The 112,142-nt window shown below is 54.0% G+C and overlaps 1 protein-coding gene across 3 annotated transcripts; it reads left to right on the plus strand.

Annotated features, from left to right (window-relative positions):
* The first annotated feature begins 26,701 nt into the window (after positions 1-26,701).
* On the plus strand, positions 26,702-111,837 carry CDH22 (cadherin 22). Of its 3 annotated transcripts, none has more exons than XM_054845700.1 (12): positions 26,702-27,147; positions 52,956-53,918; positions 58,893-59,187; positions 69,977-70,096; positions 80,010-80,177; positions 81,211-81,398; positions 82,204-82,457; positions 89,811-89,947; positions 97,856-97,977; positions 98,293-98,410; positions 107,324-107,575; positions 108,949-111,837. In XM_054845700.1, exons 2-12 carry the CDS (start codon positions 53,694-53,696, stop codon positions 109,485-109,487), a joined length of 2,418 nt encoding a protein of 805 aa, XP_054701675.1. In that variant the 5' UTR covers positions 26,702-27,147; positions 52,956-53,693; the 3' UTR covers positions 109,488-111,837. The 3 variants fall into 3 exon arrangements, with proteins under 3 accessions (XP_054701675.1, XP_054701676.1, XP_054701677.1); XM_054845701.1 differs by lacking the exon at positions 26,702-27,147 and adding an exon at positions 51,769-51,790 and having other exon boundaries at positions 108,949-111,831; XM_054845702.1 differs by lacking the exons at positions 26,702-27,147; positions 58,893-59,187 and having other exon boundaries at positions 53,786-53,918; positions 108,949-111,831.
* Positions 111,838-112,142: the final 305 nt, after the last annotated feature.

Below are 112,142 nucleotides of genomic sequence, written 5' to 3' on the forward strand. Positions count from 1 at the left end.
GTTGGGGTTGGAAGGGACCTCTGAAGGTCACCCTGTCCAACCCCCTGCTCAAGCAGGGCCACCTCGAGCTGATTGTCCAGGACCGTGTCCAGACAGCTTTTGAATATCTCCAAGGATGGAGACTCCACAACCTCTCTGGGCAGCCTGTGCCAGTGCTCGGTCTCCCTCACAGTGAAAAAGTGTTCCCTGGTGTTCAGAGGAACCTCCTGTGTTTCAGGTTGTTCCCATTGCCTTTGGTCCCATCACTGGGCACCACTGAAAAGAGCCTGGCTTTGTCTGTTTTTCACCCTCCCTTCGGATATTTATATACATCGACAAGTTTCCCCCTGAGCCTTCTCTTCTCCAGGCTGAACAGTCCCTGCTCCATCAGCCTTCCCTCATGTGTGAGGTGCTCCAGTCCCTTCATCATCTTTGTGTCCCTTTGCTGGACTCTCTCCAGCATGGCCATGTCTCTTGTACCGAGGAGCCCAGCACTGGGCACAGCACTCCAGGTGTGGCCTCACTGGTGCTGAACGAAGGGGAAGGATCACCTCCCTCGACCTGGTGGTGGTACTTTACCTCACGCACCCAGGGTATCGTTAACCTTCTCTGCAGCAAGGGCACATTGCTAGCTCATCTGAAGATGGAGGGGGTATGCAGCTAGACAGCACGAGCTCGAGAACTTGCCCTGTCTAGCACTGCAAGAGGGTTTGCTGGGGCACAGAGCTGTCCTACAAGACCCACACTAGCATAAGTAACCCTGCCATCTCATCTTGTGCTTTCCAGCCTAGCAGAGCTGGGTAATTGCTTTATCTATCAGAGCTCCTTGAATTAACAGGCTGTAATTGGCACCTGTGTTAAAGAGCCTGGTTTCAATTACTGCTGAATGCAGTTCAAACTCCAGAGCTGGGAGATTACGTGGGGGAGGAGCGGTAATGCTCATGTTTACTCTCTGTCTTTCCACCAGGTGCTACTCTTCCCCCAGGGATGAAGCGGTTTTTGCATTTCTTGCTTGTGCCTTGAAATCCGCAAAGCCCCCAGCAAGGGCTGCACGGGACGTGTAGCGGTGTGCCTCGCACAGAGAACAGGCGTACTGGCACGCCGTTCGACTCTGTTCGTCCTCACGTCGCTGCTTCTCACAGAAGCCTCCGCTATAAATCCTACACCAAATGGTGGGACAGCAAGGTGTGGGAGGGAACTGGGCTTTGTAATGGTGGTGTTCCCCCAGCCCCGTGCCGCAACCACCATGGGAGCTTCCCCAGGCTCTCCCCTCAGCTCCACATCTCTCTTTGGCTTCGGCTGCATCAGCACTCCCCGGTGCGCTGGGCACAGCCCCCTTCTGCTGCCGTTCATCATTTCTGATCCAATAAATTACAGCGCCGTTAAAATGCACAGGGAATTGTTTTCTGTGTTTTAGAGCCATGAGCCCTTAAATTTCCATTTGTTTAGTGGGTGATGAATGGACGTTTGTGTTCGGTGCTGGAGCCGTGCGGAGGGGTGGGAGAGCTCTGAGTACAGAGCGACTAGTGCTCCCTCCCGCAAGCTTTGCACCGGGGGACTTCTCAGTTCATGAGGCAACAGCTGTCTGGGGATCCCCTTTCCAACAAAACTCCCTGGTTCAGTTCATAACAGGGGTCACGGGGGCAGGGGGAGGGTTGGAGGGGCTAAGTCAGAACATTGTGGGTTTTATTCCTGCACTGTGGGGAGTTTTATGTCTGGGAGTGTGGGGAGGGAGCTGCTGTGGGATGCCAGGGCGATCGGTTGTGCTACAGAAGCAGGGCTGGGAGTCTCGGGCCCTTCAACTGCCTGAAGGACTGATTCAGATAGTGGGTAGGAGCCCTGACATCAGGAAACAGGGATAAATGGAGATCCTTGGCACAGAGGAAGGACAGTGGAACGAGGAAGAGGGCTGGGATGGGTGGTGGCAGTGCGGGGGGCTGGCTACAGGCGTCTGGGGAAAGACTCTGCTGGCATCCCAGGAATGCTGTAGCTTAGTGGCTTCGCTGTGGCAGAAGTCCTGCTTGATGCTGGAGGTTAGGTGGCTCTGGTAAGGCAGCCATTGCTAACAGCGAGGTCCAGGACTGCTGGGAACAGGCACCCACCGTCCTTGGGAAGGCTGGAGCAACCCCAGCATACAGCGACGGGGGAAGAAACAGCATGTTTGAGATGGCAGCTGTTGCCCAGTGCTGAGAATGGCCCTCCTGAAGACAGTGAGGTTATCTACCACTGTTCTGGATGTGGTTCTGTGCCAGTCAGTCCCTCCGCAGCCAAGGCACCCTTTGCTGCATCTGTGCTGCTTTTGCCTTTCTTCTCCCCAGTAACCTGAAGGCAAAGGCTGCACCTGCACCTCCGGGCTTAAACCGTGGAGATGTGGGGCATGGCCATCACTGCATGGTTTGCTTCCTTCTTTCGCTATGTGCCTGGGTTCTTACAAACATCGTTTTAAGTCAGTCTTGCAGCACTTTGGACCTGTCTAATGGTTTTAACACTGGATGTAAGCTTCGCTGCGTGACTTCTGTCCCACAGTTGAGTCTTAGAGTCCTGCCTTGAGCAATAATAAATTCCTGATCTAAGCTGCTCTGCCTGCGCTGCTGATGCATTTCATTTTTTCCCCTCTAGCTTGTCTTTTCAGGCTGCAGGCTACTGGGAAAAGCCTGTGAGAGGCCCCCAGCGCTGTTCTGCTCAGGGGCACAGTGCAGCTGCCATTTCACTGCCCTGTACCTCCAGCACTTGCGTAAGTGGCAGGAGTAGGTGCAGAAGGAGTTAAAGAGTGCTGTAAAAAAATTGGTATTTAATCCATTGCTGTCCCTTCTAGCAAACCTAGATGGGAAAATGCCTCCCTGTTGGAAATAGCACCTCTTGGAAATGGAAATGCAGGATGGCTGGGGATTAGGGTGCCTATCGCTGGAAATGGGTTTCTTATCACCTCTCTGAGCTGAATTGGTGGGACAGCCTCTGAAAATTGAATTGCCTTCCCTGTTTCTGTCTCTGCCATTGCATTCCTCCCGTGCTCTAGCTTTGCACCCACCTTCCCAGCCTCTGGCCTCCCTTGTCCCCATCCTCAGCAGAGCAGGGGCTGCCTCCGAGGGGGTCCGTGTCTGTGGAGAGGGACGGTCCCAGCTGGAAGGTGGGCAGGACTGGCTGCACCTGGGAAGATTCTTCCTTTGGATTCTCAAGGCCAGGAGGATGTAGTCCCTCTTTCCAAGCTTCCCTCTCACCTTGCGAGGACAGTGTTGGCCTGGCAGAGCCTGGTTTAGGGCAGCATGAGTGAAGGTGTGAAATGATCCTCGGACATCAGGCACAACTGGAAATGAGAGCTGGTGATGAGGAGTTGCTTGGGGGGAGGCAGAGGGGAGGATGAGAGTAGCTGGAACAGATCAAGGAGAGACCAAGTTGAACATATCAGAGCAGAAATGAGAATGACTCTCTGTGAGACTAGGAGCAGCCTGAACCCTGGGTCTTCACTGTGCCTCTTGCAAGAGCAGGCTGTGCTCGGGTTGCAGAGGCTTGCTGTCTGCACTGCGAAAGAGTAGAAGTCCTCCCTTCTTACTAGGGTGCTGTTCTTACCCTCTGCTGAAGGACTGACTCAAATTGCTGACAAATAATGGGAAAAGGGTTTCTTATAATCATACAAGTGCTTCCTTACATGCTGAGGGGCAACTGCAGCCAGGTCTACCTGCATCAGAGGGGTGGGGAGCCTTTATCTCTGCAGCAAAGGAAATTATGGACAAAGGCTTTATGTTATTTGAGGACCCTGTTAAAGAGCTAATTCCTGGAGTGGGATGCAGATTTGCTCATTGATCCCTAGCAGCACCCACGCTTGCATGGGAGGACACACCATTTTGTTATGTGTGACGCTGGCTCAACCTGAAGAGGTGGCTTGGAAAGCAGGGACAGGGATGGGGGCAGACCAGTGGCAGCCGCAGAGCAATCCTTAATGCAATTTCAGAAAGCTTCCTTGTTTCCAGCCCTGCATGTTTCTGCACAGGCTCAGACCTGCCCCATGGCCCTGTGCCTGGGGAATGGAGCCATGGTTATCCCAGGAGTATTTTGCAAGGGGTTTTTTTGGTCCAGGACCCAGTTCCTTTGTGTCCAGGCCCACCTGCACTGGAGCGGTCATGGTGGGATCCAGCACAGAGCTGCCCCGGTGTCACCTGCGGATATGAAGGGTCACCCGGCTGGGCACGGCAGTGCCTGGCCTGGATGTGTATTTTCCCCGTGGGGCCATCACAGCCCCCTGGGTGTCATCGTGTGTTTAACAGTTTATCCAAAGCAACTTCTATTTCATTTTGGGCTAAAACTGATAAATCAAGGTGACTTTGGGGAGAGAAATAATTCCTTTCCCAGGATTTGCATAATCCTGGCTGGTGATATGATAATGGTGTTTGTTAAAGACAGAACACAATGAATTAATACTGTTAAGTTGCTGCTGCAAAATGCAAAGCAGGTAATTTACTGTGGGTGCAAGGAAGAGTGTGAGCACAGCAGGCACGGCTGTGCTAGCGTCAGGCGCAGGAGACTTGTTGCCACAGGCACAGCCAGGGAGCAGCACAGTGAGCAGCAGTTACCCCTTGTACTCTGCCGGGCTGTGGCTAGAGGCTGTGCTGAGCTGGGCCAGCGGAGGATTACCTGTTTCAGTCCCTTTCCCTGCTGTTCCTGCGGGGTTGGGACCTGCTTTGTCCCCCAGATGGTTCCCGAGAGCCTGCTGCGCAGGGCCAGTGCCTGCCGGAGGAAGGGGCAAAGGAGCTGAGGGGGACCTGCATTGTGCTGAGGGGACCTCTGGGCACAGAGATGCTCTGGGGGGTTGCCGTGGTGAGGAGATGGGCCCTGGCACTGCACGTCACGCCGCCTTGGCCGCCCCAGCAGCCAAGAGACTTTGATGCCATTCAGCCCCCAGGAGGTTTTCCTGCCCCTGAGAAGAGCGATGGCCCTGTGGAAGGTAAGCCAGCCTGGAGACCTGCTGGCTCCAGCCCTCAGCTTTTGCCTTGCACAGCCGAGCTCAGCTGGGAGACATGGTGCTGCAGGACAAGCAAGGAGGAAGAGTTGGTATGAGGCAGAGGTGGAGAGAGAAGCTTGGGAAGGGCGTGCTGGTGCCTCACTTGTTTGCTGGGCTGGTGCTGCAGCTCCAAAGCCATCCTTGCCTGCCAGACCCCACTGGAATCCTAATGCACCGTTTATCTCTGCAGCTCCACAGCTCTGTCGGAGGGAGATGCTGTGCGGGAGCCAGAGCAGGATTTCAAGCTAATTGGATTCTGTGTCTCCGTGGTTTCCCGTGTAGGCAGGCGACAGGGATTAGTGCAGTGTTTCTGAGGAACAGAGGAGAGCGAGGATGACCTGCATAGGGATTTCCTCCTGCATAGCCCCTGCTGCTGGCTTCAGCAGAGGACTTTTTTGGCCAGGCTGGTTGAGGTGGAAGGGCCCAAAGCAGTGTGTCCCCACTCTGTGGCAGCAGTGCTGTCTGAACCGCTTGTGCGTCTCCTAAAAATTTGAGCCAGGTGCAGTCCCCTTCCCGGGGAAGGAAACAGCTCAAACGCCTCCTGAGCCTGAGGAAGCCTGACAGTGGTCTGGTCTCTCCTGGTAACCCCACGCAGGGGGAACCGGATGGGGAAATCAAAGAACTGGTGGTTCTTGCACGCAACCACCCAGCTGCCTGAGCTTGCTCCCCTTTCCCTCCCCACTTCCCTTCCCAGGCCTAGCTGCTGGCTGGGAGCAGCGCGCATTTGAACCTTCTCCCTTCCCCCTAGTGCCTAGCCTTGTTTTAGAGCCTGTCAGAGCGGGAGCAGGATTCACCTCATTAACACAGATTTATTCCTGTATAAACATTTCATTCCTTTAATTGCAAAGCAGTCATACTGCAGGCAGCAGTGGTAATGGCTCCATTTGCACTGGGTGTTGAGACAGCGTGCCAGGTGTGTGAGCCTGCAGCACAGTACGCGTGGCACGCGGCCGAGCGCACGCACAGTTACGACACGCCATGGTGTCTACACGTAGAAGTGTGTGCTGTGCAATGCAGGATCAGCCGGTCTGGATGGGTGTGTGGCCCTGAGCACCGCACCATCCCAGCAGGTCTGCGGTGTCCCTAGTTCTGTGGTAGGGCTGGAGTATTGCCCTCACTGTGCAGAGGCAGGGCAGAGGAACAGAGGTGCCATGACCCTGACTCTACAAGCAGTGGTGACAGAACATTGAACGGGCCCGTGTGTCAGCAGCCCCTTTGCCCTGTGACGGGCACACAGACATAACCTCGTTGCTGTGCAGCCAGAAAGCTGCCAGGGTGCTGGGTGTCCAGTGCCTCTGCTGTGCTGAGGGCACCTGGATGGTGGGATGGAGTCCTGGGGCAGCAAGAGAGAGGCAAGGTCTTCTCAGGGTCTCTTGGCCTCTCTGGGGCAATGGGGTGTGCCTGCGGTCACCGTTTCATGGCTCCTGGCATGACGGTACATATCTTGGGCTCCCTGATTTGTGATCTATGGAAAAGCATGTTCCCCTTGCCTTGTCAGATTCGGTGCTTGCTCAGACAGCACAGACTGAGGGTGGAGCCTTCCCAACTGGTCTAAGCCAAACCGAGGAGAGATGCTTCCAACACTTGGGCCAGGGAGTGATCCCCTGAGGAGATCTGGGATGTGGCCTGTTCCTGCCCTTGTCACTTACTCCCCATGGCACTACCAAAATGCCACCATCTCCTGAAAGCTCCCTGGCAGCCCCTTCCTGGCAATAGAGTGGCTCTGGGGCCCCGCTCAGCCGGGCATCGGTGCAGGAGGATGCACCCAGTCAACGGTGTCTGCTGGGCTCTGAATGCAGGGGCGGCAGGTACTTGCCAACCTGCTGCTGCACTTCATGGTCTCTGTTCTCCCACATGCTCATCCAAATGTTAATTTTATGGACGCCTTTATAAATCTTGCAGCTTTCCCCTGTCCATGGGCTACATAGATTTCATCTTGTTGAGAGGTGACACTTCTGGCCTTTGGTACCAGGCTATCAATTTAATACTCTGAGAGTAATAAAAAACATGGGATCATATTAACTCACGATTACTCTGCTGCTCCTTCCTGTAACTCTTCCTGTGCCACCTGAAATCCTAGGATGCTGAATAAGTGCCTCAGCTGCTGGCAGAGCCACAGGCTTGGGACAGCAACAGCCAGAGCCAGCCTCCCAGCTGGAACAACTACATGGTTTCCAAATTGTGAGCTGCTCCTCTCCTTCTTGCCAAGAAAACGGAGGTTCGTGCCCACCTCTCTGTTAGACCTGGCAATCTGGAGAAATGCTTGTATCCCACCTCTGAGACCCTTCCACGTGTTCTGAGCAGGGGACACCTGCAAGTCTGCCAGCCACACAGCGTATTGATTTGCCAGGCTGAAAGGAAAGGCATTTCTCTGCTTGCTGTGAGACAGCCTTACTGCCGACGAGCCTGGAAGAACATGTTTGGGTCATTCCATCAATGTAAAGGTTAAATGTTTAGCTGCAGCTATTGAAAACAAAGCCACAGCAACAACAACAGCAGCAAAAGGATTGGATGCCTTATCAATGCCTAGATTGAAGATCTGCATCTAAGCACCTACCAGGTATCGTGCACTGAGGTCCTCCCTGGCCAGTGCCCGGTGTCGACAGCGCTGCCCCTCAGCACTTTTTCCCCTGTGGGCAGCTGTGCAACAGCTCAGCCCCACTTCACCCCAACTGACAGCTTCGCAAAACAGATTTTTGGACTCAAATTTTTGCTTGGTGATTTTGAAGAAGCATCTGATGTTTTAAAGCATGTCCATACAATTTCTGTGCTCTCTGCTGATTAAGAGGGCCTCTTTATGTTGTAGCCTTACTTTCAGCCACTCAACCTCTGTGAGAATGCCAGTGACCTGCTCTAATTGTTATTTGAATATAGGTCTTTTGTTGAGTAAATACGGACCTGGAAGACTCATTTTTTCCTACCCTGCATATCTCCTGTTTCAGTACATCAGTAGATTTCTCATACATTTAACTTGTGCAAAAAACACTTTATATTTTAGCATCATTGACGTGTTTTAACCCTAGCTGGCAACAAAGCACTACGCAGCCACTCGTTCACTCACCCCCCAGGCGGGATGAGGGAGGGAATCAGAAGAGTAAAAGTGAGAAAACTCGTGGGTCGAGGTAAAGGCAGCTTAATAGGTAAAGCAAAAGCTGCGCACACAAGCAAAGCAAGACAAGGAATTCATTCTCCACTTCCCATGGGCAGGCAGGTGTTCAGCCATCCCCAGGAAAGCAGGGCTCCGTCACGCGTAACGGTGACTTGGGAAGACAAATGCCATCAATCCAAATGTCCCCTCCCTTCCTCTTCCTTCCCCCAGCTTTATGTGCTGAGCATGACGTCATACGGTATGGAATATCCTTTTGGTCAGTTGGGGTCAGCTGTCCCAGCCATGGCCCCTCCCAACTCCTTGTGCACCCCCAGCTATTTGCTGGTGGGGTGGGGTGAGGAGCAGCAAAGGCCTTGGCTCTGTGTCAGCACTGCTCAGCAGTAACTAAAACATCCCTGGGTTATCAACACTGTTTCCAGCACAGATCCAAAACATGGCCCCATAGCAGCTCCGATGAAGAAAATTAACTCTGCCCCAGCCAAAACCAGCACAATCATGAAGCAGATTGTCTTTTGGACAGCATGGCTCGCAGCTTTCATGACTTCATAACAACTTGCAGTATGCGTGGTAGTAAAAGAAAAACCTAAACGTATTGCATCACGTCATCGTGATGCAATATGTTTAACAGTCCTATGTTGCCTGAATTCTCTCTTCCCGTCATATTTGTGGGCATGTCACAGCAACTGTCCTGCTGCCAGGCCATTGTCTCTGGAGTCCCGGTTCAACTCTTTGCTCCATGCAGGAGGCAACGGCTACTGGCAGCACCTGCGTGAGAGCTGGCGAGGGGCTACGCTGAACAGGTCTAGGTGCTATGGCTGCCCTGCCGTGGCAGCTGGCACCTCCTTGGGGACGGTGCCAGGTGCTGTTACTCTGGTGCAGGGGGTTGGCGTCAGGTGCTGGTCTGTGCAAACTGCTCTCTGTACCCTGTCACCCTTTTTCTGTTCGTCTCTGGCAGTTGCTGCCCCTGTTAGATGAGAGAATCCACAACCAGCTGGCGCCAGTGACGAGAGAAGCACAGCAGACTCATCCATTGCGGGGGACTTCATCAAAAGGCTCAGGGGGAGCAGCCGTATGACTGTGCTGGCTCATGAACGGGGCTCCAGTTGTGATGTCTTGCCCCCCCCCCCAATGCTGCAGTGCATCAGCCCAGCCACAGCGTGCAGCCCAGTGAGGTGGCTCTGGGGCACAGGCACCCAGTCAGCACCCAGGTCCCAGGTGAGCTGTCACCCGAGTAGCAGCAGCAGATGGATGTGGAAAGCCTTTAAATTCAGCACATGATCAATACTAAACTGATCTTCTGGAGTCTCTTATAAGATTACCCCAGCCTCATGCATTCAATTGTAAAAAAATCACTCAGCACACTAGGGAGATGTGAGAAATGCTGCAGACCCCATTTAGGATGCACAGAGCCAGCGTAAGTGACTTCACAATTGTTTCTTGCAGTAAATAATTCATCCACTTTACATTTGGTTTTATTGCCACCCCCATGCCCCTGCCTCAGATCCTTTCTACCAGTTTCCCTCTCTTGTCCTAAAATTCCCATGCTGGGTAGTTTCTGTCATTGTGATTCCCTATCACACACGTGTGGTGCTTGTACGCGCACACAGACACAAATCTGTCCCAGTCCAACTTTTACTGATTGCCGTACCAGGGTGAGCAGTGCTGGGGTAAAGACGATGCTGTTTCACTGCTCAGCATCGGCAGAACTGAGCCAGGCTCAGTCCAGACCTGGTTTTGCCACCTTGGTCTCTGTCCCAGTGCTGCTTCCACATGGCGCCAACATGCAGAACTGTTTGGAATGCATTAACAATGCTAATAGTATTTCTATACTAATTAGTAATGCCATTTGAACAAACTCTCTCTTTATGACACAGCTTATCAGCCAGCCGGGTGCCAAGGCTGCAGGTCTGACACACCGAGAGCAGCAGCGAAGGGGTAAAAAGCTACTCTGGCGTGGGAGCGGGCTGTGGCAGGCACTCCTCACCCAGCACCCACCCGCAGCCAGGGCCAGGAGGGACAGGGCAGCAGCTGGATGGGCCCCGGAATGTGGGGCATGTCACATCTGGGCCAGGGTGTCTGGTGGGCTCTGCCCTGATCCACACACGCAGGGTGGGCTCTGGTGGGCTTGCTGAACCAGGCGGCTCGTGTGTCGATGCAGGTTGCTGCAGCTGCTAAAAACAGGTCAATGGGAGTTCCTGCCATGGGATGAAGCTTGTCTGGCCCTGTCAGCTGAGGCAAGGCTGTTCTGTGCACCTCTGAAGCCCTTGGCAGCACACTACCTCCTGGGGCATCCTGCTTCTGGATAGTTTTGTGGAAAAGACAAATTGGCATGTGTCTCTTTGAGCTGAAAATTGTTGGAGTCTGGGAGAGCATCAGGAAGAGCATCACATCTGCTTGCCCTGTCTCTGTCCTGCTCCAAGTAGTTGCTCCTGGCCACTCTGGAGACACAGCACAGGCTAGGACTCTTGGGAAACCATTTTGACTGTGTCTGGAGCCCTGCAGACACCTTCCTGGGAGTGCTCTCCTTTGCACAGGTGGGTGCTGTGAGGCTCTGATCCCACCTCTGGTTCTGTCCACCTCTGATCACTGTGAAGTTGAGATCGTGGTCGCTGTGGTCTGACGCAAACTGGATCTTCAGGAATAGATCCTCCTTTTCAGGTGTTGCCCAACCATCTCTGCTGGCTTTTTTAACTCTCCTTCCAGCAAGGCAGCAGGTGACCTTTTGGAGAGAAATGATCCCAGCATCAATATGGTATTTTGCATGCTATCCCCTTGGGATCTACAGGTATCAGCCAAATCAGAGTGACTCTAATCCTCTGCTTTGTGAGGTGCCAGCAAGATCCCACCATCTGGGAGGCACTGGCTGCTCTGGGTGTTTTGGCTCCAGACCAGAATCCCTGGAATGCCTCAGGGGCATTTCTTGAAGTGCCCCTCAGGGGGCCCTGTGCTGTCGAGGGCTGGAGTGCCTCGGGCACAAGCTGCTTTGCCAGTCTCTGACCACAGCTGCTCCTTGCGCAGGAATCTGTCTGCGAACGGGTTGCCCCTCCATGCGGTGTGAGTCCAAGGCCCCCATTGCCTTGTGCATGCAGAGCATTGCGCTCCCAGCAGCTCCGGGTAGGCACCTGCACATGGGCAGTGTCCCCAGGAGGGACCGACGTCTGAGCGGTGCAAAGGGAGTCTCCACCTGACCTTGGCCTGAGGTTGCCTGTTATGTCCATCAGCAAAGCCTGGTCCCTAACCTGGGATCCTAACCAGCGTGGGGAGGGTGAGGAGGTGCCTGCACAGCGCTGCTGGCCCCCCACCACTCTGCTGGCTGCAGAGAAGGGGGATGGAGGAGCACAGGGCAGGCACCAGCATCTCCACTGTCTCTTGGGCCAGTCCCTGGAGCGGAGCACTCTGGATACCCCTACAGATGAGAGCTGGTGGCACTCAGCACCTCTGGAGCCATCCTCAGGCTTTGAGTTTGCTTTCCATTCAAGGCGTGTGCCTCGGCTCGACCCCACACACTTCCCATGGGTTTGGGCATGCAGTGCCCATGGGCCCGGCTGCTGACAGCCCCCCCCCCGCCGTCAGACAGCAGCCCGGGGCTCTGGGGCTGCACATGGCCACGTCGGGCTGAGCTGACAGGCCTGGTGTGAAATAAGATGAATGGGCTGAAGTTGGTGAAAATGATTCTAATTTATAATCTGCTGCTTTGTGGAGCTCCCCAATTAATTCTCTCTAGATACATAAGTAGGCCACATGTTTGCTTTGCTTCAAATGTAATAAACATTACACTCTGTCCCCTGCTTTTGGTGCTGGTTCCTGTCAGAGCGTGAGTCCCTATAGCTAATTCCTCACACCTGTCTCCCGGGCTCCTGGGACCTGGGCTGAGCACGGGGCGGAAACGCCAGGCTCCAGGAAACTTGTGGCATGGAGAGATAAATTGCTGATCAAAGGGCTAGTGCACAGCGCCTCTGAATATTTAGTCGCAGGCAAGGCAGTCCAGCCCACTCGGGAAGGAGCTTTGTTCCTAACGAGCTGTTTGCCTGGCTCCGCTCTGTGGCAGCGAGCAGCTGGGGTGGGATGGGGTGCTGGGATCTGCACACCCTCAGGCCACCGAGAACTGGCAAAGGGTGGGTCAGTGGGGTGTGACACCAGTGGGGAGGCTGTTCTTTGCAGCTCTGCTGGGGGCTGGATGTCAGCATAGGGCTGCTGCAGAACCCAGTCACTGGCCTTGTGCAGGAAGAAAAGTCTCTGACTGGTGCAGAAGTGGCACCCGCAGCCATCATCAGAGTAAGGGTGCTGCCTGCCTCAGCATCACGCGCTCCTCGCTGCTGCTCCTGCCCTTCCCTGGTGCTGCAGGCTCCTCTGCTATGGAGCCAGGCCAGGAGCTGCAGCCCTGTACCCCAGATCTCCCAGAAAAGCCAGGAAGAGGTGGGGAGGGTCCCAGCAGGTAGTGGGGAGCCTGGCTGGGACATGCATGGCCCTAAAGTGTCCAGATGCCCAAAGAAAGGCCCGTACTGCCTCTCCAGCCAAGGACGGTACCTCCCGAGAGTTTGGGCACTGCTTGCCCAGGAATTGCTGGTACCTTTGTCAGGTGGAAGTAGAGGTGATGGGCAGTTCCTTGCTCCTTCAAAGGCCTCCTATGCATGTAAAAATAGAACGAATTTTGCAATGCCTTGCTGATCCCTCTCACCTCCTTCCTTACCTGCAGGGGATGGAGGCTGGTTCCAGATTTGCTGATAACAGGGATGCAGAGGGGTTTGCATGAGCAAAAGCCAAGTGCTGGACCTTGGGCTTTAGTTTTTTAGATTGTTTTGTGACTGATCACAATCTTCACTCTCTCCGCCTTGTTTTCTACCTCCTTCCCCAGGAGGTAGAAATCATTGTAGTCTCTTCACCTACCTAACGAGTCAAGCCCATCTCACAGACACTGAGTGTGAAAATGGGTTGAAAAGCCCACATTTTGTCTTTGCCATCACATCTATCCTCCATCTAAATTGCAAGAAGCACGCATAAACTTTTGCTGAACTAGTGACCCTCCTGTTTGTCTTGCTGCCTGTGACTTCCATGGTCCCTGGGCATCAGGAGACCTTCCCCAGGCTTTCTTCTCCTCTCCACACCCAGGAAACATCCTCCATCCTTCCTTACTTGCTCCATCCTGCTCAACACCCTGGCCTTGCTCTGGTGCTGTGTTGGTTCAGCAGGTGAAGAAACATAGAGCTGCTTTGCTTGTTGAGATGCCTTTGGTGGAGGGTGAATGAACTGGAATCGGTGCGTGCTGGGTGGAGGTGCCCACTTCCATCTGGTTTGATGCAATGACAGGTTAGTGATTGCTGTGCAGAAAAGTGGGAGCAGCTTACTTGGCACTGTGTTTTCACCATCTCCAGAAGAAAGAGAACTTTAAAAATCAGTTTAGAATGTAGTTTAATAGTGAATTTCAGCACTCCTGCCTCTAACAGCCAGGCCTTGCTCTTCTGTCACCTTACATCCACAGCTTTTCTGCTGGCTTCGCAGTGCAAGCAAAGAACTTGCTGGGCCTTGGGCTCCCATCCTGCCCTGGCTGGTCCAGAGCCAGCCGTACTTACTGGTGGTCCAGAGCCAGTCACTCCATGTCCTCCAGTCCACCTTAGGGCAGGAACAAATTCCTTGAGCCCTGGCTGGGAAGCGGTGCCGGCTTCTCGCTCTGTGCCACAGCACCCAGTTCCATGCTTGCTGCAGGCACGAGGAGCCTGGCTCAGCATCTGCGGAGCGTTTGACCGCACCGAGGGTACGTGCTTCCCACCTCCCCTCACGCCATGGGGAGGTTCTAGCAGGAGGAGCTGTGTTGGGGGCTCTCAAGGACGGAGATGCCAGCCTGGCCTCGGGGCACGTGCCCCCCCCTTTTCCCGGAGCCCCAGACACCGGCACTTGTGTGCCCCACGCAGGCCTGCCAGGGAGAGGAGCCAAGCAGCAGCTGTTATCAGGCTCACGCAGACCTTCCCATCTGGCTGCTCTTCTGAGGAGTGATCCACGCTCCCTGCAGGTGCCGGGCAGCCTTCGCCGCGAGGTGCAGCCAAGGCGGGAGGTGCAGCCGCTCTGTCTGCAGAGTCTTGGTGAGTAACAGTCTCAGCCCGCACCCAGGTTGGTGTAGGCCCGGCAGTGCCTGCAGCCCCTTTTCTCCTCTCAGATATGCAGATGGGAGCTGATAGGGAGCCCTGGGGTTTGAGCCGGCTCCGGCAGCTTGAGCTGCGCTGCAAGAAGCTGGAAACACAAAGCTCAGCCTGGGTCTGGGTCCACAGCACTGGGGATGGAGAGCCGGTGGGCTGCAACAGGAGGATGCACAAGGCCCTTGAGACTCTAAAGCCGCCACTTCTCCCAGCGGCTGTGGGGCACAGTCCTCTCTGAGTCCTCCCCTCTGCCCTGCGGAGGTCTGCCAGGGCACCGAGCACCTGGGACCAGGGATGTGCTGGTAGACGTGGTCAGTGTCTGCATCGCTGCTGGCCGGCTGTCCTCCCCACGGCCGTTTGCAATGTGCCCCTGGCATCAGGTGGAGGTGAAGGGAGAGCTGCCCACCTACCTGGACGGAGCTCAGACTGAAGACTTTCCCTGTGGTGCTGTCAAGCCCTGTGACTGCAGAGCCACTGAGACTGAGCCGGGACATTGTCGTCTCTCCTGTGCCTCCTGCAGCTATCCCCAGAGCTTCAGGAGAGGGCTGAGCTAGTGGGTGTCCACCACCCTGTCGTCAGACCCTCTTGCTTTTGCGTAGCCTGGCCCAAGGCAGAGGTGTGGGGCTTGGGCTCGCTGTGCTGTGGAGATTGAGCTGGGCTCAGCTGTGCCACTGGCTGCGGATGTTTCTGCGTGGCACAGGGCAAAGCAGTGGTACCCTCGGGTGCCTGCTGCTTGCTCTGTCCCTGGCAGACGGGGAGGGGTGCTGGCTCGTGGGGAGCTGTGCCAGGACATGTTTCCAGGCCTGAGACGGGAGTGTTTCTCCCTGATAGACGCAGTTTGTTTCAGAGGTGATGGAGTACTCACTGCAGGAGCAGACCAAAGCTGGTGGGCACAGGGACAGCCAGGCTGGTGGAGCAAGACATTTTAAATGCTTTTCCTTCCAGCCCTCTGCAGCCTGTGCCTTGCCAGGAGCTGCTCTCTGCTTTCGGTTAGCTTTGTAACTGCGTTCGATCCCCATAAACAAGAGCTTTCCAAGCATGTTGCAGGGGACGGGACAGCTCTGGGCATCTTGGTTGTGTCCCTGGGGATAGGGCTGCTGGGTGCTGCTGGCACCGTGGCCCAGCTGCTCCACACCTTGGCTTTGGGGATCCCCAACACCTTTTCTGGGGAGACTAAGCCGTCTGGCTGTGGAGAGGGAGAGGGCAGACCCTGACTGCCACCTTGGAGAGCAGGACTCTGCTCTCAGCCTGGGCTGGACACTCTTACACAGCTCTACTCCCTCTGCGTGCGTTTCCTGCTCTTTTCTCACTCCGTCTACGCCACCGAGAGAGGACAAAGGGCCGTGAGGAGTTAGAAGAGGTAACAGAACTGAGCACCCAGGACCACCAAGCCCCACCAGCCTTCTCAGCCTCAGGTTCCCTTATCTTCCATGGTACTCAGAGAACTGCCAGTGTCAGACCCTGCTCGCACCCAGCTTCCCCATCCTGGCCTGGCTCTGGTCCTGAATATATTTTTACATTTTATGACTCTCAGAGGTTTTTAAATTTAATGGGTTCTTTTTTTTCTTTCTTCCTTCTTATCACCTGAGCTGGATCCTCTCTGAGCTGCTGCCAGCTCCAGGGATTACAAGTGAATAATTTAGGTCTGATGGTGCGTTTGAAGTTTAAGAGAAGGAAGTGGCATGCGTAGCCTGCTCCTCATCCCTGCCCCGGGGCCGTGGTGCGGGCTGCTGCTGTTTCTCCAAAGGCAATTTCAAGAATTCCGAAAGGAGCCAAACTCTGACCATTGCAAGGCCCTACTCGGGCATGGCCTCCCAGATCCTGGCAGCCTGGCGGCCGAGGCTCCCAGGGCCCCGCGGGGACAACGGGCTCGTTTTCGCCCAGCTACCATTACAGGCTGCTGCTCTGGGAGGGTGCAGCTCCCCAGCACCCGCACTGAGCCGGTGCCCGTGTGAGGGACTCGGGACCTTGCTTACCAGCCCAGGGCCAGGAGGGTTAAATGCCAAACCAGTGCGTGTGTGTCTTGGCAGCTCTGAAGCATAGTGAAGCAGGCAGTGGGCAAACATGACCTGCTGGAGAGCTGACTTAGGGGCTAGCTGCTGCTGGGCTGCCTCTAGGGCCACCAGTTTGTTGTCTCCAGAGGCTGGTGGAGGAAGGAAGGACTTGCAGTGTGCTGAGCAATGGCAACGCAGAGCCTTTGGCTGGCTTGCTCGTCTTTGCTGAGTGCGGAGCACACTGCTGCGCCACTCTCCCGGGCTGCATTGAACTCCCTGGGGTGCAGAAGCAGACGACACTTCCCTCCCCATGTCCCGGGGGGGGGGGTGCACTGCCATCAGTGATCTCTGTGGTCTGTGCTTGCACAATGTCAAATGTTGCTGGTTCTCAGGACAGGGGGCACAGAAAGATTCTCTGGGAAATTATTTTTACCCCCCCGTGACTGACTGTTCAGAAAGCTAAGTCACTTTTGTCAGCAGCCCCAAGGGAGGCAATCTTTTCCCCACGCGAATACTTCTCTTTGCAAGGTGGCTCTGACAAAATTTAAGTATGAACTTTAATGGTTTCCAGGAGCTCTTGGAAGAACTAACAAGCATATCACAGGGTCCAGCGTTAAATCCTTCCCTGCTGGGATGCAGTAGAGAACGGAAACTGTCAGGCAGTTTGAGATCCACTTAACAGCAATTAGTGCAGATGAAAGAAGCACTAACGCGAAAGCCCCAGTCTCTGTGCCTCGGGTGGGAGGAGGAAAGGAATGTGTAAGAGAAAATGTAAACATGACAAAATGTGGCTGTGTATCCCACAAAACAATGAATCATTTTAACATTTCCAATCCTTTTCATGCAAGCAGAAACAGTCGATCAATATGTGACAGAATTAAAGACCTGCAGTAAAACCTTGGAGCTGAGGATCTGTGAGAATTGTGAACACAGACTAATCTGCAGAATTCTGCATACAGCATAAAAGGAAAGGCAAGTGTATGTACAAAAGCCAGAAGCTGCAACAGTAGAAGTCTGCTGGGCAAGAGGACCCCTCTGCCCACCCAGAGGAGCACCCACTGGAGAGGAGAAACCATCGCTGGCAATGGATATGGAGCACCTACAGAAAGTAGGAGTATTTCCCAGAAAACTCCAAGTTACAGCAAATGTGGCCCTAAACCATATCCTTGTAAAAGCCTGCAAAATGTGATTCAGAACGTGTGTTCATAAAAACTGCAGCCATAGCCATGGCTCTGGAGGACTTTCAGACGGTAAGAGCATCTCATAGACTTTACCCTGTGAAGAGGTGAAAACGGTCGAGAGATGCCATTCTATGATTCTATGGCACAGCTAATTTCAAGATATAGACGATTTCAAGGTAGGTTTCTAGGACGGTATCCCTGGAAAAAGGAAAGGCAGGCGTACAACAGCTAAACAGACGAAGACTTAGTTGAATGCACAAAGGGCGTGATGGACTGTGTTTGAGTCTATTCTAAAAATACCTATACCAAGCCATTTGAAAAGTAGTAGGGAAGATGCAATTGCACAGTTTTGAAATACTAACATTTTTGAAAGCTAGGATCATTCTCTGGATCCTGGTAATTGAGTGAGCAGAGGAGCTCAACATGATGCACTTACAACATGTCTTTTGGGAGGTTCAGATTCCTGCAGTTGCACTTTGGAAAAGCTGTAGAAGCTTATCATATACAGAGGAGCCTGTAACAGCAACAGCAGAACAGGAAATGGCACAAGGAAAGCATAACTTTAAAGAGAACTCAGTACAACAGGGCTGCCAGGGGCATGCATGAAGCCAGGGGATTGACTGGACATGCACAGATATTGTCTGTTAAAAGCAGTGGATCTAATAGTGGTGGTGGCTGAGCAGGATTTGAGTCAGAGGGGACTGGGCATGGTGAAAGATAAGCAGAGCTGGGTCTGATGCTGCACCTGCTTCCTTTCCCTTCTGCGCAGGAGGGCTTTGCTGGTCCCTCCCAACCACACGACAGTGGTCTTTGCAACCCAGAGTGCATATCCTTTAGAGTGCTGGACTCAGCACCAGTGTACTCCAGAAGTGATCAGATCACTCTGCTTTTCTGGGGTGTGAGTCCAAAGACAATCCTAGTGCCAGAAATAAACAACTATTTTCCAGCTTACATCATCTCCACAGCTTTTTGCAGCCAGATTGTGGCTTTCACTGCACCACAGTTCTCCTACCATTGTTATGGGAAGATTACGACTGCTCTGAGCTCTGTTTCTCTCTGCTCTTGGCTGATGTCAGGGCCACAGAAGAGTGTGTGTGAATGTGTGTGAGAGAGTGAGTGTGCATGCATGTGTGTTTACTAGGGAGAGAATAACAAAAGGAGGCTGTATCATGCTCCTTCTGCCAGTTAACCCTGTCCTAAGCTTTCCATCTGGCTGGGACTCTTGGATGCAGCCCAGACCTGACAGCCTGAACCTCTGCCTTTCCTCCATTTCCTTTGCTTTGTTACATTGCATATCTAGAGCATAGCTTCAGTTATCCACTCTCCTGCAACACCTAGGCGCTGAGCTGTGCATCTAGCCGTAGGTCTTGGGAGCAAACACAGCTTGGGATGAGTGCCTGTGCCACCGACGGAAGGGCATTGTGCGAACACGTCCCACAGCAGGGGGGTCATTCTCCCCGGGTCACCTCTCAGCCCCACTGTCTGCCTGCCCACTAGCAGAGCCAAACACATGCCATTGGGCTTTCTTCAGGCCATAGTCTGGAACTCAACCAGCAAGGCAATTGCTGAATGACTGCTACAAACAACTGCCCCAACCGTTAATTTTTATAGGTTGAGTGGCAGCATTTCATGCTGGGCATAACCAGCAGTGGAGATCAAAGCTCGAAGCCAAATAGACATCACAGAGCCAGTACAAATGCTATTTATTAAAGAAATGCCTGGATTGCAGAGGAAGCAGAAAGGTGCGTCTTGAAAGGAACCTTTAACGCGTGTGAGTGAAAAGCAACAAGAGCGGGGAAGCAAGGGGAGCTGCCAGAGGCAACAGCTAACGGACCTGGTCCTGGGGTGAGCTGGCAGCAGGGAGCATGTGGCTGGGAGCCAAAGGGTAGGTTGCACTGCTTCATCTGTAGCCATAAAAACAAGAACTGAGCGAAGGGGCTGCCCAAACTGAGCTGAGAGGAAAGAAAGTGCTGCTGGGGAAGGGGATATCCCCAGGCTGCCATGGGGAACTGCTGGTCTTTACTATGGTCTGTGCAGAGAAACTAATAACCATGCACTCCAGTCAGCAGGGTACGTTGGCATTTCTGCACCCTTCAGCACTGGAGCAGGGACTCCAGCTCCCACCTCGTGGTCTGGATCCAGTGCGTCAGCTGCTGAGCTCGTCTGAGCAGACTCCCCATCCATCCCTTCCCCGTGTGTCAGCACAGCCACTCCAGGCTGGGCTCCAAGCCCTCCTTCCCCATCACTGCAAACAGGCTGCCCCATGCAAGGACAAGTTTCCACCTTCAAACAGCAAACTGGTCCCTTTCTCCCAGTTGTACGTGCTTGTCGTGGTTTAACTCAGCAGGCAGCTGAAACAACCACACAGCCTCAGTGGGATGGGGGAGAGAATCGGAAAGAAAAAAAGTAAAACTCGTGGGTTGAGATAAAGACAGTTTAATAGGACAGAAAAGGAATATAATAACAATAACAACAATGATAATAATAACAAACAACAACAACAATAATAATAATAGAATATACAAAACAAGCAATCCACGGCACAATTGCTCGCCACTCACTAACTGATGCCCAGCTAGTTCCTGAGCTGCAGTTGCGCCCCTGGCCACTTCACCCCAGTTACATACCAAGCATGACGTCACATGGTATGGAATATCTCTTTGGTCAGTTGGGGTCAGCTGTCCTGACTGTGTCCCCTCCCAGCTTCTTGTGCACCCCCAGCCTCCTCGCTGGTGGGGCAGTGTGAGAACCTGAAAAGTCCTTGACTTGGTGTAAACATTGCCTAGCAACAACCAAAACATCAGTGTGTTATCAGCATTATTCTCATCCTAAACCCAAACCACAGCACTATACCCACTACTAGGAAGAAAATTAACTCTATCCCAGACAAAACCAGGACAATACTTATAAGGATACTTATGGGGGTGAGCACCACACAGGCCACCGTTGCCTTCTTCAGCAACACCTCCCTGGCCTCAGGCCTTGTGTTTTCCCTTGCTAGCCCCCTGCACCGCAGCCTGTCCTGCCATCCAGCCTCTCAGCTGGGGGTACGGCATGCGCATGCCTGTCCCCAGCCCGGAGTCACTCTGAGCAGCAGAATCTGCTGCATTAGGTCGATTTCAAGAGCCCCTGCAGGTCAGTTAGCAATTACCTGCACCAGATACGTGCTTGGAAAGGAGCTTCTGATCTCTTCAATGCACTCGTTTTCCTCTTTCAATTTCAAATTCGCCTCACTGGAAATAGGCACTTCAGCCTCTTTTACAGACCATGGTAAATTAGGATTTCGTCCAGTTCTGTTGGTTTTGCTGATACAGATGTTTTTCCCTACAGAGGCGATGCCATGGCCAATCTGAGGTGTGTCCAGACCCCTTCCATTCAAACTCTTCCAGCTGAGCCTGCAGGTGATGTCATGGTATGCAGAATATTTCTGCACAGACCGCTGGCCCTAGCGTGTGCTGAGGAGCCTCTCCTAGGATGGGCACCCTGGTGCCAAAGCTCTTGTTATCAGTTCAGGCTGGTGCCCCGTGTTGTTGAGACACGGCCAGTGATCAAAGCCATTCCCTCCCTTACAGAGTCAGCTGCAGTGCAAGTTTCCTATCTCCATACTCCGGTCTTGTCCTGGAAGGAAAAGGACCGGAAAGAAGGAAAGCCAATGTCTTTGCATCTGTCCTTATCCTTGTGTGGAAACCTGACTGCCAACAACTTGTCACAAAGATGTTTTCTACAGTGGCGTACATCATGCTGGGCTCTTCCAACGTAGCACTGGTCACACTGTGGGAATGCTCCGGCTGGTTCGTTCTGCTGCTCAGCTGAGGAAGACAGGTTCTCCTGCTAGTGCCCGAGGACACGCTCCCAAGGGAAGGGAACTGCACTGCAATCCTGCGGCTGGTGCATCTGCGGCAGTCTCTGGGGCCAGTGCAGAGCCATCCCCCAGCGCTCCCCTCGGCAGGCTCAGCTGTCTGCGTGCAGGCTGCTGGGGAAGGGGTCTGACGGTTTGCTGCTGGCCTCTTCACGGGGCTCCTGGGGCCTGATGTGAAGCCACACAACACCCTATCCCAAACCAGCGGTTCAATGCTCAGAGGCAGAAGCAATTTTACATAAAGTTCAATTAAATATTTGCTTTATAATTGCGCAACAAATTATTCATAAAGGCGTTGGAATCTAATCACAAGGCTGACACCGTGGAGTCTGCAAATGACACAGTACTTGGGGAGAATAAAGATGGGGGGCAGCTGCCAGGCTCTGGTGACAGGCAGTGCCTAAATGTGTGGGACAGTGGGAATGCTCCCAGGAAAAGACTCGAAGCAGCATCAAAGAGCCTCAGCAAGGCAGGGACTTTTGGCTGGCAGGAGTACATGGGGTGGCACATGAGACATGGCTCTGGGCAACGGATTGGGGGTTTTGGCCCGTGTACGCCCAGCAAACTTAGGACAGCGCTGGGCTGTGTCCCTTCCAACCATGTTGTCAGCTCCGTCTTGCTGTGGACATGTTCTGTGGTGTATTAAGGCATGTCCCCAGCTCTGCAGGACTGTGTCAGCATAGAATTGCTGCCTTGCCCCTATCTCCAGCAGGAATCACAGTGCTGGGCCTTTTAGGGGGTGCAGACCCCGTGGGGTATGAAGAAAGTCAAGTGGTGCAGCCAGCCCGTGGGGTCCGGCAGAATCCAGGAAAGGCAGGAGGCAATCTGGGCATGTAACGTGGCATCCCACATTGCAGCCCCCAGGAGACAGGCAGCGTGAGGCAAGGACATGCTGCTTGCAAGAGCTGGCTGCTAAGCACAGCAGGAGCGAATGTGACCACGCAGGGACCCTCTGCAGGGAGTCTGGCAGGGGGACTTACTCCCATGCAGCCTTCATGGCATCCTGAGCTGCAGCTCTGCCGCAAAGCCCTCTCTGCCAGTCCTAACACTCAGTGTTCAGCTCCTTTCAGGGTGAACTTGGAGGGCAGCAGACAGAATCCTGCACCCCATGAAGAGCGAGACAGGTGGGACTGAGCTGTGTGAATCTGTTCTGCTGAGATGAGGTGGGGTGAAGTCAGAGAATGAAAACAGGTCTGCTGGGCAGATGCTGAGCACCTGATCTCTGCAACCAGGTATTTCTTTGCCTAGCAAGCACCCATCCACCCCAGACTCTGTCCCCTGCTGTCATCCTGGGCAGTGGGCTGCAGACTGTCCATGTCCCACCAGGGAGAAGCCCTGCAGGGCACCCAGCGTCAGGTAGGCTCTGACTGACAGGGGAGCTGGATCCTGGACAGAAAGCTGGACTGGAGATGGATTGCCTGCCAGCCAAATGTGGACATTAGACAGGGAGTTAGATTAATGGGCGCTGGCTCTGCCAACAGAGAGGTGAGTCACAGAGCTTGTCCTGTGCTGGATCTGTTTCTCCAACAGGGAAGAAGTAGGAGGATTTAGTGAGATTAGTCTCTCATAGAGTTGTGAGAATAGCCAGGGTTCACGGGCTTCTCAGCAACAAATTTCCAAGTAAGCAGACAGCACTTTGACTTGCTCTATGTGGCACAGCACAGCTCTGTACTGGTAACTCTGGGATTCCCTGCCACTGGTCACAGGTAAGATCGACCATACTTCTGTGCTCACACCTGAACCCCGCAAAGCACAGGCTGCAAGAAGCACCAAGGCAGCAGTGGCTCGAAAGCACTTCTTCCCTGAATTTTCCTGCAGTCGTTGTCTGCAGCTGCTCTACCCCAAACAATGCTGGACCCTGCACAGAACAGATGAGAAACTGGTAAGAAAAGAACGCCTTTTGGCAGCTGAGAGGGGTTGGTGACACATCAGCTGGGAGGGTTTGCCAGGTCTATCTTTGCATGGAGGAGGAGCAGGGAGCAGGACTGGACAAGAGCCAGAGCATCTTTCCTGGTGTGATCAGCTCTTCCCTCTGGCTAGCAGTTTGTGATACAGCAGGAACGACAGACCTGGCGGGAGCTGTGAGAGGGGAGGGAGAGCAGCTCAGTCATGGCTACTTTTTGGTAGGAGGTGATAGGGAGCTCTTGGGCAGCCCTGTGTCTGCCCCTCCCAGCGCTGAATTCACCAGGCAGGAGGATGAGGCCAGGAAGAGGAAATCTTGGTAAATGGGTTTTTTGTTGTGTTTACAGGAACTGTGGAGAGAGATCCTCAGTGCTGGTGAACCAGAGAGATTTTCTTGGAGAAGGCAAATTTCCATCCCATGTTGGGAGTCCTATTTTTTTTCTGATATTTCTTTAGTTGTTCATGTCATGGCTCTTCAGTCTAAGCAGTTTTACAAATGTGTTGTGGAGATGAAAGCACCAGGGAAAGCTGCTCAGGATCAAGTTGGAAAAGCTTTTAACTTTCAACTCCTTACAGACAAAGGCACACAGAGGAAGGGGGGGGGAGTGCAAAGACTGGGAAAAGGAAGAGGAAGGAGCAAAAAGAGATAAGGAGAATAGATGAGTGAAAGGGACAGAGCAGAGAAGAAAAATCACAACAAGAAAAGGAACAAGTCACTAGCAGAAAGAAAGGGAGAGATAGGGAGAGAACAAAGCAAAGGGGCCTGGAGCTCAATGAGATGGGGAGAGTATATCAGAATAAGGGAAGAGTGCTGCAGGTAGGGGAGAGCTAAGAAATACAAAAGAGCTATTTGAATGCTGGGATAAAGCGATGATGGGAATAAGAGGAAAGGAGAAGCCAGATGAGGACTAAATTCCCATGGAGATAAAGGGGACGGCAGCAAAGTCAAAGGATAACCCATCCATCCTTCTGTCACTGAGAATACAAGACAGGACATGAAAGCGACATGTCGACTTTTGAGACAGGCTGCGGGACAGAGCTGTGGAGGCTGCGTTCAGTGTTCACACGTGTGGGGAGCCACACTCCCGAAGGGAGTGATCATGTCACGGGTGGTCCTTGTTCTCCTGCTTTGCATCCTCCATCATCCCTTCCCCGCAGTGCATGGGGCGGCTCCTGGCCTGTGCTGCTGTGACCTGGGCATACTCTGAAGCGTTGCTGATGGCAGGTCTCACGGAAGGACTGTCATAATGTTACAGGGCTCTGTGGGGCTCCTTTGGGAGCTGGGCTGGGGCGGGCCCTTATCAGCACCCTGCAGGGCAGCAGCAAGAGGGCATAGAATCATCGGCTCATCACATCATAGAATAGTTTGGGTTGGAAGAGACCTTTAAAGGTCATCTAGTCCAACCCCCACTGCAATAAGCAGGGACATCTTCAACCGGATCAGGCATGGAGCAGCTGGGACACAGGGGAGGGGGTGGTGGCAGGAGAGACAAACCTTCCCTGGCTCCAGAGTAAGGGGGTCTTAGCAAAAACAGATTGGAAAAGGGCACCACAATACAGACAAGTGCTGGAACCATCTCCACCCAGTATCACACCGGTTTATTGGGTGCTTTCTGCCAGGGGGCTCAGCTCCATCTGCGCTGCCACTGCACTGTGAGAGGCAGCCTCTTGGCTGTCCCAGGGAAAGGAGCCGGGTGTTCCCAGTGCCTGTGTCAATGCTGGCACAAGAGCCTAGCAGCTGTCCCAGGGCTAGACTGGCACCGAGCAAGGTCTCTGTTTGCAGACAGTGGAGCAGCTGTGCTCCACGCTTTGCTCCTTTCCCTACAAGAGCATCAGGCACAAGTGGGATCTACTTTGGCAGCAGTGCTTGCAGCTGGGAGGTTTCTCGCTCTCACACTGGGACTGAGGATATTTCTAGATGCTTCCATGACTGAAGGGGCGGATATGGAGCATTTCCTAGGTCTCCTTCAGGGCCCCAGTGGCCTTTGAGGGTGGGAGTCCTGCAGCAGTATGAGGATGGGAAGCCTTGTGCCAGCCAGTGCAAAGGTGGGGAGGACAGCTGCCTGAGCCCGCTGCTGGATCCGTGCCCTGCCTGTCTGTTGGCCCTGGAACGGAGGAGTCACTCCTCCTGGATTCATGCTGTGGTTATAAACCTCTCTCTTTTGCTTTCCATCCGCCTCTCCCTGATCTGCAGGCCACCTGCCTGTGCAGGAAGCACCAGACCCAGGTGGTTTGTGGATAACCTGCTGCTGGGTTACCACTGTTTCTTGGCCTGTATTGGCCATGCAGAAGATTTGCTTGCCTTGCACAAGGAGCTGCACTGCACACATGGACCAACAGGGTGTTCCTTTCTCTGGTGTTCCCTCGTGTTCTTTCCAGGGCCAAACTCCAAGGCCCAGTACCAGACACTGCTCTGGAAGCAGGAGGGCATTTTCCTCAGGTAAAACATGAGACCCTGGACAGCGGAGACTGGAAAATGTCCCACTGGTGGCTGTTTGTCTGAGATGTGGCTAAACCCTGACTTGCATGATCAGATTTATCTGTCCCAAAATGATATTGCAGCCTCACCAGCCTTGAGCTTCTTCCCTGCTTCCACCTTCCACCCATCCTGATCATGCCCAGTGGTCAGTAAACTTGGCGCTCCGCTGTGGATCCTGCTGGTATGTGACTCTCTCCTGCAGGCAGCAAGCTGTGCGGCCGTTCCTGCCCCTGTGACCCCAGAGTGCTGCTGAGCCGGGACGGTGCCCGCCATGGTTCAAGCGGGGCTCTGGAGGTGGCACCTGAGACCTGAGGTGGGTGCTGAGGATGCCAGCTGCCATGGCTGCCCAGGTGCACATCGGGGGGGAGGTCTGCCAGCCCCAGCTCCAGCCCTTGCGGTGCCCAGAGCCTGCCCGGCATGCCCAGAGCCCCTACCAGAGCTCCTGCCAAGCTGCCAGCGGGCCATCGGGATCTGGCCCCATTCAAGGGCTGGGGAAGGGTGGGCTGGGGTCTCCCTGACCTGCTGGATGCCCTGGCACCCCGGCCCAATGCTGCGCTCCCATGCACAGAGTTTGTGCGTTCTCAGCCCCGGGTGTTCGGAGAGGCCGGGCCTGAGTCCGGGGAGGCAAGCTCTGCCCCTGCCCCCAGCGCTGCGGCTCGCTCCCTGCCTCCAGGGCGGCCCTGGCCGCTCCCGACGGTGTCCGGGCAGCCACGGGACTGGGGTCAGCGGAGGCGACGCGGGTGCCCGGGCACCGTGGGGCTGCTGACACCGCAAGGCTTGCGTGTAGCCCCTCCCCGCCCTCCCGGGGGCCGCGGCAGCCCGCGGGGGAGCGGCTTGTCCCCAGGGCCGGGGCCGGGCGGGTCCCGAGGGCAGGGGTGGGGCAGGGCCTGGAGCCGCGTCCCGAGGCACGGAGCGGGCCGGTCCCGGCGGCGGGGTCCCCAGGGCCGGTTCCCCGCGGCCGGTGTCTAGGGGAGGTTCCCCAGGGCCGGCTGCCCGGGGCCGGTCCCGGGCGGGGACCCGGCGCTGCATTCTCAGAGTCTCCAGCAGAGGCTGGGCTGGGCTGGGCAGGGCTGGCGGGGAAGGAGGGAAGGAAGGGAGCGAAGGAAACGAGGGGGAGGAAGGCGGCTCTCGCCGCACATGCATCCCCAGCCACACACCCCGCCGCCCGCGCCCCGCCTTGCGCCGTGCCCGCCCGGTGCCGGCAGCCGGCTCCGCTCGCCGCCGGTCGGGGCTCCGCACTGCCCGCCGCGCCGAGGCTGCGATCCGCTCCGGGCCGGGGCGCCGAGGCTACGATCCGCTCCGTGCTCGGCTGCCGGGGGTGTGTGGGGGGGGCTCCGCTCCGTGCTCGGCTGCCGGGGCGCTCCGCTCCGTGCTCGGCTACCGGGGCGAACCGCTCCGTGGTCTGCTGCCGGGGCGCTCCGCTCCGTGCCGGTGCGCCGCGCCGCCCGGGTGCCGCGCAGGATGCCGCGGGAGGCCGAGCGCCCTGCGCGGGGGGGCCGCCGCGGCCGCCGCCCCAGGTAAGAACCGGTGCGGGCGGCGGGCTCGGCGGGGCGGGCACGGCGGGGGAGCCCAACTTCTCCGTCCCTCGCCGCGCCGCAAACTTTGCCGCCGCTCGGCGGGGCTGCGGCTGGCGCTCCCCGCAGGTGAGTGCGGGCTCGGCCCTGCCCCCGGCCGCCCCGGGACCGCGGGCTTCAGCCGGGGTCGCCGCCACCTCGGGCCGCACAGCCCCGGCACCCCGGGGTGCCTCGGAATTCGCGCCGGGGCGGGAGCGCTGGGTCGCTTCAGTGTTGGAGGGCCGGTGATGCTGGAGATGTTGTGTCCCTTTGGGCATCGCTGCCAGGGTGCTTAGCGTGTGGTGCCCAGGGCTCCAGCACCGGCTCTGTCAGCAGCAGGGTTCCAGCATACCCTTCAATTAAAGCGCTCGGGTGCTTAAAGAGCTGCAGCTCATTTTTAAACCGGTGGTATCTTAAAACATCCTCTTTGGGCTCCTTCCTACCCAAGAGCTATCTCCCCATTTTTCTTGCTGAGACGAGAGCCCTTCACGCTAGTTACCACAGGGGCTTTGCTTGGGGATGGGTGTGTGGACGTGAGCCGAGATGCCTGAGGAGTCCTGCCCGAGTCCTTTTAGCAGGCAGGGTAACATCTCTCTTTACAGAGCCACATTTTTCTAACAACAAACTAAAAATAACTGTGCTAAAACTAGCACTTTCCTCATTTAAAATGTGGTTCCCAAATGGCTGTGCACAGGCCTTCTGGGAGCAAGTGCTGCAGCCACGTCTGCTCCTCCTGCATGCCCAGCTACAGCAGCTCGTCCAGGCCCAGAGCTGCCAGCGCCGAGTGTGTCTTGCTGAGCGTCCTGGGAGCACATCCTGTGGCAGCCAGGCTCCTGCGGTCGCTCGCCGTGCCGGCAGGGGAAGGAGGGATGCAGTAGATGCCTCTGTTCTCTTTTTTGTTTGATTTCTGACAGTTGTAACATCCCTTACAATCTGGGGAGATCTGTGTTGTCTTTTCTTCTAACCTCATTTTATGCACGAACAAGACCAGTTACAGGGATGATGGTGTAGATAGCAGCAAAGAGAGGCAGGCTCAGAGTTCAGACATAACTTCATTAGACAGTGCAGTGCATCGCAGGGAAGCCTTTGGACCTGAGAGGGCTAAGAAGGACGGCTCCACCAGAGCTCTGCTTCTCCAGAGCTTGCTTGTATGGCCTGAGGAAATAAATGGGGAGATGTGTCTCTCTGTCCCTGCTACGAGGCTGGTACTACGCTGTTAAAATACCATGCGTCGCAACGACAGCCAGTACCATAGTCTTGCACGCCACCCAGGAAATCTCAGATGATGACTGTTTCTTTGGGACCTGTTTCTATCTCTTCAGAGTACCTAATGTTCAGAGACTGGCTGAAGCCTGCGGTCTCTGTACTTGTAGGTCTCGTGTCCAGCTCAGGCAGAGCCTGGGCTTTGCCAGTTTTCCCTTATGAGACCGGTGGATGCTCTCCACCTCTTTCATGAGCACTGTGTAAGGAGTATTTGCAGCAAACAATTATCAGGGTTGGAGATCGTGATCCTGGTATGTCAGTTTTCAAATGCTGAAAATAAATTGCTTCTCTGGCTTTGGGTGTCACATAGCAGAGAGAAATGGAAACAAGAGTCTGAAATGGTTTTCCTGTACTGACACCGCGTGTGTTTGTGGTCAAGGCCAAAGGGTGGTTCTCCTGCTCATTGATGAAATCCCTGAAAATGTTGACAGTACCCTGAGTGCAGCATAGGGTAGAGCCCACTAAAATCTGAATAAGCTGCCCCAGATTCTGTCCTGACTTTTGTATCGCGTACACCTCTGCTCCAGTGAGGTGGGAGTCAGAGCAAGTGAGGCTTGGTCTCTGTATGAAATGCTGGTTGCTGAGTAATACAATGTTGAAATTGGTGGGCTTGTGAAAGAAAAAGTATGTGCTGTTTCATAGGTAAAAGGAGCCAGCTTTGTTCCTGCCTAAAAAAAGAAAAAAAAAATGCCCTTTGCTTTTTGGTGCATTGGCACTTTATAATATGATATGGTGATTTCATACCTAGGACAGAGAAGTGGCTACCGAAACAAGGTCAATTTTAAAACTCTTTTTCAAAAGAAGCTAGCAGGTCTCCAGAAAAAAAATGAAAAGGCTGTCAGTGGGTTAAAAATAACAGTTAAAATCCTATTTTTCCTAGCTCTGTGTCAAATAATATGATATTTTCATGATTTAAAATGCAATATCATATTTGAAAAATCCATAATTCCTTGCTCGTATGTAAGGATTCTCAGAATAGGGTAATAATTTACTGTTTGTTGTGTGTATTGTCTGATCAGCTTTTTGGTTTTTTTTTTCACTTTGAAAATTATATTAAGCTAGCAGGCTTGTTTCCTAGCAAATTTTACTTTTGTGCTCCTAATCACTAGCCCACAGTAGTAAAATTTGGTTGCAAATATTGTGGGGGAATGTTTGTTTGTTTGAAACCCCTTTTGCTACCCACGAACTTTATTTCGTTCGAAGGATTAGATTGTTCCTTGAAGCTAGGAAACAAAAATGGACTTCAGGTGGGATTTGAGCTGATGTTATTCCTTTAAAGTATAATTGCATATTTTTCAAATAATTATTTTTATATTTTGAAAGCCCATATTTGAAAAGTAAAGAAAAACAGATTAAAGAAGAAATAGTGTAGCGATACGTGTGTTCTTTTGGCATCAGGTCGCTAAACCCTATTTCTACATAAGAATACAACCATGTATGAATTTGCGTCGTTATCTTTTAACTATGTGGTTATGCAACTGTGTTTGGGTTTACAAGCAATGACACTTCTCTGCAGATAAGTCCGTACGTACCCCGAGGCACGGGCCATTTTGAGTGATCTGCTTTTTTGAAAAATTACATGTAAAGATTAGGTGGGTGTGAGTCCCCACAAGATTCCTTGCCTGAGGTGGTAGGTGGACGTGGTGTACAGCACCTTGCTGTTCGCCAGATCTCTTTTATCTCTACCACCAGTTTATGCCATGGCATTTCCTTGCAGGGAAGGGTGGCCGATGGGAAGGGATGTAACCAGCTTCACCTCGGACGCTGGTTGTGGACCCGAGAGCGTCCTGCCCTGCACCCTTGGCGCTTGCCGGCTCCTTGCTCTCCAGCTGGCAGGGCTCTCCCCGTTTTGCCTTTCCTTGGGTGATGTCTGTGTGGGGCTGTGCCCTGTGCAGGTGAGGGTGCAGAGCTCTGCCCCTTGGATTTGGCTGCTCTGGCATTTGCAGGGCTCATGCCTGCACATCCCTGTGAGCCGTGTTGCTTGTGAAGCGCAGTCCCTGCTCCAGCCCAGCTTTGTGGCTGGGTTTGGGCAGCGAATTGCTGCCTGTCAGCCTTCCCTGCTCCCGTGCAGACCTGGTATATGGGGAGCTCATTTCAGGGGTTTGGACTGGGACTCACCCATTCACCTAGCACGGGCTGGGTGCCCACTACGTGCTCAGCCCTGTGGGGCAGCTGCAGCTGCAGTTGCATCCAGTTTGTGGGGCGGTTTCTGCTTCAGAGAGCTGTGGAGGGGGCAGTGGAGGGGCTCTCTGGTCCTGCCGGTAGCCACTGCAGAGACCCATCCTCCCGGTTCACAATTTCTTTTTCATTTAATCATCACTTTTTATTATTTGCAAAGTCCGTAAAAGGAATGCAGCACATTACAGTAATTTTCAGTCTTATCCTTTGCAACAACCCTGTTTACAGAGACTAGTCCAGACTTTAGTGTTTCCTTCATTTTTCTTTCTTTGCATTGTCTTTTGTGCTGCTGCTGAGAGGAGATAGTTCTGTGTTACCCTGTTGGGGAAGTCTTGTTGGGTGGCATTTCAGAGCTGGTTCTACAGTGCGATGTCTGGGTAGCAAAAGTGCGTGTCTTCTTCAGCAATCTGTGCCTTCCCTAATCCCACAGGGCCCGCCGGGATGCCTGCAGAGGGTGTAGGTTCTTTCTTTTTCCTACAGAAACTGTGGGTTTTCTTCTTGGCGATGCCGTTCCTCTGATCTTCTTGCAGTGCGGTTTGAGTTCTCCCTGCAAATAGATGTCTCCGACTCTTTGCCAGGGTTACGGCACCTTCTCTTTTTTCCTTTGAGGACTTGTGGGACGCTGTGGGCACGTGGTAGGTGGCAGCCGGGTGTGGAGCCCGCTGCAGCTGCAAAGCTCCCTTTGCCGTTAACAGTACCTGGTGCACGTAAGGGGATACACGGCACTACTCGGAGGTGGGAGCATGAGGAGAGACTGTTCATGGTGCATGGGTTGGTCTGTGCCTCAGTGGGCTGGGCATGGCTTTTGGCAAGGGCCGGGTTTGGACTGGATCATTCACTTGTGCTAAACCTACAAGCAGTGCTGAAAACCAAAGTGTTTTGCAGAAAGTGTCTCCTTTCTGTTGGGTGCCCCATCTCAGGACAGCTCACTAAACACAAGTGAAGGTTATAATACTCATTCCAAGCTAATAACTTTTTTTTCAACAAATGGCAGCACTTCTCTGGATTCCCAGTCCTGCCCTGCTTCTCTTGTTTGTGGGAAATCTGCACTTGCCTCCTCTCTGCGTGCTGCGCCCCGTTCTGCTGCCCTGCTTGTCCTCACTTCCTTGGCCCTCACTCTGGCTCTGGCATGGCCATCAACGAGCCTGGAGAAATAAGCCCAACAGAGCTCATTCAGTTTTGACTTTACTCAGTGCTACGCTTCCTAATTTCAGATCTCTTGTGAGAGAGCTATGCCTTAGCTCATACGCTGCAGGATGGAGACTCTGGGCAAGGTGCCTATTAACACTGCTATCCAACTGTTGTGTGCAGGGTCTGCTCCACAGAGAGCAACCTTGCCTGTCTCACACGCTCTGTCACTGCTGTCGCCTGCGCTGAATTTGCCCCTGAGGGGCCAGTGATGGAAGCTGTGGGTGCGATGGAGGCGATGCTGGGCCTGGTGCTTGTCAGCAGCAGCCACGGATCTGCAGCTGCCCTGCGGAATCATTTAGCCGGATGCTAACTGAGCGGAGCTGGGAGCATCCTGCCCTGGTTTAGGAAGCGGCGTGCCAGGGCCAGCCACTGCATAGGGTGAAGCGGTCCTGTGCTCTGGCCTCAGCAGTTGTGTGAGCCTTGCTGACTGGGAAGTCCTTCCAGGGAATCGTGAAAGCAGAACTGTTTGTCCAGCACCTTTTTGCAGATACTCCTTACCCCTCTTTGTTGCTCCTCCCTGCTACAATACTCCAGAGAACACCACGGGAAGGGAGACAGGAGATCACTCCTCTTTACTTGCTGACATTGCCTCACTCACCATTGCCACTTCAGGTGGGTTTTTGTTAATCTCTTCCTAATTAACAGTAGCTGGTGGCATTAACAACTGCAGGTGACTTGAAGCCTGAGGCCCTCAACTCACCTGAAGCTGTTGATGGGCAGAAGCTTTCTGCAGCCAATGATGGGATGTGAAGGGAGTCGCCATAGAAACATCTTGGGCAATAAATGGAGCCTCAAACACTTTGAACCCCTTTTAGCAGCAGCCTATGTGTGAGTGTGGGCACAGGCAGGTAGTTGTGTGCACATGGATGGGGAGAGGTGTGTACGCCCAGCAGGGTGAGGAGTGGGACTTTTGGAAACAGCAGCTGCAGGAGCAAGCACAGGATTTAAGCACTGCTTTGGTAAGCTAGCATTTCTCTGAGGTTTTGATTGTAAAACTGAGTCAGAGCTGGAGTGTGTGAAACGGTCCCGATGCTGGTCTGGCAGGAGAGAGCTCCCTCTTGCAGATGAGGTGTGTTGGGTGCCTTACAGCATGCAGCCCCTCCTGTGTGCCGCAGCCACAGGCTTGTGGGGAGCAGGCAGGGAAGCCTTGTCCCCCAGTGTGGTGCACAGCAGCACCTGGGAACTCAGCACCGCCTCTGCTGGTGGCACCCATCTGGCTCTGACCTTCTTTCCTGACCGCTGCTGCCCTTCCCCGTGGTTTGGCACTCGGGAGCTGTGTGCAGGCAGACCCCAGCTTATGGAGGGTCTGAGGTGCCGTGCCCACCTGAGAGGCACTGGATTTGGGTACCCCGGGATGTGCATCCTCCACCCCCAGGCCCTGTCCTGGCTCTGCTCCCCTCAGTGCCCCCCACCGCCTTCCTGGCGGAGCCTGGCTTCCCCTTGCTGGTGGGTCACTTGGGGGCTGGGGAGCCCGGTGGCAGGCTGTGGGGCAGATTGCTCCTCTGGGTCTGAGTCCCCACATGGACCAGGGTTCAGGAGGGACAGACAAAGGTTTGGCTGCTCCAGAGGCTTAGAAACCTTTGTGGTCTGGCTGTCCCAGGACAGAAGGGTCCTGGGAGCCTTGGGACAGACCCTTGTTCTGGCAGCCGCTTTCTGCTGTGGGATGGCTGTTCCTCCTGTGTGGGATGCCCTGTGCAAGACAGTAGCTTCTGTGTGTTCCTGGGGATGCTGCACTCCTTTCTCCAGTCCTACTTCCTTGCATCTCTGTCTGTCACACTGGGATTATCTCCCTCTGCTCCTACTGCAGCTGCTTCCTGGAATCCCAAATCCCCAAAATGCTGTTTCTCCAGTAATCCTTGTCATTAAAAGTGGTTCCTAAGCTCAGAGCACCTCCTCCTCTCCACAACCAGCACCCTGTCACCCTCTCTAGAGAGAAGCAGTTTGAGATGGGTGCGTACTAAAAGCAAGCAAATGAGCTTATTAACCTGGGATGGGACACTGCCCCCCCCACACCTGCTACCAAACTCCAGAGTTACCCATGGATCCTTCTGGGTTTTCATTATTCTATTTTTTAACAGTGTGAAAACATGTTTTCTGCCCTGTTGTTATGGCCATGACAACAAGGCATGTGGCTGTTGGTGATGGTGTTGTGCATGTGTGGGAGAGGCAATTGTTTCCCCCGTCACTAGAGTCTAGAAGGTCGAGGACATATGGGTGAGGGGTTCCTTCAAGAGCTGGACTTCACCAGATTTCTGAGCTTGGCTGCCTTCCCACTTATGAAATACAGCTGAACCTTTTGATAGCAGGTAGGAATAGCTGAGCATCAGCAGAGTCCTTAAGAAATTACATCCCTGCTTAAACTTTTGAAAGTCAGCTGAACACCTGTTTGCTACAGCCCTCCTGGGCTGTTCCTCAAGGACATGATGCTTTTGCTATAAAACTCCAGCTCCAGTCACGCTGTCCAGAGGGAGGGTGCACCTGTGCTGGGCATCCCCACCTGCACCGCAGGAGATGGGGAACCTTCCCATGCCAGACCTGGCGCTTGCTCTGGCGGTGCCCGCCGCCGAGGTGTGAGGTCAGCTCTGCCCGCTGCTGATGCGTGGCTGGGCTGGCACCCAGGGCCTGGCCCCGAGCCCTGGAGCAGCTGCAGGCAGCGAGCAGGCAGTGAGCAGGCAGGGGTCTGGCTTTTCCCTGACTTTTTGGAGAGGAGAGGGTGTGGGGCTCCTCCTCGGGCCGCGTGCCGGCAGAGGGAGCCATGCATCCTCGTTTCATATGCACAGCCTGACATGCCAATTAACGAATTAATTTGAAAGGTGCTGTGAGAGATGAGATTAGAACCAGGATGCTCCACTGGGCAATGGCACAGCTAGTCTCGCTGTGGCTGAGAAGTGACCGTGTCCTTCCCAAATCCCTCCTCTCTGCGTTGCCACCCAAGTTCATCTCTCAGGTGAACCCTTGGGTGGGTTTGATCTGGCCCAGCTTGTGGTGGCCGTGCAAGACATGAACAGCCTCCATGGTGGGTATGGCAGAGGTTGATGCCAGCACCTGGATCAGCTGGGTGTGTGGGCGGTGGGCAAGCCACAGGCACGGAGGTGCGGACCGGGGCTGCAACTGTGGGCTTCAACACACTCTGGGATGAGTGACCAGGGACTGTGGCTGAGCCTGCAGATGTAGACATGGCCTTGCTTTGCCTTGCCCAGGACTTGGCAATGGATAAGCTAAGGCAGACAAGAACTTGTGAGCTGGTGCTGGGGTTGTGAAGCTTGACATCGTTAGTCCTGCCTACAGGACTGACTATTGTGCTGCAGACAATGCTGCTCCCTTCCTTGGTACCACAAAGCGATTGAGGCATAAAGTGAAATGCGAGCACTGAACCTTCCCCAGCTGGAGTAGCAACCACAGGTGAGCGTTTATGGATTTTGTCTGAAGAAGCTGTTTACATTTTTGTGCAATGGGAGACTCATGTCTGGCGGGAAGGATGCTGGAACCATCAGTTCAGGCTTGGATTGGTTTTCGACCTAGAGTGTTGATGTGCTTTGGTGAATTTGAGATGGAGGGGGGTGCTTCAGTGGGAGGTGATGAGCTGGTGGTGCTGGGCTGCTCCAGGACAGGAGAGGTGAGCTTATATCACAGGACTGAGAGGCTCAAAGTGTTGTGTGAGGAGACCGGCAGCTTCTCACTGTGCCATGGCTGCTGCTTTCTGGTTAATGCATTCAGAACAGGGTCTGTCTGACTTCCTCTGCTCTGGCAGTGAACGTGGCCAGCAGCAGTGCTGCCGTGTGTTTTGGGACTGTTGTGGGTTAACCCCGGTAAGCAGCTAAGCACCACACCGCTGCTTGCTCACTCCCTCCCAAGTGGGATGGGGGAAGAGGAAAGGAAGTGCAAAAGCAAGCAAACTTGTGCATGAAGATAAAAATGGTTTAAGTGAAGGAGAAGTGGAAGAAGAGAGAAAGAAAACAAAACAAGGGATGTAAAGGCAAACACTCACTGCCTTCCATGGGTAGATTGATGCCCAGCCAGTTCCTGAGCAAAAGGTGGCTAACCACCCTGAGCTCCCTCCTCTCCCTTTGTATTGCCGTGCCATTAGATGGCATGGGATATCTCTTTGGTTAGTTTGTGTCATCCATCTGGTGGTGTCCCCTCCCAACCTCTCGTGCACCCCCAGTCTATTTACTGGGGAGGGCAGGCATGGTGAGAAACAGCGAATGCCTTCTCTGTGCCTGATGGCACATTAGTGTGTTATCAGCGTTGTTTTGGTCACAAACCTAAAACACAGCACCATATGAGCTGCTGTGAAGCCAATTAACTCCGTCCCAGCCAGACCCCGTACAGGGACTGTTAAACACCTTTTATTGTGTGCCCCTTTGGGGTGCCTGCACTGTAGGAAGGTGCCTGATGCCCTTTGCAAAAGAGCCCTTGTTAGACCTGGGCAGTGCAGTGGGAGATGTGGCCTCTGTCCTGTGGATCTGATGACAAAGGCACACTCGGACTGTCCTGGGCAGAAGCATGCCCCTGTCTGCGATGCTGCCAGGTGTGGGTTTTGTTGTGAGAAGCTAGAGAACACTGAGTGATGGAAAGCAAGCTTCAAGGAGCAGGGCTGCATGTGTGCAGTGAGCTGCTAGCTCAGCTGGCGTGAATTAGCCTCAGTCCATCACAGTGGTGGAGCTGCAATGACAGGATCTGACCTGTGACCATGCTGGGGCTGCTGCTGCTCAATATCTCCCTTCAGTTCCTGGGCACAGGCTGCAGCCAGGCTTGGTGCTTCTAGGGAGGTCTCTTCCAAACCTTAGGCTGTCCCAGAACCAGAAAATCCTGCGGCTGAGCCTGTGCTGCTTATACCAAGCACTGTCCTGGTTGTGAAAGGCTGCTGTGAAACAGAAATGAGAGGGAGGGACCATGAAGCACTGGGCTGGAAAGCCTTTTCTTTAAACCACAGCTGAGCTGAGCTTAGGCAGAGGTAGGACACAATGTCTGGTCCTGGCTTCCACAAGGTGACACGTGCATTTCCCTTGTGAGCGATCAAAGGCTGGTACTGAGAATCATCTCTATCTTTTTTTATATCTAGTCCATCACTGTGCTATCTGGTGCCTCCCAAGTATATTTAGAAAGAGCAATGACAGTTTTTCTTTCTACTTTTCTAGCCGGTGCATGAAGTGTTTGATAAGTTTATATGTTTTATCTGGCTTTGTGTGTGAGGTCTATCTGTGCACCAAGATGAGGAAAGCTGTCTCATGAGCTAACGCTTGCGAGGGGCTGAGGATCGCACAGACACAGTACTTGTGTCTGGCTCAGTCCTGAACCTCTCAAAAATTTGGTATCAGCCCTGCTCAGAGCAGCTGTGTCTTGTGGTTCTGTTTTTGAATCACAGGGACTGCATGTTTCGGTGTCAACTCACTGTGAGAACTGATGGGTGAGGTGAGCGGCAAGAGATGTGTACGACACGGGGGAGAATGGCTTTTTGGCTGGACACCACTTGGCTTTGGATGCCCAAACTCTGCCTGAGGCTGCTGCCAGCCCAGCAGCCTGAGAAGGGTGGTTATTTGGAGGGGAGGATGCGAAGGAGTGCATTCGGCTGCGTTGCAGGGCTCCCAGTTGACTTCAGCCAGTCCAATGTTCACCTCCCAATGAGCGATGGGGACCAGGAGCCTGGTGTGGCAGCGTGCAGGGGCACAGCGTGGCTGGAGTAAGGGTGCACGAGCAATTCAGGATTTCGGCACTTCTGCGTCCGGCTGCTTGGGTTGGGGGTGGTGGGCTCTGGATGGACCTGTTCCTGCTCGGGCACACGCTGGGGACTTTGGGGCGATGTGCATGAGTTCTAATGTAACTGTCATGAAACAGGCCAGGGAGGAGCGTGGAGAGTGAAACAGCCTGCGGAATAAGGGGAGAGACAGCAAGGGTCTGCAACGTAGTGATGGAGAGAGCAGGATGCAAACGGACAAGGTGTGTGAGGATGACAAAGCCAGAGAAAGCTGTGTTTGCACGTGGGGAAGCAGGAGTGTGTCTGTGTACGTGTGTGCTGCCAGTTGTCCCCATCTCAAGCATGGAACTGCTTTGGGGAAGGGGTGTGTGCTCCTGGTGAGGATGCTCAGAGCCAGCTTCTTTCCATTTTTTTTGGTTGTGAAGATCTTTCACTGTCACCAGTACCAAGTGGCTGTTGGGCTGTGTGCTGGATGGAGAGAATGAGGTCACAGGAGTCCTGCGCGTGCACTGGGGCGTTCTGGGGGAGGCCTCTTGCCAAAGCAGTGCAAGGCTGCAAACGTGCAGTGGGTCTGAAGGACTCAAACTGCAAATGACTGCACCTGCCCGTGCGGGTTTCCGTTCCCCCTCCTGTGTGCACGCATACTCACATGTTCCGGCAGGCTCCCGCTTGCTCACGTGTATGCATATCTCTCCTTGGCTCTATTCTTTCACTTGCACTTTGTCCATTTGCTTTTCTGTCCTCCCTGTTGCTACTGTGATCTCCCTCTCTCTCTCTTTCTGCCTTTGTTCCCTGGGCTGCTTTGCTGCCTCTTACTTTACCATGTCCCTCTTTATTCCTTTTGATAATAATAACATTAGAACCTACATACAAGGCCCCAAGGTCCCTGCTTTGTGCAGATACATCAGGAAAGACCCTTCAAAGCCTGTGTGCTGGAAAGAGAAGATTCTCACAGTCTCACTGTTGCCAGGACTGGCGGAGGCAAAGGGCTCGATTGTGAAATATGACCTGTACAAAACCCCACAGCGTGTCCCGCGTCCATCCTGGAATGTCAGAAGTGAAGATGCCGGTCTTGTTTGATGGAGTTTTACACCAAAGCCCTGAACCCTTCTGCCTGATTGAGGAATTGGCCAATTAATCTCCCTTTATCACTTGTGCTGAGCAGAGTGGTTGTTCAGAGCTCCCAGTCTGTCCCTTCCTCGTTGTGCCGTTGGTTTGGTAGTGACATTAAAGTGAAGCTACTTGCGGATTCTGTTCTAGTCTGCTGTGTTCACGTGCTTTGAGCTTTCAGAAATGTTCTCCTTTTCAACTGCAATTTGCACATTTGGCCTCTGCTGAGAGCTGATGCTTCAATAGGATGCTGAAGTCTGGTGGTTGGAAAGCAGCATGACACGCTGAGGCTGTCTTGTTTTGCATAAGTGGTGTCCACTACATTTCCTTTGCTTAAAGGTCCTGTGTGGCTGCTGGATGCAGGTGCACAGTCTGCAAATACAGCGCTGGAGGAAGTGGAGGAGGAATCACATATGTTTTTTTTCTTTCACCTGACAAAGTGGTCTGAGTTTCTTGCAGAGGGAAGGCTAGTACTGTAGCTGCTTGCAGAATCATATCCAGAAAGCTACGGTGTTCTTGGTTGTTCATATGGACATGGCTCTGCTGTGCTAGTCCATCAAGATTCAGGCTCTAGCTAGAAAAGGACTCAGAATCAGGAGATGGATTTAACGCTTTAATTTTTTTCCTCTTAAAGTCCTCCAAGAAATGTGCATCCTGTCTGGACCTGGCCAGGTAAAGTCTTTGAACAGCACCTATAAGTACTGACGGGGCTGCCTCTCTGAGGGTCTGTCTGTGTCCCGTTGGACTCAACCAGGAGATGCTTGCGATACAGACGGTGGCAGGCATCGTTCCGCTTGTGGGCGGTACGTGAGAAGTGTGATGGAGTTGTCAGAGTAGGGAAAGCCTGGGTCTGTCTGGCCAGTGCAGGGCACGCTCCCGGGGCAGACAGGACGGAAACGGAGCAGGGCCTTGTCGCCTGTTGTAGCGTTTACTGGTCTGTGCTGGAAGAGCCAGGATCTGCCCTTCCTTAAGGGGAGGCGAGAGGACCAGCACTCCTCACCTGCGTGCACGGGGAAGGCAGTGGGGCTGGCATGCCTCTCTTCAAACTGTCCCATCGCTTCTGCTCTGCAAACTCTCCTCCTCTTGCTAGTTAATATTAGTATTCCGTTTGTGGAACGGGCTATGCAATTAACACAGAGGTACAGTCATTCATTCTGACTGGAGGACTCGTGGGATCAGATGTACTGGGGATAGGAAGCAGAGGCTTTCTGCTGGGAAAGAATGTCACAGCACAGCGGACACAGAAATGAAAAGCTATTAATAATGATCCCGGAACTTCACTTCCATCAGCTGTTTATTTAAAGGTGCTCCGTATTCAAAGCCTCCTGATTTATGTGGGCAATAACACTCACAGTCCTGGGATCACTTTTTTAAGCAAGGCTAATGGGGTGAAACCATCATACTGCGACAGTAGAGATCAAGCTGGGAAAATGATACTGGAGAGAAAAATAAACTATTGCCTAGATTATCCAGGAGCTACGCTGGGCTGGGAGTTGGTGTGAGCTCCCTGCTCTTCCAGCATTTATTAAGGCTTTTACTTCCTTTTTTTTTCTTGTTCTTTGTGAACAGAATTTACCGGGCATGGAAGGATATAAAAATTTGATTCTACCAGACAGGATGCTAAAAGCTTCTGGTTTTGCATTCAATTGAAGTTTTGTCTGTAGTGCAGCCATGTGTAGCAGTTCTGCCACGCAGGGCCCCAGGGGAGACAGCCTCCCCATCCTTGTCTCCAGGGGTTCCCATCCTGACTCAGCCCCGTTCCTGAGGGACCGGTCCCTCCGGGGACAGGGGTTTGTCCCTTGCTTGGTTTTGCTTGCGTAGCTGTGGTACGGGGGCACCTCTGCCTTCAGCTGCGTGCCTGGAGGGGTGGAGGTGAAATGTTCAGGGCTGCGGCAAGAGGGGGAGAAGGGGCTACTCTGCCCTGGGGGGAGACCAGTTTCCATGAGGATTTTCATCAGTGGGGTGTTCACCCTGGCAGCGACGGTGGGGGCTTGCTGGGGCCATGAGCACTGGGGCAGCACTGACCTGGCTGATAGATTTGGCACAAACTGGTGATGTTTACCTCTTCCTGCAGCTGGGAGGGTGGGTTGTGAGTGCAAGAAGGACTCGGGGCGGGAGGAGCGCAAAAGCTGTGCCAGTGTCTGCTCAATGAACCAAGCGAGCCCTTGGGGGACAACTGGCAGTGTGCAGGAGTGCCAAATGTTGGTCATCCAGAGCATATGTGACTTTGTGGTGTCTGCGAGGCACTGAGCAGCTTTTGGCAAAACCTGCCTGGTTTTCCTGGGGAAGTGAAATAGCACTTAACGCCGCCGAGCCGTGATGCTGGCGGTTGTGATTCGTGTTGTTCTGGACGGGGTCTGACTCGTGGGATGTGACTCCGAGTGCTGTGCATCATCAGAAGCTAGTAGTGGTGATGTAATTAGTAGAATGAAACAGATTATTCCAAATAAATAATGCATCTATCATTAATGAGCAAATGCAAAATTTAGCCTGTTGCTGTTGTCTGCAAGTTGCCTACAAGGAGGTCATAATCTTAGTCTGTTGTAGGCTGGAGAAAGCCTTTATCTACAGGTCCTTGGTGAACTGTGTGCTGTGAGGATTGCTTGCCCATCCGCTCCAGCGTGTAGGTCCCTGGCCCAGCAAGAGGGTCAGATTCCTCCTGGTTGTGCTTTGTGAGGGGAGGTGGGCTTTGCTTCGAATGAGTCTCTACCTGGGTGACCATCCAGAGGCTCTTCTGAGTCTGGGAAGCTCTGGTGCCCTTTCTCAAGAACATCTGCTCACTACTGGCCTGTTTCCGCACAAAGTGCAGCCTTAGGGACCCAAGGAGGGACCTGGCAGGGCTCTGATTGCCTGGGGCAGCCCTGAGGGGTGTGCAGTGGCTCAGTTCTTGTGCTGCTTCTGGAGACACAGACTTTCGAATAGACTTGGCCAAAACGTGTTACCCATGTAGGATTTTTGCCAACTGTGGTGGATTTTTCTGAGCAATGCTGCATCTTAGTAAAGCGTATTTGCTTCCTGTTTGGGGGATGAGGCTGTGCAACATTCAGCTTCAGGTTCCTGAATTTCTGTGGAACCAAGATTCCTTCCTTTCTCCCCAGTGTGTTTGCTCAGGAATTTCTGGAGAGCCAGAAGGTTTGGGGCTGGAGTCTTTTTTTTCCTACATGCCAGAAAAGCTTGTGTTTAGGTAGGACGGTATTGCTCGGGTGGTTGATGGTGATGATGGTGCATTTGGGAGTGACGTGTGCTTGCATCGTGCTCTGGCTACGGCACGGATGCCACGGGTAGGTCTGGTAGCCTGGGTGGCTGAGGAGTGCAGATGCAGAGCAGTGGATTTTGACAGAGTATCGTTGCAGAGATAACTTTCTTATCCGTTATACTGTCTTGTTTCTAGTTCTTATTTAATGAGCTCCTCTGAAAATAAGAAAATCATCGTAACAGTTTTCTTAAGTGTGAAAGATCAGACTGAAATTGTCATTAAAGAGACTAATTACTCTATTCTTCCACCTTTGTGACAGCTGTTTATTGCTGCAGACCTTGTCCTGAGGTGCTGAGGAAGCCACTTGCCTCTTCAGGCTGCTTTTGGCCTGAGGTACCTGCAACAGAAAGTTGGCGCCTGGTTCTAACGTGAGCTGTGCATGACTCGATTGTCCTGTCACACCGGGAAAAAAGTGCTGCTCCAGCTGCGGGTGTGAGACCAGTGGTGCAATTCCCCCAGCTCTCATCCTGCTTTTTCACTGCTCTCTTGTCCTCCCTCGTGACCTCCCCACTTCAGCGGGAGTGATCCTATGCTGACTTGGTCTTAGTTGCAAAATGACAGCGTGCTGCCACCCAGAGAGACTTCCCTGGTCTCCTGTGCTCTGTACAGAGGGGTCATGTGTCTCCTATCACCAGGACTGAGAGATTTCCAGGGACAAAATTGCCAGGAGGATTAAAATGTACAGGGAAGAAGAGTGAGCAGCAGCAAGACCTTCCTGAAAGCACCATGTGCCTGTCATGGTATTTATTTAACCAGAGGACTGAGTCTGAGCCTGACCTTGAACCCTGAGCAGCAAATTGAAGGAGGTTTCTTTGAACCCTCCTGGCTCAGTATAGTATAGGAATTTGGGGAGACTTTCAGGAGAGGTGGAAAGTGGCAGGCAAGAAAGCTGCGAACATCTGAACATCTTCAATTTTCCATTTAATCACACAATATTGAATGATAAATAATTCATGCATCTGCCAAACATTTGATTAAAAGAACCCAATTCCCTCCACATTTGTCAAAGTGTAAGAATTCCTTTTGTGTTTTTTATTTTATTTTAATCTGTCCTTTAACTCCTGTCCAGATGCCCACTTGTCTGGGCTATCAGCTTTGGGCAGTCCAGTGCTCGTGCCTTTCCTTTCTTGTCACTTCTGCCCCCCAGGGCCCAAAGAAGTGGCAGCAGGATGCACGGAGGGGAGCGATGGTGGTTCCTGTGTGTCCTTGGGCTGTACCGTGGGGATCAGCTCTGGTGGTGGTGGCTTGTAGGGGGTTCTCCGCCCTGTTGTGTGGAGCATTTCTGGCTCCGTAGGAAGTAGTGGGGCATAAAAGATGCAAGGCTGTTGGGAATGCAACTTCTGACTCTGTACAGGGCGTTTGTAAGGGGATGATTTTCACAAGCGGCTATCTATCCAGATCCTAAAATTAAAGACCTGCTCTGAACTTCGGAGCTTTCTCTCCACAGCAAGAGAAACTCTGTTCACCCCAGCAGTTGACAGGGATGCTGCAATGGCTGCGGACATCCCCCCATGACCAGCACTGCTAACCCTTGGCTTGCGGGGGCAAAGGACCTCTGCTGCTCTGTGGTGGTAGTGCCAAACCTGGGGCAAGGATGTGCAGGAAGCGTGATGGCTCCAGTGTCCATTGTTGCAGGCAAACGTTGGAGGAGTAGCAATGTCACCTTGTCCTCCTGGGCAGCCAGAGATAGGGTCTCCTTCACATGCTCTCTTTCGGCTTCAGCTGGGTGTTAACGCCAATTGGACACTGCCTTCCAGTTCCTGCTTGGCCAGTCCCCTGGCTCAGTCCAGTTCTTCAGAAGTTTCTTGCAGTAGCCTTGACTAAGATAATCGCCTGTAATTTATGGTTTTTGCTTCCTCCATGGGGTCCCTTGTCATTTTCTGCCAGGTCATGACTGAACACATTGCTTGTTTTCTCCCTTTCAGTTTTTATATCAGATTTGGTCTTGTGGCAATGGGGCTTCTCTTTTTTGTTTGGTTGTTTTTCTGTCTCCCCTCTTGATATTTTTTTTTCATCTCCCCTCAGCTGTTGAGAACTGATTCTTCTGCCTCTGTTAACGATTCTGGTCACAAGCCTTTGAGAAGCCGGACAGATAGGTCACGTTTTTCTGTCTCTGCTGAAGCAATTGGTGGGTCCTGGCACGCACAGCGCTTAGCAGCGTACGGCTTTCCTATGCAAAGGAAAGGCTAGCCATGCCCTGTCAGATCTGAGTGCTCAAGTGCTTTGTTTTGCTTTTTTGCTAGCACTTCAGGCAGTTTGTCAGGTTCACAGGAAAGAATGACTTGCCTGTGGTCCCTTGAATCATCCCTTGGGATCAGCCTTCTCTCTTCCATAGGGTTGGAGATGCCAGCACTCCTGATGCACGGGGCTCGGTGGGGTGGCAGCAGGAGTTTGCGCTGCAGATGTTTTGCTCTACGCCAGCGTCTTTGTGTTCAGCTGTGCCAGTGCTGATGGGTGTACCCTGAGCTGCTGGACACCCAGGGGATTTGTGGGGCTAGGGAGACCTCCCCTCTCAGAAGCAGGAGGGAAACACCTGCTGCTGCTGCTCCTTTGAAGCTGTGCTGAGTGTTGCATGTGGGTGTTGGTATCTTCTCCCAAGTAACTAGCGTAAGGACAAGAGGAAATGGTCTCAAGTTGCATCAGGGGAGGTTTAGATTGGATATTAGGAAGAATTTCTTCACCAAAAGAGTAGTCAGGCATTGGAACAGGCTGCCCAGAGAGGTGGTGGAGTCACCATCCCTGGAGGTGTTCAAAAGATGTGTAGACATGGCACTTCGGGACATGGTTTAGTAGGCATGGTGGTGGTGGGTTGACAGTTGGACTTGATCATCTTAGAGATCTTGTCCAACCTTAAAGATTCTATGAATAAGTGCAGCAAGCAGGATCCTGAGGGGAGCAATGGGGATGTCCAGGGAGCAGGAGGGACTGGCAGAGCTGGTGTGTAATGGATGGGCAGTGCAAGCACTTGCAGTCCCCGTGCTGAATGGCAGGAAGGGACCTCGGAGGGTGAAATTCAGAAAGTGGAAACCACAAATGGCATAGCAGAGCAGTGGCTGCTGTCTCTGGGGTCAAGCAGTTCCTAGGCTCTGGATGTGGACAGCAGTCCTCTCTGGTGCTGTGGTTTCTCCCATCTATCTGACTCGCCTCCTTGGCACTCGGAGGCAGAGCTTTTGCATGCTCAGCTGGGACAGCAGCTTGTCCTGGAGGCTGATTGCTCTGCCTGGTTAGTCAGAGCCTCCTGAGAGCTGTGGTCAGCTGGCTCCTTCTCTGGGGATTGGTGCAGATCCGTGGGCCTTGCTGGTACAGCTTGCTCCGCTCGATGCAGCCAGCTGTGCTCCAGCCTCCAGATGTGTTTCAGTGCAGAGCGGCTCCATGCTTTTTGCTCCTTCTTGGCTTAGAGGTGGTTTCTCCCAGGCCTGGGCAGGGGGAATCGTGTATGTATTCATGGCCACAGGAAGATGCCCTTGCTTCCACCTCCTCTCAGATTGTTTTTAAAGGCAAATTAAAAGTATTGTGTTCACGTAGACAAGGCATGAAAATTCCATATTTGGAAAAGAATTGCTGCAGAGCGAGACCGTTATGGCTGTAAAACCCTCTTCCCTAAGGCAGACTTTGAGATTTTCTTTGCAATTAAAATTTCTTTGAAACTTGGACCAAAGAAGATTTGGAGGAAAAAATCTCCTGAACTTTGAAAATACTTTTTTTCCAAATAATGCTTGTGTGAGAGCTTTAACAAATACTGTTCCTCCCAGTGTGTCTGATAGCAGAAAGTGACTGAACATGAGAAGTCAAAAGGTTGTGAATAATTCCTGCTCTGACAGTTGCTGCACTCTTCTATTAGAATTTCTCGAGGCACCATCAAAGGCGACAATAATTAAACTTAAAGTAACTTAAAAAGAAGGGAGAAAATGGATGTTTATTCATGCAGTCCTGAGTATTGTGTAGTAGAAATTCCTTTTGGAAAAAACAACTTTACCTGGACTGTGTGCCAGTTTATCTGAGAAGAAAAGCAGAGGAAGAAGTCCCCTGCTGGGAGAATAATTCCAAGGAAACAGCAAGAGGAAACCCAGAGATTTAATTCAAGAATAAGCATGACTAAACTTTTACTAAGTATAATGGGCTTTCTGCCCTGTGTCAAAGCTGAGGCTAGGGTGACATTAGTGAGAGAACTTGATTTTTATCATTATGTCCCTGTCTTCTGTGCTCTGTATCATGGCCGAAGTCTTGCCAATAGGCAGATTGCTATCAAACTTTGCTTTGCACAGTCTGGACCTGCGCTTGGGATATGTTCATCCAGTAACTGTAGTTACACAAGCCTTTCACTGCATAAGTAAAAATAAAAGTAACTTAAAGATCTTCTTTCAAAAGCCTCTACAGTTTTGGATCCCTTGGCCACTTATCTCCAGCATTTGCACACTCCGATGCTGTGTGCCACCCCGATCAGTATCTCTAGCCATCGCTCACTCGATTGGCAAAATGTGGCGAGATTCCGGAAAGGACACTGAATTAGAGCATGCCTTCTGCAGAATGTATTTCAGCAGAGGGATGCTTTGGGGGTTCCAGAGCTTGCAGAGAACCTGTCTAACTTGCAGTTGCTCTCTGTGGCACCACAGTATCCTGACACATTGTCCAGCATTGTTTTAGCCAAACATTGGTCCTTCAGTGCCACATCACTGATGGGATCTGCTATGGAATGGGAACTTGCAGTGCAGTGGCGATGATCATAATCTGCCCTGACGTGAGTGGATGTCCCACACCTTTGCTCTCACCAGTGCTGATGTCCCTTACCGAATGAGCAAAGATTCCAGCCAAAGACACTTGTTTATGGTGGCTGTGGGTACTGCAGTGGTGCAGAGGGAATTGGAGCAGCAGCCAGGCTGTGGTGTTGGTCCCTTGTGTTTTAAATCTGCAGAGCACTCCCTGTAGGACTGAGGACTGGATGCTCTGACTATTCCGTTGTCCAGCCCAAAGGGGTAATGGTAAAATACCTCTTGGATGCTAGGAAGGAGCTGTGGGAAGTTTTGGGGATATAGGTGGGCGCTTGGCCGTGGTGCAGTGGTCCAGGGTTGGTGTGGTACTGAGGTGCGCTGTCAGAGGGAGCGGGTGGGATGTTGGATGCTTGCATGTGGCATGCTTGCCATGTGGCCTAATCTGGAGCTGATAGTGTCTTATGTCTGGAAGATTGCCTCCTCCCTTGCATCTAGATTTCAAGAAGTTTGTAAAAGAAAATAAGTATCTTTGCCTCATCTTGTCTTACAATATCCAGTAGAGAAAGTGAGCTCCAGAGAGCCTGAGTTCACGTCTTAGCCCTAGGCCTGGAGATTATGAACCATCTTAAAGCTTTGCAGCAGCCTTGCCACACTTATATTACCTCCCTACAACAGATACTAGAAGCATGCTCCAGCCAGACCGTTCCCCTTTTCCCAGGAAGGGGAGCATTAAGTGGATTTGAATCCTGTTTAACAGGAGGAGACGCGGTTACCCGCCGTGTGCTGCGCTGTAGGCAGCACTAGAGAAGAATTGCTGTTGAAGTAATTGCAGGCTTTTTGCTGCCCCATCTCCCAGCGAGGTCTGTCTGAGGCTGGGCTGTCGTGCCGCCCACGCGCTCGGGTGCGAGGCAGGTGGGTTCCCCGTGGATGCAGACTGTGAGCTGGCGCTAGCGCGGTCGCCAGAGCTGCTGTTGTGCTTGCACGTGGCCCCAGCTGTTGCCTCGCGGCTGATGCAGCTGGCACGTGTGGATGGTGCTGGACCCTGTGCTGGTCTCCCTGGTCTCTGCTGTTATTGCTGCGTGCAGGACGTGGCAGAGCTGCCCTTGGGCTCGCCCTCTGAGATCTCAGGTAAAGGCACACTGGGGTCGGGAGGTGCTGGGCAGAGAATGGAGGGGTCCGGTTGGTGCTGGAGGTCTGCCCTGCTATTTGGAGAGAGTCTCTAGACACTTGCATGTTTGGGGAAGGAGCTGGTGTGAAGCTGTGCTCTTCTTGCCACTCCAACAGCGAGGCATGTCTGACTGCTCACTGAGGAGCCTAGCAGGAGCTTTTGGCCATCTGACTCCTGTCCTGTGTCATCTCCAAAGGTGCTGTAGTCATGCCTGTTGGAAGCAGCGCTGCAAACCACTGACAAGGCCATGTCTGTGCTCTGCATCCGTCTCCAACCTGCCTCTCCCTGTGCTCTTCTCTCCACCCTCCCTGTGTAGTAGCTATGCTCAGTGCCAAAGGTGACAGAACAGTGCTGGGCCAGCATGGCTTCCTCGTGACTGCGCTAAGAGATACCAGCTCCAGACCAACAAGGCAGACCTTGGGATGCAGGCACACCACAGCTCTTTCCCAACCCCCTTTGTCATTGCATGGTCTGCCCTCGGGAAGCCAGTGGAGAGCACAGTGTGAGGAGCAACTGTCTGGTAGCACAAGAGTCCACAAGCTCCCAGTTTTCAGCTGTGAGGGTGGGCTTCTGCATGCAAGGCTGTTCATGCAACTCTGCTGAGAAGTGCTAAGAGCCAACACTGTGCATCCAGGCCTGCGTTAGCTCCTGCAGCGAGCTGGGGTCGAGGAGGGAGGGCTCTTCTTCTGCTCTTTTGCATCTTTTGTAGCTGATGGAGAGCTCTGCAGTTTCTGCTGATGATAAGGGCTTGTCCAAGAGGAACAGTACTGGTGTGGCAGTCCTTCCCGTAGAGCTCCCGGGGCGCTCACCTGGCCTCTGGCTGGGATCACCCCTCCCTGCGCTGCTGGGGCACCGCTGCCCCGGCTCTGGGACTGCACCTGCGCTGGGCAATAGTGCAGTTTGGAGGTGCAGGACTGTGATGTATTGGGCAGTGCTGTCTTTGTGTGCTGTTGCCTGCCTGTGTGTTCCCCCTCCCCCTGCTTGCTTTCCCCTGCATCAGCCTACATTTGTAAAATGAAATAAATATTGACACGGATGGGATGCTATTCAATTTGTCCTGATCACTGGGCTGCGGTGAGTTCTGACAGAGCACAGTGTAAAACATAAGCTCAGGATGTAATTTCCACTGTCAACATGATGTACAGTATGGCTGTGCCAAATACACACCGACAAACTGCACAAGCTCTTGTGGGGAGAGGGAGGGAGTTGTGCTGATAGTTGGGAAACGGGGATGACAGAGCAGCGGGAGAGGGGGCATCACCCTGGGCCCAGGGTGGTGCGAAAGTCTGGTGCTTCACTGCATGCATGAAAGCCTGCCTGGCACAGCAAGCGCCTGGGCACGCTGCCGCGTTGGGTGCGTGTGTGCTGCGCACCTGGAGCCATGTGCTGCTGCCTGCTTGGGATGCTGTGCTGCGGGCTGGGTCTGGCTGCAGCAGCAGCTCCCACTAGTTATTTATGGCTCCGCCACTCACGTGTGGCAGAGAGAAGTGGCACTTCCGGCTGTTGGTGAAAGGTCTTCAATAATATGGGGAAATAAATGTTGTGCTAGTCTTGGTTCCTGCGCACAGGACCTTCTGTGGCGCTTTGCAGCCCTGGGGTACTTTGAATCCTACTGCAGCATATGCAGGCTGCTGCAAGGGCACGAGCAGAACTTGGGGCTCTTGGGTCCGCTGCCTCTGGAAGAGGTCTGTGATGTGACAGCCAGAAAGGTGTGCTCGCTGAGGAGAGAGATGGCACTGACCCTAGCTGTGGCCTGAAGCCGTGACAGAAGAGAAACAGGCTGGGAATTTATGGGTGGAGAAGAATCCAGTTTGTGGCAATGAGCCTTGCCACAGATGTGTCTCTGGGTCAGTGTTTGTAGGTGGCTCTTCGTCCCAAGGGCTGGTGCCCGCAATAGGCTGGATAGATTGGCTTTGCAGTCTGGGACTGAGCCTCTTAGAGGTGTATCGAGGCGAATTGGGTTACACCGCCTCCGTTGCTGCCCGTAGGAAGAGCTTGCAAACAGCTCAGCTGAATGTAGCTGAACTTTGGACACGTGAGGCAGCCACCAGCAAACCACATTAGTTCAGACGTAGCAATGAGATGAGAAATCTGTTAAATGTAAAAAGCGGTGTAATGGCTGAGACTCTAAACACAAGGTTGTGGTTCCCACAGCAACGGCAGCCCAGCCCATGCGTGCTCAGCGGGACTCTCCTCTCCGTGGCAGTAGCTGCTCTGTGGAGTGCTCAGATGCAACAGGGCTGATCAAGTTGCCTTGGGAACTGTGGGCCAGCTTGTCTGCCAGCCGGGGAGCAGCTCTGCTGGAGCTGCGCTTGCCCGCTGCGGCATCTTTTGCCCTCTCTCTCTTCTCTACCTTGCTTTAGTGCGTGCATTGAAATTGTTGCTTTTACTGGTTTATTGATACTGTTTGGGATTTAGCTATTCCGTTTATATGCTGTAACTCTGGCAAGGCTGAAAGAAGAGGCACGGTGCCTGTTTCCCCAGTGAGTAGCAGTGCCATCCCTGCGTGCGTACAGCTGGCCCCAGGACGTGGCTCGGGTAGTCAGGTCATGGAGGAAATCGGCAGCTCGCAGCTGCCACTCAGGTGTGAAACGATGCGAGGAGAGGAAGGAGGATGGCTCCTGCTGCCCTCACGGAGCCGGTGTTGATGCTGTCTGCCAGCTGTGTGCCCGAGCACTGCGTGCTGGAGACAGCGTGCTGCCTTCCTGCCGGCTCGGCGCCCTTGGATGCCGACGTTACTCGTGGTGCCTGGATTTGCACTGTTGGGCTGACTTGCAGCCTCCCCACATGTTCAGGAGGTCTTCAGTGGTTGCAGAGTTGCTCTCTGGCAGTGGCGTTGCTGCCTTGTCAAGCTTCTGGCAGGGCTTTATAAACCCGTGTGGAACAGCCTGGGTGGCAACGAGAGAGCGTCAGGGTGGGCAGAGTGGGAGACTTCAGCAGCTGGTAACTGCCTCTGCCCAAGGCTCTGCTTACGCAGTAGTCCCTGAGAACATGTGCAAGTAGACTATTTGTCAAGTTCCCTTTCTGGCAGTTGCATTTACCAGGTACAACCCATTGGTACTTGGACTTTGGACACATCTGGAGGCGTTACCCACAAAAGTGCTGCGGTGTGGCAAGGGCAGAGATACTGGATAGGGTGTTCTTCCCACGCTTTTGGACTGGGTGCTGGCCTGCAGCTCTTGCTCTGGCACAGCTTGTGCTGGTCAGTTTATTGACACCTCTCGCTGTCTGGGGAACTTACTCCAGAATAGCCACAAATTTCCCAGATGTGAGAAATTGGAGAGATACCTTTTGTGGCGATGGTGCGCTACATCTTGTTCAATGTGTCTTCAATATATCCACGTAAGTGTGATAAAACGGGTTTGTACGTGTCCAGTCACTGTCATTGTGAGTGTCTTGCTCTGAAGTCTGCTGCAGGTGGGGCAGCTTCAGCTCCATCGCCCCAGAGCGGGGACCTTGATATCAGCATCTGATCGATGAAGGCTGCAGTTCCTTTACCCTGTGAGACTTCTGACGGTGGGAAGGACTGACTGAGTCCATCACCCGTCTACAGGTCATCTCGCTCCCCTAGGCATAGTCTCTGATGTTAAACATTTTGATGTTTGATAAGGGTTCTCACCAGATTGGCAAGGGTAGCTGGCCCTTCAGGAGCAGTGGCGGGAATGGCTCCTGCGTGGGGAGGCCTGACTGCAAGAGGGAGTCGTGCCATTGCCGACAACCTTACGTGGCTGGTGCGGAGGCATCTTAATAACAAACGGTCTGGAAGAGGGGTGGGGAGGAATGTTTGTGCTTCTGTACAGTGATTGCTAACATAAAAATACACTGGAGACCTTGTGCTCCTTGGAGCATGAAGTGCACGCGGCTTGCACATGTGACATTCTGTGCACACGTGCGTGTCACCTATAGCATGTGTACACGGAGGGGAAAACACATGTGTACACCCAAAGGAGGCACAAATATGGACAAAATATGGACACAGCGTGCCACTGCTCTTAGCTGTGCATGGGATGGAACACGAGTGCGAGCCCTTCTGTGTGAGTACATTTGTGCACATTGCGTGACACGCTACTTGTGAACCATGAGTAGGCAGTGTGAATGATGCCTGCCACTAGTGCCCCGTGTTTCTCAGTAAGTGTTTGTCCGGACAGGCAAATGCAGAAATGACAGTGCAGCTCACTGGATGCTTTGGGAAACTGCCCTGTTGGTGTGGTCACACTGGGGGAATGGCAAGTGCAAGGAAGAGCTGGGGAAACACTTGTGAGCTGCCCCTGCTCTGAACTGCTGGGGCTGTTTAGAATCATGCAGGGGGCTGTGCGGAGCACAGTCCTGTGCCCCTTCTGTGGGGAGCAGATGGATATCTAGTCCAGGATCGTTCCCCTTTCCATTCATCCTCTTTCCTTCTCCTATTTAGAGACAAGGCAGATTAATTCTACAAACTGGTGAAAATGTGTGAGTTTCATGAGTAGTTCTGGCTGTGGCTGGTGTTGCAGAGCTCTGGTGGAAGCTCGGGGTGTTGGTGTAGGGAGAGATGGATGCTGCTGATCAAGGCCTCTTCTCCCCAGGTGCTCACTGAATGCAATCTACCCTTGGCCACAGGTCTCACGTCTTTATCCTTAGCGCCTAGTGAGTGGCTTGAAGCTTATTCCAAAGCCCTTTCTTAAACTGCTAGCTTTAAAGTCAGCCAGTCCTTGAACAAATGCTTTTCTCCTAGCCTGTGGCTGCAGAGCGGAGATGCTGGGAAAACTTCTGCCGGGGAGACCAGCGGCAGCCGCTGTCAGGCACTGGCATCCCCTGGTGTGAGCATTGACTGTGCGTGCAGGACTGGTGTGGTCTGCCCTGCGCAGGCGGCAGCAGCTGTGCAGTGCTGGGGATGCTGCCTACGCGTCTCCCACCAGCACGGGCAGCGATGACCCCCAGCTGGCAGCAGACCTCACTCCCCTCAGCAGCCAGGGCAGCATGGTGAGGAGGTGCCCTTGACAAGCGGGGCTTCTGGGTCTTGGAGTCCCTGCTGGAGCAAATGTCCACAGTGATGAGAGCTCTGCAGCTTGCTGCCCTCCCTTCTGGGGTGCCTGTCCAGCAGGACCTGTGGGGCACCTGGGGCAGGACAGGGTGGGAGATGCTGACCAAGGCTCCAGGGGCAGCACGGGGGGGTACGGAGCCCCGCTCTCACACCAGCACTGACACCTTGGCCTTTTCCAGGCTCCTGGGGATGCTGCCGGCTGCCCTGCACCTCCCCGCGTGACCCAGCAGAGGATGGAAGTGACCGGCATCAGCTGGGCAAGGGACCCTTCGCCAGGTGCTGGGATGTCGTCCCCCTGAAGATGGGAGTTACAAATGGGCTTGTGAACTGCACGTGCGGCACAGGCGCCTGCGCTGCCAGGCCCCTTGCGCAGTAGTCCAGGGCCACTGCAGGACACGCGGACGTCAGCCACCGCAGCTCATCCTGTTAACTTCTCTGTGTAACCGTACGTGGAAAAGCTTCCCTTCGCTTCCTGTGAATGATGGTTGCGGGTGCCCGATCCCCGCACACCACTGCGGAGCTCCCTGCCTGCTGGCAGGGTGGGCGGCAAACTGTGCGTGTCCCCTCTCCCCAGTGAGACCGGCGGCAGCCGAGCACGGAGCCGTGCAGGTCTGTCCCCGGGGACAAATGCCAGCTGCCAGACTCTTCTCTGGAGACCCAGGAGCAGCCTGCGAGGCACCAGCACTGACTGCTCCCGCACCAGCAGCGGGCGGTCCGGGACGCCTGTCACAGATGTGACTCCAGCCTGCTGGGACAGGAGTGCTCCAGCTGCGGGACACGGCATGCAGCAGGGATGGGGATGCTCTGCGTTGACCTGTGTGCCCCGTGCTGCTAGCGTGGACTTTCCTCCTCCTCTTCCCTAAAGGATGCTAATTGCCTGTCCAAAAGCTACTGCTCATGCAGCCTCCTAGAGTGCAATGGCGAAGGGTCTGCAGGGCTTCTCGTGGACCATGCTGCTGCTGTTCTGCGCCATCCAGGAGCTGGGGGCCTGGGCCATGCACACTGCGGTGGAGGGACCCGGCCTAGGGCAGCCAGGGGACCCTGCACTGCTGGCCAGCGGGCGAGTGAAGCGTGGCTGGGTCTGGAATCAATTCTTTGTGGTGGAGGAGTACACGGGCACGGAGCCGCTGTATGTGGGGAAGGTAAGGTAACCCTACGTCTTCATGGGACTGACCAAGCCAGTGGCAGAGAGGGGCATGATGGCAGCGTGGTTGAGCCTGGCAGGGGGGAGAGGGCCCCCATGGAGGTTCCTCATGAGGGCCTGGGTTGAGAAGTAGTGTATGGACTGGGATGGCAGGAGCCTGGTCCCTGCAGGGGGGTGGTGAGGTTAATGTGCTCCCAGAGAACTCTCCAGCAGGAGCACACCAAAATTCACATCTATGTTCTTCCAGTTGTGTGCTGGGTTCCCGTGGTGTTTGGGGTGGGTGCAAGAAGGGGGGTGCAGCTCTGGCTGTCGTGGGGTCAGTGGGGAAGGCTCAGCCCCATCTCTGTGGGCAAACCTGGGCTGTGGAGCAGATGTGTAGACCAGACTGGGGTTGGCAGGGTGGGCATCTGCTCGTGCTGGTTCCTGCCGTGTCTTGGGAGCCGAAGTGCTGCTGTAGCACCAAGAGCTTTCCTGCCCCAGCAGTTGCTGCCATAGGTGCAACCCTGACTTTCTGAAGGTGGTCCATCCCTGGTCCTGTAGCCCTTTCAGCATGGGGATTGTGTGCTGGTGTTTGTTTCGTGGCCCCTCCCTGCGGCTTCTTCTTTGGACCTGCAGGCTACAGTGGCTATTTCCTGGCTAATTATCTCTGCAGGCTGGGGATGGCAGAGGACATGTCCCGCTCTAGTTGTGGCATGGAAATCCTGCTCATTTGTGGCCTGAGCAAGGCTTTTTCAGGATTTATATAACTCAGGCTGGCCTGTATGGCATGCTCTGGTAGGTGCTTGGTGTGCAGGGCTTGGAGGGACCCTGAGGGTTGGCACTGGTGACAGACCTTTCCTGGGGGTTGCCAGGAGCTATGTCCATCAGGCCGGTACTGTAGGAGCTCCTGGGTGCCGGCCGGGAGCTGCAGTGTGCTACTGTGCTGCTCCCAGGGCCAGACCCTCGCTGGGCTTTTGCACGGGCAGTGGCACCGACGGACTTCCAGGGAGAGGAACTGGGAGGCTTCAGGCTTGTTGTACCTGGTGCATCCTGCTCCGCTGTCAGCAGGTGTGATAGCGGTCACTGGAGCATGCTGGTCTCCCCGTGCTGCAAAAGCCCTGATCTCCTTCCGGCAGTCTCCCTTCCCTGCAAGGGGGTGGCTATTTGTGCTGTCCTGGCTCTTGCTGTTGCTTGTGTGCCCCGCAGAGAGGAGCGCCAGCAGACCTGGAGCTGCTGGCAGATAACGGTGCCATGCTGGGCAGGACTGGGTCTGTCCTTGGGAACTTGCTGCTTCTCTGCTGCGCGACCTCCTGGGGCGCGGGGAGGCTGGACGTGGACGTCTGCTCCCTCCGATCCTGCTGTCCTGAGGCTGAAGGAACATTTTTACCTTGTGGTTGCTGGGCTTTGTCCTTTTCTGGGAGCTGTGGAGAAGCAGCTCCGTAGCTCCCATGTGTCGGGAGGATGCGTTATTTGTGTGTCGATGGAGGCAGTGCTAGCTGTTGGGACCAGTCAGAGGAGCATGCTGCAAGCCAGCTAGAGCTGCCCCCGTGGGAGCATGGGCTATGCCCAAAGGAAAATGCCCAAGAGCTCATGCAGCAGGGCTGTCTGATGGCCTCGGCTGTCTGGTCGTGAGTCTGGAGGAGGCTTGAAAATGGGCTTCTTGGCTAGGGGCCAGCTGGGATTTCAGTGGTGATTTGTGTCCATTTCAGCAGACACTCGAAAGCCGCACTCCTCTGCCACGACGTTCAATGCAGTTACAGCTAATTCACAGCTCCCCTGGGAAGTGACTCGAAGCATCAGGCCCTGTCAAACTCCAGAGGTAGCCTAGCAACCACCTCATCTCCAAAATGAACCCAGGAACCTACAACTAACCCATTTTACAGCCCCTTTCCACATCATTCACCGCATCACCCACCCCGCTCGGAATAAACAGCCAGTCTGCGCTGAAAACCATTCCCTGTGAGTATTGCTCCCAAGGGCTGAAAGCAACCCGGAGCCGGGCTTTTCCCTGGAGCTGGGAGAAGCTGGGGTGCCCATCTGGAGTGGCCAGGGCTGGGGTGCCCCCAGCTTCCCAGGGCAACATGCCAGCCCTCCCGGCACAGTCTATGGGTCCGGGAGCCTTTCTACATGGGGGGACCCGTGGGTCCCTGTGGTGTAGCTGGGGCTTGCCCTCCATGGATGCTTCTTGCACACCTACATGTGCTTTCTGAAGGGCTGATACCATTTCCATAAAATCTGGGTTCTCTAGCTAATCCTTCTTCTGAACTGTAATTTCCCCTGAGGCTGCTGTCAGTTTGATGTGGATTTCTTTGGGTTTTTTAAATAGAATTATGGGGTCAGCACTAGTTACAAACTTCTGCATGTGGACAGATCTATTTTAGATAGAGGAGAGGATTAAAGGGAAAAAAGCAGATTTAATTAAGTTGCTAATATTTAAAGAAAATTGATGAACTCGGGCTTTATGAGTTGGAGCAAACAGAGTGTGCCTTTATTATGGGCTAGTTTTTATTTGATTTTCTTTCTTTTCCAGCCCCAGAGTAATTTTTTTATTTGTGTATCTGTGCTTTCTGTTTAATTGCTTTTAATAAGCACCTCTGTTCACATTTAATTTTGATTTAATTACTAGTAAGTAATTAATGGTTTCGTAAAATTCCTGGTTGTAGCCTTTTAGGACAAGGAAACTATTTTCTTGTTTAACAAACTCAACAGATCAGCCTTTTGTCCACCTTTTGGGCGGCCTTGGTTGCTGTGGACACTCTTGTCCTTGGCTGGAGTAGTGGAACAGCAGCTGGGGGATTCCCTCTGCTCCTGGGGCGCAGCGCTGCGGGCAGCCCCGGAGCTGGGGGGAGCTTGGGGGAAGGCACAGCGGGGCCCCCGTGCCAGGGCTGCCCAACTTCGCTCGCCTGCCGTGCCTGGTGACGACGGGGGTCCCCAAGCCTGCGTGGGAGCGTGATCTCTGTGAGCCTGCCCACCGTAACGGCGAGGGCGGGCAGGAAAGAGCATCCCTGGGATGTGGTCTGGGCCTGTGGCATCTCCCCTCAGATGTCTGTAGACTGTTATCTAGCCCTCCCCCATTAGTTGTTGTTTAGTCAAGCAGCACAGATTTAGCTCTCTTAATCTCCCCTTGTAAATCAATCACTACAGCCCCTTGAGCCCAGGCTCCATTTTTCTTCCTAGCGTTCCAGTTTGCAGGGATGCTGGTGTTTGCTCCGAGCAGTCAGCGATGAGCAAATATGTAAAGAGGATGTGCTGAGAGCTCAGTGTGGTTCTGGGGAGGGGTGCGGAGTGGTTTATCTCTGGTCTAATTATTAATCACAAGCCTGGTGTTCAGCAGAAAATCGCAGGTTTCTGTTACCTGCGCTGTACAGACCAGGTACACCTTTTTCTTTCTGAAAAGCTTGATCTCTAGTGGAGTAGTAGTGAACATTAGGGAGAGGATTATGAAGCGGAGGGGGCAGAAAGCTTTCTGGCAGGCAGTGGGGAGGGCTGGGGCAGGATCGCCAGGGCAGGATGCTCCTGCAGACGCTGGCAGAGCATCCCAGCGGGTCTGTACCCGAGCCACCGCAGCGGTCCCAAAGCACCGCTGGGCTCACAGCCCCCTTTGCTACCCGAGTGAAGGTCTCCTTCCCAGGCAAGCCTTGGGAGATGTTTCAACATGGGCAGTAATATGTGAATGTTGTGTAAAATGCATTGAATTGTCTAATGCGTGGGCCCCTCACTCATGAAATAAATATATAAACTGTATCTAACAAGACAAATATAATGAAGGCGTCATAAAAAAGAGGCAGCTCTGGTATAAATTCTTGCTGGTAGAGCTGTATGTCTGAAAGGTGGATTATAGAACTGCAGTTTGGAAGATTGAATGGCCCATAAACATTTTCATATTTCATTAGCCAATTAATGGATGGCTTTTTTCCTCTTTTTTGGGGGGGACACACATGACTTTGCTGATTCTAAGCAGAAATTGTGGGAAGCAAATGAAAGCAGCTGATGAAACCTTTCCGGGGGCCCGTCCCGTTATGGATTGTCCCAATTAATGCCCATGCTGCTCTCTGTCAAGATGCATTCTGCCTGTCCAGTTACTGTTAATAGATTTCTCATAAGTGGCTGGATTGTAAAAACCTCATAACTCAGTTTAATGCCACCAATAAAATTATCTCTGGACGTCTGGCCTGGATTCCAGTCAGCTCCTGGTCTGTAGGGAGCTGCTGTTTACCCTTTCTTTTCCTAATTTCAAATGTTGTCTTAATTAGAAAATGAAGCGGGGATTGGCTACAAAAGCATCTTCCCCAGGGTCTGTTTTTCATCCTGAACACAGCCCTAGTTTGCCACATTCTCCTGCAGGCTTTGCTTAGGTGGGGGCTCTGGGTGTGATGACGTGAGGGGTTGACCCCCCCCCACTACCTGTGCAGCGAGTGTGTGAGCTCTCAGGCAGGGAGACTTGTCAGCACCGACTGCCCGGAAAACAGGGGGTGGCCGTGGTGGAGCAGAGCTTGCAGATGGGGATGGGCTTTGGGTAGGTGGGGACAGATGCTGGTGGTGAGCTGCCTTTACACCCCGCTCTGCTGTGCAGCTTGGCAGAGGTGATCCTACATTGTCAGGGCCCTGGGTCCTTGCCCGCAGGGAAGCCTCTTTTGTTTTGGAGTGCTGTTGAGTTGTCCTTCCCTTCTCCAGCATCTCCTAACCTTGTAGCGGTGTGGTTTGTCGCTTGGTTTGTGGTGTGGTGGGTACTGGCAGGATTTGTGATCTGCTGAGCTTATGGTGGCATAGGCAGGACTGAAGTTCCAGTTTAGTGGGCCTTCCTCCATGCACAGGCATCGTCTGGTGGTGTTCTGTGCTGCTCTCCAGTCCAGCAGTAGCAGAGGGAGCAGACGGTCATCACGCAGGGACCGTGGGCACCTCGCACCAGGGGCTGTACACCCACGTGGTCTCAGCCGTGGGGGCACCGGCATGGCCCCAGCCTGCTCCCACCCTCTCCCTCTTTCCCTGGCAGATCCACTCGGACTCGGATGAGGGGGACGGCTCCATCAAGTACACTATCTCCGGGGAGGGCGCAGGGACTATCTTCCTCATCGATGAGATGACAGGTGACATCCATGCCACTGAGCGCCTGGACCGGGAGCAGAAAACCTTCTACACGCTGCGGGCTCAGGCTCGTGACCGGCAGACGGACCAGCTGCTGGAGCCCGAGTCTGAGTTCATCATCAAGGTGCAGGACATCAACGACAGCGAGCCACGGTTCCTGGAGGGGCCCTACATCGGCAGTGTGGCTGAGCTGTCCCCCATCGGTAGGTCTCCTGGGTGGGAGGAGGTGGGTTGGGAACCCTGCGCCTCTCTCCTGTCAAACCTTGAGCCCGCTGTACCCTGCAAAACCGCCTGCAAATCCCAGGGATTCCGGCTGAGACCAGAGCTAGGGAGACAAAAGGGAAAAATAAATAAGGTGGCTTAAGGAAAACAAGTGAATAAATCCTCTGAGCTGATTGCCAGCCTGTGGCTGAGCGCTCGGTCTCAGCCCTAAGTCGTGCCCTGGAGACAGGTCGTGGTGGTGCCAGCTGCCCGCTGCGTATTTACCCTGGGGTTGCACAGCCCCCTCGCTCCCAAACGCTGGGGGAGGTGGGGGGGACGGACCGAGCCCTTGCATGCCAAGGGGCTTACAGCTTGCCTGTGGTTCAGATTAGCCTGAGCGGTGTTTCCCCCTCTCTGGCTGCCTGTGCCCCAGCCCATCCTCAGGCCATCCTGTGTGCCGCTTTGCTGCTCTCCAGAGCCCTGCGGCTGCCCAGCCATCCCCTTGTGCATCCCTGAGCAGCGCTGCCGAGCCCCTCTCACCTGGCCTCTGGCCTTCCTCCGAGGGGCCAGGCGCTGTTGGCTGAGACTGGGGAATTCACGTCCCCTGTGACAGAAGTGTGGCTTCCCCCGTGTTACCGTTAGCCTGCCCATCCCCTTGCCACCAGGCATCTTTTAAGTCCGTTGGTGCTCAGCCTCACCGAAGCGCTGAGGGCCAGGCTGGGACGTGTGCCGTGAGGCTGCAAGAGTCCACCCCCCCAGGGCTGGCAGAGGGGGGCACTGACCTTTGTGCTCACCTGGGCATCGCGAGGGGTTCAGGGAGGTGGTGCACAAGCTGCAGTATTGCTGGCCCAAAAGCGGGTTCCCACACTGCTGAGCACAGCTCAAGTCCAGGGAGGGTGGCTGGCTTGCTGCACTGCCCAGAGCGTCGCACCGTTCCCCATCCACGTCGGGCTATCTGTTATCCCCCATTGACTAGCCGGAGCGCGTAGCAGACTGCACGTACTGGCATGCGCTGCGGGCAGGGAACTATAAATCACTGTTCTCCAAAGGCTGCATCAAGGTGGAGGACAGCCTGCAGAAGACTGACTGGCATCAAAGATAAGGCAGGTCCCCAGCACTGTCAGCAAGGGATGAGTCAGCAAGCAGGAGAGTGACAGTGCCAGGAAGGCAGTGAGCTCGGGGAGGGACAGCATCTGGGGGAGCAGGGCGGGGGGAGCAGGGCTGAAGCCACAGGAGGGGCTCAGCAGGTCAGGGGAACCGCCGGGTCGTGCTGCGCTTGTGCAGGAAGGTCTGGCTGAAGAGGCATCCTGGAAGCGGAGCACAGGGGATGGTGCTCGGGTCTGCGCTGCCTCGGGACAGAGCTCTGGCTCTCCGTGGTTAACGTGCAGCATATTGTGAGACTGGTGCACGGCCTCTGGCAGGTACGGATGTGCAGGAATTGCCCATGCCAGAGGAGCTGCTGCTGCCTGGATTTCTGCTGATGGATGGAGAATAAGCTCTCCTGAGGCATCCCAAGCTCTCCTTCCTCTTCCATTTACCTGCACAAATCCTTTCCTGAGTCAGAGAGTGACCCCTTGAACTACAGCCATGTGCTCCTGGAGAAATGAAAGACAGCATGTGGGCAGCAATGCAGAAGGCATCCTGTTCCCAAAGGGAAGAAAGAAATTAAATTAATCTATTTTGCTTGAACAACATTTAAAAAGGAATTCTCAACTCTGAGTATTAGACAAGGATCCCAGTTCTTTGAAAATCACTAACAATTATGGAGCTGCCTGATCAGACTGATGCGAACAAGACATATCAAAGGAGACAGTTTCTATGCGAAATTGGAGATCAGAGAGAGAAAGAAACACGGTTTCACAACATGAAAGGAGGCGATTCCTGTGAATTAAAATACTCAAAAGTTTAAAGTAAAGAGGAGTGCTGTGAACGGTGTGGGCTGTGCTTCCAAGCTGCGTGCTCAGAGAGGGAGGCTGGAGCCAAGAGCCTGTTCTGCTTACCAGGCTGATGTCTGTCTGTCTGCCTGCCACAACCTTGGAGCCTTCTGTAGCCTGGCCGTCCCGGGGAGCGTAAGGGCTCCTCTGTAGCAGCCTAGCCCTGAGATGGCCCAGCTAACAGGGCAGGGAGGGCTTCACACAGCATCTTCAAGTGGTGCTGCCGCATGGTCCCCTGCAGCCTGAATGCAGAGCTGGAGGGTGCCCACGTGCTGCTGCAAGTCCCCAGCTCCCTCCCGGTTCCCCCTCGGCGTACCAGTGCTTTGCCCAGGAACAGCTGGCACAAAGGACAGGGTGGACACGTCCTTTGGAAGCATAAACAAGCACACCTGGGAAGTAGCTTTCTCCTCAACCCTCTGGGGTTCTGCAGCTGCCCTGCTCCTCCACTGTGGCCCTGGTGTGGACACAGAGGGAGATGGGGGCTGGTCGTGGACCTGGTGTGTGAAGTTCTGCTCCAGATGCTGTAGGAAGGGCTGAGGATGCAGGACATGGGATGCTGCCTGGGCCAGGGAGGTAAAGTTCAGGACTTAAGGGAAATACCCTGCCAGGGCCTGTTTGTGGGGGAGTGCTCCTTTTGTGGCATCAAGGCCTGGTGCAGCTGTGATCGTGGCTTATTTTTGTGGTTGGTATTGGTGGCAATGATCCAGGTCTGAGCTGGACAGATGATCTCCCCTGGACCTGAGGGTATTTTCATAACAGTGAATGGGCACCTTGCCTTTTTGCCTCCTGAATGTGGATGGAGGTGATCCCCTGTACTGGACAAGCAGGGGGTAGGAAGGCTGGGCAGCTTGGGGAGAGCTTGGACTGGCTACTGATAGATCAAGGTCAAAGCCTGGGGACCTGCTGGTGAACATGCCTGGTCTCGGACAGGGTGCAGACATTTTCCTGGATCATCAGCGTTTCTGGTTCAGCTGTGCTCTCTGCTGGGGCCACCCCAGGGGTCAGGGCTGCTCCCCAGCTTGGAGCTTGTTTGTAGGGAGCTGCTCATCCCCCATCTCTGCTGCTCTGACAGCCTTTGCTCTGTAACCCAGGCTGAGAAGTGAGGGGTGACCCCCTTCCTCCTCCTCGCACACTCCTGCCTCGCTGGGGTTTGTGCTTGGGGCTGCCCAAGTGGGTGGTTTTTCTTCTCGCTCATGGCCGCTCTCGGCTGCAGCTCCCCGTTCCCTGCCAAAAGCATAGTCCCAGCTCCCAGAGGTGGCTACCTTCCTGGGACAGAGAGGAATAAAACAAATACGGTCAGATCCGCTCTGTGACAGCAGGAGCAGATCAAAGGACAATATTTGCATAATGAAGGAGTACTAATTGGGAGGGAAAGTCGTTTGATTTCATAGTGTCTAAGATGGAATAACGAATGAATGAACCGCACAAACTCTCACAGAGTAGCTGGGAGTGGTTTGCAACACACCTGCCCCTTGCTCTGCGCTGGGGTCAGGGCAGCACGGTTGGTAGCAAAGGCATACTTGCTGCTTGAGACTGAGACTAAGTCGGGGGGACTAAAGGCCTCTGTTCCAGGATCTTCTCCTGGCAGTGGATAAAGTGGATGCTCGCGGAGGAGGAAGAACAGCACACGCAGCATGTGATGCTCCTCTTAATACTCTCCCAACAGCAACCAGTTTCAGCTCGGGGGTTTCTTCAGCTGTGGGTGGTTTTCGTGGGTTTAGTCAACTTCAGTGTCTGTCTTCCATGAACTCATCCAGACTCATTGTAAACCTCTGCAAAGGGAAAGGAAAATGGGTTGCTATTGATGGATCAAAAATGGCAGATGCAAGATGGTCAGGAAGGTAAGGCCAGGGTCTGGGATTTGTGAAGGGGCAAAGGTGGTGCTTGGAGCTAACCCCAGCCCATGGAGCCAGGCTGAACATGTGCTGTGCCCCTGGAGAAGTCAGTGTTTTCTACACACAGAGCACAGACCTGAGGCTGGCACTGAGCTCCTGCACTTGGAGGAAGCACATCCAAAAGGGAAGCTGACCCACCAGTTTTACCTGGGCTGCCTTGGCATGGCAGGACTCTCTGCAAGAGCAGGCTTCAAATGACTTGTGTCTAGAAACCTCATCTGGTCTGGGGCTGCTGGGGCATCAGGAGAAATAGCACCGCGGCTGGGGACAGTTTTGCAGACACCATGGCACAGAGCCATCGAGTGCTGCTGTCGGGGTGCAGAGGAGGCAGGTTTGACCTGGCGCTGCGTGAGGCTGGCAGGGCAGGCGGCTGGAGCCGCAGCTTGGCAGAGGGCTCTCCCTGCTCAGCCCCTCAGAGGGAGCGGGGCCTTGTCCTGCCCCAGGGCTGGAGGCAATGCACTGGGTCCGCCTGGGCAGAGGAAGGCAGGGGCTGGTGGTGCTGCCTGGGAGTGTTTTTGGTAACTCCCCCATGCCCGCTGCCAGGTCAGGACAGCCAGCTGCCATGCACACACGTGGGCTAGCCAAGGAGCAGTCTGTCTGCAGGATGGGGTCTGAGCTGCGAACCCTGTTGCAGCCCCGCTGCTGTCCTGTCACCTCAGGAAGAAACTGTGAGCTAAGAGCTTGCATTCTGCTCTGTGCTGGCACCTGAGGCTCAGCCTCTGCGTAGGCACCCTGGTGCACATCACTCCAAAATGCCCGAGTTGACCAAAGGAAGAGACCTGGAGCTACAGAAGAAGGTAGGATGGGACCTGGCCAACTGCCTGGGAACTGCAGGAGCTTCACCTTGTATCAGGAGATGCTAAAATCAGCTGTGGTTTGGGCTCCCTTCCTGAGCTCCCGGGGTTCTGCTTAACAGCTGTCTGCCACACACAGGCATGAGCCCAAATCCAGCACACAGTGCCTCCTGCAAGACAGCTCTGATGGGTGCACAGAGTGGGCGCTGCAGCCCAGAGCTCGCTTCTGGGCTGTTTGGGGAGCGTGCGGAGCCTGGAGTAAGGGACATGCTAGGAAATGTGCATCCTTTCATCAGAACATCACTCCTCCCCGGTGCATTTTGCTCTCCTTATTGCTCTGTGTAGCACCAAGTCCAGATTAGAGACGATTTGGCTGTACAGACAGAAACTTGGGGTCAAGCCCTGACTCTAGCACAAAGCTGGCTGAATGCAGAAGTGATTATTGTGAAGAGAAATTGTTTAATCTCCATGCTGGAAGCAGAGAAAAATACTTTGTTTAACATGCAGCCAGAACACTTGCAGGCAGTCTGACCTTTTTTTTTTTCCCCTTGATAGAAAGTGCTCAAAACACTTGTGTGCATCTAGAAGCTGCTGGGGCTTACCCTGCCTGTTGGTCCCCAGCAAGAGCACCCCTTCCCCTTCAGCACTGCACTCTTGGTCATGGTGCAAACTCTGAGCCCTCTGCCCTGCGCATCTGAGCACCTGCTACACCCTCGCTACATCCTGCCCGCATGCGCTAAGCCCCTCAGGGACCCTGTGCCCCCTTAATTTAATGCGTTGGTTTGATCCTCAAGATGCCACGTTTACCTGCTTGGTGCCAGGGCCTGGGGTGCCTTGTGCAATGGGTTTCTCTGGCCAGACAACCCCCAAAGAATGTTTCCGTAGTTGTATGTTTGAGTGATTCCACCACAGCCAGATTAGCTCCCTCGGGCTTGTCCTGTGGGCTGTGAGGACTGTGCAGTGAATCTCCTCTGGGTCGGATTTGGCTTTCTACCAAGTCAGGATGTTCCTGAGATTGCAAGGAACTCACTTCTGCTCCAGTAATTTTTAAGCTCCTCTGGTTTATTTTCTTCCCTGATATCCTGCCTGCGTGTTTCTGGGGTGCATCAGCCGCTGCATGTGTCTGGGCAAGACAAAAGCTGTAAATTGCATTGTTTAGAAAATTTCAGCTGCCCCCTCGTCCCCACAGCAACCGGGTCCCTGAGATGGGGGTGCTGCACTCTGGCATCAGTCCAGGGCCTGTGGCTTTGCATGACAAAGCACTCCTCTCGGGGTCCGTTATATTCTGCAGGGCTGAAAGGACCATGTGCCATGCTGGAGTGCCCAGATGTGCCCAGAAAGGTGCTCTAAGCATGGGCGAGAGCTGTCCTTTGGGCTCAGCCTGAGCTGGAGGTGCAGGGTGCAGCCCCAGAGCTGGTCCGGACAGCGGCTGGAGGCTCCGACCTGCAATGGGGAAGGGGTGAAGGCTGCCATGAAGTGGGGGGCAGTCAAATTTAGCAGTTGTTGGCTTTTCCTGCTGTTTGGCTCTCTGCAGGCCTGCAGCCTGGCTGTACTTGTGTCCCTGGGGAAGTGACAGGTCCCGTCGGCTTGCTTGTGGATTCAGTGCAGGGCCTCTTTTGGACGTGTTTGGAGTTTGCCTGTGGACATTTAGTTTAGCTGAACAGGTTTGGAGTGAGTGGCATAGCAAGTGGTCTGGAGCCATTAGCCTTCTGCGTGCAGGCAGATGGCATCTCCCAGGACCGCTGAAAGTGGCCCCAGAGGCTCTGGGTCCTGTGGGGAAGGTGCCGATGGATGCTAGGGCAGGTGTGCGTTGGTATTTCAAAGATGCTCTGCAGAGCTCTTTCCATCCAAGCCGAGGCACTTGGGGCTGAGACGGCTCCGCACGGCAGTGTGCTGCAGCGGGGGCAGCTGACGGGGCTGATCTCAGCGTTTGTGGCCACAGAGGGAAAGGGCCTTGCGGAGAAATGGCTCCTGGATCCCGGGGGCATCACCAGGTGCCTTTTGGTGCTGGGTCCTGGCAGCCCCTCTCTGCGCTGCCGATCCCCGCTCCCTGCTGGGCTCAGCAGGGACAGGATTAATCTCCCTGGCCTGCGGAGTCAAGGGCTGGCTGATGTCCCTGGCAGGTCTCCAGGATGGCTCAGGGTGCGGAATGGGGACAGCCCAGGGCAGGAGGGTGGCTGGCGGCCAGGGTCTGTGTCCCCTCCCGCACCCAGCCCCATGGGTCTGCCGGGTGGTCCGTGGCCCCAGCGCGGGCTGTGGGGAGGATTGCTCTGGAAGTGAGGGTCTTGCTCCACCCCCCCTTTCCTCTGGGGGGAAACACAGTTTGTTTGGTCTGCTGTGCCAGATTGCACCTTTGCAGCAGGAGAGTAAGAGATGGACTCTGACTCGTTAATTTTACATAAAAATTGTTGGTTTCCTCTGTGGGGTGAGCTGGCCAGGGGAGGAACTGAGGTCTTTATCTCGTTTTACATGTCTAATTATCTCTCTGGATATGAGTTCAGGCTTCCTGCTTTTGAGAGGTGGATTATACAGTACGTGATGGATGTTTAGATTTTATTTATCGTATCTTTTATGGCTAAGGCACATGCCAGAGAACTAAATAAAAGTCGTACATGCTGTACTTGCTGTGGGCAGTGCTATGCTTGGAGAGCAGGGGTGGGAGCCAGCGTTCCCAGGCTTGTCTCTGCAGGAAGGAGGGGGATCAGGTTAAACTGAAGAGCTTTGTTCTTCAGATTGAAAGAGAGGGGGAAGGTGGAAAAGGGTAAGTGGGGGTTAAGAGAAGATGCTGGAAAGTTGGACTCCTAGATTCCTGGTATCCTAGAGGTGACCTTGAGCAGGCTGCGTTGCATCTTGGCAGATGAGAAGTCAAGGCACTAAGTGAGGATAATGTTCCCTACCTGCCTGGTGTTGCTCATCTGTTAATGAGATGCTGTGAGAGCAGGTGGGGAAGGGCAGAGCTGTTGTCATCTTCAGGGTTGCTGGCTTCAGCCTAGGGGCAGTGTGCCATGATCCTGCTGCCTCTGAGCTGAAGGTGCCTTGCTGCAGTGCTCCTCATGCTGCTTGGTTTCCCCTTACCCTAGAGTGGAAAGTGCTGGTCCCAAACATGGGGCTCACGCCTGGGATCTGGCAGCCTGGATCCGCTGTCCCACAGCGCTGTTGCTCGAGCGCCCAGCAGCCCGAGGCAGCCCCAGGACCCTTCTGTGCTGGCGCTGGGAAACTGAGAGCAGCAACCTGCCTGGCTTGTCCACAGCATGGCTTAAAATGGAGAAACAAAAACCCCCCGCTGGGTGGCCGTGGGTCCTGCCTTCCTGTTGGACTCTGGCACTGGTGCAGTTTTGCAGTGTTAGGTAAATGCCGGACCACAAGGAGTATAGCTGTTTGTCTGATGGGGATGGATTAGTAGGTGAATTATGCAATTGAGTGAACGCATCTGGGGAGCAGCAGCATGAGATGCAGAGACTGATGCAAACTTTTAGTGGCTAGCCCCCATCTTTAATGGTCACTGGGCTGGCACCCGTGGGGTGACAGCACTGAGGTGGCTGGGGTAGAGGGTTGTAGTCTTTGGGGCACTTGCTCTGTCTGCACGCATGCAGTCCTGACGCAGGTTATACCGTATACAGGGCAAGTGCAGGCAAATGACTCTGGGCTCGTGTATGTGTTGGGTGAGTTTTGGATCTCCTCACCCTTTGCCTCTGAGGTGCCTAGGCAAAAGCAAGTGGTTCTTGGAGTGTGGGATGTTTGTGCAAGGTCAACAGGTTCTGCCTGTGGTGGTGATGGGTGCTACAGGGTTTAGGCATAGGAGCGGGTGCTGTTGTGGACGCTGGGCATGGACTCTGAGCTGCCAGGTGGGGCACAGCAGGAGCCCTGCCTGTTGCCAGGGGCAGGTGCTGCTTTTTGTGATTCTCAGACTTTGGCACCTCGAGCATCCCTAGCTGGGCTTCTCTGCTGCTGCTGGGAGAGGGGTGCTTGGAGATCCCAGTGCCATGTACTTCCCTTCTCTGATCCCTCCCTTCTCAGCTTTCTGACCAGAGGCTTCCCAAGGGAACGTGCCAGGGTGCCCAAGGGGATGTGCGGTGGTGGTGTGGGGGTGATCTGCCTTGGCTCATACTGGTGAAAGAGTTGTGTGATGGCAGGTGGGGGAGGAGGAGGAGGCAGGACAGACCCTTTCAAGGAAATGCAGCAATAGTATTGCTTAACCAGTTGTTTGTAAGGCGGGGAGCTAGTGTTGCTGTGGTGTAATCTGGACGTGCCTGGCAGGGATGCGCTGTAACTTTACTGGAGACAGCAAAGCATAAATAAGTTGACTCGAACTAGCTTGTTGCTGAAGACCGATGAAGGGGATTCTCGTGTTATCAGCAGAGCTGCAGCTCTGAGAAGATGGCCAGGGAGAATGAAAAGCAACCATGGTAACTGCTCATTTTCTTCAGCGAACACCCTTTCCAGGAGATCAGAAGCGAACTGGACTGGGGGCAGCATGTGCGTCGCAGCTGCTTGCAGCAGCATTGCCCTCTCTGCTGTCTCGTCTCCTGCCTGAGTCCGGGCTGGGCTGGTGCAGAAGCACCCTGGCTGCCTGGCTTGCCTGCAAGCTGTGGGCTTGTGGTCTCCTGGCAGGGGAAGAGGAAGACACCAGGGACTGGAACTCCTCATCCTCCATCTGGATGGTTCCAGCTCCAGTTCTGCCCACTGTGACATGGGAACAGAGGCTGCTTCTGACTTTGTGTGCACCTCTGGCATTTAAAAATGTAATGAGTCTAGACTCAGATGCTCACAACTAGTAATAAGCCTGGCTCTGGGTTAATCATTCCATGGGTCTGGCCAAGACCAGCCTGTGAGATTCTTTGCAGCATATGGATGGATGCACCACAGAATGGAAGGGTTTCTGGACCAGAGCGTGGTACCTCTGGTCTTCAGCTGGTGGCACAGCAACCCTAAGAAGTGTGCGAAGCAGAGCAGAGCTGCTGGATGCAGCAGTGTAAGCTGTGAAATGCTCTCTCCTGGCCCCTTCAGTTTGGACTGCTCTCGTGCTCTGGAGTCATCTCTGAAACAAAACCTACTGCAACCATTGCTGGAGCATCTTGTCCATTATAAATTATCAGCTTCTCTGCCAGCCTTGTCAGCTCTTGGCCCTGGCAGTATCTTGCAGCAGTGAGTTTCCAGTTGGTTTGCTCTTTCCTATGAGCAGCTCAGGGCTCTTGGCCCCATCCTGCACCTCATCCTACCAGAGAGGTGACTGGTGCCAGTGCTTGACCTCTGAGACAGGGACACTATGAGTCTGGTGCTAGAGGTGGAACTGGGTAGCCTGTCCTCACGGGTCTTTGGTCACACCATTTCCTTTCTCAGAGGTGTCTGTAGGTAGGATTAGGCTTCCCCTCCTTCCTCCCTCCTGTTGTCTCTGTAGATCTCAGCCCCTTTGCTCCTGGCCCCATTCTCATGTCCTGGGTCCTGCTTTTGTCGAATTGAACATGATGTCAAATTAAAGCCGTTACAGGGACACTTGGAGTGAAGCACCCAGTTTAATGAGGCAGCCTTGAAAATCAATAACTTAATTGCAGACATTTGATGGACTTTTATCCAATTTATAGTCCTCCTGCCCTACTACGTGTAGAGCATGAGGACGTGGTGCTGTGTGTGACTCTGGGCAAGCAAAAGCCTTTCCTCTCCCATGGCTGTTGTCCCTTTGCAGGTCTGTCTGCTGCAGAGATGTGGTGCTGCAGTGTGGATCAGGCCCTGGCTGGGAGATCCCTCTGTGGCTGGAGGTGACTCTGTTGGTGCTGACAGGAAAGGGGCAGCTGTGGTGATAGCATCTTGTCCTCAGCTCCTTCCTAGATGGTCCAGCAGAAGTCTGCTTAGAAAAAAGCTCCCAGTTGTTCAGACCAGCGATCTCCTGGAGAGCAGGTCCTGCCAGGACAGCAGCCCTGAGGTGGCCCAAGGTCCGCTCCTTCCTGCCACTGTGCGGGACAAAAGGGATGTTTGCAGCAGGGTCTGGAGTGCTGGCTCTCAGGCTTTTGGGGGGAGGCAATGCTGCATTTGCACCCAGCCGTTCTTGTTTCCATCAGCGTGTGCGAGTGATCAGTGTTGGCCCCTGTTCTCCCATCCTGCCAGCCCCTGAGGTTTGTGTTGCTCTTCTCGCCTCCTCCCTGACTGTCTTCCTCCTTGTCCCTGCTGCAGGCACCTCTGTGATGCAGGTGATGGCATCTGATGCTGATGACCCCACGTACGGGAGCAGTGCCCGGGTAGTCTACAGCGTGCTGGAGGGCGAGCAGCACTTTACTGTGGACAGTAAAACAGGTGAGCAGCACCCAGCTGGGTGTTGGGGTATTGCGACCAGACCGTGGCCACATGTCCTGCATCTGTTTGGTGCGCGGCTGTGTGCCAGCAGCCCTGCATCTCTGTGCTGGCTGTTGGTGCTGGGGTACCCGTGCTGTGGACGTTACTGGGTGTTGGAGAGGAAGCTCACCAGCCCTGCAGGCTGCTGCCCGGCTCTGTGCAGTGCCTGCAGCAGGCAGCACTGTGGAACAAGACCTGCAGCTGCCAGCCCGGTGTCCTGCCTGCACCGGCCAGAGCTCCTCCATGCGCCCTGTGCCCAGAGCAGGAGTGCACCCGCAGGCACATAAAATCTCAGTGTGAAAGGTTTAAGCACTGCCAGAGGGGCCCTACCAAAGGCTGCATTGTTATCACCGGGGCTTTGATTAAAGGTAACACTTTAAATTAAGGATCGGTTTATAAATGTTCTATTAATATTTAATGAAAGAACAGTAGAAGCTGCTCCATTCCTTAATAACTTATAATAGAGCCTGTTGTAAAATGCCTCTGTAATAAATCCCTAGCAGATGATGCTCTGACACACTGGTTAGAGTAGACCATAACCAGGAGATGTTGGGGTATATATTCTCCTTGCCTCCCAGGAGTGCGACTCACATTACCCTTAATGGGAGCCTTGCAAGCTTTCTAAGGAAGACACTCAAATGCTAATGAGAGGTATTTAAGGCACAAAGCATGCGGTAAAGTACCCACAGTTTAATGAAAAATTGTCAAAGGACAAGCAGGCTGGGTGGCTGCAGCTCTGTTGGAAAGCTGGACAGCAAAGTCCCCTCCCACCCTATTGCTGAACCGCAGTGACACAGGCTGAGATCAGCCCCTGGACTGAAGTGCCAAGTCTCTGTCAGGCTGACCTGTCTGTGCTAAGAGGTATTTTCTAGGGCTGTTTTTATGTAAGTCAGTGAAATTTGTTTGGAGGCTCTGGCGTAAGGAGAGCATAAGGAGGGTATGTGTGCCTGAGCCTTTGCATCTGTGTGAAACCGTGCACCTCCCGAAAACCAATCTGGTGTCGCAGCCCTGGCTGCCATTGGAGGAAAGCTCAAATTTGAGTAGCCCCTAAGCACACCTGACTGCTGGGGTCGTTGTCTGGACAGAGGCTGGTGTGGTGAGTGCACAAGAACAAACTTGGGGCTGCACCCACTCCTGGCCCAGAAGCTGCTGCACCTGGGCTTTCTTCTCTCCCAGACTTGCTTTGTTTTGGGGCGGAGGGGGGATGATGGATGAACAATGGGCTAAAAATTCAGGTGCACGTGAGAGTGTGTTAATCTGAAAGCTTTGTGTGAGCGGAAGCCTGGCTGCTAGAATGAAGGACCACTGGGAGCAAAATGCACAAGCCAGGACGTGCAGAGGCTCAGCTTCCTGCAACAACATTAATGCTCTGTATTAAGGCATAAACTAAAATGTGCCCTGTGGGACTGTGGTGAGAATTAATGTCACTCTGGGAATCCAAGCTTCTTGATTCCTTGACTTTTTGTGTCTTAATTCTCAAGCTGGTTGTTTCATACACTGGGGGGGGTGGGGGTTGATTTACTGTTCTACTTGTGATTCATAAAAGCAAAACTGCTGACAGTCTGCAGAAGAGTCCTCGGCCCCTCTCGAGCATGTCTGCTTCCAGAATATCTGACTGCTAAAGCAGGGACTGGGGCTGACTCTGGCGATGTCTGAGCTGTGAATAGCCTTTCGTAGCTGCCTCGCCTGGGCTCCGGGAATGTGCTGTGCGGCTCTGCCCGCCGGCCGCTTAAGATGCGGCTGCAGTCTGTCCTGCACCACCTGCGGCCTCGTGCCTGGCGTGATCTGCGAGCCCCGTGTCAGCGCTGGCCCGTGTGGATGCGCTGCTGGGTGCAGCAGGTGCAGGGCTGGTGGTGCTGAGGGGGGACGTCGTTTCATCGTGTCTCTGTGGTACTGGCCAGGAGCCAGCACATCCACCCAAGCAAATCCCATCCTGCTCCCACTCTGCACTCGAATAGGTTTGTAGTGCTCCACATGAGAATCCTGGCCCGACTGCCCTGGCTGGCCTGGCTTCTGCCCTGAGCATAGGATTTAATTATCCATAGCAGCAGCATAACTCTCAGAGCCACCATTGTTATTAATGGCCATAAAAAGAACTATAAAAACCTGGCATGTTACGTTTCTTATAACATATGGTAATGAAGAACAACTTGTTTTCCCCTTTTGGTTTTGACCTCCTTTTCTGCCTTTTCTTGCAGGTCCATACATGCACATGCTCCCTTGCACACCACCTAAGCCTGTGACTTCCTTCCTTGCCTTTACAACCAGCTTTTTGCACTGTCCTTCACAGCATAGGTGTTGCATGTACAAGTGTGGTTTGCACACTTGGGTGCAGGATATGGACCATGTGTAGGTTGTGTAGTTTGTCTCCTGTTCTTGGATGTTACAAACTGTAATATTCAGCTGGGATTTTGGATTTGATGGACCTTTCAAAGGCAGACCCAAAACATCTGGATGCCATGCTATGCCAAGTCCTACCACTCAATACGCCCTGAATTCCCATAGTGTCTGATGTCTTTCTGGAGGGGGGATGAGCAACTAAATGGCCCCACTGGAATAGTGGGTGCTGCAGCATGGCATTTGCTGGTGTCCACAAAGCTGTGGAGAAAGATTCCAGTTTCCGCAGTGTTGAATGATGGTGAAGAAAAAACTGATGCATATGAGCTTCTCTTTCATATACACCAGTCTACCTCTTGTGCTTTGAGAACTAAGTGTCAGACACTAAACTGTCTGTGCGTTTGTGTTGTGTACCTCACATCAGGTCCCAGAATGTACCCTGCATGTGTTGAAGGTCTAGGCTGGCTTTTTTAGGGTATGAGTGGAGAGCTTTGTACACACAAACTTTGGAGGCTTGATTTTCTCTGCCAGTTATGAGAATATCCCCTAGACTCCTTGCAAGAGCCTGCAGGCATTAGTCATATTTAGGTTTTGTGCTGCCTTCCTCATTCCCTCTCAGTTTGCAGATAGGGTGCAGCTGATCTTTGCCCGCTCTTTGACGCATGAGCTGCACCGCACTGTTTTGTGGCTGCCCTGTTCCTACTGTGCTTTTACAGCAGCCAGCACGTACGTCTGCTTTGCTGCTTGTTTGGAAACAGCCACTTCTGCTGCCGCTGGTGGGTGTTGGCTGTGGGCAAGAGCACTTCAGTCTGGCTGCAGAGAGCCCCTTGCACCCCGCTGCTGGCTGTGGGGCAGGCTCGTGACTGCAGGGGCTGTGAGCCCCAGCTTTGCCAGCAGGATGTGGGTCCGGAGGTTTAGTGCTAGTTCTTCCTTCTAGCTCCAGGAAGCCCGTCCTCACCAAGATCCTTCTAACTTACATTTTTCAGATGCTGAGGTGGGCACAGAGAGTATGTGACTCCCAGTGCATTTACGTGAGAAGAGAAATCAGAGTGCATTTAAATTTCCAGGCCAAATTTTCATGTTGCTTATTATCACCCGCCCTCTCTGTACCTCTGCAGATTATTCACCTTTAAAGGCACAAAGCTCTTCTTCAGTAGGCAGCCGTGCCTGCCTGCTCATGTCTGTTCCTGTGTTCTTTGCAATGCCCTTTCTCATCTCTGGCCAGCATGGCTGGAGACTCGCTGCTGCCTACAATCCCTGCCCGCAGCTTCAGGAGGAAACCTGAAAATACTCAACGCCCACAAGGGAGGCACAACCTGGTGCCCTTGGCTCCAGCAGTCATCTTCATCCCTTTGCAGGAATATTGACTGCTACAGAACAATCACAGCAGGTAACATCATAGGTCTCATGATATTTGGTGTTTTCCTAAAAGCCCGGCTTGTCAGTTCAGGAGAGTGCATGGGAATCTCTTGCTTTTTACCGAAAGGAGGAGGTTGTTCTTAAAATCTGTCATTCTGCTGTATGCGAGGGAAAAGCAGGAGGACTCAGAAGGCTAATTGAAATGCAGTCTGGCATTTATGATTTCTTAAACCAGCTCCTGAGTTCTAGAGCCTGTCTCCTGATTTGGAGGCTTAGCCAGTAAGGGCTTAGAGGTACTTGCGCCAGGGAGAGCAGGACAAGAAATACTGGCCTGCTGGGATGAAGTTTATGGTTATTTGTGTGCAGTCATTAGTTGTTTCATCCTTACCTGTCAGCCTTGCCCTGTTTGGAGACCGACCACAGCCCTAGTCCCAGGGTAGTAAGGGTAAACTGGGAGAATTGTTGCAGGGAACATGCTGAACAGGCTGATGAACTGTTGGATTTGTGCGGTGCGGTGGTGGGAGGCAGAACGTGTTTCTCTGCTGCTCTTGCCAGTTTGTTAAAAATGCTCCTCGGTGCCTGGAAACACAGATATCGGTTATGTGCGTGTTTGTGTGCGCTCATGGGTTTATGCAGGTCTGTGCCCCATCCCAGAAGCTTATTCACTGGGGCTGTGCCAGAGGGACGAGGGGACTCTGAGCATGGGTAGTGAGAGTCTGCAGGGAAGCCACGCTTATGTAAGGTGCTCTTATTAGCAAGACCGAGTGTTAACGGTCCTTTTCAAAGACTGCTGCAGGAACTTCAGTTGGGTTGGGACCAAATTGTATGTTTGGTCATTGTGAGGAAATTAGGGTATATGTACTAATGTGCAGTGGGAATTAATATTAAATGATGAGGGATTTAGCTGCTAAAAGAAGAGACAAAGGAAAGGTAACTGTGCTGGCCCATCTGTCGGAGCTCACTGCGGGTGCTTCTCTCCGGGGCACTGCTGCTGCTGTGCTGGCATGGGCAAGGCTGATTCCAGCCAGGAGCAAGCCCCTGCTAAGTGCTCCTCTGAGCAGTGGCAGCAGCTCTGTGGGTGCTGCCCTAGGAGCTATGGTCTGAAAAGGACTTGGTCACCTGCTATGAAAGGTACCGCATGAGAAATCCACAGGCAGCAACATCCCTCAGGCACAACAGTTGTGTGACTCTGCACCCGGCCAATTAACTTGGTTGCTTAGCTTGGTTATGCTGATGCAACCATAATATTTCCATTTCTGGATCTCAGCTCTGTACCTTATTTGCTGAAGAGCCATGAACCTCCTGAACCTTGTGCCTAGTACCTTGCTCAGAGTTTCTGCCTCCCCTATTGTCCTGAGCTGAAGGACAGGAAGGGGGGCTGTGCATGTAGGGCGGATGAAGTGCTGGTTCTTGGGGCTAAGACCCCGTCTGCAGTGGGCTGACCTTCTCCAGGATGTGTGCCTCAAGCAGCACTTGTGTCTTGGCAGATACATTGGTATTTCTGTGTTCCTGCAGACGGGTGTAGGCACGGGTGAGGAGTCTGCAGTCTATTTGGTAAGTGCCTTGCCACCCTTGGGCTGAGGCAGAGATCTGTTTGCTTTAACTGACCAAGCTGCTGGGAGGAGTGAATCTGTTTTATCCAGCTACCTAATAGGAGGGGATAGAGAAGACAGAGCCAGACTCTTCTCAGACATGCATGGTAAAAAGACAGAAATGGCAGGAAGAGAAAAATGCCACCTTCATGGTGACAAGTTACATCCTTGGAGATACTCAAAACCTGACCAGATGTGGCCCTGCTGTCTTTGGAGACTGCCTGCTTTGAGCTGTAGTCGGACAAGGGACCTTCTGAGGAGACTTCCATGTATATTATTCCACGACTTTCTGGCTTTGCAGTTTGTAGCAGGGAGTGTGTTCTCCTGACTGCCCTCAGCTGGGAGGTACCTTGTCAGAGGGTCTCGAAAAGGATGTGGACATGTGAGCTAGAAGTATCCAAGAGCAGAGCAAAGCCCATAATGATGGGATTCCTGGAAGGCAGTTACCTGCTGAGTGCTTTGTCCTGCTTTGTTTTTATCACCCAAAGAGTGTCTGCTGTTTGAGCAGATTTTATGGTATTTATGTGATGCTGTAAGTGTCCCCTTGCCTGGTAATTATATTGATTAATCTGGATCATGCTGGAAAGCCACATGTGCCTTGTACCAGAGGGTATGCCACCATGCATCTGTATTATTCAACTATAACAGATGCTGACAAAACTAGAGAGATGAGTCTGAGCTGGAGGTTGTTCTTGCTTTGTTAGCAGTGTCTGGGAAGGACAAAGTTTGGCAGTTTTTCTAGCTAGAGAGAAGGTCAATCTTGGGAGATGATTGCAAGGACTTTTCCGTGTTCTACACACAGCAGTGGAGGTCCCTGCCTCTTCTGTCTCTGCGCCCTGAGAACAGATCTGCCACCATCACTTGCTGTTGCTTTTGCAGAGTCCCTGGGGGTCAGGTTTTGAGACCAGAGGCTCTTCTGGCTTTAGGAGATGGGACCATGCAAGTTTGCTGCTGGTGCTGCTTTATGGCAGCACTCAGTGCCATGTTCTAGGAATTCGTGTGGAGTATGTTTGGAGACCATGATTTGTCAAGGCCATTAGGCTGAGGTACCACTTACCGTTTCCTAAAAGACAAAACCAACCTGACACTTGGGGCAGCAGCCTGGTGTGACCCATACAACTTTATGGGGAACAGCTTTCTCGGTGGCAATCCTGCTGGGGCTCTTGGAGGCCTGGGGCGGTTCATTGGTATCGGACCCCTACTTTTCCAGGACAAAGAGCGTGCATCTTGGCAGGAGGTGGTTTCTGCTCATAGTCTACACCCTCATCAAAGACAGGGATTTTGTCTGCCTTGTGCCACTAGAAGACCTGGAGCTGGCTGGGGCCGTTTGTCTGCTCTGCACGTGCCAAACGGCCCGGACTTGCTCCCTGCTGGGACGGGTGACCTTGGAGGTGTTCTGCGAAGTGCCTGAGCACTTTCCTCCCATCTTGCATGGTGTATTATGAGCTATATCATTACGAGCAGCTCAGTTAAGTCATTACAGCTTTGGTGAATGCATGAGCTTTTTCCCTCTCATCCCAATTCATCACTATTGTGCTGACATGAATCATTTTCATTATAAAATGCTTCAAACCCCGTTAATTAACAGAATTGCTTAAATTTCAATGAGATAGTGCTTGCCCAGAAATAACGGTTTTGTATTCACAGTGGAGTGGCAGGAGGGGCCCAGAAGCACGAGCAGCTGAGGCCAGTCCCGTGTACCCTGGGGAAACGGTGCTTGTGCAAGGCCAGTCCTGCCTGCCCTCAGATGGGAGGTCGCAGTTCTCGCCGGGACGCGTGCCTGGAGCTGCCTTCATCACTCCCTTGTCGGTGCTCCCTCAGCCCATTTGGATGAGGTGGGGTGGGACTCCTGGTGAAATGGCTTCCTCTGAACAGACCCAGGATGAACAAGGGAGCCAGCACAGACTCTGAGCCCCGTTGCAGGGTAAACACCCGCCGTCTTCCTGCGAAGAGCTTGGGATGCTCCCTAGCAGAAATTCTGCAGTGTTGTGTCTCACCTGCATGCTGGCCGGGAGCATGACCTTGGTGGTCGAGCAGTAGAAGGGCTGAGAGTTACCCAAGGGTGTAAACAGGCAGATGCTGGAAGTGCTCGAGAGATGCTGGGTGGGGCAGAGCCTCCTCTCGGTTCATGGGACTGAAGGCAGTGGGAGTCCAGGTGACTGCAGAACCGAAATGACAGAGGTACAGGGGAAGCTAGGTGAAATTCTGCCTATCCATGAGAGCTGGGGAGCTGCAAGGATCTGAAACTGTAGTTATGTCTTTTATTATAAATCCTAACAATGATAATCGTTGGAATAATTGCTAGTTTCAGAAAGCAAGGAGAGATAAATGTCTCCAGAACGGTGTTGCTAGCTCTTCCTGCACCTGTAGTGTCATGCAAAGGAGGAGGAGGAATTTCATCCTCCCAGCTCAGTGGCATTTCTGACTGCCTTTGGGTCACAGCACCAGCGGCTTCTTGATGCGAGCCGTCCACCCACGACAGATCAACGGAGAAACTGTGGCAACCTGCTGGCTGTGGAGGTCTGATGCCTGAAAACCTCGGGGTATGTCCCTGAAGCCACATCTTGTCTCCTTGCAGCCTGCTGGCACCCAGCTCTCCTTTTCACTGTGCTCAGGTTGTGAAGAAGGCTTCCCAGAAGTGTCTGCCTTCAGCCTGGTGGCTTGGACGGCTGCGATGCTCTGCCATTGCTTGCTTTGGTGCATGTCAGCAAACGTCTTGCGGGTTGCTGACAGCAACTGGATGATTCTCTGCTGTTCACTTGGCAAGGGATGAGCTCCTCCTTCCCTCCGGGTCGGACCCCCTTGCTGGAGACCCACACCGCGCAGGTATGCTGGAAGGGCAACCCACTTCCAGCATCTTCCCTAACGCCAGGCCGCATTACTGGTGAAACAAAGCAAAAATGAATTTTGCAGCTCACAGTAGGAGGAGGTAAATCTAATAGTTAAACAGAAAAGCCTTGAAGAGAGCAATTAGAAAAACAGAAAACAATGTCTAAATCTGTGGGAATGTTAAGAAACTGAGCTGGAGGGGATTTTAAGCGGATTCCTGGCTGTTCTGGGGTGTTGCTGGTATAGTGGGACTGGGAATGTGCCGCTAATGACCTTTCATCCGTGTATGCACTCATGCATACCCCTGGTGCCACCTCAGGGCAGAGTCATTTATTTCTTTCATTCTCAAAATATTTCCTCTCTGCTTTGTTTCCATGTAAATGAAATACTCCTGGGTGACATAGGAAGCCATAACTTATGCCATTCACAGTGTTTTCTGGGGTTTAATACTCTTTGTTTCTTATTTTACATTCCTTTATATTTTAGTCCTGGTCATTTCCCCCAAGCCCAGATGCCTACCGAAGACCTATAAACACTTTTATTTTTAAGAGACTTGATTTCATAAAAACCAGTAACATACCATACATTTTGTTGAGCTTTACAGTCTCTAGTGCATTCTCGGTGCCTGACACGGAGCACGTACATCATCTCTGGTCTCCTTAACTTACAGGGACACTTGACAATGAGGGGTTTTGCACAGACGGACTTTTGGAAATACGCTGTCTCCTCTTCATTCCCCAAATCAAATGGGGGGGCATGCTTGGGGCCACGAGGCACCTGTGGAATGGAGCTCGGTGCTGTGGGCTCAGAGCACCGATGTTCTCTTGGGAACGCTGCTGCGGCAAGCCTGGCTCCTGCCTGAGCAGATAAGGATAAGTGGGCTGTTGCAGATTGGTGCCAAAGGGGTTTTGTGACTCAGCCTGGGCTGTTACACGGCCCTTCTGTGCAAACCTCGAGGCTGGCCCCAGTGCAGCCCCCGCATCTGGGCGAGTCCTCTTGCCCCTGTGCCTCTGGCCCCCGCTAATCCTTCACCCGGCTCCTGGCCTCCCTGGAGAGAAGTACAAACCTCTGAGCTGGAGTTTAACCCTGTCAGAGCTACTGGCAGCCCGCAGTAGAAGCAGCAGTCAGGAACCTTTCATGCAACATGCCTGCAAACTGGCCGCAGAGACTTGCTGGGATCAGGTTGGGCCTGTGGCCGTTCCTGGGCTCCGGGGGGACTTTCAGCATGTTTCTACCTGGCTGACAATCCACTGGGCTTGTTCTCCCCAGAGCCCTTTTCTTCCCTCAGTTGGCTCTTGCTTACATGATCTCGATGAAGGCTGCAAAAGGGTTTGCTCCCCTTTGTGCCGAGGCCAGCAGATGATGTTTGTTGTTGCCAGCAACGTGCTCCTATGGCAAAGGTGGCCAGCAGCACCTACGGCTGTGTTAGGAAGAGCATCGCCAGCGGTCGAGGGAGACAACCTGTCCCTTCTACTCAGCACTGGTGAGATGACGTGAGTGCTGTGTCTGGTTCTGGGCTGTCAAATATGACAGACACGGGCATACCGGAATGAGTCTAGGGAAGGACCGTGACCGTTGGTGAAATATTGGAGCATCTGCCATGTGCAGAGAGGCTGGGAGATATAGCTGATCCTGTTTAGAGCTGGGGCTCGGACAAGGTGATCTCCAGCGGCTCCTTCCAGCCTTGCCCCATCTGTGACTCTGTGGATGGATGCTCTGCGACCTGCCTGTGCTCATGCTGTCCTGCCGGTTTCCAGGTGTGATCCGGACGGCCGTGGCTGACCTGGACCGTGAGACGCAGGACCGGTACGAGGTGGTGATCCGTGCAACGGACATGGCAGGACAGCTGGGTGGCTTGTCTGGATCCACCACAGTCACCATCGTAGTCACCGATGTCAATGACAACCCGCCACGCTTCCCTCAGAGTAAGTCCTGACAGCAGTGGGGGGGTGAGCACTGGCCCTTGTCCTGGTCCTGGCCCCTTGGGAGTGGTGGGACGGAAGCTCAGCTCCCAGCACAGCCTGGCACATGTCCGCAGGGTGAGCCAGCCTGGCTGCTCATCTTGCCGGCTGGCAGCACCAAGGTACCTTGGCGTACAGCTCCTTGCCTGGGTCTGAATGTGTCCCTGCCTGGCAGAGCGATGGAGGGGCAGCTGCCTTGGCCGAGCCTGTCCAGGACCCCGAACAAGCCCCCTGCTCCCGGTGCCGCTCCTGGGAGCGCGCAGGGCTGGTGAGGAGAGCAGAGCTGGCCCTTTCCTGACCCCTCTCTGAGCAGAGCTGGGGGAGAAGGCAGCGCGCTCTGTCATGCTGCTGTCTCCTGGGAGCTTGGGCAGGGACTCGGCTGTCGGCTGCTGGCCTTGGCCCTGCCTGGCTGCTGCGTGAGAGCCTGGTGTGCTCTGCCCCAACGTGAGGCACGGTGATGCTGCCCAGCTTGCAGACACCAGGCTGGTCACAGGACAGCTCTGTTTTCTAAGTCACTGCTAGTGGCCTGCGGCTCAAGCATGTGTCTTCTCCGGGACCCTCCCCAACAAGGATCCTGCTGCGAAGACTGGGCTGTGCAGTCTCTGCAGCGCACACCAGTGCGTGGCTGGCAGACCAGTAAGGTGCTGCAGCTGGAGGAGGCTCAGCTCTTTAGCTGCATCTCCTAGAAATTAGAAATGGTAAAGCTTGCAAAGAATCAGAAAACAGTGATTTTTATGGCTGTGTCCATAGAGAAATCAGCCCTTACTTCACCCAGCACCTTGAAACATCAGTGCTCCCCAATTATCCTCCCTCAGCCCTTGGTTTTGGCTGGGGTATGTGTTTCTCGTGGTAGGGCATTCTGGACTACAGACACTGGTAGAGTTTGGGCAGCCCTCATATCTCCCTGGGGGCACCCTTGGACTATGCGAAGGGCTGTGTCAGGCTGGAGGGGGTTCAAAGGCAGAAGCAGTGACCCCAGTACCCTTTTTTCCTCCAGAGATGTATCAGTTCAGCATTGTTGAAACTGCCCCTGTGGGCACTGCCATCGGGAGGGTGAAGGCAGAGGACTCCGACGTCGGCGAGAACACGGACATGACGTATCAGGTGAAGGATGAGGAGGGGGTGGAGATGTTCAAAGTCACCACGGACAGCAATACCCAAGAGGCTGTCATCATGGTGCAGAAGGTGAGAGATGAGGAAAGCTGGTTGGGTAGGGAGGGCACAGATCTCTAGGAGGGCCCTTTTTTTTGGGACTTCTGCTGCTGTATTTGAGATGAAACGCTCCTCTGAGCGCTGCTCTAGCAGTAGCATTTTTGTGCCTGCAGGTGCAGGGAGAGCCTTGCCTCTGTTCTGCCTGGATGGCAAAATGCAGACCTGTGTCTGGGAGGAAAGGCTGAAAAGGAGCAGCAAGCAGCACGGTGTCTGCTGGAGCCTGCACAGGGCAGCTCCCTGGGCAGCAGCGAAGAAGTGAGCCGTGCATAGGTGAAGCCATGCATGGGGCTATGGAGACGAGAGCTTACAGGTGTTATTGATAGCACCTGTTAGGGGAGGAATATGCCCCCCTAATTCCTATACCAGACCAACAGCACTTTGTGTCTGCTTTTGGTGGCAAAAACAATCAAGCAAACACTTGATGCAGGCAAGAAAGAATGATTGTTCACCAAGGCCGCTGCATTCAGCTCTCCTCCTCTGTAGAAATAATAGCAGGGTGATTAATGATCAAAACCTGCTCACTTGCAGCACACAGTGTGCTGTCTTCCCAGTGAATACTGACTGCCCGCACCCTGCGGGCCTGGATGGGGGCCCTGGGGGGAGTGGGCTGGAGGCTTCCTCTTCCTCCTCGGTGTGGGTGCTGCTGGCGGGAGGGCAGAACTCCCAGCCTCCTGTGGAGCAGGTGGCTTTAGTGCTGCCCCCAATGTCTCCGGTGAAGGGAGGGGCAGCAGGGAGGCTCCTCGGGCTGGGTATGGCTAATCCTCTCCTCTTGTCCCAGCCTCTTGACTACGAGTCGAAAAAAGTGCACACTGTCGTGGTGGAGGCCCTCAACAAGTTCGTGGACCCACGGTTCGTGGATCTGGGCACCTTCCGGGACCAGACCATTGTACGGGTCTCGGTGCTGGATGTCGATGAGCCCCCTGAGTTCCGGCCCCCCTCCAACCTGATGGAGGTCCAGGAGGATGCCCACATTGGCTCTGTTGTGGGGGTGGTCACCGCCCTTGACCCAGACACAGCGAACCATCCTGTCCGGTAAAGCAGCTGCCTAAACCTTGCATCATCTTCCTTCCAACAGTGGGCGTGGGGTCACCTGCAAGGGACACACATGGCCTCGGGGGGATCATAGCCATGGCTGGGGCGGAGGGGAGGTGATGGCAGAGGAGGAGGAGCAATGCAGGTGAAGGTGACAAGTGCCACACGTGCAGCCAAGTGCGTAAGTGTTGTGTGGGACGGGTGGCTGGTGAGCGAGCGTCAGTCTGCACACAAGCAACAGGCAAGCGAGAGCAGCCATCTCACGGGTGACAGATACGTCATTGGCAAGTGATGGGTTTGTGAGTGGCAAGGGAGTGTCAGGGAAGGTGCCTGGGTGATGCTTGCATGTCCTTGCTGCTGACAGTGAGGCATCTGCAACGGTGCCTGACGCAGGCCAGACAAGCAACCAGAAATGACAGGAGGGCAGTGATGGAGGATGACAAACGACGTGAGGCTTGGGAGGTGCGGAGCCACAGCATGGCTGTGTGTGCGTGCATGTGTGCACAGGGATCAAAGATCAGAGGAGTTTATGTTTGGGCAGGGGACATAATCCGCGCAGCAGCTTATCTGCACAGGACATTTCCTATTTCCATTTAATTTGTGGCAAAAGAGATTGTTACCTTGTTAAATTGTTATTACCTAAGGCAGAAAGAAGCCTTCTGGCTCTGCCAACTGGCCTGAGTCACGAGCAGTTGGGTTGGAAAGCTGGTGTTCAAAAAACATCCTCAATATGTGGAAAATTTCCTTGAAATGTGTGTTCTTGTGCCAGGTGACGGCAAGGCTGCAGGCACTTTGTGCACAGCCGCTCGCTTCAGATGAGCGGTGGTGGCTTTGCATTTGAGAGCTCTGTAGGGAGCCTGTCCCAGGCAGCAAGAAACTGGGACGCAGCAGGGACAGGGATGTGGGATGGAGGAGGACGTGGCCGGGGAGGGCTCAGTTACAATATTGAATCCATTCGATGATGTCCCCATGCGGCTGCTTGGGGTGCTGAGCTCCAGCGCTGTGCAACCATGGGGGACGCACTGGTTCAAGGTGGGGTGAGGGGTACCTCCTGATCTTCGTGGAAATGAAGATTGAGATGTTTAGAAAGCTCAGAGGAAGAGTTTACACATGGAAAACTGCCATCCACAGATGCCTGGCAGCTAGCAGAGGGTGTTGTGTCAGAGCTGGATGCCGAAAGTTGTCTTTGGGGTGAATGTGAATGAAATCAGCCTTGGCATGCCAGGAACTAGAACTATGTATGTGAGCGTTGCCCCATTTGCACTAGTCAGTGCTGTCTGTTGGACGTGCTCTCAGAGTACCTCTGCTTACCTCATCATGTGGCTACGTAGCCTCTCCATTCAGGCTACTTGCCTGATTTCTTTCTTTGTGGCCCACCCTGAGCATGTGGCTGTTAGCTCGCACTCTACACGTGTGTGCAGTCTTTCCACACATCTGTGTGTGTGTGCGCATGTGCTTTTTCACCTGACTGTTTCTAGCTGTGCTACAGAACATAGATTTTATTTTCTGATCTGTAATTGTAGGAAAGGGGCCTCGGGGACAGAACTATTCTTATTCTCGTTTTTTCTTGTTCTTTGTGCTGCTTCCCTGTGGAGCTTGTTGCATTGTTTGCAGGCAGAACAAAAGAAAGCAGAGGAGGGAGGCTTTCTACTGCTGTGCAGAAGGTGATGGGGACTTGGAGCAGAGAGAAGCAGATTCAAATACTCAGCAGGAACAAGAGGGTTAGAGCCCAAACTTTGCTATGCAAGTGTCTCTCTTACAGCAAGCTTAGTGCCAGACAAGGCAATGCCTCGTGCTCAGGCACGAGGGCCCAGCCAACAGGACTCCCAGGCATCTGCTGCAGCTTGGGAATTGCAGTGTGTTTTTCCTTGTTAGGCTTGATGCATTCAAATGTGTGTCCTCCCTCCAGCTATCCCCAGGCAGGTAGCTCATCCTGCGTCCCCCACGCTCCCCTGTGGCATTTGGTCTCTATCCATCCATCTCTCCACTTCCCTCTGTTCTCACAATGCCTGCTGTCGTGAGCAGCCCCATCCCCTTCTGCTGCTCCCTTGGTGCTCGCCTGGGGGGGCGGGTGGGTGAGCCTTCCCCATTTTAACACGTACCAAGTGGAGATGCAGGTTTATACTGGTCATGCTGATGTGGCACCAATGCAGGAGGAAGGTGCTGTTGGATCTGTCCTCTGGCTAGCCAGGTAATTTAATGAAATACTTTGCCATGTAGGCAGCTGTTCACCACTTCAAAGCAGTGCACAAACATTAATGCAAGCATCCTGCAGCACCCTGCCAGGATGTGACACTAACCCATCAGCAGGAGACAGCAGTAAGTCACCTCGCATTTCAAGTGTGCTAGTCCAAAGTACAGTCACAAGCAGCCAGCGCTTGTACTTCACCTCTGATACATTAGAGAGCAACTGGTCCTGACAGCATGACCAGTGTTTGATCCTCGGCTCCTTGAAGTTGGTATGAACCCTTTCAAGTCGCTGCAGTTCAGTGGATCCCTTTAACTTCCTGATCCTCGTCTGCTAGAGGTGGGAGCAAAGACATGGCTGTGTTTCTGCAGTGGCTGCTGTCTCCTGGACTCTGGTCTCTGTGTTGGCTCTGCCCTGTAAATAGAGGAGAGCCACAACCTTCTGTCATGACGAGATGCACTCTCCTCTTGAGGCAGGAAAGAACAAGGATTGCCAGAGACAGCAGAGCAAAAATCAGCTCTGTCAGCGTTTCCAGGTCCTGCTGACACCAGGCTGCCAATAACGAGGTTTGGGAAGTATTTTTAGCCAAATGGGAAAGGAGGTGCCCTTGGCTGTCTGTTTTCATCCCCAGGCCAGCATAAACAGGGCTGTGCGGCCCCTGCTGTGCCATCCAGCCTGAAGCAGCTGCTGGAGGCACGTTTCAGCCTGGCACTCCCCTGCCCTCCTGGTCAGCTGCTTGTCCCACAAGGATGCAGCCACTTGGTGTGAGAACAGATCCCTTCCAGATGAGCTGGGCTGGGTCACAAAGTGACCTGTTAGGAAGACACGAGGGTTGAAGGGGCGTCCGACTCCCCTGTTCCTGGGAGGCGACCCTGAGGCACTGCTCGCTGCCCTTCTCCCAGCTGCATATGGATGTCAAGCCCCTGGCAGCCCCTTGCCTGGCTGGGAGGAAAGCTGGGGCACAGGGTGCCCAAAGAGCACCCCATCTCTCTGCGTGAGCAGCCCCAGCTTGTGGCTGCTCAGAGGGGGACACCCTCTCTCCGGTGCCAGTGCTGTGAAGCAGGGAGTCAGAAGTTCAGCACGGCAGAGGGGCTGCATCCATCCTCGAGGGGAACCACAAAACCCCACCTTGGTACAGGCAGAAAATGCCTTTCTAAAGGACCAATGCTTTTTATTTTATTCCATCTTTGTTTGTTGCCTAACAAAAGTTGGAACCGTTCTTTTTCAGAAAGAATTTAGTTTCCAGTTGCCTTTTTGGCTTTAGCTGTACGTTTCCTGGGCATAGTGCAATTTTTCTCAGCTGAGCCATTGTGTGAGGTAATACAGCGATAGACTGTCTGCGTACGTGAGGCTGTTTGTATGGGAGCCTTTTGTTTTTCACTCTGCAGTGGGAGCCTGTGCTCTGATTGTGTGCAATCCAGGCTTTATCAGGACTGTGAAGATGTTGCTTGGGATTTAAGGTTCTCGAGATATTCTTGTTTGGCATTCACCAAATCTGGAGACACGTGTTGGACATGGACATTTTATAGACTCCAACAGCACAGCAAGAGCTACAACCTGCTTCAGCACAAAAGGAGGAGGAGGAAAAAACAAACACAACAAAAAGCTTTTCACACAGTGTTTGAAAAGCTCCTTATTAACAAAACACATGGCATAAAATGTGCTCCTTGTTGCATTCAGGGGGAGAAGTGAAACAAACTGCTTGAGAAATGCATTCACGAGAAAGAGGAGCACCAAGAAAGCTGTCTAAATTAAACAGTCACTTGTAACATCCAAACCAACAGGCAGTGCCAGCAGGAAGAGAGGAAAATGGATTACAAGGTCCGCATCCCAATCAGAGCTGGGGACTGCAGTTCCAGATAGGGAGCACCAGCAGCCAGCTTTAGGAGGAATGAGCATATGTTCTGTCTCTGAGTACCTGGAGGACCCAGGGATTAATTGCTACCCCTTTCCGGGTGAGAAGCACCATTTGACTTCAGTGGACGGATGAATATGAAGCTGGACTGCTAGAGGTGGAGAGGCTTGTGATGGTCAGCGCACACTTTGGTTGGTAAAGATCGTGTTGCGCAAACCAATGTGACTGAGCACGGCAGACAGTTTCTCGTTCTAGCTGCTCTAGCACAGAGTCAGGCATAAGCCCTTGAAAGGGGAGGTCTGTCATTGCGTAGAGCAGTGTGGAGCGGGTTGATCTGCAGCTCTGAGCGGGTTATAGCTGTGGTTTTTTGGGGGCAGATGGACATCTCTGTGCCCCCTCAGTCCCCAGCACCATTGCCAGCCCAGCGCTCCAGGGTCTCCACAGCACTTTGTGCAGATGGAGAGCTACAAACCCACCTGGACCGGCCACCTCCAAAATCACAGTGCGGAGACGCAAGCTCAGCCCGGTTTTTGTGGCAAATGCAGGCTACGCTCAGAGCTCCGTCTCCTTCCCCTGGCGCAGCGTTGAGCAGGCGGCAGCTCTCCGTGTAGCGGTGGTGACAAAGGGATCAGATTTATGGTTTGGATGGTGTCCTGCCACAGGGCATGGGCAGTCAGTCCTCAGCAGACAATTTGGAAGTGACAGAAGACAACCTTAGCAGCAAAACAATTAGAAGCGTAAGGAAAGGTTACCAGTGGCATCAGGCAGAGCGCTCCCCTGCCAGCCTCCTGCCCTCTGGCCATGCAGGCAGCCGGTGTCAGATTTTTCCAGGCTCAGTGATATCTCCCATCACTAACTGGGTTTTTCTGTGTCGCTATTTTTTGCAGACATCTTTGTTTATGCAGGAATGACATGAGTGTGAACAAAACAGGCATGTGCTTACCCGAGAAGCAGAAAAGGCATATGGAGAGTGAAGTACTATCTTGAACTCTTAACAGTATTAAAAAGTGGAATGAAAGAACAGGATGTGTTTGAGGTCAGGTGATGTGGGAGAACAATGGAAGCAGTTATGCGAATGCATCAATTATGCTATTGGAAAGATATTAGGTGTTGTCATCCCGGTTTCTGTTCCTCCTTCCAGCAGTACACTGGACTGATGTGTACTAGTCAGAGTGGCCAGACCTCTCCTTTCCCTTTGCAGTGAGCGAGTGCAGAGTGGATGAGAGGCTGCGGTACGTGCCAAGACAGTGTCACTGTCCCTTCTGGAGCTGGCTACACGCCTGTAGAGGCTCTGTTTCCAGCTGGGAGTTGGGGCAGAAAATGCAGGATGGCTAGAAAGTCCCTGGCAGTTGGTTCAGAGATGCCTAGGCTTGTACCCAGCTTTGTGTGGCAGATCCCCATCGCCTCTAGATGCAAGGAGGGGGGAGGAAGCCAGCCTCATAGGTGCAGAACACGCTAGACTGCGCATGTGCGCAGATGCAATTTAGATAGTGATTTTTTTCTTGAACATTTTTCCTTAACTACAAGCAAGTGCTATTGTATTTTCTCATCGCCCTGTCCATCTGAAAGGGAGAGAGCTAGGGAACATAATCTGGTACTGTTTAACGCTTTAAACAACATAGAAATGCCTTTGTATGTGCCTCCATCAGAAGTAGAGCTGCCTGGCCGTGTGGATAGGTGCCCCTCAGGAGGCACTCTCATCTGCAGCTGGTTCCCCTCCCCAGGGCATGGGACAGAAAGGCATGGAGGTCATCGATGCCTCTGTGCAGGGTGGTCATCCTTGCATGCCGAAGGTGAGCTGGTGTTCCTTGGCTGCGAGCCACGTGGATGATGGACCCACAGACTACAGCTGGACTGCACCAGGCGAGACGCAAGCACTTGGAAAAGCTGCCCCGCGGTGCGTGGAGCACCTCCGCCATCCAGAATGTGCTTCTAGCCTAGAGCCTGTCCTGCTCTGCTCCTCTTGTCTGACCTGGCCTCTCGGTACTGTCCTGTCTCATCAGCTTTCCAGTTTGCTTTGTGCCTACATTTATCTTCCTTCTGTTGTTGGACATGTGACTGAAGGCTTTAATTTATTCACAGCCCTCCTTTTGGTAATTTATCCTTTGTACTCTTTGCTGTCTTGTATTATTTAATTCTGAAAAGCACTCTGGGATGCGGTGTGTATGAAAGATGCTGTACACAATAACATTATGCTGTATTGTTTGTGATTTGTAGGCCTTCTGGATTTCTAATTCTGATTGCAGTGGTGGTGTGTGTTATTTGTGTTATGGCTGTGCTCGAGGGCCCCAGCTGGATCGGGCTTCCCTTCCAGTCCCTGTCTCCAAGGAGCACACATCTAATTGTGCCCCAGTTTAATCTTAGCTTGCTTTATTCCGTGTGTAACGTGTGTAATGGTTGGAAATGCAGGACATGTCCCTGGGACTGGTCGTGTGGGCTTGTGGTGTTATGGCTGAGGGCTAAATGCGGGTGTCGTGGGTCACCCTTCAGGAAGAGGTGGGAGTCCTGCTCTGCAGGGGTGGCACGGGGAGCGAGGGGGCTGTTTGGGGCAGCACTGGAGCAGCTGAAGGAGAAGAGTGGGAGCTGTGTGTGAAGGGTCTCTGCTGAGCAGCTGGAGGAGCTCTTCAGCCTGCTCCTGTGAAACTGGGGAGCCCAGACAAGGGCAAATCTCAGGGCTGCTGGGGATGATGTGCTGTGTCGACTGAAGGGGTGCTGGCCATTGCCCACCTCTCTGCTGCCAGGGTTCTTGCTCCAGTTGCACAGGTTCAGTCTGGATTCAGAGGAGACCTTGCCCTTTGTAACTGCTGTAGCCGCAGTTCAGGTCATCTGCGGGTCTGGCTCACAGCTGGCCCGTGTGCTGCCATGCTGTCCTCCAGGTCTCTCACTTGGGTGCGTGCTGTGGAGCAAGAGAGGGGGTGGTAGGTGAGGTGAGCTCCTTGAGCAGGAGTACCTTTCTTCAGTTTGGGTTGGTGTTTTTCCTGAATCTATAGCTCAGAAGCTTTCCAGACTCGTGAGTGGAGTTACAGCCCATGATTTCTATTTCGCTCTATCCTGAGCATAAGGTTCCCATCAGAGTGGGTTTTTCCCCTTGTCCACAGTCTCTGCTTAGTTTCACTTTATGCACCAAAACCCACACTTTAATTTTACTTGAGGGCTCTGGGCTTGCAGCCTGGTAGATACTGCAGCAGAGGAAAAGTGAGAGTGGTGATATAGGGCCTATGGCATTAGATCCCCGCACTCCTGAGGCTGATGGTGAGGTTGTGCTTGGTACATCCAGCTGTTCACAATTTCCCCCTTTGCCTGGTCTCAGGTACGCCATTGACCGCAGCACAGACACAGAGAGGATCTTTGACATCGATGCCAACACAGGTGCCATTGTGACAGGAAAGGTCCTGGACCGGGAGACGGCAGGGTGGCACAACATCACTGTCCTGGCGATGGAAGCAGGTGAGGTGGAGTGCTGTGTGGAGCAGACAGGCTGTGCTGGACTGGAGTGGGGCAGAGGGGGAAATGGGGAAATATGGGTGCGTGTGCTGCAGAGGTGGCCAAGATGCAACTGTTAATTACCACTGAAGTAAAAAAAAAAAAAAACAAAAAAACCAAACCACAGTGTAGCAGCACTGTCTGACATCTCTCTAGACAACCTAAAAATACTCTTCCTGACTCGAGCATTAATAAGGGAGCATGGTCGAATAGTATATTTGATGAACACTAATCAAATTTGTGTTATCTCTGCGCCAGCTCTGCCAGTCATCCCTGTGCAGCTCGCTCCCTGCACTCACACCTGCCGAGCGGCTCTGGGGGCTCCCGGGGGGTCTGCGTTCACATCAGCTGCATCCCTGCGGTTCAGCCGTGTGCTGTGGGTGGATCCCACGTCAACTGGAGCCCTGTGGCTCAGATGGCTGCCAGCGCTCGCTTCTGCTGGGGGCTCACGGTGGTTGGGATTTGCAGGCTGCACCATGGCTCTAGATGCCTCCCATGCCCTTTCTCCTTGGTCTCCCTGCCCTTGGGGTGGCTGCAGGCTTGGCAAGGCACAGCAAGGAGCGGATAAGGAGGTCCCGGCACTGCAGCAGTGGGAAGGGGCTGCGGGGGCAGAGCATCCCTGAGCTCCGTGCTGGGGACGGGAAGCAGCGGCGCTGCCAGGGTTGGTACTGCCAGGCTGCTTCGGCTCTGGCCTCAGCACTTGGGCTCACCCTGCAGCCCACCAGGAAAAGTCTCAGAGGATGAGGTGAAGCTCTTTTGTCCTCTTCTGAAATTAGCTCCTTTCTGACCCTCCCACAAGAGCCCTGGTGATGGTCTCTTCCCTCCCTTACGGCTGTGCCATCCTTTAGCCTGTGTTTACAGTCACTGCCAAATCTGCTCACACCCAGCTGGGAGAGCCGGGAGGGAACAGCTTAGTGGGCTCTGCAGGTTTTGTTAGTTTATCTTCCCTCTGTGTGATGGGGGCGGCAGAGCCTGGCATGGATGCTTCCAGCAGAAATTTTGTTTGTCTTTTCTTCTCCAGTTAAGAAAGAAAAAAACAAACCTGGGTCCTGCTGCTCAGTGGAGCTCTGAATAAACCCTTCTTGAGGAATTAAAAGAAAATAATAGCAGCAAAGGGCAGGCTTTGCTTCCCTGCAGGTATTCTGCTGCAGGTAGGAAGCTGGTGAGGCTGCCCCGGGCATCCTGCTGCCCTCCGTCATGTTTGCACAGTACCTTGGCTCGCAGGCTCCGCAGGTCCCCATGCGCAATGGTGGATCTGGCCCTGCTCTGTTCCTCATTTTTCCGAGGCTGAAGATGGAGAAGAGACTTCAATCCTAGGCGCAGTGCTGGGAAGCAGAAAGGCATTGCTGTATTCTTCAGTTTTCCACGTTTTGGATGCGCAAGTCACCAGGGCAGGCTGGGACCTGCTGTGCTCTTCCACCCCACAGCAGCTGGTACCAGGGAGCTGCTTTGGCTACAAAGCACCTTCTGACATCTGCAGACGTGTGCCAAGACCTGTCCATCTGCGGGCAGGAGCTCGCCCCAAGCTTCACTCTGGGACACCCCTCAGAAGTTCTGGTTCTCATTTTTTTGCTCGTTCTTGAGCAGGAAGATGCCTGATCTGGGGCCCGGAGCTCGGTTCCTGCTGTGGGGCCATCCCACCATGGCAGCAACCATCTGCTCTGGCCAGACCAGGATGCCAGGAGAGGAGGGGGCAGTGGCCCTGGCCAGACCTGCACTGCCCTGGGGGGGGACATCTCTGGCCTCACTGCATGTCTGAAGCCCCTCTCTGCGCTGATGCTTTGAGCCTGCTGGCGGGGGTGACCTCTGCACCCTCTGGCTGCGGTGCTGTCATGATGCCCAGCATCAGGCAGCGATGGGCAGGCGTGCCACGGCTCATCTGGGGGCTCCACAGGGAGGCTCTGCCAGCGGTGGCCAGGGAGGAGGGGATCTCGTGGCGTTGCAGCACAACTCGACATCCAGAGGAAACGTGAGGTGACAAGAATCAGAAGGACAATATTTACATGCAGCGGCTAGGATTTCAGAACAAGTCAGTAAATGCTGCGGCTCCCCTCCGGCAGGGAAGCCTGTCGGGCTGGATCGCTTCAAAAACCAGGGAGACTCTTCAGCGCTCTGACTTCTCCCATCGGTGAGCTCTGACTCATCCATTTTAACTGCCCAGACATTCCTCCCAGTGACATTATCCTTAACGTTTTGTAATCATGAAATATTAATGACTGATATTGAATTTAAAGTACAATTTATGTCTGAATCCTCTGGTGGAAAGGGCAGTTGTAAAGGTACAGCCTTCCAAGTGATAGAGGGGTTTCAGAGCGGGGCTGTGCAGCGGCTGTCAGGCCATGCAGCGTGAGTGCGGAGCACAGGGTGCTGGGAGCCTCCGCGCTGGCATCGGTGTGTCCGGTGGCGGGGGGAGCTGGCAGGGCCCTGCGGTGTTCACGGGCATGTGGGTTGCAGCTGGCTGCTGCAGGGTCTGCTGCACGGCCAGGCAGGACGTTAGCAACTGCAGCGTAGGCAAGTGGTAAAATATTCTTTCTCAGTGAGATGTAAACTTTGCAGAAGGAATGGAGCGAGCCTGCCAGGCATCCTACCACCCGGGCTTGTGCCTGGCACCCCAGCTCATTGGGGCTGGTGGGAAGCCGTGCCTGCTTGATTCTTACGGCGCTGTGCCCGCTCGATTCCCACAGTGCACAGGCACGTGGCTGGAGCGCGTGGCATCAAAGTCTTGCCTCCCTGCAGCCTCCTCGAGCTGCCCTCCCTGCCCACTGGCAGGACTGTCCTGAGAAGGGGTTAAGGAACGGCAGCTGATGGAAAGCTCGCCTGCTGACAGTGCTCGTTCCCGCAGGCAGCCTGTCTGTTAGGTTTGAGCAGCTCGACACAAGAGCTGTGCCCCACCTTTGAGACCCCCATCTGGGACCTGGTGCTGCTGGTGCAGCAGAGACCACGTCCAGGGGTGCGTGCCCCACCAAAGAGGGTGTATCCGCGTCTGAGGAGCAGTAAGAAGAGCTGCAGAAGATGTCTGCTGGGCTGCCTGCTGCTGGTGGGAGGAGAGGAGGGGCCGGTTTCCCCCTTTCTGCGGAACAGGCCCTCCCCAGCGTGAGCTGCCTCAGCCGGCTGGTGACCAGCAGAATGTTTGGCCTCGCGACGTGGCAGCCGGCGGGAAGCATGGGGGCTGTTCAGCAAATCTGGCCTGGGACCAGGCCAAGCGTTTCCAGAGATAAATCTCCATCTCGCTCACAAGCTGTTTACCTTCCTTGGGCTAATATTAGTGATTCTCTTCCTGTTTTCCTCTTTGCTCATGTAAAATGATGAGGCCTTGACTGCTGTGTCCACTGCTGGTAATTGAGATGATAAATCTTCCTGCTGGAGACTGGCTTTAATCAGAGCATTGTGTTTGGATGCGATTTAATGACTCACGCTGCTGAGTTCGGGCAGGACTCAGGAGAGGTGAGAGCCATTTGTATGTTACTTGGCTTAACTGCTGCTTCCGCTTTGCTTCCCCTCAGCTGGGAGCCACGTTTTCAGCTCCAGCCTCTGATGTAGCCGCCTGTGTCCGACGAGCCGTACCCCTGGCATGCCCCTGCTTTGTCCTTGCCATCAGTCCTCCTCTTTGCAGGCAGGCAGCTGCGCTGACATCTACAAACCCACCCTGTGCTTCACAGCCGTGGGGCGAGAGCTGGAAAGCAGCGTGGCCCATCCCAGTCTTCTGATCTGCATTTTGTTCTCCCAATTTGCTGAGATAGCGAGGAATAAATTCCACCCCTGCCTTTTCTGGCTTCCCTCCTAACGTAAAAATTTTGAATTCAGGATGGTACCAATTCGGTCTTGAGGAAAAGGAGTGGGTCGTACGCTGCGCCCAGCAGCGGCTGTGAGCCGTGTTTCCCCAGGTGCTGCAGTCCCAAACAGCAGCCCACGGCCCTCTGGGCTTTCCTCAAACTGTGCTCAGACCCCAGGAAAGGTGCAGAGCGCCTTTCTGTGTGTGGTATCGCTACGTGGCTACGTGTGCAGGCAGGAGTCCAAATGATATGTGTGCTTCAGCAGTGGCTGTGATTTGGAGCTTCACAGTAGAGGTTTACATGTAAAAATGCAAAGTGCTTTATTGTGAGTTTTTGTGAGGGTCTGGAGGGGCAAGGACTGGATCCCAGCGCAGCAGTAACCGTGGATCCCCTCCTTTCTTGCCACTGCAGGAGTGGCCGAGCATCTCGACAATCCCTTCCCATTGCTGTGAGCTGCTGCTGCGAAGCTTCCAGTGTTTGAGAGCAGTTGCCCAGAGCTGCTCGGTGTCAGTCCAGCAAGCAGTCAGCTGTCCAGAACCCGGCGAGACGGCAAGTTGTTGGCATTTTGCATCTGAACATTTGAGATAAGAATATTGTACTGTTCAGATTACATTCATGGTTAATTAAATTAAGAAAAAATACTTTGGGATGTGGCTGAAGATTCAGCTGGAGCATTTGTGGCTCGGTCTCAGCGTCGCTGTGCAGCAGGACTGTGGCTTTCTCCTGCTTCGCTGCCCGTCGAGCGGCACCTCGGCGCGGGGGTCTGGGCCGTGCTCACTGCTCATCCTGAGCTGCGCTGTTTGTAGCGTTGAGGAAAGTGCAGATGCTGCAGCGTGGAAGCGATGGGCAGAACTCTGTCCCCTACCCCCAGCAGGCTCCAGCGGCTCTGAAATAATTCAGCCCATGTTGGCAAAGGCAGCTGCCAGTCATCAGCCTGGAGCTCTCGTACTGCACTGCTGTGTTTCCAGCATCTCCCCCTTGTTCTGTGTGTTTTCCATGTCTCTTTCCTCAGTCTTTTCAGATTAATAGCATTCCAACTCCTGGAGGAAATGCAGAAAAACGGCATGTTTAATTTTAATTTAGGAAAGCGTTTAGGTAGCAGCCTAGTTTCCTTGCTGCTGTCAATCAGGTTTTCTCAAGGCTGACATCAATTAGTTTAAAAATATTGAATGTAATTTTGCCTGACACAACATATTGCAGCCACTGCAAAATATAATTTATTTTAGAAGAAGAAATAATTAAACTAATTTGCATGTCAGTCAGCTGAGCTGGAATACCGAGGAGAGATGCTGCAATGGAAGATGACTTTTTTTTTTCCTTTCCAGTCGTGCTCAGCCTGGCACGTGCAACCCTCTGCCCTGTCCGCTGCCCAGCCGCTGGTTGGCAGAGCCCTGCAAGGGCTCCTTTCTGCACCTTCCCGCAGCCGTCACCCACCCACTCTGCTGTTCTTCCTGGCAGCAGTACATGGCTGCTGAGCATTTACTTCCGTGCGCTGGAGCATGTGTATCGGTACATGCGTACGTTTCTGTGTACATAGAGGAAGCACAGGTCAGAGCTTTTGGCCTTCCAGATGTGAAGTTTGCACTAGTTAGGCACATCATGTCTTTCATTGCAGGTGTGCTCCAATCTTATTTGCACTTCTGACCATCATAAATTCAGCTTGTCACACAAGTTACAGCAAACATATTTCAGAGATGTTTTGGAGATTGTTTTTTTCATATTTTCCACCCGTAAATCCTGGTACTGGCTCCAAGGAAGAGGGAGGTTGATAAAGCATTTGAGGAACCTTCAAATAGATCATGGTACAGCCAAAATAAAAAGAAGCCGATGCGTGCCTCACTGGAAGAGTAGACAACGACGCAATGGTTGCATTTCTAACCTTGGTATTCCTGGAGATGTCAAATTTTAACCCTGTCACTGAGGCAGGAGTAAGCGTGAGCCTCAGGCTTCAGCAGTTTCGGAAGGGGCAAAAGGAGAGCCTTTTTATGACCGGGTGCATTTAGAAAGGACAACTGTGCTTTGAGCTATGCTCAGGGGAGCAGGACGCTAGTTATGGCTCTGGCAGAGGGGTCGGCGCGGGTCCTCGGCACTGTGCCGTGGTGCACAGATGACCCCACTCGCGTGCGCGGCATAAAACACTCTGGCAGCTGCTCGCTGATGCTGTGGAAGAGGACGGACCTATGGTTATGCCCAGCTCTAAATATGCTGATTGCAACCCTCATGCTGCAAAACGTGATCTCGAAGGGAAGCTGCTGTGCTCGGGCTCACCCAGGTGTCCAGACCTGGCCCTGCAGAGCCTCCGTCACATGCGCCGTGCCGACAGGTCCTGGGGAGAGTTTGGCAGCGTGGGATCAGCTCCTGCTCACTGCTGGCTTGGGCATCGGGAGAGGAACCGCTCCTCCAGGTCACAGTAAGGAAGGGGAAGAGATGGGGACCTGGACTCTTCCTCCTCCTGGGCTCTTCTTTCTCCCTTCTCTTTCTGCCTTTCCTCATCTCTTGGCAGTGGCTCCAGAGCAATACCAGCTTGCTCCAGAGCTGAGCATCAGGGACAGTTATCCGTCTTCCTGTGGGCTGAGGAGTGGGTGAGGAGATGCTGTTGTCTTTCTTGCAGGAATTGAACCCTTTTTTCCTCCTGCTTGTTCGTGGCCTCAGTGGGCATCAGACTCGCCCCTCTGCTTCCCCGGGCTCCCCGCTCCCAGCCCCGCTGCCTCCCCCTTCCTCTCTCCCTGAAAGCAATTGCAGTTTATTTCACTGCACCAATACGCCTTTTAAAATAACACATCGTTCCAGGCTTTTAGTCACGACTTCTGCCTCCCTCCCCCGAAAACAACCATCTAATCACCAGAGCAGCTGGTCTGGGTGAGAGGGAGTGATAACGCGAGAACGGGGTGAAGGCAGCTCTGGGGAGGGGGCTTAGGTTCCCGACTAATTATGGAGCAGTGCTAAATCTCCTCTCCCCTGGGTCCTCCCCCACCTGATCTGTGGGGGCCAGCATTAATTTTATAGACAAACGGGCAGCAGAGCTCCTGCCCAAGCGAGGAGAGAGGCATCGGGTCTGTCACAGTTGCAACCTCTGGGTAAAACAAAGGAGATGGAGTATGAGGGAGTTCTCATTTCTGGAAGCACATGAGGTGCTTCACAAAACATTAGGCCCTCCAGAGTGATTTATAATCTTATAGCGAGGGCTCAATGTACCTTTGCGGTGCGTGCCGTGGGATAGAGCAGCACTGCAGTGAGTGGAGCTGTAAATACAATCCCCGTCCTATGTGCGGAGCGAGCCCAGAGCAGCACCAGCGGCTCCGTGTGCCCCCAAGGGAGGGGAGCGGGCCGCGAGCCCCCAGCACTGCTGCCTGCATGAGGCACGGGCTGGTGAGTGAAGGGGCTGCCCTGGATCTTGTTGTGTTACACCCCCCTCCCCGTGCCGGCTGGCAGATGGTGCTCGGTTCAAGCTGCTGATGGCAAGAAAAATACTGGTGTCAGTGTGTGAGACCCAGGTCCCAGGGCTGGAGCCTCGTGCCTTGACGAGGGAGCATTTAACCCCAGATCGCCTGGGTGTGATGGAGGTGCACGTGGCAGATTTCATCACCGTCGATACCGGCTGTTTCACGTCCTGGCTCTGCTCACTCACCACTCAGCCGTTGTTGCCAGCCCCTGGGGTGTAGGGGTCAGGATCCAAGTCAGCGTGTGATGTTCTCGCATCTGAATTTGTTTATCCCCTCTTGGTGCTGTCTGGCTCCAGCACAGATGCTCATCGGTGGTGACTGACCCTTATCGTGGGGACTTGCTCGGGGCTGCTCTGCTTTTCCGGAGGTAGAACGGCAGCGTTTTGGGAGTCCTTGGTATGCAGCCCAGCAGTTGGGTTCCTTTGTAGGAAAAGGGGTCTGGTGAGGCTGAGCGATGCTCTGCAGGCACCACTGGCCCACAGAGACGGTCTGTGCCGCGGGCTGGCAGAGGTGCGGTGCTGTGTGACCCTCTAAGCTGGCAGCAGCTGAACTGATCCAGTGATGGCCTCTGGATGGACAGACAGGAGGAGGGTTTGTTCCCTGCTAGTAGCAGATGGCAATTCCTGCTGAAACTCTGCTTCCTTTTTTTGTTTCAGATAATCACTCTCAGGTGTCGAGAGCCTCTCTCCGTATCCGTATCCTGGATGTGAATGACAATCCGCCCGAGCTCGCCACCCCCTATGAAGCTGCCGTGTGTGAGGATGCCAAGCCAGGCCAGGTACTGGGTGTTCCCCAGCCCTTCTCCCCGGGCTCCATCAGCGCCTGCAGCAGTCTCGTGCTGCGAGCAGTGCTCTGGACCAGTGCCACTCTGCCTATCCTTCCCCTTCTGCCTGAACGTCTTCCCGTGCAGCTGCTGTCATGCTGGGAGCCACTTTGCTGGTGTCCTACAGCTAAGCCCGTCTACAGGGGCAAAGGCTTATCCCTTGCTGCGGCAGAAGCCGGTGATGCTCTGCTGCGCTGGACCCTGTGAGCGAGACCCATGGGAGGGGCTGCGGAGGCAGCACTGATTCTTATCTCTGCTTTCTCCCCACAGCTGATCCAGACAATAAGTGTTGTGGACCGTGATGAGCCTCAGAGCGGCCATCGTTTCTACTTCACGCTGGCACCTGAAGCCACCAACAACTACCATTTTTCTCTGCTGGATATTAAGGGTAAGCCCTGCTGCACCCTTCCTGGTCCTGCAGCCTCCAGGCTGGCCGTGGGGAGGGAGATGGGCTTATGGTCCATCTGTGCCGGATGGAGCTCAGGATGCTCTGCGCACCCTGCAAGGCTCCTTGCCAACCTGAAATGGTGGGACTGGTCAGCTAGCAGTTTGGATTTCCTTAAAGAGGCTCTGCCAGCTTTCTTCTCTGCTGCAGACAGGTTCAAAGCTCCTCTTGTGCTGTCTGTTTAGCCTTCGATGTTTTCAGGGCTCTTAGTCCCTTTTCTGATGTGAAATCTCCAACCTGCCCACAGGCAATGAGATAACGTGGGTTTAGAGATGAACACGCTCCCCTTTTGAACATTACGATTTATCTCTCTCCAAGGTAAATCCTGGAGCATGGGTCATCCCGAGGCTGCCGTGCGGGTGGGCAGCCCGTGTGCCCCCGACAAACGGGAGCAGCTCAGGAGTCCCGGGAGGCAGCAGGGCCGTGCAGAAGCCAGCCCTCCGCCATTGCAGGTTACCTGGGACGCGGCCAGCAGAGCCGGATCCCCTGTTTGGTGGCAGCTGAGGAGCACAGTTCCTCTGTATTTCCTGAGGCTCATCCTTTCCTTTGGGAAGCACAGCCAGGCAGGGGCCCATCTGTTCCTCTGGGAAGTTTTGGGGTTCTGTTGTGGTTCCTGATCACTCGATCCCCATCTGCTGCTGTCACCGACGGGGTGCAATGTGGGTTTTACTGGCTGAGCCCTGGCTCCTGTTTGGCTTTGTGGACTGCAAGGTCACTGCCAGCTACATTTGTGTGGATGATATCAATCCAGACAGGTAGTTATCAGGCTGCTTCCTATTTTTGACTGGTGTTTTGGGTGAATTTAGGTGCCGATTGCAGTGGTAAGTACAGCAGGGACCCTTGCAGATACTGGGATCTTTTCCAGCCAGATGTGCTCTCACTTGTCAAGGGGGCCAGCACAGATGGAAGCCAGCAGACCACATTGAAATGTTTCTTTTGTTTTGGTTTGGTTTTAAACCATTTTTTCTCTGTTTTCACAGTTTCATCTGTCAAAAGTCTGATTTAGTTTGTTCTGAGCTTATTAAAGGAACCCTCTGCTGACATAAGATCCTGCTTGCTCAGTTTGGTTCAGCATTATTAGGGACAGTCGAAATGGAACTTGCAGCGAAAAGCTTCAGACATAATTGTGGAAGGACTGATATTGCTTTGTGTCCTAAAAAGTGCAGCTGTCCCTGACCCGAGTCCCTCCCCCTGCACTGATGGGGCAGCTGTTCACAAGACCTTTGCTTCTTATCATGTAAGCACGCTTTAATCCTCTGCAAGATTTTGCCCCACGCCCAGCGATTAACTTCCTTCACGTTCTCTTAAGGACCTTATGAAAACATGCCTGAGTGCCCTGGGTTACACCCCGGTGTCCGTCCCTACCCGGACCCCTCCAGAAGCTCCGAGGGGCCCGGAGCAGCGCTCCCTCCTCTGAGCAGAGATGTCTGCGATCCCAGAGCTGTCAGTGCTGGGCCTTGGCCTCTCTGGCAGGAGGGACCTGGCCAGGGGTGGCTGGAGCTCAGCGGGGGCTGCTGCGCGGCCCGGTGCTGCGTGGGGATCGCTCCCTCTTCGTTCAGCTGGGGTTCACCAGCAGCGACCCGAGAGCTGGCAGTGCGGGAGGGTGCAGGACGCAGGCTCACGCGCCGCCATCTCCTCCAGAGCTGCTGCTCTCTTGAGTGGGACGAGGCTTTCGTTGCACAGAGTAATCCTTCGTGCTAAACGATCCCACAAACTTTGCATGTGGTGCAACACTGCATAAAATGAGTAAAAGCTGGCATCACCTCCCGCCTTCTGTTCTCAGGAAAACAAATGCTGTTGCTGCAGGGTTATTCCCAGGGTGTTTGGAGACCCTCCCAATTGCCAAGCGATGCTGTCTTCCACAGCAAGAGGAGGCGGCTGCCTGTGCAGATGGAGGCACCCTTCATTTCTAATGTGTGTGCAGTTTAGTGTCACCTCCCTTCTTTTGATTTCTCCTGTCCTTCCTTTTCTCCAGTCCATTGAGCACCCTGGCTACACTCAACTTTGGCCCCTGCTCTCGTGGGTTCCCTTGCTGCATCCTCCTTTGTCTCCCCCCCGCCTTGCCTCCCTCTCCTGTGCTCACCCCTCTTGCACTTGTCTCTACTCCTCCATATAAATATCAGTGGTGACAAACTGCTACCACCAGCCCATCTGTTTCTTTGTACAAATTTGTAGCCAGTTTTGAAACGTGATTTATAAATATTGCTTTTGCAGCCAAGGAGTGACACTGATGGATGTCAGCACAGATGGATTCACTAAGCTCTTGCTTAAATCCTTCTCTCTTTTGCTTTGCACCTACTTCCCTTGGCTCCTGCAAGGCAGCAGAAAGCCACCTCAGGACGGTGACTTGTCCTCAGCACGGCGGGGACCAGCATCCGCTCGGGAACGCTCCCGTTACGGTTCACCAGGCGGGGCAAGAGCACCCAGCCGTGGCAGGGCTGGGAGGTGGGGAGCCTGGGTGGCTACAGCCAGCAGCGAGTTAGCCATGAGCTGCCCGAGGGGTGTCTGAGGCTCCGAGCCGGCCGCAGTGCGGAGGGGCTCCCTCGGGGGGCTGCTGGGTACGGGGGGAGTGAGGGATGCAGGCACCTTGCTGACCCCGCGGGAGGCTGGAAGAGCAGGAGTGAGGGTCGGTTAAGGGTTAAAGTGTAGAGCCCTGTCACAAAGGTGGGAGCAGAACCAGGTGGGGTAGCGCAGGAGGGTGGAGAGGACGCTGGACGCTGCCTAGGGCCTTCTAGGGCTCCTCGTGGGCAGCGTGGAGGAAGCCTGCGAGGGTTTTAGGGAAAGCCTGGGGTGATCGATGGGGCAGCCTGTCCATCAGATGAAGAGCTGGTTGGAGTGCCTGCTAAAAGCAAGTGTGTGGCAGTGGTCACCGGGCAGGTCTGCTACAGCCTGATACTGTCATGATATAGTCATGACACTGCCGCTTGCCAAACCCTGCTGGGTCGGGCCCCGCTGCAGCCAAAGCTGCACGGAGCGGGGATGGCCCTAGCAAAGTGCCTGCAGCCCCGCTCGGCAGCTCCCAGCGGCACGCAGAGCTGCCGTGGCTCCGATGCTCCAGGTCGGAGATACGAGAGCAAAAGGCGACCCTGCAGGAGACCTTGCGTTAGCTGAATTACAGCCGGTTTGCAGGAATCCGGCTTTTAGAAATGGTGCCGTTTCCTACTGGTGTGTGTGTCTTTCCTTTTGCTCTGTCCAAGGGAGCGCTCGAGCACCTCCTAATTCATCAGACAAGGAACAAATATCACGCGTGGTAACAATGGCCCCGATTCAGAAGGAAGCAAATGAACTGCCTGAAGGAAGAGATAGCATTGGAGAAGCTGACCTCACCCAGGTCCAGTTGGTGCCATTCCAACGGCATTCACCATCCCCTGCTTCCTAACTTGCCTTTTGCTGGGTCTTTCTGGGCTGGGAAAATTGATTACAGAAGGATCAAAGGCAATTAAAGCCTGAAATAATGTTCTCCAAGAAATGCTAATTGTGTTGGAAGGGATGGTAGGAAGCATCCAAGCCCAGCAACCTGGAAGGGGTGCTAGATAATATGGAGAGACACATGGAGCTACTGACTCCGTAGCTCAAGGGCTAGGCAAACAGATGTCTGAACTCTCTGCAGGTCTCATTACGAGCATGTAATGGGTGATAGAAGATCTGAAAATCATAACAATCAAAAGCAAAATGTTAGGATTCGAGGATTGCCTCAGGATAAAGGAAGCCTCCTTCAGCCCCGCAGGGATGCCGTTCTCAGCGCAAGCAGCGCAGACGCTGATCTGATGGGGGGGATGAAAAAGAGCGTGGGTCTCCATGAGGACTGAGCAAAAGGTAAATGAGCAGCAGCGCTGCTGTGGCCTGGCACCCAGAGAACTTGGGAGAAGGAAAAATTGGATTCTTCTCCTACTAGCTGTACCCACCTGGGGCTGGAGAGGAATCCTGCTGCTTTTGGGGAGCCCTTAGGGGCAGCCGGCAGCTCTGGCGGCAGCGTGGCCGCAGGCCCGGCCGGGAGCCGTGTGCAGTTCCCTGGAGCTGGCGTGCCCGGGCACCGGGGCTGCGGGACAGCTGCCGGAGAAGAGGCAGGCAGACGCTCGTGGGGCCTCGGGAGAGTGGGAGAGGGCAGGGATGTCGAAATCCAAAGTGGAGGTAGCTTGTTCCCTTCCGCTCTCCCAGCGCTGTTCAAGATTGAGTTATGAGAAGGATTTATTAGTTCTGTCTGTGAAGTTGCCAAGAGACTCTTTGGAGAGGGAGTCTGAGAGAATTATTTTTTTTTATTCCTAGTGATGTTATGCTGCCACCAGCGTATATTGCATTCCTAAACTTTCCTCTTTCAGCAGTACTGACTGGTTCCTGCACTCTCGACCCACGTTGGTTTCTGCCTTGTCTGGTGTCTTGGTCCTCGAGCAGGCAGAGGAGCCATCTCCTGTCCATCGATATGATGCGACACGGGGTAACATCGCTGCGTGGTCAGGGAGAGGGTGGCATAGGAAACCTGCGGAGGAGATGTCAGTTTGTATAACAAGATGGCAGTGATGGTAAATGGTTTGGCTTGGGGCTTCAGAGAACACGTGGAACAACCTTGAGAGTGGTGTGACCGTAGCACGAGGTGCAACCTCACGAGGACGGGGCAGGAAAACAGAAGCGTGGAGATCCCGACCTGTCTGTGCAGGAAAGCTGTGGATTAACGCCTCCTCAAATTTCAGTACCGCCTCCTGGGAAACACTGCTCCTCAACCTCATGACCCAAAAAATGGACTTAGCAGAAAGCTGCTATGGAGGAAGAGACGCGAGAGGCTGCAGGGCCAGGCCTGCCTGGCTTTTCTTTGCAACGACTCAGGCTGTGCTGATACAAACAAATCCACGCCAAGACACACACCCTGAAGCAACTGCCTTGGATCAGCTGTATGTAGAGAAATAACTCTACCAAGAGAATTTACGTTGTTTTATAGGAGGTTACTTTGGATGCATTTTCCAGGATATATTTTCCCAGATCTGGGCAAAATTTTCTTCACTTCTCTGGTCAAATAGACTGCGTGGCATGGCAGCATCACTGCTTTTTCTGGAGTATCTCGGATGGGAACACAGCAGAAGTTTGCAAGTAATGGGTGTAAACACCCGACAGAAAAGGGTTGTCCAGGGCGCCTGGGGAGCCATGGGCAGCAGGGAGGGGGCTGGTCTCTGCCAGACTGGGGTCTGGCTGTCCAGCCTTGGTGAGCAATGTTGTCGGTGTAGATGTGACATTTCTGTGGATCTCCCTCCTCTAGGAAGTGCTCATGTCACCCTGTTCAAGAGAGAAAATGTAGTGTCACGATGTTTGAAATAGTGTTTTGTAGTTGTAATTTTTTGTCTCTCTCCCTAGCACCAAGTTTTGGGTTACACAGCAAGACCTCAGCCCCTTCCCAAGCTGAGGTTTCCCAGAACAGAGCTGTCTGTCGTGCTGCTGATATATTTAAGTACTGGCTGCTTTATTTTGACTTTGTGGGTTCAGCAGAGAAAATATTTCTCCTTCCCATACTCGGAGGTGAGGGGGCTCAGCAGTGCAACGTGCTGTCTGAGCAGTCTCAGCTGAGCTGAGGTTAGTGGCTGCCTCTCTGTGACTTGCACATGTATTTCCCCTTGATTTCTAGAGACTGTTTCTAAAAATACAGCGTGCCTTGTGGCAGGTCCCTAACAGGAGCTGGAGCTGGCTGTAAACAGAAGGGGAGTTGCCTTCTGCTGCGTTTCTGGAGAGCTGAGGAGCTGGTGCTACGGCTGCATTTACGCAGCATTAAAGGGGTGCTCGCCTGAGCGGTGGGGAGAGCTCCCAAGCATCAGAGCTGGGCCAGAGACGGGCTCAGCAGCACGCGGAGGTACACGGCTGTGCGCACAGGGACCCTCTGAGCCAGGATCCGACCACGAGCTCGGGCTGGTTACTTGACTGGTGTGACGGTGCCAGCGAAAGCAACCTTCCTGGGCTGAGGGCCAGAGCCTTGCTCGCTCACAGCAAGCGGGTCTGTCCCATTTGTCCTGTGGCTTCATCTCCACCAGATCCAGATGCCTGAGGCTTTTGTTTAGCTAGGCTAGTTAGGAGTTAGTCCTGGCCTCTTGCTGAGATGATGCCATTAACGTTATTTATATCTCCCTGCTATGCTGCAGCAAGCTGAGGGAGCAGCACCAAATGAGATCTTGTTACCTTTGTGCAAATGATTAGCATAACAATATTTTTTTTTTTCCTAGCTCATCCTTGGTAGGCAATAGGCAGCTTCTCAGCAAACTCTGCTGTGCCAGCAGGCCGCCGTGCTTGCTTCAGCCTCCCTCCTGGGGGCTGGAGCTCCCCTGCTCCTCCTGACGGCTCTGCCGAGTTGCCTCCGTGCTGGGGCAATGTGCTGCTCCAGGAGTCTCGGCCACGGTGGCAGATGTCCTGCAGGACCAGGTGGCTGCCCAGGCAAAGGGTTGGTGGTCCCTGTCTCGTGTACAGAGAAGTCAGGCAATGCGTGTGGTGCAGAAAGCTGTGGGCAATCCCCTCTGAGGGCTGGTGACGCTGCAGCGCTTGGGTCACGTCTGACGCAGGAAGTGTGGGTCGGCGCTGGGCACTGCAGCCTTGCAGGTGGAGTGCTGACATTGCAGGCAGTACCTCCCTTCTGAGGCAAACTGTCCCCGCATCCACTCGTACCAGCATTTGCCTTATTGCTGGCATCTGCTCTGTGCTCCTGAGGATGTTGCCTGCCTGAAGTCTGCTGCTGCGAGCAGGGATGAGTGTGAGGTTACCCAGAAAATTCCCTTAATGGGTAAAAGAAAGAGGTTTTCTAGTGACCTGCAGCACAATTCTGTGTGCATGAGTAAGATCTGGTTTTGAATATTGCCCTTGTGCCATTCAGTGCGGCCTCCAAGTGTTGGCTGGTGTGGTCTTTTCTCCGGTGTCCTTGCCTTTCCCATCTTGAGCTCTTCAAGGCAGATCTGTGCTCTCAGGTGAACTGGAAGAGATTACTTTCTCCTTGTCTCCTTTGTGCTGGGTTCCCAACTCTCCCCAGCTAGGGTGCCTAAAGCTCTGCTCTCCCCAACAACATGGCCATATTCTGGCAACACAGAAAACTCTTGTGGGCTGAGTCCAGAAACCTGACGATAGGAAGCAGCACCCTGGTATTTAGCACCAAGACAGCTGAGCACCATTCTGGGCACAAGCCGGTGCACTGCTGCCTCCTCCCCGGGCACAGACAGCCCATCTTCCTCCCCTTTGCTGCACCTAGCCACGCTCAGCTCCAGCACACGCTGGGTGGGTTTCACCTCTGCACCTGCGTGTCGGCACGGCGGGCACAGATTGGCACGGCGGGCACAGATTGCCCCAGCTCCTCCTCTTCCAGACTGCGGCGAAGCAGAGACCAGCCTTGGCCGTTGCTGGGGCTGGTTGCAGCGGTCCTGTGGGCAGGTCACCTGTGTCTCTACCATTTGTACCGGCAGAGCTGGGCGAGGGCTCAGCGCTGGGATCCTGGCAGACTCTGCCCAAACTGCGTTACCCCGAGCAGCCGGGGAGGAGACGGACTCTGTTCTCTGCTCTGCGCCGGCTGCTGTGTGGCCCCTCCGGGATCTGCCCTGCTTCCCGGCCGGTGGATCTTCCCTGTCCCGCGGCTCAGCGTGTGCCGGCCCCTCTGCTCTGCTCTTGGCTCGCCTCCTGTCCCCACCATGCCCTGTGTGCTCCCACGCAGCACCCGATCCATACAGCAATTTCCGTGGTGGCAGGCAGCCCAAGAGCCAGAATTAGAATAGATGTCTTTTCTGATCGAAGAGCTGATTGATACAGAAAGGGTCCAGTCCAGCATAAATCAGGTGCAATGAGGAGAAAGTCAGTAGACAGCAGCGCCTTGCTGTGAGCGGGCCAATCTACGTTTTATTAGATAAAGACTGTAGACAGTCGGCAGAGACTTCTGACATCTGGCCACAATTGTTCAGCTGCTATTCAATCCCTTCCTGCCCGCTCCGCTGCTGGCTGGCAGCGAGTAGCACGCGCGAGCAGGGAGCCGAGCTGATTTTCAGTGCCTGTTCCTACCCTCCGTGCTCCAGGTTGCCTGTGCGCAGCTGCTGCTTGGGTTCATCTCTGGCACCGGAGCCCTGGAGGGGCCCGTGAAGTGGCCCTGTTAATGGGATCGTAATGGGTTGTGCTGTGCCGGCTGAGCCCCTGAAACAGCAGACGGAGAGGAGGATGGCTGGCTCGGCTGGGAGGCTTGGAAGGAGCTCTGCCTGCTCCTTCAGAAGTTACAAAGGATCCTGGGGGGATTCGGCCCTCCGGCTGAGGCAGGACCCTTCACCTGCGGCTCTCAGGTTTGGAAGCAGTAACTGCTCGTGCAGGTTCAGTGCCATCTGCAGACCCCTGTCCACTCTGGACCGAGTGGGTCAGGAGGGGGTCTCGATGTCAGGAACTGATTTTTATCCTGATTCATGCTCTGTGCCGTGCTCAGAGGGTCTTCTGGAAGGGTTTGGTTTTTTTTCCTCTCTCTCTGCTCTGACTGCATTGTCAGCATGGCTCAGACACCTCCTCCTGTGTTGGGTTCGCCATGCCCTCGGCGTGCTGGCAGGTGAGACGCCGGGCTGGCCCCGAGGTGCCCGGTGAAGGGGCGTGTTCTGGGGCAGAGCTGACCATCTCGGGGTGCTGAGGGGCTGCAGTCTGGGGGAGCCACCAGCTTGCTCCCTGCTCCCCTGTGACGGAGAGGAGGGAGGGAGGTCGGTCCTGTCCCCGCTTTGGGCGATTGCTGGAGTTGGTGCGCAAACAGCCGCTGTGCAAGCAGTAGCAGCCCACCAGCACCCTGAGTGTTCATCTCGAGTGTGGAGGAGCTTGAGGTGAGTCCTCCTGGCTGTGCTATGGCAGTGACTTTGCTGTGGGTTTACTTGTTCCCTGCAGACAACACAGCTGCGGTGCACACACAAAGAATGGGCTTCAATCGCCAGGAGCAAGATGTGTACTTGCTCCCCATTCTGGTGGTGGACAGCGGCCCCCCAGCCCTCAGCAGCACAGGGACTCTGACCATCCGCATCTGCGGCTGTGACAGCAACGGGGCCATCCAGTCCTGCAACAGCACAGCCTACGTCGTATCAGCTACGCTGAGCCCCGGCGCCCTCATCGCGCTGTTGGTGTGCATCCTCATTCTGGTCGGTGAGTGCCTGCCTGTCCCCCGGCCTCCTCCTGTCCCGTCCCATCTCCTTTCCAACCAGCATCGCGCAGACAAGCGCAGGCAGTTGCTGCGGGCATGGTGCAGACTCTACCTGTCCCCTTGCTGGTGGGGGTTCATCGGGGAAGCTCCCATGTTTGCCCCGGCTCCCCGCATGCTGGGCTCAGCAGGGCAGCCAGAGCAGGGCTGTCACCCGGTGGAGGCTGGAGAGGTGCTGGCTTGCTCCCTGCCTCGCTGGGCAGGAGCCGAGAGCTGCTTGCAGGCTGCCGTGCCCATAGCAGGCATGTCACAGCAGACGGGGCACGCGTGTGTCCCAGCGTGGTGGGCAAGGGTGGCAGGTGTGGGGCACGCACTTGTGCTCTTACCTCAGCGCAGGGAGGGTCAGCGTTAGAGCATGTGTGAGCGTGTGGGCAGGACGCAGAGCTGGGCTGCATGCAAACCAGGTCAGGACCTGAGCCCTGGGAATGCTGCTGGCTGCCACTGACACACTGGCAGAAGCTTGTGCTGGGCTGCCACAGCACGACGTGAAGGTGCAAGGGAAGCAAGGACTTGTGTGGCATGGGAAGGGGCTCTGAGGGAGAGGTGTTGCAGTGCCCTCAGGTTTAGCATAGGGCAGTTGATGGACGCTGCTGCTGAAAGCCCTCCGGCATCAGTGCTGACTCCCAGCTGGCTCCCGAGGGCTGTCCGGACATCTGCGGAAGCCAGCGTGTTGTTCAGTGCAGTCTCCTCTCCTTGGCACATCTCTACTCCCTGTCTCCTGCTGTGTCTCCATTTAGAAAACCCTTTCCCACAGGGTGCACTTTACACTGGTTTCATTTTCCAACGCAGCGCAAACAAATTTCTGCCTAATTGCCCAAACGAATAAAGTGCACATCGGTGCTTTAAAGGTGATGGGATGAATGGATGATGATCCAGGACACATCTGCGGCTCATTGCTCAGGCTCTGTGCCATCTGCTCCACATTCACCCTCCTAACATTTGGCTGCTGCTGTGATTCATGCACCCCCCCTTTTCCTACTCATCTTCTGCAGAATCCATCCGTTTGTCCGTCCAGCTGTGCGTTCATCCATCCGTCCCTTCTGTCTCAGCGGTCGTGATGCATGGGAAAGGAAACTCCCGGTCTGCACTGGAGCCCGGGCAGACCTCTCTCCCAGGCAGTGGCACAGCACAGCTGCTACTCGATGAGCCGGGCCGACAGGACCTAGCCGGCGTGCCGGCGGTCTCGGCTGCGGGGCTCCCCGTGCCAGAGGGTGCTGTGCCTCTGCGCTCTGCTGCCGAGCACAGGTTGTCCTCGTCCCTGTGGGAGCACAGCTTGGACAAGCCCCTGCGCCCGTCTGACCGTCTCTTCCTTTCCCAGTGCTGGTCCTTCTGATCCTCACGCTGAAGCGACACCACAAAAGCCACCTGACATCCGAGGATGACGAGGACATGAGGGACAATGTCATCAAATACAACGACGAAGGGGGTGGTGAGCAGGACACAGAGGCCTATGACATGTCAGCCCTGCGCAGCCTCTACGACTTCAGTGAGATCAAAGGCGGTGACGGAGGCGGGGGGCTGGGAGATGGGGGCCTGAGTGGAAACCTGGCTTCTGAGCTCCGTGCCCTCCCGCAGTGGGTGCAGAGCCCGGACCTGGACTTCTCCGTGTTCAGAGACTATATCTGCAAGAAGGTGGAGCAGGCAGACGAGGACCTCTCCGTGCCACCCTACGACTCGTTCCAGACCTACGCCTTCGAGGGCTCGGACTCCCCTGTGCCCTCCCTGAGCTCCATCAACACCTGGTCCAGCGGCTCGGAGCAGGACTTCTCCTACCTGGGGGGCTGGGGGCCGCGTTTCCGGCAGCTGGCAGCGCTCTACGCTGGGCGCAGGGGCGAGGAGGACAGCGAAGAGTCCTAGCCATCCCGCTAACCCCCTGCAAGGCTCCCGGCACCTCCTGGACCGGGGCTCTGTGCTGCAAGGGGACAGCGTGTGCCTCCGGCCGGGTTCCACAGCTGCCAGAGAGGGGCTGTGCCGAGGGGCCAGGGAGCACTGGGTGATGTGCTCCTCCGATGCTGCCTCCTGTTCCGGGCACCTCTGCACCCGCATGGTGAGGCTGGAGTGCCCAAAGGAGCCACTGTGGTCATCGTCATCTCCTTAATACCAGTCTCCATTAAAGCACTACACATTAATTTAAGAAAGAGCAAATCTAATTCAAGAGAGTTTGGAGGGGGTTTCTCCCCCACAAATTATCATTTAAATAGATCTGTTCAGTGAGCCCAGTTTAGGAGAGGAAAAGCAAACCGGGAGCCTTTTGTTGTCTAAATTGTTTTTGTCACTTGAGTCAGAGCATTTGAAGTGCTTTGATTTCTTTAAGAGCTTTCTTTGCAGAGGGAAGCAAGCTTTTAACTTCTGTTCAGCTTTTTTCCCCCTTAAGTTTGCTCGCTTTTTGGAGTCGTCCTTTTCTCTGCATGTGGGCTCCTCGGCAGGGCCCAGCTGCTGGCACGGCATCGGAGGGAGCGTGCCACACTGGGGATGTGCGTGCTGGATGCGGGCTCCAAGGTCACGTCCTGCACAGAGCAACCCTGCACGGGAGTTCACTTCAAAACACACTTTGCCTCTAAGCTGCAATTGCTTCGCCTCTCAGTTCTGAGACCTTTCTTGTGGTTATCAAAGATGCCTGTGATTCGAAGGGGCTCTCCCTCCCTGCACAGCGGATGTTGTCATCGAGGTCCCGACGTGCCCCACGGCCCCGGTGATGGACGGGGACATCCCACCCGCCGCCGAGGCACGGTGCTCTGGTCTGAGGTGCAGAGCAGCCGCAGTGCTGGGGAGCGCTGTCAGTGGCACTCCCGGGGTCTGCTCTGCTTACACCTAGCTGACAGCAAAGCATCACGGTTGGCGATAGAAAAGCCATCCCCAGGACATGTGTGTGAGGCCAGATCCTGTTGGTGCTGTCACACGGCTGAGCTGGTTGCTGTAGGCTGGGCAGCGGGTCTGTGACACCTCAGGGTACCCGGGGTGTCGTCCCCCCCCCAGCACAGTGCCCCGCAAGAGCTCCTGCAGCAGGGCTGCCCGTGCCATTGCTCCTCGGGCTGCAGGTGATGCTGGAGGAAAGCGCTCAGTGCCCTGCACCTTTCCAGCCTGCTGACTTCCCCCCACGGTAAACTGAGCAGCACGTTGAGCAACGCCCGCGGGCAGCTTCTCAGGCCATGCTGGCTAGTGCAGCTCCTTATCTGTTAATGCTGGGAAAAAAAAAATCAGTTATATCATTGATAGGTAACCGATAAGGTTTCCCAAGGCCTGACACATCCTGGGCTTGTCATTGGGTTTGTCCTTTTAGTTTAGCCACAGATAGTGTTTACTCTCCTTGGAGAAGGTTTAACTGTAAATGTACATGCGTGTTCATTTTTTACTGTGTTTTGCTTCCCGGCTGCTGGTGTTGGTCCTTTGGCTCAGCGCGAGCCCTGACAGCAGAGGGGCAGGACACGTCTTTGCCACGACTCCTGCCCTCGGCTGCTCCTGCCCGCTGCTGCCGCGTCCGCCCACGCGGGAGCCGCAGCTTGGCTTTCGCGCTGGGACCGGGAGCTGCTCGCTTCTCAGGGTCTCTCCAGTCTCCCCCAAGGAGGTGGCGGGCGCCCCGCTGCCGGCACCCGCACCCCAGCGTGCTGCTGGTTCACTGTGACGATGCCGGGGAGGCAGCGGGGCCAACAGGCTCCTTCCCACTGGCCCTCGAGCGCTGGTTCTGGCCAGGTGATGCCCCGGAGCAGGAGAATGGAGCAAGCCCTCTCTTTCCTCAGGAACGTGTTCGTGTTTTCCCTCAGCCTCCAGGCTGAAGAGCTGTGCCCGAGCCCCTCCGGAGCTGGCCCTTCCTCTAGCAAAAGTGTTGTGCAATAGCAGGGCTCTGTCCGTAGGAGATGGGGTCTGACAGGGTACGTGTTTAGCAACCCTCCCACCGGGTTTTTCCCCATCCCTGACCAGCCAGTCCCCCCCAACGCGCATGCACGCACGCTTGCGTTTTAATTTCTATCCCACATGTAAATACGGGAGGAGCGTGGTGCCGAGCGAGCCGGCCGTTCCGCGCGGCGCTGCCCCGCACTCCCTGCCCACCCGCACCCGGCAGAGGAGCTGGCAGCTGCCACAGCGTCTGATGGAGTCACTTTGGTTTTCTTTCTCTACCCAAATGAAATTAGGAGGTTGATTTCCTCACCCTTGTTATTTTTTCAAGGTCTTTCTAGGACCTGGAAATAAATTATTTCCTTGTCGTCTAGCCTGAGTCTTATTTGCCTGTTTTGTCTTGTTTTGTTTCCTCATGTTGCACCATCAGTGTGGTCCCATCAGCGCCTTCCCAGAGGAGCGGGCAGGCTGCCCCGCCGGCGGCACGGGCTGCGGCACAGGTCCGCTGGCAGGATGCTGCTTCTCTGGCTTCTTCCTGCTGTTCATTGAAATGCTCATCGGAAAATCTTCTTTAAGAGAAGGGTCAGTTTTTCTTCTGAATTTGAAGGAAATGATGAAGAAAAAAATGCCCTTGGCTTTCTTCATCTCTTCAGGAGGAGAAAGTGGGGTTGTGCTTTG

Source organism: Grus americana, chromosome 17, assembly GCF_028858705.1.
Source record: "Grus americana isolate bGruAme1 chromosome 17, bGruAme1.mat, whole genome shotgun sequence".
Classification (NCBI taxonomy): Eukaryota; Metazoa; Chordata; class Aves; order Gruiformes; family Gruidae; genus Grus; species Grus americana.

Bases quoted from the DNA above. Each gene is read 5' to 3' on its own strand.
- CDH22 (XM_054845700.1), top strand. From the start codon at position 53,694: ATGGCGAAGGGTCTGCAGGGCTTCTCGTGGACCATGCTGCTGCTGTTC. The intron at 81,399-82,203 runs GTGAGAGATGAG...CTCTTGTCCCAG, and splicing joins CTGTCATCATGGTGCAGAAG to CCTCTTGACTACGAGTCGAA. The intron at 97,978-98,292 runs GTACTGGGTGTT...TTCTCCCCACAG, and splicing joins AGGATGCCAAGCCAGGCCAG to CTGATCCAGACAATAAGTGT.